The sequence below is a fragment of the Micromesistius poutassou genome, assembly GCF_964030765.1.
Source record: "Micromesistius poutassou genome assembly, chromosome: 21".
NCBI classification, from domain to species: domain Eukaryota; kingdom Metazoa; phylum Chordata; class Actinopteri; order Gadiformes; family Gadidae; genus Micromesistius; species Micromesistius poutassou.
The window spans coordinates 9120433-9227093 of NC_140291.1; the positions used below are offsets into that span (position 1 = coordinate 9120433).

The window sequence follows — 106661 nt, forward strand, 5'->3', positions numbered from 1 at the left end:
GCCTAACAATTTAGCAGACACTAATTCAAGTTGACAGTGAGTTCAGATCCAGATCATTAGGTGCAGATTGGGGTCAGGGCTTCTTGTTCTAGGGTTAACCCATGTTTGGTGAATATGAGACAAAACTGAATAAAGTTTTTCCTTTCAATATCTTTCCTTTTAAAAAGGATTAGGAATCGAGTATCACGGAAACAAACCCAGACCAAAATGTATTCATTGTTAGATTAAATAATAAAAACTCACTGCTTTATTATTTCTCAAATTGCATATCTCATATCTGTTTGTCTCCAGTGGTGTTTTTTCCGTCGATAGCGATTCCATACATTTTTTTTTACATATTTTCAAACACATGTATACACATGCACAGAAAAGCACTCAAACATACAGTACACTACATATAGTAGATATTTGTACCCTGGTGAACACACACACACACACACACACACACACACACACACACACACACAATTTGCTCACCATGGCAAACCGGTCTTCGGCCTCTTTAGGTCTCCAGGTCTCCTTTTGCTTCTTTTGCTTCTTCTGTTGAGCCTTACCTCCATGGCCGACCTCCTCAGTCAGCTGGTTAACCCTGAGATATACCCCCCCCACCCAGGTCAGGGTACAACACAACAAACTGCATAACCAACCATGGCTTGATGAAAGTGTGTATACTCACGGCGAGTTAGAGTCAGTCATTGCAGAGTAGGGGGAGACGTCTGACGTCTGGTATGAATGAGGTGTGTATGTGTGTGTTCTGACATATTAAGGGTTTTGCTTATCTTCATGGACAGCAGGGGGAGGATAGGGGAGGAGTCGCCCAATTCAACTGTCACGGTAAACCGTAGAGAGATAACTATACTTGTATTTTCATTTAACAAAGATAAAATAACAACTTAAACAAATACATACATACACATACAAAAACATGGAAATACACACACAATATTGCTCACACACACATATGTGCATGAAGAGGCACACACACATATACCTAACATTTAAGAATAAAAAATTATATGCACAACACATAAAGATACACATGAAAGTGTACGCACACACACACACACATTCATGAGAAATTTTAGCTTTGGACGTTGACAAAAAGAAAAGAGATAGCTATGAAGGAGGAGGAGAAAGGAAAAAAGGGAGGAGAGAGAGAGGAGATGTAGGACTCGAAGCGCACAGCCAACGCATATGGACCTTTAATATGAACAACCAAAGACATTTTATGAACATGCCTTTCAGTCATTAATTATTATTATGTCATCAAGGTCAATATTTATTTAATAATTATCATAGCTGATGAACAACTATTTTGTCAAAGTCAGCAAATGCTGACCTGTCTAGTCCTCTTTAGAGAAGACCAGGGAGGCCAGTGAATAAGAGTTTCTTCTTTCATTGAATGTACACATGTGCACTGACACATAATTTAATTAAGAATTATCAAAGCTGATTAACAAATAATTTGTCAAAGTCAGCAAATAGTGACCTGTCTAGTCTTCTTTAGAGAGGACAAGAGAGGCCAGTGTATGAGAGTTTATTTTTTCACTGAATGTACATACGTATCTGCCTGTAGAGGGCACTAAATCTCCCCACTAAAATACATCACTGACTGCCTTATGAATCAACAGCCAAATGCAACGAGGCAAAACGGATTGGCCTGACAAAGTGGCCCGACAATCAGCCCTTTGCCAATGTGTGTGTGCTCAAAACTTTGTAAAACTGGTTGTCACAAGGTACATTGCTCCACCTAGGTGGTGCCACACCACCTAAGTGGTGGCATGTGAAGAGATGGTTTATGTGTGAGTGCACATGTGCGAGAGAGATAAACCTTGCTGTTTGTGTGTGTTAGTGTATGTGTTTGCATTAGCTAGTGTGTCTATGTGTGTATGCAAGTGACAGAGAAGAGTACTCAGTGTCTGTTGGGCCATACAACAAGATGGTTTTGCTTTGACAATGTTCCCATCTCTGTCCTTATACTGTCTCCCTCCACTGCAGACTTCTACGCTGTAAGATCTCCCTCAACATCTGTACACTCTTATTGTTTCAGGCAGGCAGAGTCAATTCCCTTCTTTATCACTGTCTGGCTTGTCTCTTCTTCCTGTCATTAGATTTTTTCTGATTGGCTGTCTGTCATCCTGGCCTCCCTGAAGACACTGAAACCTTTATCTCCCTTTTCCATTCACCCACTCTCTCTGTCTCACTCTTTAAAGTGCCGATATTGTACCTTTGAAGTCCGGTAGTAGTAGCCTACTGTAATTCTGAAAGCATCTCCACAAGAAGGAACCAATAGTGCTACAGAAAAGTTCTTCCCATCATTTGACTTTAGGACCAAAAATATATTTTGCGGACCATATATACCATATACAAACATTAAAAAATTGTGGCTAAGCAAAGAGTGCCGGCGCCCCACTTGGACAGAATTATTACTGCGAGAAGGCCATGGCCAGTGGGAGACAGTGGAAAGGTAACACTGCTTATACTTGTCTGTTGAAATAACAGCAAGCCATAATAATATATTTACTGAAAAATAATTATAATAATTAATTTTCAATTACATTATTAGTTATTCACTGCAAAAATGTGGATACCAATTGATATCATAGTAGAATCTGCCAACCGCAGATGATGATGACGATGATGGCGGGTGGCAGAGTGTTGGGAGAAACCACTGCTTGCCCTAGTGCTAATCCTGAAGTTTTTAAAAAACAATATGGGAAGATAATTGTAGTGGATGAGTTCTTCATTTCTGACAAAATGAGGACTCTTGACCACAATGAAATCGTGCTGTTGGCTACAAACAACTTTCCATTGGAATGGATTGCGAAATCGAAGGGCTTCCTTGAAGTATGTACAACTTCTTTTTTTTTATTTGTGGCAAAGGCTTTTCAGAGTGAGAATGTGTTTCTGACCTTAAATGTGGCGTCTTTTGCAAGCCTTGGTATGCTTAGTAAAATGTTTCCGTCAAGGATATATTTTTTTATTGTGCCTTACTGTGCGTTCACACCAAATGCGACGGGGCGACACAATTCCATACAAAGTCAACGTAGAGAAGCGGGCGAAATTTGTCGCTAGAAAATCCTGCGACAAGATTTGATTGATGGCGTGACATTTTGTCACCTGTCACGGGCGAGTGCGTTCACGTGGATTTGCAGCGCAACACTTTCGCTGGAGTTGAAATATTTGAACTTTGCCTCGACATTCGTGTGATGACAGCCAATCAGCGTTCACTCCCTGGATGACGTAACGTAACAGCCAATCAGTGTTCAACTGGCTGGGCCAACCGTTCCCTGCACTCCGCAGTGAACTGCAGCATGGAGGAGAAAGTGATTGTTGCAGTTTGCGACTCCCGGAGCTCTATAATATATATATATATATATATATATATATTTTATATAATATATAATATCACGGCCAAAAGCTGTGTGCGCCTCTGGATTATATTATTAACCCATAAACGACGGGCATTCCGACGTCTCTCCCTCTTCCACAACAGGTAAAGACATGCAATGATGGTTATCTCATGGTTGAGAATGAATTGGCATGAAGCACCGTTGCCGGGCAAAAGATGTCGCGCGACAAACTTTGCCTAACATAACTGCACAGATAAGGATTACGATTTTTGTCAATAAAAACTTTGGCGACAGCGCGACCACCCAAAAAGTGTCTTTTGGTGTGAACACACAGTTGAGGTCCCTGTCCTGTGCGGCCCCCACCTCCTCCTCCACCAAGAGGCCAGCCTGCCAAAGACCAGCCTCCGCAGCACAGCCAGCCCCGCCCTCGCTCCCCCTGCCTACCCTTGGTTTTCGGACCACGTCCCCTCACTGAGTAAGATTTAATTTAATAATGTATTACAACCATTCAACTGTTCAACACACACACACACACACACACACACACACAAGCTTATATAACTAGATGTTAACAATATTCTTGTGTTCAACAAACTGGCTCATGGAGATGTACCGGAGACACGAGGAGGGTCTTGACCCAATGGCCCAGAAGAAGTACAATGTCTATTCCCAAGATCTACCGGATCCGGTCTTTCATTGCCCGCATGGCCGTAGGGCCCTGCGGTTGTCCTGCCCCACATTCCTAACGAGGAGGAGCGGATCAGGGGGTAAGTGATCAGTCATTGATAGTAGTTGTGTTCAGTATCACTACGTCATTGTGTAGTGTTATTATATGGGCATCGATCTCTTACTGTAGCTTGTTTTTGTATTTTTCCAGGTATGTGCACGGAACCAAGGGCCAGGAGTTTGACGTCACAACCCTGGCCCACTACAGCATGAACGTCCTACAGTTCTTAAAGAGGACATATTATGGTGTTTTCCCAACAAGTAAACATAGTATATGAGTTCCAGAAAAGTTTCTGGTGTCTGTAGCGTTCATGCAAATGAGCTGCTGCCCATTGACCAATGAGCTGTCAGAGTGAACCACAGCATGGAGAAGTGATTGTTACCGTTTGCTCTATATCTATATATAATAATAATAATAATAATAATAATAATAATAATAATAATAATAGGTATCTATATCATATAATATCACGGCCAAAAGCTATGTGCGCCTCGGATGATATTATGAATCATAAAGACTGCGTCTGACGTCTCTGGTACTTCAACAAGTAAAGACTCGTAGTGGGGGTTATCTCGGCCATGGTTGAGAAGAATTGGGGGAAAGGAACTTTGGCTTTGACTCCCTGAAGTCCAGACTGAACCGCGACATGGACTCCCCGCCGGACTCCCGGAGGGGAGCTCCGGCGGGGGGAACTTCGGTGGCAGCCCAGCAGCTCCGGCAGGGGGGAGCTCGGCGGCAGTCCGGCAGCGCGAACATCTCCGCCCAGTGCTCGTCCACAAAAAATCGTATCTATGCTCTGATTGGAGGGGGATGGGGAAGTGGGTGGTAATATGCAAATGTGCCCCCCTCCTACGTAGAAGGGGGCACCGAACTCGCTCGTTTCCTAACTGTAACTGTGCGTTCACTCCAAAAGACACATTTTTTGCCTGGTCGCCTGGTCGCGTTGTCGCGCGACAAATCATAATCCTTTGCTGTGCAGTTATGTCAGGTGACATATTTTGCCCAGCAACGGTGCTTCATGCCAATTCATTCTCAACCATGAGATAACCATCATTGCATGTCTTTACCTGTTGTGGAAGAGGGAGAGACGTCGGAATGCCCGTCATTTATGGGTTAATAATATAATCCGGAGGCGCACACAGCTTTTGGCCGTGATATTATATAGATATTTATATATTATATTATATAATATCAAATAATATATATAGAGCTCCGGAAGTCGCAAACGGCAACAATCACTTTCTCCTCCATGCTGCGGTTCACTGCGGAGTGCAGGGCACGGTTGGTCCTGCCGGTTGAACGCTGATTGGCTTACGCTGATTGGTTACGTTACGTCATCCAGGGAGTGAACACTGATTGGCTGTCATCATGCGAATGGCAAAGTTAAAATATTATTAAACGCACAGTACGCGGGTTACTTTCAGAAATGCATATCTCACTAAAAAAAGCATGTACAGACTTATTTCAAAGTTTGTATACGTGTGGCAGCACCAGAGACCCAAAACAACACCCCAAATCCCAGGAAAAGTGTTGTTTTCATAATATGTCCCCTTTAAGGTACGTTAAGGCTTCCCGCCCGCTAACTAGCAGAAGACAGAGAGGAGAGGAAGCTGGTCCACACCGTCCAGAAGATGATGGCGTCTCTGGGCTGGATTCCACCACATTCACGTCATGGCTGTTAAAAGGGAGGCTTTCATCCCCCAAGGAGGTGCTGTAGAGCCAGATGGGTGGCCAAGTGGGCTATGGAGGAGGCACTATGCAAGTTCTGAGAGAATTGAGCTGCTGAAGTTCCTGCTGTCCATTCAGTCGACTTATGATGTTGTATTCTGTGTCCCCAGGCAACGCTGAGGTGCAGGGGACCAGCAGCAGGTTCCGCCTCTATGGCTTTATGACCGCCTACCTGTCTACGCTCTTTGGCCATAGAGGCGGAGTGTTTCAGAACCTGCGGGTCAAGGAGGTGGAGGCGGCACAGAGGGGCGAGGCAACTGGGATCTACCTGATCAACGTAAGCATGCTGACATTAACATGTCTTATTCATTCGGATGTTCAGATGAGGGAGCTTCTTTTTCATATTGTTTATTAATCTTTGACCTATAGGTGGAGAAGCACCAGAACAGCAAGGCCTATGGGAGGGCCCAGATGGCCCTGAGAGGAGAACAGGCGGTTCACCAGCTCCTCTCCCTGAAGGCGGCGCCCGGTAGCCCCTCTGCCTTTGCCTTTGTCCCCGCCACTGCCAACCCCTGCTACACCTTGTTCAGCACTTCCAGGGGTCCTGGAGGGAGATGGGACAGCCAAGCGTCCCCAACTTCACCCAGATCTGGAGTGCAATCGCCTCAGAGTCACAGAGCAGGGAGTGGTTAGACAAACGTAAAAGCAGACACATTGTGATGAGCAACCTTAGTAGGACTAGAACACCTACTGCTCTGCAATAGTTTCCAATTGTACGTCGGACATTGACAACCGTATCCCTTCCATCCACTTTTTTTTTTTAACCATTCAGCCTTGGACCGGGAGGCCGCCCTGTTCATGCTCCACGTCACCTCCACCACCGACAAGTACCGGTACTCATGGTGAACCTGAACCCACAGCAGGCGATACAGCTCCTCCTGCTGTTTGAGGCGCGGTGGTGGAGGACGTCGTGGCAGGGGAGGCGGTGGTGCCCGTGCCAGGGTGTTCGGTCGGCCCATCTCGGTGGCGGAGAAGAAGAGGGAGGCAGGGCCGCAGTCTACCGCTTCCCCGGCCAACAGCACCGGGAGGTGCTGTCCCTGTCTCTGACCCTGTCCACCTCTGAGGTCCCCTACCAGGAGTCAGGGACCTCCTCTTCCCAGCCCCTTTCAGAGGCTGAGCTAGAGGAGAAAAGGGTCAATACTGTAGCCCTGTGTCACACACAGTTCACCCATGTTTCACGTTCACAACTGGCTTCACAAACAGGCCACGACTGCTTACGTGTTTGGTCTTTTATTCTTCTGTTTTTCAAACATAGCTGGCCATTTCCTCCAGCCCCCATGGGAGAAGGGCCTGTGTTGCCCTCTCCCCACTCTGCTCACCAGTCAAAAGGACTCTCTAACTAAGGAGATAAAAGGACAGGGTGAGGAGGGCAATCCTCACAAGTTCAAGTTCAAGTTCAAGTTTTTTATTTATCAAGTACTCATAAATCATAATTTATCAGTATTGAAAATTGTTGTGCTCAAATGTCTGTTCAACTTAAAGAATAAATAAAATACTGGAGTTAAGGATGGAGAAAAAGGGTAGAATAAAAAATAATAATATTCAAGGACAGTTCAGCATCCTGATGGCATGAGGGTAAAAACTATCCCTGTATCTGCTGGTACGAGTCCTTATGCTCTTGTAGCGTCTTCCAGAAGGCAGGAGGGAGAAAAGACTGTGGCTGGGATGACTAGGGTCAGAAATGATCCGCTTGGCCTTTCTCCTGCAGCGCTGGCTGTAAAGGTCCTGGATGGATGGTAACACAGTCCTTGTAATACGTTGTGCAGATTTGACCACTCTTTGTAAAGATTTCCTGTCCTGGGCATTGCTGTTACCATACCATGTTGTAATGCCACCGGTAAGAATGCTTTCTATGGTACATCTGTAAAAATTGGTCAGTATTTTGCAATCCATGCCAAATTTCCGCAGTCGCCGCAGAAAAAAGAGCCGCTGTTTAGCTGTCTTTGTGACCACACCAATATGGTGTGACCAGCTCAGATCATCACTGATGTTAATTCCAAGGAATCTGAAACAGTTGACTCTCTCCACTGCTGTGCTCCCGATGTAAACGGGTGAGTGTTCTCCTCCCTGCAGCCGCCTGTAGTCCACTATCAGCTCCTTGGTTTTGGTGGCATTGAGCAGCAGGCTATTATCCTGACACCAAGATGTCATAATAGCCACCTCTTCTCTGTAGGCAGACTCATCACCGTTCTTGATGCAGCCGATTATGGTGGTGTCATCAGCAAACTTGATGATGGTGTTGGAACTGTTAGTGGCTGTACAGTCAGATGTGAACAGTGAGTACAGCAGGGGGCTCAGCACACATCCCTGTGGAGCACCAGTGCTGAGTGTTAGACTGGAAGAGATGATGTTACCTAGCCGTACCGCCTGGGGCCTGTCTGTTAGGAAGTTTAGTATCCAGCTGCACATGGAGGGACTGATGTTCAGGTCTTGCAATTTCATAATGAGCCTAGATGGTATTATGGTGTTGAAGGCGGAGCTAAAGTCAATGAAAAGCATCCGTACGTACGTGTTGTTCTGATCCAGGTGAGAGAGAGCAGTATTCAAGGCCAAAGCTACAGCATCATCTGTAGACCTGTTAGGCCTATATGCAAACTGGAGAGGGTCTAATCTAGTAGACAGACAGGATGTAATATGATCTTTGACTAACCGCTCAAAGCACTTCATCACAACAGAGGTGAGCGCAACTGGGCGGTAATCATTAAGGCTGCTCGCTGATGGTTTCTTAGGGACTGGAATAATGGTGGCCCTCTTGAAGCTTGTGGGGACAACAGACTGGAACAGGGAGAGGTTGAAGATGTCAGTGAACACCTCTGCCAGTTCAGGAGCACAGGCCTTGAGAACACGGCCCGGGATGTTGTCAGGTCCTGGAGCTTTATGTGCATTCACTCTTCTGAAAGATTTGCACACATCGGTCACAGATACCTGAAAAGGGCAGCAGTCTTGTTCTAGCAGAACCTCTGATCTGATGGGAGTCTCAAACCGGGCATAGAAGATGTTTAGTTCTTCTGCAAGAGAAACAGAGACCTCTGCTTTTTGGCTCTTTCCTTTATAATCTGTGATGGTCCTTAGCCCACTCCACATATCTCTGGTGTTAGATCCTGTGTAATATGACTCCACTTTCTCTCTGTACTGTCTCTTGGCCAACTTGATGGATTTCCTGAGTTCATATCTGGCTATTTTGTACTCACATGGGTCTCCAGAATGGTAGGCTGCTGTTCGTGCTTTGAGTGCTGAAGACACCTCTCCATTCACCCATGGCTTCTGGTTTGGAAAAGTTAGTACTGTCACTCGCGGTACAACGTCATCTATGCACTTGCATATATAGCCTGATACAAACTCAGTGTAATCGTTGATGTTATCAGCGGCATCCCAAGGAATCACAAGGAGTGCTCGTAAATAATCTGTATTTTTGTGGTGTGTTTTAAGTGTAGTTTTAAGGATTAGATTATAGTAATTGTGTTATGTTTGTTGTGTGTAACTTTTATTCAAACTAATGTTTGTTGTTAGTCAAGAGACGTTTAATTTGTATCCTTCATGTTTTCAAAAAAATATCTAAATGTTTAATCAATTCAGACAGGGATTTGGAGGGGCTTTGGCTGTAGGCCATCTAGCAGAAATTCAGACCTATATGATATATTGGTTGTCACTTTGCCCCCCCCCCCCACACACACATCTTGAGCCATCTTAATAAAGTTAGCAAGCTAAATTCTTACATTAGCTGCAAGCAAATATCTTATCATGTTAATTTGTTACAAGAATTGTTTAAAAGGCAGTTACTAGGGCAAGCTATCATTAGTAGTTAATGAGTGTTAATCAGTGCAGATATTGTCAATATCTTCTGCTTCAAACCAACCATTAGCATCCGTTCCATCATCTTTAGAAAATTAATTGTTTTCATTTCTAGTATGCATTTAAATGTCAAATATGTTTTTCTACATAATTATAAATTAACACACTTGAAGTAAACCGCATTGGAGGGTCAACATCAAACCAACTACATAGGCCAGGCGCACCGACCATCACTTCTGCACCACATCATCGATGACCTCCAGGGAAGGTCCACTGTTGTAGCACTCATCTCTCTCCTCCGATGGTAACCTACGTTTGACTGACTCGCTGCCTCGCTCTGCATACATATGTATGTAAATATCTACATTTAAACATTATGTCTGCTCTAAAATATATTATTTACCGTTTTATACGTTTAAAAAGACTTGAAAATGCCAAGGGTAGAAGAGGACTTGATATATTGGTTGTCACTTTGCCCCCCTCAAAGTTGTCACTTTGCCCCCCTCCCATGGCATGAAATTTTCACTTTATGAGGTTTTCTAACATTAATATGAGTTCCCCTAGCCTGCCTATGGTCCCCCAGTAGCTAAAAATTGCGTTAGGTGTAAAACGAGCAGTAGGTATCTCGCTCCGCCTTTGAAAAAATGAAGGCTCAAATGCGCCGATTTTGGATCTGGCCCCGTATGTCGTCATATGGGGCCAGGTTACCTCTCCTGCTTGGCCCGCCCAGAGAATTTGGCCCGCCAATGAGACAATGAGCTCGGACTGTGCGAACGCCACATGTGTGTGTGTGTGTGTGTGAATACACACACTGTAATGCAAGTGTTTTTTATCATTATTCCTCATTTATATAGTGTTTTATATATAGTTTTATCCAAAGCGCTTTACAGTGTTGACTGACATTCACCCATTCATGCATGCATACACCGACAGCGCCGTCAACCACGCAGGGAGACAGCAGCAATTAGGGTGAGGCGTCTTGCTCAGGGACACCACGACCCTCAGCTAGGAGGAGCCGGGGATCGAACCAGCAACCTTTCGGTTACCAGCCAACCCGCTCTACCTCCTGAGCTAATGCCCCCCCATTTGGATAACCGTTCTGCTGTTGGTGTTGCCGCATAACACGCAACACAATAACGCAAGCTTGCATAAAGCTCCCATTTGGTGAAAAGACTAGACTGCGTCGGGTTCTCTGAGGTCTCTCCAGGTATTTCCACAACGAGATTCGTAGTGGAGGTTATCTCAGCCATGGTTGAGAAGGAAACGCGACTTGGGAGGAGAAAGGGGTTGTTGCCCAGGATTGTCCGCCGGAGCCCCACTGTCAACAGTCGCGGGCAACAATCCCTTTCTCCTCCATTTCACGGTTCAGTCTGTACTTAATATTGACGTGGAAGTGGAAGAACCAGAGGCGCCTGAGAACCTGACGCAATCGTTTGAGATTCATAATATCATCCGTAGGCGCAAACAGCTTTTGACCATGATAATATATATTATATTATATAGATATCTAAATATAATATGATATTATTTAGATATAGAGCTCCAGGACTCCCGCCGGAGCACCCAGAGTGTTCAGTGTTCCACTGTCAACACTAGCGCATGGTACCGTGGCCGCAAGCTGCTCAGGGCCACACCCCCACCCTCCACCTTGACCCGCTTCTAAAAACGGCACGTTTGTGGAGAGCTCATTGTGGGACTGGCTCGTAGTGGCTGTAATTCTGAACCAAGGCAGAATTTCTTGAACGTCTTGAAGTACTGTATTAGGGGCCCACTAACACCTATATAGAAGCATCCATAAAGTAGTATGCCATGGGATCTTTAATATGGGGTAGAAGAGTGTGGGGAAAGCATTTCTGCAATATAGGGGGGGGGGGGGCTAAACCATTTAGAGCTTTAAATACTGATATACGACATGATAAACAATACCTTTTATTCTGTCTCCAGGAGCAATTAAGAGTGGCTCCATTGACCTGGGCCTTGCGTGCGGGTAAGGAGATGGGACCCCTCCAGCCTTTAGGCCAGGTGTTGCTGTAGACTCCTAACCATGTGTTGTCCTGTAGCGTGGAGAGCATGCGTGGAGAGGACATGGGGAACCCTGGGGACCTGGTCCTGGACTTTGAGAAGGCCAGGGCCTGCGTGGTTCCCATGGGGTGAGGTTAATGTTTAATGTAATAACAATCAATGTGTCCAGAACCACTGGTATGAAATGTATTATTAAGGACCACCTGAACATACACCGTCGTCTTTGATTGGCTGTTGCATGTATTTGGGTATTTTTTAATCATCCTTTTAGTTCTCAATCATAAAAATGTGTATAATAGTAAAGTATAATTTATAAAGATGGCTAAAACGATAGTGAACCAAAGCACAAATAAGACTGGGCCATCACCATACTGGTGATGGACCCAGTCCATCCCTCCCAGTCATGTTTGTGTTTTTGTTCAGCAAACAGACACACCAAAGCATTAGCATATGGAGTACGGTACGGATCTGAGATCAGCTCCACCTCTCAGTCCTTAAGACATGGGCTTTCTAAACACAAATGGGCTTTGGAAACACAAACTGTGTGTGTGTGTGTGTGTGTGTGTGTGTGTGTGTGTGTGTGTGTGTGTGTGTGTGTGTGTTGCAGCATCACCTCAGAGAATGTGGCTGAGAGATTTGGGATCTCCAGGGAGAAGCATGATGCCTTCGCAGTGAGCTCACATCAGAAGTAACAAATCAGACAGCCTTCTCCACCTGTTACTACATCTGCTACTACACCTGCTACACCTGCAACTACACCTGCAACTACATCTGCCACACCTGCAACTACACCTGCTACTACACCTACTCCTACACCTACTGCTACACCTGCTGCTCCACCTGCCCCCCCTGTAGTCTCCAGGTCTTCTGACCTCCTCCCTCCTCCGCCCTCAGGGCCGACCGGGACCGCGCCCTCTACTCCACCCTCTGCTCCACCCTCTCCTCCACCCTCCTGGCTCCACCCTCTCCTCCACCCTCCTGGCTCTATCCTCTGCTCCGCCCTCTCCTCCACCCTCCTGGCTCTACCCTCTGCTCCACCCTCTCCTCCGCCCTCCTGGCTCTACCCTCTGCTCCACACTCGGTTTCATGATGGCTTCAGCACTCACTGTCTCCTAGTACTGCAGCATCTTTCTTTATGTATTCTTTCTTTAATAACTCAGTTTAACACTCATTAATACATTCTTTTACTTGTTCTTTTACCCCATGTGATGGACTTTCTTAAACACTGTTATTCTTGATAATTCAGATTTATGAAGAATGATTGGGTAACACTTTACATGAGGATCATTAATGGATCATTAATTAGTTAGGACCATAGTAGACGTAGTTATCATGATCAGTAAATGATGACTAGAGCATTAATTAACTTGTTAAGCTTATCACCTTAATTACCTCGGGTCATTCATGGTAGAGGTTGGTTATAACCCTTATTGTTGAGTAGTATCATCATCCCCCCCCTCCTCCTCCAGGTAACTCCAGCCAGGTGAGTGACGGGGTTGCCGCCTTGCTGCTGGGCCGCCGTTCCACCGTGGAGGCCCTGGGTCTGCCCGTCCTGGGTGTCCTGAGGGCCAGCGCCGTGGTGGGGGTCCCCCCCGGCCCCGCCTACGCCATCCCTCCTGCAGCGCTGGAGCAGGCTTTTTTGTTCATTTAATGATTGCCCATATAATGCTTTTAGTTTTGTTTATGTATCTTCACTATAAATGGTAATTATTTTATGGTTTGTAAATAAACTTGCCATGCCTCATTGACTTTCTTAACCCTCTTGAACGTGGACATCAACATCAACCACTGCACTGATACAATTGCAATACACATAACCTTCACTGTAACGTGGTCATTAGGGTCCTTACATGACCACGTTATTCACAAGATTGCGTTGTGACAAATTATTTCAGTTTTGCCTAATAAACATGCATATATATATAATTTTTTGTGAATGCAGAAATAAGCACAATTATGCAGTGCAATGCTATTATAGTAAATACAAAACTAAATAAAATAAGCGTGGACATTAAAAATAAATGTTTCAAGAGTACAACTGACATTGTGTACTACTATATTATAAGGAATAGGTTTACCATATACTCTGCTGTTTCATATGGCTGTTGAGTTTATCAAAATCAACTCAATTGCGGAGGTAAAGGTTTCAAATTATATTGCGCCACAAAATTGGGTTAGTTATACTGGAGATGTTATATAATGATGCACTTTGTAGCGCAGGTAAAATGTACTTTGAAGTAAATAATTGACTAACTGCTAATTAACATTACAAATTCAAAGAATGTAAGAAGAATCAACATTTTTAATTTCTAAACCCATTTTATTTACATCAGCACAAACTAAATCAAAACTGTTTTCAAATTAACAGCTGGTTTGATAAAAAAGTTGTATTACAGTATAGTTTTCACAGTCGTATACAGTTATACATGTCTGATTAAAAACAACATAATATAAGTTACCAGTATAGATGTAAAAATAATCATAGTAGTTATTTATAGGGCAAGAAATTACAAGAATAGAAGCATAATGGAAAGTTATTTAAAAGTATACAAATATTTTTCAAACGAGAAAATGTAGGAACACTTTCAGAATAATTTGTTCCAGTCTCTCGTTGCCTCCATAAGATGCCTCTGACCATGACCAATCCAGTCCTCTTGGCTGTGGAAAAGTCGACCACAAAACCAGCAGTCAAAAATGGGCTGCCCACCACAGCTTGATAAAGTCACGACTTCATACTTTCTCCTTCCTTTTTTCTTCAACTTCAGTTTCAGAAGAAATCGTTCACGAACAGAACTCCGATCCAGTTGCAATCTTGAGCCATTGCTTGCAGGGGGCAGACATTTGGCAATTGGCTTTTTCCCTGTTAACCCCATCTGGTTGGGTACAGATAGAGCCTCTACAGTTTGATGAGACAGTGAGACTTTAGTGACAGCTCCTCTGTATCGATTAACTGACTTCATGATGCTAGCCACCTCAGGAATATCAGCATCTGGATGGTTAAGCACAACAACAGGTTGATGTCTGCGAGGGCACTTGATCTGCTGTAGTGAACTGAAAGGATAGAGTCTCAGTGTTCTCTCAATGTCTTTGGATAGAGGATGCCATACTTCTGTAGTCAGTGTTTTGTTTGCAAGTCTTCTAGCTTTATGCATTGGAAGCTCATCAAAAAGTGCCTTCCGCCGCCTTTTCCTTTGGCTTGGTGGCCGAATTGGCCATGGATTTTCTATAACTTTTAAACTTGATTGGGACTGAAAAATACCAGACACAAAATCATGTTCTGCAGATAGTTTCTGTACAGGGAAAATACTTTTCACACAAGTGAAAGCCATATCATCGTTGTTTTTTGACTGATCACTCTGTGAACGAGGAGCAAGAAATAAAGGCTCCTCATTGGCAGTTGGTACAATGCCTGAAAATAGCCCACTGGTAGGTGTGACAATCCTATATAAAACTTTGGATCCAGTGCTTTCACCGTTTTTCTTTGCCTGAGTTAAAGTCTGGCTATCAAGATTACTCAAAATGTTGCCAGACTTTGCTTGTGAGACATACCTAACCAGGTAAGCTTGACGGCCGTCTGGCAAAATGTTGGATTTTATTGCAGAGTTCAGAGGCATTGCCAGCATTGGACGTGAAGAAAGTGGTACCTGTGAGCTGGCCAACGTGAAACCAACATTACTTGGGGGCTTCGCAACTTGAAGTGACCTTTTTACCAAGTAGCAGGTCTGTTGTGTTTTCACAGCAGACGTCCTGTCCACTGGTGTACCTTGTCCTGTTTTAGAAACAAGAACAGGTCCATTAAACCCTGTACTATTGATAAGGTAATGATTTGAGATTGTGCTAACGTTTGGCGGCACCGCAGAAACAGATGTAATCCCTGTTTTACTAGGCCTTAAGAGGGGCGTTTCCATTCCTACCTCTCTGCCAGTTTGAGAAGGAACCAACCCAGTAGGGTTACTGGAAAATTCAAAACCTGGCTTCATGTAAGATACATTGATCCGAGGACTATTTGACTTGGTTATCAGTTTAAAACTTCTGTTCCCCTTGAGTGGTACCGGTATAGCATATTTATTTTCTGCAGTTTGCAATAGCATTTGCTGCTTACCCTCTGGGATCTGAAAAAAGCGTAGAGTTGTTTTTGCTGGCTTTCCAGATTCCCTGCTATCAGGACAAGTTCCTACTCTTTCTTTATTCTTCTCTTTATTAAGCTGGTGGTTAATGATTGCATCAGAATGCTGTTTCACTATCAGAATGCTTTTTTCATGGCCTGGGTGGCTCACATTGTGGCTTTCTTGTTGAGGATTAGACACTGGTATATAATCCTCTTCAACTTTGATGATATTAAAGTCTTGAAAAATTGACTCGGGTGTCTCTTCAGTAGTTTGTTCTTCAGCACACATTTTGCCCTGGCCAAGGTCAGTGTCAATCTCTGGAATTGATTTGTGTAACCCATGATGGGGAGGCCCATTAGTCCCTGGAAGTGCATTACTCCCATGTCCATATTTGCTAGATGGTTTTGGAGATTCTACCAATTGTAAACTCACCTGAGAGGAATCATGAGCACACAATGATTCTGTTGGAATGTCAGTCCTACTGTCAAAGTTAGGTGAATGAGGTGAAATGTCTAATGATTCTTTTGAATAATTATGAAAACTAAATACCTTTTCGTTGGGGATATTTATAAGTGAGTTTTTACCTAACATGGTATGTTCCATGGAGTAGCTAGCAGAACTAGAATGCATCTCTGGAAGTGGCATTGCACATTTTGAAGTTTTTTGTGTGCAATTCTGATCACCTTTATTGAGATCGTGTTTACTTCCAATTTGGAAAGATATTATCTCCCCACCAATGCTGAAGTCTGGGTTGTTTTCAGACAACTCTGTTACCAATGAGTTAGTTGCTGTATCCAATAATCTTTCATTGATATCTGTGGCCAAATCAACCTTTATCGATGATAAAAGAGGCCGCACATTGTGTATTTTAGATTTACTAAGAGAGGTCAGGTCTGGGTTTGATTTAGCAGGGATTGAATTTGAATCAAGATCATTTTTTTCTTTGATGTGATCCATCTTATTTTCCATAGATTGAGCAAAGTACTTGGGGGAGCCATTTTGTTCAATTTCTGCCTGTTCTCTACATTCATCTTCCTGGACAGCTGGAGTGAAGCCAATAAGAGGGATTTCTTCCTCCTCAACCTTAACTTTTACTGCCACAATATCATCCTGAAAAATGTGTGTAGAAGTACTGATGTTTTGCGAAGCAGTACAGCGAGGGTTTGTCAAACTATCACTATTGCATTTTCTTATATTTCCTAAGTCTTTTGTGTGAGAATGATCCTCTGTGGGGGATTCTACTTTTGAAACTGGCAAGACTTTGAGAACCAAATGCTTTTTTCCATCAACCACCTTGAAACCAATTACCTTAGTTGTGCAGTTCGGGGGTATAGATATTTTGTTTTTAAGCTTGAGAACAAGTCCATTGGGGTTATTTTGACTTGTCTCTGAAGAGTTTTCACAGTCTGGCATCATTAATTGTATTGGTGGTTTTGATTCACTGGCAGCCTGCTGTTCTGTAGCATTATAGCTTTTGCTGCCATTTTTGTTCTTTTTCGCTGCCATCTTGTCAAACTGCAGTGTCTCTTCTGAACTCTTTTCGGATTTTAACAAATTTACATCTTTTGGCAATTTTCCAGAGACACAATTCCGTTTTGATAACCTTCGATAACTCCTTGAGTCTTCTTTTAGCTTAATAGCTGCAGACGAAATTGCTGTGGCCTCGTCCTCTTGAGCTCTCGGTCCATTAATCCAATCTTCGGTCTCTTCACCATGAGCATTATTCATGTGTTTTTTGAAAAAATCAATCCTCTCTGAAACATAGCCACATATTTGACAATTGAATGAAAGTTTACTCGCGTGAACATTTAAGTGTCTCTGGTATTCGTCTTTGTTCAAGCTCACGTGGGGGCATTTTAAACATTTGAAACGTCCCTCGTTATGATGGTGAATGTGCTGGACAAATGTGCCTGCATCTAGAGTTTTAAACTCACACTTTTCACACTGAAAGCGCCCGTTCAAACTGTGGCACATGATGTAGTGCCTGGTGAGCATTAACAGAGAGTACTGAACTTTGTTATTGCAGATCTCACATGTAACCAGGGTATTTCTGTGTCCAATCCGATGGCGCTGAAGATCAGGGAATTCATTTGTGACGAAGCTACACAGATCACAAGGATACGAAGGAAGGCCATCCTTATGAGACTTTTTAAAATGCTTAAGGAGGTCATTGGGACTGTATGTAAAATCATCTTTACACACAGAACAGCTGAAGCTCAGAATATTTCCTGTGAAAACAGCACCCTGTGTATTTTTACGTGATTTCCTGATCACTTTTAGAGTTTTGCGAGTTGAAGTCTCCTCTATTGCGTAGTCATCAGGCTTGCATTGGAGTGTCCCATTAGATTGTTCAGTCACTACTCGTAAATGCTTGTAAACAAAGTCTTTCATCTCATTGCTTTCTTCTTCCGTGTTAGAAGTGTTGTTGTTTATTGGAGGGTGGTCAGCCGTTGAAAGGTCTTGCTCCATCGCTTCAACCCTGCAGGAATCTGAAACAAAGAATAAAGTAATATTGCATTAAAAATAAAAATGTTACATGTGTACATCTTTGCTGTTTTGAATGCAAGTAAAGCAGCATGTTGTATTCCATAAACTAAATTATTCAACATGTGGAAGTTTACTGCAGGGCTCTAAGACTCCAGTGCCAGTGTCAAGTTATAACAAAACTAAGACAAGGCATTTCAGGGAAAAACTCGGTGACAAAAAGGATTTGCAATTTATAGTTTCCCCTTAGCTACCTCTAGTGCCTGGAGTCGTAGCTAGACAAAGGCCTGAGTGAAATTATTTAAAAATCCCATATCATGCTTTTTTAGGGTTAATAATTGCATTTGGAGGTACTAGTAGATTAGGGTTACATCGCCCCCCCGATTTGCTGAACAAAAAGGGTCCTATGTTCCCCGGGTCCTATGTTCACCTCTCTCCATTCTGCCTCCATTGCTGTCTGCGGTCAGACCAAAACACACCTGAGTGACAGGGGCCGTACTGTGAACCTTGACCCTACGTCATATCCCGCCCCTTGCAAGCCCACCCCCCTAAACCCCCCGTTGATTCTACTGATGTCAAAACTACATTGATGTCCGCATATAAAGCATCAAGTGTGAATCACCCTCAGGGTCGAATCTCCTGATATACAAATACGGCATAAATGTGTGAAAACTAGGGATCCACGATAACTTTAACCGATACCGATAACTTTCAGCTCCTAAAGGCCGATACCGATAACACACACACATATCCATATATATGATCATGACTTAAGATCATGACATTGTCGCGCAGACATCAGTAGAATCAACGGGGGGTTTAGGGGGGCTGGCTTGCAAGGGGCGGGATATGACGTAGGGTCGAGGTTCGCAGGACGACCCCTGTCACTCAGGTGTGTTTTGGTCTGACCGCAGACAGCAACGGAGGCAGAATGGGCAGAACTCATCGCGATTAGGGATGTAACGGTATGAAAATTTAACCTCACGGTTATTGTGACCAAAATTATCCCGGTTTTCGGTATTATCGCGGTATTTTTAAAAGTGTGTTCAATATGTTCAGAAAGCACTGATAGGCCTACGGAAACTGAAATAGTTAAGTGTTTATTATATTTATTTATATTATCAAAAGTGCAACTTTTAACATCAAAGGAACAAGGGTTCAGCATGTAAACAGCTTATTTATCAGGAACATTTACAGTAGTGCAGGTTTAATCCAAACATTAAAGACATAAAGAACAATATGTAAACAATTACTCGCTCTCCGTCTCCCGCCGACACTTCCTCCGCAGCTCGCCGTGACCGCGACCTCATAATGTTCACTTTACATGCACATTCTTGCCTTTGACCTCAATGAATTTGAAGTAGTGCTTATATCTCCACCTTAAAAATACCAACTTTTCATCGGATTGCTCCGGACTCGCCATTTCTACTGCTTCATCGAATCTGTTTGTTGTTTGTGTGTGCGTGTGGCACGCGTATCCTGGCTTGTGTGTAAAAACACTGGCTCCGATTGGCTACCATGAAACACGACTCTGCTTTAGCCAATTATAATCGCTAACCCACCCGGTCTCCGTCCTCACTAGCAGTTTGTGTGTGCAGCCAGGGGTGCGTTCGGATTACGCAGTTTATTCAATCAATTCATGGTAACGCACCGCATTTAACTGTCAGTAACAGCGTTGTAACTACGGAAAAATTAATTAGTTAGATTACCCGTTACTGAAAACATAACGGCGTTACCTAACGCCGTTATTTTAAACGGCGTTATTCCAAACACTGCTCGGATGAAGCGCTGGGAAGGATTTAAGCACACGGTTTCCACACCGCGGGCGCGGTTATCCACCGCGATAATAATTTTATTTGAAATGAAAACGGTAATTGTTATTGACAACATTTTTATCACGGTTTACCGTTACACCGGTAACCGTTACATCCCTAATCGCGATCATCTTAAATGTTGCTGCAGCGATGCATCATATATTCCGTTGCATCCACAACATCCGCATCAATCGATGAAAGATTGGAGCATGAGTTAAAGACAAATAGAAGAAACGACGAATAAGAAAGCCGTTGCAAACGACTGCGTTACCGGAGGAAGAGAGCGTCTTTTTTTGCTTCATCTCACATCTAACAAACACTGGGACAAATGTAGTTGATATCTGTGTTTAACTGAGAAAACAGGGAGTGGAAGGCCGGGACCCTATAATGTAACCCTAACTGTTGTCAATAATAAGTGTTACGAGAGTAGCGTATGCGTGTGCGCGGGAATGGCAGTGTGTGTGTGAGTGAGTGGACGAGCGAGGAGAGCGAGAGCCGTGTGTCAGTTTAGTGAAGTAACGAACAAGTCCGGTTGTGTCTGCAAACGTGTATTGTAACGTTAGTGAAACTAAGAATAAAATACCCAGCCTGTCAATCATCGGCGGCCGCTTCATTCCGACCTATAAGCAGACCCACTTCCGGTCAAAGTGAAGGGTGGTACCCACGAGAGAACATCGACACTGACTACGGTCTGGGAGCCGACAGCAGGAAAAGTGTAACATAATAAAAAAACTTTTTCTATATCCGTGTGCAGTTGTGAACGCATGTATTGTAATTGATTGTATGATGTATAATTATCGTGCACCCCTAGTGAAAACGGCTTAAAAATTATTATGCTTCCTTCATTACGTAATAGCTGAACCAAAATGTTATACGTTGTAACATTATTATATAATATATATATATATTATATATTATGTTATATTATGCACTCAAAAATGTGTTACATTATCGACTGGGTTTCCACATTATAGCTATGGGTTTTATTACAACTAGAGGTTGAGCGCGCATGATGTGTGCGTGGAAACTCTAGTCTGTATTATAGTCTTGGGCAACATCACAGTAAGCAAAAAATAGGCTACAAATGTAAGCATCTCCCATGTAATGTTAGCCTACATGTGCAGTAAAATCTGTTTGATTATTTATTCTATACGCACATACAATACAATAATGACCAATGAACTGTCAAGTCATTATTGGTTATGTAAAGCATTATAACGCAGGTGCGCAAGGCAGCCACAGGAGACACCAACATTGTTTTCAACCGCTCGGTACCGCGCCGTATTAATTACCAAGTTTTGAAGCGAATAAGCAACGCTGTTTTTGATTTGTTTATTTGTTTTTTTTGGACCTTGTTTACTTTGCACTAGGCCTGGGCGATACGGCTGAAAGACATCACAATATAACTTGATCAATAATTTTAATGACCTAAAAGGACTAGGAATAACCATGCTGGATTTAAACACTTCTTCTGTTTAACACTTAATGACCTTCCAATGTACTTCATTGATAAATACTCCAATGTTGATACAACAATGAAAAACACTATGTAAAAAAAGTATGGAACCGTGTTTGTGTAACAAACCCAGTTGCTAGATTTGGTGGTCCAGTCTCTTATCGATTGAACATAATTAGTATTATATTGATATTGATCAAAAGTCTATCACGATACAATAATAATTTATTGTCTTATTGCCCAGGCCTACTTTGCACCTTACAAATAAAACACCAAATAAGATTTGAAAAGGTTTGGAAGTTTATTTACAACACTATTTACAACTAAATTTTTGTGGTGATTCGGTGTCGTTCAGTCATCAGCCTGTTGCATTTTGTTCACTGAATGGTTTAAAAAATATTCAAATGTGGCACTGCTTTTCAGAGGCATTCGTGGTGAACGCTAAATGATAGGTCTTATAGTAGACCCTCAGAGTACACATCATACAATAAATTACAATACATGAGTTCACAGCTGCACGTGTATATAGAAAACGTTTTTTTTATTTTACACCTTTCCTGCTGTCGGCTCCTAGACCATAGTGGAGGAGCACAGGGGAGACGTTCCCTCCAGCGCCGATGTTCTCTCGGGGGTAACGACAGTAGGTCTGCTTATAGGTTTGAATATGGTCGGAATGAAGCAGCCACCGATTCTTGACAGGCTGGGTACTTTATTCTTAATTTCACTAACTTTACAGTACACGTTTGCACAGACACAACCGGACTCGCTCATGACTTCACTAAACTGACACACACTACCGCTCGCTCTCCTCGCTCGTCTACTCACTCACACACACTGCCAGTCTATCGCACACATGCGCTAACTCTCGTAACCATTATTATTGACAACAGTTAGCTGAACATTATAGAATCCCGTATTTCAACCCCCTGTTTCCTCAGTTAAACACAGAAATTGACTACATTTGTCCCAGTGTTTGGTAGATGTGAAATTAAGCAAAAAAAGACTCTCTTCCTCCGGTAACGCAGTCGTTCGCAATGCCTTTCTTGTTCCTTCATTGATTGATGCGGATGTTGTGGATGCAACGGAATATATCATGCATCACTGCAGCAACATTTAAGATTGCGATGAGTTCTGCCTCCGCGCTGTCTGCGGTCAAACCAAAACAAACAGAGACCCTAAGTCATATCCCGCCCCTTGCAAGCCCGCCCCCCTAAACCAGCCGGAGATTCTACTGATAACTGAGCGACACCGATGTCCGCATATCGGGCATCAAGTGTGAAAAAGTGTGAATGACCCTCACGGTCGAACCTCCTAATCCACAAATGCGGAGAAAAGACGGAGGACAGCTGGCAAAACAGGCCAGCTGTGGTTAATGGAAGGTCAACCGGTGCATTTCTACTATACATACATAAAAAAATGCATCATCCACTTAGGTTTCTGAAGTCACTAGCATCCACTGCTCTAGAGATACATAGGTGAGTTGCATAAAATTATTATTTCGGAAGTATCAAGTATTTTACGGTCATCTGGGTTTTTTCAAGCGGCAGCCGAGGCTTGACTTGGTTTCGTGTTTAAAACATTCTCCGGTGGCTTTCTCCCTCTCCCTCACACAGTAACGTGAATGAGGGGGGGGAAAAAAACACTCGCGTCACACACTCACCAACCAATCCCACGCGACATCTAGGTGTGAAAGGGAGGGAAATCATTTTCACGTTTCTTACGGTTTGCAGCGCCGGCCAGCTCAGTGTAGCATACAGTGTATCCTAAGCCAATTCAACCCACAAATTAATCATGGAAGCGGTCGAACTGCTGGTTCCTAAAATAACTAATAAGGGATCAGTGATCTGGCAGTTTTTTGGATATCGAGAGGAGGACGTGGAGCAAAACACGCCAATATGCAAAGTGTGCAAAAAAACTCATCACGAAAGGCAGCAGCACTACAAATATGTTCCATCACCTCAAAACTCACCCGGTACAGTATGAAGAGTCTCTTAAACTCCGAACATCAAGCACACCAGCTAAAACCCCTCCACCAGCTAAACAAATGACCATAGCTGCCTCCTTCTCCAAAGCCACCCCATATGAGAAAACAAGTCAGAGATGGAGCGATATCATGGACGCTACCACTAACTTCATCGCCCAAGACATGATGCCAATAAGTATAGTAGAAAAACCAGGCTTCCGAAAATTTATAAAAACACTCAATCCCAAATATGAGTTGCCTGGCCGCAGGGATTTTACAGAGAAGGCAATACCGCAATTATACACCTCCGAGAGAGAAAAGCTGGCCCGTCATCTGCAAGATGCGAAATATTTCACTTCCACTACCGACTTATGGTCCAGTAGAACAACAGAGCAGTATCTGAGTTTTACTGTCCATTTCATTGTCAACTGGGAGTTACAAAGTGCGTGCCTTCAGACAAGCTTTTTCCCTAAAGACCACACAGCTGAGCTCCTTGCAGAGGGCTTGCAAGACGTGCTCAAGGCATGTGACTTGCCCGAATCACGTCAAGTCTGCCTGACTACCGACAACGGCGCAAATATAGTGAAAGCTGCAAGGCTGAATGACTGGGTACAACTGCAGTGCATTCGACATCGGCTGCATCTGGCTATCGGTGAGATAATAATGAAACTAACACAATTTACTATCAGCCTGATAGTATAGACTAATGTTAAGCCTACGGTTTTGTTTCATGTATGTTTCCACTGCGATTAGAATGTATTAAATAATACATTCAAATGTATTAAACGTATGTACGTAATGTATTGAACGTTTTAAGACCTGGACTTAAGTCCAGGTCAACTTATGCCTATATCTATTGGCAGAAGTTTTTAATGCTTGTAACGTCTTTTCTGATCTGATGTCGTCATGGTTACCAGCTGCACGCTCCGTAGCAGTTACACACACAATCGGAATATAAGGTGCTCCCTCGTCTTATGCTACTTGTCTAGCTAGCCTTGTCTAAGTTAACCTCGGAAAACAACGTTGTTTTACCCTACTTCAAGCAACCATAAAGAGTTAACTGGGACGTGTCTCTGCGTGGTTTGTTGGGAGAAGAGTTATCCATCTGTCGACCCCGGCAAGGCGCTGGGGGTATAGGGCAGCACACCTACAATTCCTAAATAAATTAATTGAAATGGGCTAAAAAATATCAAACACATTGTAAATGAGTTTATAATATTTTAGTTAAATTCATTTAAAAAAAAAAAGCCATAATGAAAATGCTGACTAAATTAGTTATTTGTGGAAAATATTTTTAGATGATTCAGCCATAATGTTTATAAGAATGTTTATTGTTATTTTTTCATTCCTCAGAGAAAAGCATGAAAGGTGCCCGTATTGACCGTGCTGTGGCAGTTTGCAAAAAAAATTGTAAGCAGCTTTTCCTTCAGTTGGAAGAAAAGGAGAGAGTTGGCCACTTTCCAGCAAAATCTAAACCTGCCTTCACATCAACTAATAAGTGAGTCTCCTACGCGATGGGGATCCCGTCAGAAGATGATTGAGCGAATACTGGAGCAGGAGCGAGCCATTTCTCAAGTGCTGGCTGCTGACAAGAAGACTCTGCATCTTGCTCCAACATGGCAAGACATGGATGTGCTTGAATCCGTAAACAAAGCTCTGAAACCCCTTGTAGAGTTTACAGATGCTCTATCAGGGGAGGGCTATGTCACAGTGTCATTTGTCAAGCCTGTGCTTCATCTCTTTGACTCGAGCATCTTGGCAGATCAGGAAGGTGATACTGCCCTTACCAAGTCCATCAGAACCACAATCATGGACTATCTCAGGGAGAAATTTGATGATGCTGCCACCAACGACCTGCTGGACATGGCAGGCCTACTGGACCCCAGATTTAAAACGTCCTACATCGATGAGGACCATGTGGAGGTCATTAAGTCCCATGCTATAGAAGAGATGGAGTCACTGTCCGTCACTGCCACAGTTGCTCAGCCAGGTGAGCTATCAGTAGCAGAGCCACATGCATCAACAGGGCCAGATCCCCCTAAAGACCCTAGGAAGCTTCTTTAAAAAGGCAAGAGCATCCTCTACAACTTCAAGCAAGGACCAGCTGGCAACAGAGTTGTCTACTTACTTGCAGACTGTTGATGCAGAAAGTGAATCAGATCCATTGCTATGGTGGAAGAACCATGAGGAAATGTTCCAAAATTTAAGCCATTTGGCAAAGAAGTACCTGTGTGTGCCGGCAACCAGTTCTCCATCTGAAAGAGTGTTCAGCACCAGTGGCAATGTAGTCACAGAGCATCTCTGAAACCAGAAGCCGTTGATAGGCTTGTGTTCTTAGCACAAAACCTAAAAAATTGATCTCTCTCTCTCGCATCTAGCTCATCAGTGATGCAGCCATATAGCATTTTTTTATAGCATTTTCTATTGTGCTGAGATCATTGTGTTATGCCTGAGTGACGTTGCCTGTGGGTGTCATTGATTAGTGTCAAAGTTGAATAAAATGTTCCTTTAGAATGGGGGGAATTTAGCAATATTTTAATAATATTAATAATAATCTCTTGCTGAAGATTGTTTTTGTAGTTTGTGCTTTGTTAGAATAAAAAAAAATGTTTATTTCAACTCAATTGTGATTAATCACTCACATGTTTTGATGGAAACCACCTGGGAAGTTAACCAAGAATGGTATATAGTCTGCAGGGATTGTAGTGAAAACAGTTTACAAGGGTAAAAGTGCAATTTTATGGGGTCCTTTAAAGGAGGTTTCAAAATATCGAGATATATATCATATATCGTGAAATGGAGAAAATCTATCGGGATATTCATTTTTTCCCATATCGCACAGCCCTACCTTGAGTCCAAAATATTGAACCTTTTAATTGAATCTTTTAACAGTTGAATATAATATGTACCATGTTAAAACATGGTAACAAGTGTTATGTTGCTTGCCATGTTTTGTTACATTACATATAAATAAGCCAGGTTCCAAATTGAACTTGTAAAGCAATATTTCCAAGGCAGATATGTGTGTCTATTATTCAATATGCCTATTTCATAGTAAATTATAGCTACACAAATAATGCTTGCATTGACCAGCTGAAAAAAGGCTTACCACTGAAAATAAAAGGAAATTCTAAAATCAAATAACTGTAGGGAATAATACAAGTTGATTGGCAATAGCATGACAGCAAACTAATCCTCAATATGGCTACCCTGCAACCCCTCAAGACTTGAGGCAGCCATGTTGGAGTTGAAAATGGCTGCCGGAACATCATGACTACTCTCCATCAGCTGGTTGCCGAATAAATGACTTCACTAATGAAGTGAATATCACTTTGAAACATCGTGTTGTCATCAAACTACCATCTCATTTGTTAGTACAACACAGTGGTGAATTGTGGTGACTTGATGCGAATATGAACAAACATCTACATGCCTGCTTGTAACCCTTCCACCAAGGAAGTATTTAGAAAAGCCTGACTTTATAGAGGAGTTGCAGCCGTTCCTCCTCACTAAATAAAGTCACGGCGAGACACAATACGAACATTACAACCATCACAGGAGACTGGAGGGCTCCTGTTATGTGTCCCAAATGCGCACGACAATAATGGAATTGCTATATGCCATATACGAGCTCCAAATAGTGTAATAAGTTTGAGAAATACAGAAGAGCCCGACCATTGCGCGGATAAAAGTCAAACACCGCGAAAAGCAGACCAAGCACACTAAAGTACTTATAAGGCTTTTCTCCGTGTAGTTAAAGGATATTAACGGTACTTCGCCACAGTTCAGTGTCTACACCACAGTTAAGCACTCATATGACAACAAAACAAACCTCCTCCTCCTCGAACATACACCACCAACACCGTCCTCCTGGTCCCCGTCCGCCGCACATTAAACGGTATTCCTCAACCCGCCGGGTGTGTAACGAAGCAGCGCGTGTCGCCGTGATAAACAAGCGTTTACCTTTCTTTTCCTCCTCACTTTCGCAGGTCAACGATCGCGGCCATGACAGTCTCATCCGGGTACTGCTCCGGTCCGCCACTACGAGGCTCACACTGGGTTCAAGGAAATGGATGCATATGAATAAGCAATTAAAACCAATCCAAAGTACTACGTAGATGGCCTTTCCTTCGGGAAAAGACCCATCGTAAACGGGAAAACGAAATATTTCTGGGATTAGGACGGCTTCGCTGGTGCCTGTGTAGCACCTACGTCACGGTGGGCAGCGGGCGGGAGGCTGTGAGTCATGGGCTGGGACGCCATTTCCTACATCCTCCAACCCTACAGCTCAAGCCATTGTTAGGGCTGGATGATCTGCAGGGCAACGGGACAACTGAGCAAGAATGTCTTTTTAAATCATTCATGGGAGCTGGGGGTATAAACAGTTCTTAGGCCTCAGGCCGCTCATATGTAAAAGAAATGGCAAAGGCAGAGTAGACAATGTAAGGGGAGGTAGGCCCACCCACAACCAAACCCATGAGCCAATTCTTATGTAACACACTATAGCGTTAGAGAGTTATGGATTATGGGTATTTAAACCCTAGCCCTTTTTAAACCATTATAATTATGGCTTGGAATATTTTGAAAAAAAAACGAACAAATAATAATTATACAATGAATACATTTTATTACACGGCTCTTCTCAATGCTGTGGAATGCTCCGTTCACTTGCATGGGCCTTCCCGGCTTCCGGTGGTGAATTATTTTTCAATAATGACCGTTGCTAAGCATATAATGACCGCTGTCATGGAAAATTGATTTTTTCACGTCTTTCGTATCACTCCGTGAGTAGTCTGGTAACTTATCAACCCCAGCGGATTCGGTTGCTAAGCGACGTCAACGTCTTTGGCGGACTATTTTTCTGCTGATCAACACTACGAATGGTGACCTGTCGCTAAGTCACGCCCCCCGCTATTACCATGATGAACTCGGGCAAACAAACCAGACTCGATAACAAAAACATATGGAAAAATGTCAGCTGACAGTATATCAAAGCAGGTTTTGGAGAAGTTTTGTCCGAAAAGGGATTTCATTTCTTCCAGGGTCAATCGAAAGGGACTAGGCCTACATTACTCTATGGAGGGGTATATTCAAACCTTTAAAATACATACAGAAGGTAACAAGCTTAAATTCAGTTGGTATTCTGACCTGCCGCACAGTCCCACGTACACACTTTTTCTTGTCCCGTTGTGGCTTGGGTAAAGGGATGAAATATACCCCATTCTGCAGCCTCTTGGGATACCGACTATCCGTATTACATGTATTACCCCAAGCACATCGTTTGACCATGTTTATTTTTTTTTACACAAACAACATAAATCCACCATTAAATTGTTAGATTATGCCTCTTCCCTGTTGGTTTCAATGGCGTTGTCCGAGTATAGTTTAGGCTGGAATGTCATTGGCTCATCTGTGTTTTAAGGGCGGAGCTTAGCGACAGGTCAATTGTAAAAAGACACCGTGTGAAGTCACTTTTTCGTTTTGGCAAGTAACCGTGTGATTATCTTTGGCACTGGGCCTACGGCGGCGTACCTATGACAGAATCACAGCCGTGCTGATATTCAGTACAACAGCACTCCCTCTCATGTGATATTGTTTAATTATTTCACAAGTAAACAAGAGCACAAGCAGCAACAATACAAGATAAAGTAAGTACAAATAAAATATGTAAAAATAAGTAGCAGAAAAGTAGCAGTAAGAAATATATTTTAATCATCAATATTAAAATGTTCATCCCAAAAATTTAACTATTAATACAAAGGAATTATATTTTGAATTGAATAACCTTGACATCTTGTAAACTGTAAAACGTACTTTATTGGGAACTACACTGTCAACAACTGCGGGACATAACCATATAACTTTCTCTTGTCATTAAAGGAGAATTTCACAGGTGGAGACATGAATCTGTATTGAAAGTGTGTCATATATTTAGTCGAATAGTAACATAAATTTCTAATTTGGTGCCCTCTTAACCGAGAAAAGTCAGATAGTGACTTTTTGGCGCTTGTGGATTTAAGACAACAACTCCCACTATGCCAATCAGCGTTCAGTCCCTGAGGGACATAACATAACAGCCAATCAGCGTTCACTCCCTGCAGTCCAGAGTGAATGCAGCAGGAGGAGAAGGTGATTGTTGCCGTTTGCGGTCTCCCGGAGCTCTATATCTAAATAATATAATAATATATAATATATAGGTATCTATATAATATAATATAATATATAATATCACGGCCAAAAGCTGTGTGCTTTTGAAATAAGACCTGTGTATTGATTGTCGGCCATGGTGGTTAAGGGTTAGTAATATCCTGGTAATATCCTTTACACATTGATGCCGGTTTTTAATGCCGTGCCGCATGAGGGATCGAAGGTCACAGGCATTCAATGTTGGTTTTCGGCCTTGCCGCTTATGTGCAGAGATTTTTCCAGATTCTCTGCATCTTTTGATGATATTGTGGACAGTAGATGATGAAATCCCTAAATCCCTTGCAAACTGTTGGGCTATTTGCTCACGCAGTTGTTCACAAAGTGATCAACCTCGACCCATCCTTGCTTGCTTGACTGAACGTTTCGGGATGCCTCTTCACCTGTAGAATGTTCCAAACAGGTGTTTTTTGATGCATTCCTCAATTTTCCCAGTCTTTTGTTTTTTGTCTTTTGTGCCCCTGTCCCAGCTTTTTTGGAACATGTTGCTGGCATCAAATTCGAAATGAGTGAATATTTGCAAAAAAAACAACAAAGTTTATCAGTTTGAACATTCAATATCTTATCTTTGTAGTGTATTCAATTTAATATAGGTTGAAAAGGATTTACAAATCATTGTATTCTGTTTTTATTTACATTGTCCACAACGTAACAACTTCATTGGAATTGGGGTTGTAGATATAAAGCTCCAGGACTCCCGCCGGAGTGTTCTAGAATATCTTATAGAACACGACCAAAAGCTGTGTGTGCCTCCGGATGGAATTATGAAGAAACGACTGCGTCTCTGGTACTACATCATTGCTTCTTTAGCGCTCGTGTGATCTACCGGTTACGCCGGTCACACGGTAACGTCAAAATCCATGGCGCAAATTCACACCGGTGTACTCTCTGTTTATAGGCTACCCTACACCCCTATGTCCCACCCACTGGAACTAGTGCTTGTAGTTTTCTAGAACACCCCCCCCCCTCTTACACTTCCTGCTTTAAATGATGCAAAAATCGTCATTTTGCGTCATTTAAAGAAGGAAGTGTTAAAGATAGATACAGAGCTCTCCCATCTCAGGGGAAAATGAGGGAATGATGCAGGACCATTAAAAAATATGACTGGGTTTCTAACGAAACAAAGCTTAATGCAAATGGGTCCCTTTAAGCTTTGCTCTGTAACGGGCAGATCTATGCTTGTTGATACTCAAGTACCTTTAAAGATGGTATTGCAGTAAAAGTATTCTGAAGATATTTAAAAACACTTGTAAATTCTTTTTTTCGCATGAGAATGAGAATAAATGAGAACATGAGAATAAATAGCACTAAAAACATTGTTTTGGGGCACAACCAGTCAGTGTAACCATATATTTTGTTGCTCCCAAATTATTACTTTATACCGAATACCTTAAGTACAGCCTCAGGATAAAAACAGTGAATCCCTAATATTTAGTTATTTGCCTTTCTCCGCAATTGGGTGGTTCTAAACAAATGTCTTGATGGGTTCCATATCTGTTAAAATTTCACAAAGAGCATTTAAGACAAGCAAAAAATAATTTAAAGTTATGGTATGTAACTCTTTGTGTATTTTCATTTAAATTAAATTGAACACATGAGAAACCATCTATAATAAGTCCCTAATATTGTTTCAAACCAATACATCAAGGTTTGTGAGATGCAATTCTGTAATAGTAACTTCATTATATTTTATAATATGAATAAACATACTTTAATATAGTATATTATTCAAAAAATTTTCAAGGTTGAAGTGAACGATGGGAGTCAGCTCCCGAACGCGAGCCGTTGTCTTTTTTGTTCTCCCGCGCTACGGGTGCTGCATGCATTCATTCTACACGTGCTATGCGTGTCACGGCGCATGCATGGCAGCCAGCAACCAATCACGAGAACAAGCAGCGAGGGATTTCGATGCGCGATACACGTTGCCTGTGACTGACAGGAGGAAAAGAGGAGAGAGACGGGTGCGAGCGTGTGAGTACAAGATGAATGAGACAAGGAAAAGAAGCAGCATTTGGATGCATTTTGATCAGTGTGAGAACACAAAGGTCAACACGCGCGCACATGTCAAAATGAGCGTCGGAATTATGGCATGGCACCATTATAAAAGGTATACAGTAAGTGGTAATATGAAGAGACGTTTGGGAGCCGAAAGAGCCAGCTCTTGTTGGTGAGCCGTTCCAAGAGATCCGGCTCACTAAAAAGAACCGAAATTCCCATCACTATTGTCCAGGCCATCCAAGCTCATTATCCAGCACCAGATGGGCAGTACCGTGGCTACCAGGAGACAGTAGATGCTCAAGATGAGCTGTGACTGTTTTGACTTTAGGAAACACACCCTACACGTTTTATTTTTGTAAATAGTTCATATTTTTTCATGTATAAAACTTCAAAATCATTTTGGTTGTTGTGATTTTTTTACTAACCCAAGTGCTGTTATACTAAAGTAGGCCTACTGTATAAGATAAACACTTATTTCAACTGGGGAGAAAAAGTTGAGTACAAATACTTGATATGCTGAGCTACTGTAATTGGCAAATGTTTTTTTATGCTGTACAGTAATATACAAATGATACCTAAAGTACTTGATATTGTAATCTATTCTTGCTACATTCATACATGATGGCTGTACGCTGAACCTACTTTGCATCTTCGTGATTTATACCACATAAATTGTAGTTTTAAAAAAACATATGGAAAAAAGGTAATCTGAAGGTAAAAATTATTATTGCAGTGTCCCACCCACAAGTTTGTTATGGTGAACATGGGTTTATACAGGAGTCCAAGGTAAGGTGGTAAAAACAATATAAGATTTTATTCACAAAGGAAAATGATCCAATATATCAACATTACAAAGACATTTTGTAAGAACATTACAAAATGCTTTAATATAAAAGATAAGTTAAATAAAATAAATAAAATATGCAAGGGACATCAACCAGGACACATTCACAATGATCTTCGTCATTGATGCTTTTGTTATATTATTTTTAATCCAGGAAAGGCCGCCGAGACAGGATCGCTTTTAACTCACTTTATTTGGTAAAGGTTTTGGTCTATTGTCTATCGTCTATGAAACAAAAGGAGAGGAATGGTATATAACACGCGCGGAGCGTCTCTAAGCTTTATATCTACGATACGCCGCCCAAGAGATTCTCACTTCACCAAGCAATCCTGTTGCTTTTATAATCAGGTGAAGGTAGACTCTAAAAACTTGCTCACTTCATCTGTGTGTCCGTTGTTGCCCCCTATGTGTAAATGTTGCAACTTTGTTAAATGTGCTCAGTGCTGCCCTCTGTGGTTATGTGAGCGTATTACTTAGCATAGCTTAGCATAAGCATGGCATAAAAACACTTTGATTCACCACTCCCCCCCACTGCCCCACTTCACCAACGAGGCGATTGAAATGGATGTAATATATGTCATACATGTCTTATATAATATTGAATGATCAAAAATAGACGTATTGTGGAACTTTTCTGTACCCGACAGGTTGGCCCTGCAGATGTGGCCCTGCTCCAGGAAGTAGCCATCGACACAGCTACAGTGGTGGCTCCCAGGCCGGTCTTCACACACCTTGTCGCAGAGACCCCAGATAGTGCAGTCATCGAGGTCTGCACAGTGGAGCCAACAACGTCTATTAAAACACTTTAATGACATGGTTTTGGTTGATTTTAGTACATTTCCAAAAGTACACAACTTCAAAGGAATGTGTTGCTTTTTAACAATGTTAACCTTGTTATTTTATACGATCATGTCCTGTTTTTAAGACTTTTTTGCATTTGAAGTATGTTGTACTCACCCACACATGAGCGGCTATCATTGGCTACTATGAAGCCATCAGGGCAATAGTAGGCTCCGCCCTGAGGGCTTGAGTGACAGAGGTACTCACAGCTCAAGGCAGCACACCTGTCCAGACCTGTGGGTCGAATGACATCATGATCGACCTCCATTACCATTTAAACTCCCGTTTTCCTCTTTCTGATGACGTGTGAATCATAAAACGTTTTTACACTGCCTTGATTTCGCACCCCAATTTACCCAGTAGCTCTAGGCGAGCTAGATTGTGCAACAAATGTGTGACTTAAATCTAGAAAGTATGAATAGATGCTTTCATTCCTGGCCTCTTAAACACACGAATGCTGCGCAAATCCACATGAATTTCAGTATGTTGGCTAATTAGAATCTCAACAAAGCCGTTTTTTTGACAGAAGAGGGGCAGAGGTTCTGAGCTTCTGAAAACAGAAAACTCAGAACTTGCATACGCCACCTTTAAATTATCATCACACTTTGTACAATAATGCCAGAATGATTGTTTCATTGTTTTTAATATGTTCTTTGATATGCCAGCAATCGAAACTCATATTTATGTTTAGTGTTTTGCTGACAAAACCTTTCAGAAATATTGTCACACCGTCCACTTCTGCATCTTAGCGGTGGTCAGAGTCACTGTCTCTCACTCGCGAGGTCTGTCATCCATTTACCTCCTTTATACACACCTGTCAGCAGTTTACTTCATCAGCACACAGTATCAACCCCATTCAACCGACATTCATCACTAGATCATTAGACTTTACCGTCAGCATTCATTCCTGGTCCTGCACCTTTTTGAGATTCTTAGTTATAGTGTTCCGGCACTCACACTAAGCATCTTCTCCCTGTACCAAGTCTGTTTACCTGCCTTTTTACCGAACCCACTCCCGTCTCCCGACCATCTGACCAGGAGCAGTCTGCCCAGGTACGTGGACTGTGGAGACGGAAAAGGAGCACCGTGTTCTGGACCCCTGCTGGTGACCCCGGTACTTCTACCAACCACTGGTGGTGCAGACTTATGCACACCAATTCATGTACATTAACAGGAAGCTAATGAACAGGGAGCTGTTGCCATGGGAACCAAGATATTGTATGATGGAGAAGGAATGTCAAGCGATCAAGTGGTGAACTACAGGTTTGGATGTCATAGAATAATGACAGTTATGACCAGGACACCATCCTATCCTATTGTGGCGGGATAAAACTCAATATAAACGGGGGGAGATAACTAAAGAGGGACCGACAACGCCACCTGGGGAATTGCACCCCAGGAAATAAAGAACAAAGAAAATTTTACTATTACCGTACAGAAATTATAAGGACACAGGTTCGAAAATCTAAAAGAGGCAGAGACAATATATATATTAAATGTTTATTTTAATACAATAATGATAAACACTAAATAAAGAAAACTGGAGTAAAACCAAACCAAACAACAAAACAAAAGTTATGTAAACCAGCAACCCAATTGTCAAAACAATGAAACAGAAAAGGGGAAATAACACAAAAGCAAACTTAACCAAAGCAAACAAAAGAAAATATCAAAACAGAACAAAACCAAAACAGAACAAAACTAAAACAGAACAAAACTAAAACAGAACAAAACTAAAACAGAACAGCAGCAGGGGATCCACCCTGGTAGGCAACCAGCAGAGGTTGAGTTCAGCCATCTTGGCCCTTTTTATAGTGCACCTGGGTGCAGGGGGAGGAGCTAGGAAAGGCTGCGTTCGCAACCCCTACTGAGGTTCACTACACTATCCCATCGTTTTTATCCATCATTTTGCTTTCTCTGTCAGTCCACCAGTCAGGGGCAGCCCATGGAATGCTGATGCCCTCTCAAGGACATTCTAGGTCACTGGTCCTCAACTTGGGGTATGTGAGCAGATTGCAGGGGTCCGTGGAAAGATTGATGAGAATTCCATATAATTTCCGAAGACTGTGCACTCACCATAACACGTTCGTCCCCCTTCTAGAAGGTGTCAACTATTACACTACAAAAGTGGGGGTCAGAGACAGGGATCTGACAGGGATGGGGATGAAAACGGAATGAGGCAAAAGCATATTTAGCAGTTTAGTGATTAATACATTCCTCAACACTGGGTCGTGGGTGACCTGAGGTTTTGATCATCAGTCTTAAAGCTGAGAAACTTTTATCTGCAGAGGCAACAGTGACTGGGAGAGTAAATAGCAGTAAATAGCATCAGTAAGGCGGTTCTGTTTGAAGTCCCACAACCTACTCAAAATCAGATTCTGATACCATTCAGATTCCTTTAGGAGTCATTCCATCAGGAAAGTCTTCTTGAAGGATGTTTTTAATCCAGCATTAGTTGTCAATTAAAAGCCCTTTCTTTCACTCTGGCAGGGAACTTTTACTTTTGCAGAAATTGAAGAGGGCAGTTAAGGGCGTCAATTACATAGCTGTTCAATAACTGGACCCCCCTCTCCTGGTTAAAAAGAGAAAAGCCAGGGAGAGAAAAGCCATGGAAAAGCACAGGTATGAGTATCTTTCCCACAATATAAACTGATATAATTTTTTTTATTCCATTCTAGACCCTTTCAAAGAAGGAAAAGCCTCTAAATTAATCCAACTGAAACCTGTGGCTACTGACCTGAGAGAATGGGTGTGAATGGAGCTAAATCGTTTTAATACAACATGCCAGATGCGTGAGAGTTGGCAACCCTGCACAATAATAGCTGCTATCAGGGCAAATTGCTACAATTTTTCAAAAACAAAGTAAAGCAGCTTTGTTTTTTGCTGTTATAATCGTGTTCTCCAGGCAAAGAAAACATGTTTTTAAACGACTTATCATTTTCAGTGAGTGATAGAATCTAACATTATACTAGCGATAACTGTTGTCTTTATGGTGACATTTCAGAATCCGATTGCTTCAGCTGCTGGGTGGTATACTAGTGTGTGTGTTGTGGTGGAAGCAAATGAATATTGAGCAGTTTTATTTTATTCTTGTCCCTACATTCATTTTTTGATAATTGTATGTTGTTATGGTCAGCTCTCAGACCAGTTTGGAGCAGTAAAGTATATTTATTTAACAGAAGCGAACAAAACTAACGTCACACAGGACTGATTAATCTGTGTGACCCAAGAGGGCTACATGTTATCCGGGGCACCAAGGGACACAGACTGGCCCAGCTTTTGAAGGAAGGAGTGATTGATGGCAGCTGCCGTCAATCCCCAATCAGCCTTGTCTCCAAACAGCTAAACCTGTAAAAGAAAACATAACCCTGCATGGGGCCGTAACAATGTCTATTTCCTCTTGTCTTTATTTTTTCATGGACCCTGTAAGGGGACTTGCTGTGTCTGTCTGTCTGTCTGTGTGTGTATACTCATTTGGTTTAGTTTTTGGCATAAAATTATTTCTTCAATGGTACCAAGAACATGACAAACTAAATGCATGTGTAATTACAGAACACTGGTAGCGGACATGACGCATTGACTCTCTCTGCATCCTCCAACCCGCTGAAGACTGACACTTTCCCTTTGACATCTACACCAGTGAAAATCCTTCCCTATGTCCAAGGACAATCTGTAAGATTCTGAAAAACTACTTTACAAATTATCTAAACCAAGTATTTTGCCAATATATTACTTACACAAGATAACACTTTTTAACCCTCAACTAATCATTCTAAAGGAATAATATTTATATAATTGGTCAGCTTTACAATTAAAAAAAACCCTCTTCTTTGTTTTACAGACATCCTGGGACCCTCGATTCAAGCTTAGCACTGTGGGTGAAGCAGACAAAAGTTATCAGCCCAACACAACTGTCACCCCCACGTCAACGTCATCATCAGAATATGAAAGTGTGACATATTTTAGCTGTAATATTCTCTTGTGACACATTTTAGCTGTAATATTCTCACATAGTCACATGGAGCAGCACCGAGCACATAGTTAGGAGGTAATACCAAAGTCCTTCTAGGCAAGTCCTCTCACTCGCGGCCATCTTGGCCACGCCTTTCGGGCAGCTATTTGGTCTTAACAAGACCAGGGCCCTATCTAATGAATAGGGAGAGAGCTGTATCTCCATTTTCCGAGATCTAAGGGGCATAAAAAACACATGTTTGAAATCACGATGAAAAACAGACTAAATTCGCTGAAAGGGTTTGGTGGTTTTGTATCAAATTAACGTTTTAAAAGCCCTTTTTCTTACAGGTAATCTTGGACTGCGCATGCGCAATGCTTCACGACACAGTTTTCATTTACGGCATAACAACACCGGCACTGCACTGACAGCAAGTTAGCTTTAAAAGTTAGCTTTTGCTGCTGAGCCAACAAGATAACAGGTAGTCGAAGTTTTCCAGTCGATGCTGCTTGTGCCGCTCCAGCTGCTGGTTCTTCCCTCCTGATTGAAAATAATAAGTGTCGCAAAAAGCGTGACCGTGTAGGACCTGCAAAATGATTGGAGCAACGGCACTGGAAGAGGCGGGACATGTAAAAACAACTGCCATCTTGGCGTTACGAAGTTTCCCCATGCATTTCAATGGGTGATTTTTTCAGTGATGTGTCTCCTCCTTCTATAGTGTCTCTGGTAATACTCTCACATAACCACAGAGGGTAGCACTGAGCACATTTAACAATTAGGAGGTAATACTCTCACATAACCACAGAGGGTAGCACTGAGCACATTTAACAATTAGGAGGTAATACTCTCACATAACCACAGAGGGCAGCACTGAGCACATTTAACAATTAGGAGAACTAGTTCACCGGTGGACATATGAAGGTTTTATGAAATTATTCTATGTATTATAAATGTACAAAAGAAATTGAAATCGGTTAATCCTAGCCTGAGAAAAGGCAGAAAGAGTGTTTTTATGATCTCTCTGGCTCATCCTCCAACTACCACAATGCATTGCACTCGCTGCCCCCCCCCCCCCCCCTCCCCCCCCCCAACATATCCCTGTGATACGTTGACTAGTTTAGACTTCTGCTCTCATTTTTTCAAACGCAAAAATGCCCAATAGTTGTTTGGTACCCGGTTGCACTGAAAAGTTTAGGAAGGGACAGAAAGTAAGTTTTCACGTTTTGCCAGTGAGAGACAGTGAGCGTTGCAAACGATGGCTGCGGGCGATAAACAACCCCACGATTGGAGAAGACGCCGGTATTGAAATTATAAAAGGCAAAACGATATGCAGTCTGCAAACTGGAGGATTATGATAGAAATATTTTCTGCATGATGAGGCACGCTCTAAAACAAACTGCTGTTCCGTCCGTCTTTGCTGTGGGCCCGTTCCCAGATGACGAACAGGCCAGCGCTTCTAATGCATTGAGCTACCAGTCTACACGTGTCCTGTGAATTTCATATTCATAACTATTACGGTCTCTGCAGAGTGATTTACCCTTGACACCAGAGCCTGTGGTGGCCATGTTGTTTTGCCAATCGACTTTATTTTACTTGAGCAGTTGGAAATTTGGTCCCCAACGGCCACTAAGTCGGTCCCGCTCAAATCAAACATTGCGTCTATGAACTGTGGCGATTTTAGTGATAGGCCACGCCCATTTCGATGCCACGCCCCATTTGGAAATATGTTGACTTTATCTTGTTCAGAATTAGATTCTGAACAACTTTTGTAATGGGGTCAACATCATAGGAGTCCAACTTGATGTTGATATGAGCAATTAATTATTTTCGCGGTTTAAACCACACCCCTTTTGGAACTCAATGGTGCTTTCAACTTTATTGTACTGACTAATCCTTAGGTCAGATTGAAGATAATGGGCCATAGATGATATGTGCCAAAGGATTTTTGTCAAAGTCGAAAAACCTGGGATCCTTGGGGAATTTACTGTTTTTAACTAAATTCAAAATGGCGGAAAATATGGCTACCGGAAGTCATAGGTTCAAGAAGCTTATTTGTTCATTATGAGGATTTGCATGTGTGTGCAAAGGTTCATGAGTGTAGGTCAAACCGGTGGAGAGATATGCTTGTGCAAAGTTAGTTTTCGTCTATGTTCAGGGGGGGAAAAATGTAGTCACAGTTCCGGAAAATAATAATAATAATAAGCGGACCAATTACAATAGGGACCTTGCAGGTTCTGCTCGGTCCCTAATTACAAGAGGTTGCCTCGCACTTCGTGCTTGGCACCTAAATATCGCATCTTACCTTTATTTATGTGGCAGTGGTCTGCAGATGCATCCCGTGGTGTAGCCTACCACATCCATTTATTTCAACAGGTTACCGCTCTGATACCATCCATGGTACTAGCAACCTGCTCTGGTGCTTTTTACCTATGTACTCAGGCTAAAATGACTTGATTGTCTGATGCCTCATCATTGCATCCCAGCAAAAGAGTATTGGTATTAATACCTCATTCATTGTCCAAGCCAGGCTGGCAGCTCATACAAAAATAAGTAAGGGATAATGTATAGAACCGGCGTTCTATACATTATCCCTTACTTATTTTTGTTATGTCAATATCGGGAAAATAAGCCCAGACAGGGCGAACCAGACACCGCGCGAAGCGAAGGTGTCTTGCTTCGCCCTGAAGGGGCTTGTTCTAGATAATGAACGGCTACTTGCCAAAACGAAAAAATAACTTCACACGGTGTCTTTTTACAATTCATTTGTTACCAGCATTCGTAGTGTTGATCAGCAGAGAAATAGTCCGCCAAAGATGTTGACCTCGCTTAGCAACCAAATACGCTGGGGTTGATAAGTTACCGGACTACTTGCGGAGTGATACGAGAGACGTGAATCAGAGCCACTTTTCTTGACAGCGGTCATTATATGCAACGGTCAATTATCGAAAAATAATTCACCGCTGGAAGTCGGGAAGGACCATACAAGTGAACAGCGCATTCCACAGCGTTAAGAGCCGTGTAATAATCCATAATAATTCAACTTTTTTGTCTTTTTAAGTGGTGGGTACAAAATGAATCTTGACGAAAACTGGTGGGTACTCGTCCCCAGCGTAATCGACGCCTATGCATTTAAATATATCATTTAAATTAAATTAATAATTAAAGTTTTTGCGCTGTACGTCCAGCTGTCCCCGCCCCCACTCACACTCGCTTTCTCACGCTCCCTCTGTCTGTCTCTCTCTCCAAGTTTCTCCCGTACACTTTTCATTTAAAACAAATGTTCGTACATAGTGTGGTTGTAACCATAGACATTATAAAGAGTAGACGCCGCATCGACCGCTACTGTCAACTGGCACTGACGAGCCGTGGGGCCGCTATTTTGAACCGGTCGACCGCTTCACTCTGACGAGCCGTGGGGCCGCCATTTCGAACCGGTCGACCGCTGCTCAAATCAAACATTGCGTCTATGAACTGTGGCGTTTGACTGTGGTTTGATGCTTTATTGGTCGGTAGGGTTAGGGTTAGGTTTGATAGTTTATTGGTCGGTTCAGGCTTGGCACCTTAAATGCTGCTTGCAGCTTTCATTTTCTTTGTATTTGTACCACGTTGGTCATTTTAACGTCGATTACATTGCTACTTTATTCCAGTCACCAATGTTTGCATTGCAGTCATGCTGTGCGTGCAATACAATGTAAAGTTGTGTTGTCCGTTTTTCGAGCTGGTTTGCTAAAGAGGCTAATGTAGCTAACTATAACAACGACTAGCCAATGACATGACACGATCACAAAGATGAACGGGAACACTAAAAGCGCTACGAGACAGGAAATGACGTGAGAACTGTGAAACTCGGAAGGCTGGTGTCCGAGGCATCTGGAACACACCATAAGCTAAAAACCTGCTCCCGACCAGCTTTGGTTGACAGCATAAGTCACCATGGCGATACAGCGACGCTAAAAGAGAGCGACTTTCGTGTCCCAGCTAACCCAGGCTTTGAGCGCAACATACCTCGCTAACCCACTAATCGAGGTTTGTAGTACAGGGCACAGGTGGGCAACGTTAGATTTCCGTCTAATTTGTTTTTGTTTGATTTGTATTATTTTTGTAGCTTTAAATTCAGCCCCTTGGTAAATTGAATTACTAACTGTACAAAGTTATACAAAAAACTCTGCTCAAACTACAAAGTTTAACAACTGCTTTCTCCTCCACTGTATGTTTGTAAACAGCACACAGGCTGGAGAAACAGCGCCACATATAGGCCTGGAATATGTACTACAGCGTTTCTACAGCTACAGCGGGGGGGGGGGGGGGGGGGGGGGGTGAAAGATTGTTTTAGTCTGTGTGGACAGGGCCTTAGCCACTCTTCAAACAAAAAAATTAAGGCATGAGTTTCCAAAAATCGATTGCAAATTTAAGGATCCATTCAAGACACACCAAAAAAAAAAAAACACACTTCATTTTAAAAGGGGTTCATTTATGATTTAAACATTTAGAAAACTGCAGCTACTTTGAGGACATATGGTATATAGTATCTTCATTAGCATGCTAGAGTACACAGTTTTAGAAATAAGTCAACTGTCGTTTTATATACAAAACAAAAAAGAAGCAATGACAGGAGAAAGAAAAGGCCATCTGTTATTATCCATCTTGTGATGCACCCTTCAGACTGGATCGCTGACTCTTGTTCTCCTGCTGGCCCATCATCCGGTAGAGTTTCTTCTTGGCCTCTTTCTGTCTCTTGACCTTCTCACCCTCCTGCTTCTCCCTCTGCTGCAGGAAGCCCTTATGCTTGAGGCGCTGCGCCCCACGGGCCTTCTTGGTCTTGTAGCTGTGGACGGTGCCCAGTGCATCGAGCAGAGCTGCCACCTGGAAGGACAACACACTGATGAAGGACACGTTCTACTAAACACTAGTGATTAACAAAAAGGATCTGTGTATTGCTTCGCCATTCTCCGCTTTAACAATACTTATATTGTCAAGTTGTTTTATGCAGTTATGCTTCTGAACTTCCACTGTTAGTTAAAGCTATTCAAAAGATTAGACATTATGCTAAAGATAACATTTGCTGCATTTTAAATATATTTCAATGTCTAATTAATTTATCTTTCATTGCAAGCAAAAACCACAAAAGTTAAAAATCGTAATAATCAAATAATTACAGAATCAAACAAAAAAGCAGGTTCACAGGCCAACGCCCACAAATGACCCACAATCCATGTTTTGGTTTGACTTGTGGCTTCTCTAAAGACAAAGAGCTGTCAGAGTATATGGAATAACATAGGAAATCCGCTAAGATTATTAGCCTTTTTCTCAGGTTTGTTCTGAAAATAACATACCCAAATGAAATAAAAGTAAATCTCTACAAGAAGTAAAATTAGTTATCCTTGTACCAAGACAAACCATACCACCCGGAGCAAGATTTTATATCAGCATATATATTATATATTTTTAAAAACCTAAAAGGATAAGATAGAGTTAACATGGTTTCCAATTTCCCTCCGTAGGCTAAATGCATGCATATACACGTGTTACTAGTTCCTGGCAGTTTTGGGTTACGTCAATCAGGTTGCAGCGAGTCTCCCAGAAGACTGAGGCTGTTTCTCAATACCAAGTACGTGAACTTCGGACTCGCGGACTTGGAAGTGCGAACTTGGCAAGTCCGGACTTCCAAGTATAAACTTCCAAGGACGGAAGTACGCACCTGCAATTGGAACAGCAGCGGTCTTGATGTCGTCACCACCTCAGCTCTGTTAACTGTGCTATACGGCCTCGTGTAGGCATATACTACTGAATATTAACAAATTATATAAAACAAAACCCCAGCCTCTTTCATTTGAAAATAGTGTGTAAATATTTTGAATGAATATAAATTAAAAGATATGCGTGTCTTGTTTATAAGCTATACACACAACTTTTTATATGTAGGGTACAGATGTAGCGTGCCTAGTGTACAGATGCGAGTGCCTATATAGTTGGAGAGTAGGCTATTTATATAAGAATTACGAACGAGCGAGAATTTACAATTACCGATTAGAATAGAAACACACACACACACACACACACACAATCGGATGGAGCCGACCGGGATTTCCGTTGCGATGGGTTTCCTCTATCAGCGACTTTTACATAAACAAATTATATAAAACAAAACCCCAGCCTCTTTCATTTTAAAATAGTATGTAAATATTTTTAAGTATGTAGAAATATTGAATGAATAGGCCTACATTTTTGTTATATTTTCAAAATGTTCCTATATAGCCTATTATTATAGCTTACATACTAATATTTTAAAACATGGGAATGCAAAATGCATCCTGGAATATTTAATGGTCCCAAGTCAACACAATTCACCTCAGATGCATCCTTAGTGGAATGGCCAGTTTAAGAATGCATCAAGAACACTTCCGGGTTTTACGACTGTACTTGATGAGATCTTTGAATTGGAACAGTACTTGGGCTACGACTGATTACGTTTCACAAGAACGCAAGTACACAAGTACAGAAAAGAACGCTAATTGAGAAACGGCCTAAGTGTCTTGGCAGGGACTAGTTAAAACAGGGTGTTTGGTTTTACTTTAAAAACTCTACTTGTAAACAGGAAGTTTAACTAAAAGTAAATTATTTTGAAAAAGTCTTCATTTGCACACCAAATTATGAAAGGCCAACCTTTTTCTCATGGGGCTCCCGGACCACGGTGGGCCTTAGGAGGTCACGGGGGGTCTTGCCCTTGCCCTGGTCCTGCTTGGGCTTGCTCTTGAAGGGCAGGGCCTTCTGCAGCTGCCTGGGGATGTTCAGACGGTTGAAGTGTCTTGGGGCCCGGACCACAGGCTGCAACAAGATAAAGGAAAGGACATTTCATAGATCAATACATGTTATATTTAATAGTGGGTCAATAGACAGAAAGCATTGGTGGTGCTAAAAGTGAATGCTGTCAGTTTATATATCATTTAATTTGATGCAAATTTATTTGCATCAGATAAACAAGAGTTTATCAAATGCAAAAGTAAGGGTTAAATAAGATTTAATTTTATATATTTTTCAGTATTAAATTAACTATTCATTTAATATGTTTAGTACTGCTAAGACCAATAATCAAATTTCTATCGAGACCTGACAGAGATTAGTTAAGTAAATTAAACCCATCTTCTGACTGGCCAAGGTCAACCTTAGGTCAAGTGGGATAACAATTACGCAGTGACAGCATTTGCGTGATGCAATACAAGCGCTAGCCATGAGGCCCGGAGATGTAGCAAGATGGCCGCAGACCCCGGCCTACATGTCGACCATTGACATGTTGCCATGGTTTCCGGTATGGATAGTTTCAGCTGATGGTTGAGAGCTCAAAACGATGCAAGCGCAAATATACACCTTTATAACGGTCTGGTCTGAACCGGTGGCTGACATCACCATGAAGTCATTCAAACGGTACAGCAGGAATGAAGCGTACAAAATGGACGGGGCTCAGGGTCACCTTGTATACAGAATCGGTCTTGGGTTTGTAGTGGATTCCAAGGTCATGTTTGAGCTGTCCCACGGTTCTCATGCCGGACCAGTTCTCCTTCTGGCCCACCGGAAGGAGCAGGGAGGTTACCGGGTTGTAGAGCTGGGGAACGGCTACCGGATACCAGGTGCGCAGGAACACGATATCTATGGGTTTAAACAACAAGATAAAAGGCCATTCTGTGTGCACAATATAAACTTCATGTGCAAAATAAATTATCATGCTGTACAGTGGACGGGGGGAGTGGATTTAGGTGGATGCAGGTTCCCTTACCACTCATGAGCAGCCGGTCTTCGAATGTTGCACGGTAAGCGCCTGCTGGAGTGGACAGGGCCTTCTTGATTTGACCTCTCACCCCCGACACTGTCCGAACGGAGGCCCCTTCAAACTTGGCCACTTCCAGTACGGTGTTGAACATGCCCTGTGGAGAACACACTCAGCTCAGTACATCCAGGAGTTAGAAAGAGGCTCCTTCATGTTGTACAGTGTACAAGGAGCCAAAGAGGAAACCATTTAACAAATTGTATAAGGACATTTCATAGAAAACAAATGGGTTCCTACTTTGATGAAGCTGGTGTTCTTGTAGATCTTGTATGGGTAGCCAATGAGCTTCAGTTTCTTCACTAAAGTCACAGACTTATCCAGTTCTAGGACAACCCCAGTGGCAGCGATACGGAAATTGGCCTGAAAAAATAAAGAAAGAAATGACCATTCACTTGGTATCATAGTCTATTGTGTTTTTGGAGCTTCACCTATACTAAATGGTCAAAAGAGGGAAATGGCCTTACTTTAGTCTCTGAGACGGACTGTACAGCGAGGAAGCCGGTGCCCTGGGGTGTGATGGGACCTTGAGCAGGAAACAGATTGTATACGCAGGTGAGTAGATGCTTGGTTTTTGTGCGTCACATTTTGTCTGTGTATGTCTCTATAGTAATACAAATATGTGTCCACAAAGAGTTATGTGCACATCAAGGTCTTATTTTTATTTATTTATTTTACATTCAATGGTACAAAACCTGAAGACCGCCTACTCGACCAAACAGCCTTCACACATTGCCTCAATTTGACAGTATGTAAAGGGACACAATTCTGATCACCCAGGATGGTCCATCACTTGCCTTAAGAACTGGGGGTTTGATGTTTGATAAAACAAGGGTATAAATAATAAAATCCAGCAGCCTCCAGATAATAGTTGACAACATGAAGAATTAAGACCTGGATCTAAGAGGTCATAGGTCGAAACAACAATGCTCAGGAGGAATGATCCGTTGCATTCCATGTGTATCGGGAGACCAACCCCACCTGGGAGCTGACATTTTGGTTCTCTATGCAGTCTGGCCTCCAGCCCATTTGAAAGACATTTAATTACAAATAGCACAAGGGAGTTTCAGATCATAACGAAAGCAAGGAGCGAAGCAATCTGCAGAATTTTAAAAACCTTGGCCGCACACAAAGAAAGTAGCAAGCGACAGAGCTGTCGAAAATGTTTCATCTGATTCACACCAAATAACGATGTAAAGAGGATTAAAGACGTGCTTTTCGCTGGGAAGATAGAAATGGAAATTGTATTTGTTGAATATGTGAACTAATAAATATTAGCATTTCTTCTGGTACATGAACAGAGTGAAAATGGAATAGGAATTAAATCATCATCAAAAAGGCCCTTTAGTCCATTACAGGCGCCCGTAGAACTAACTAACTAACTAACTAACTACAAATATGGGTCATATTTGGAGAAAACTACAAAAAAACAGTTTGAGGAAGCAGAGAAAAAAACTAAGTATAGCCTAACAACTAGGGCTTTGACTCCGAACTTCGTTATTCTAATATAATTTGAATATTAAACAAAATATTATTATATTAGGCATCCCTTAATATTCAAACCTTTTATGGGCATTATTTTTTGTGTGTTTTTCTCCTGAAAACTTGACTCGTTGATATATATATATATACAACTTAAGTTTGATACAATAATAATAATTATAGGTCTTAAAATAACGGCGTTAGGTAACGGCGTTATTTTTTTCAGTAACGGGGTAATCGAACTAATTACTTTTTCCGTTGTTACAACACCGTTACCGTTACTGACATTTAAATGCGGTGCGTTACTATGAATTGATTGAATAAACTGCGTAATCCGAACGCACCCCTGGCTCCACACAAACTGATAGTGAGGAGACGAGGTGATTTAACAAAGAGATAAGCGATTATTATTATTAGTCATGTTTCATGGTAGCCAATCGGAGCCAGTGTTTTTACACACAAGCCAGGATATGCGTGCCACACGCACACACAAACACCAAACAGATTTGATGAAGCAGTAGAAATGGCGAATCCGGAGCAATCCGATGAAAAGTTGGCATTTTCAAGGTGGAGATATAAGCACTACTTCAAATTCATTGAGGTCAAAGGCAAGAACGTGCATGTAAAGTGAACTTTGTCGACATCCGTTGTAAGCAACTCTAATTTAATGAAGCATCTTACAACGACACATTTTTTTTTTACAGTAATGCAAAAAATTACTTTCCCTGGTAACTAGTTACTTTTATTATAGAGTAATTCAGTTACTAACTCTTTTTGGAACAAGTAGTCTCTCTCTCTCTCTCTGCGTGTATGTATTTGTATACATTCAACACATCTCAACCACAATATAACCACAATATAAGCTAGTAGCTAACTAGTAGCTATTGTGAGGGTCTATAGTCTACTGTAAGCCTTAGATTAGTTGAACCCGACCCAGCAGAACCCTGTGCGTATAGAACTCACCCCAGATGGAGGCGCCGCAGTGCATGTGCTGCGGCGTGTACTTGAGCATGCGGTGGCGCCCGTTATGGTCCTCGATGTGGTACAGAGGCATGGCCTGGAAGCGGCGCCAGCCCAGGGACACGATGAGGGGGTCCCGGTTCTTCAGGATGCGGTGGTACCACCGGTGTTTCTTCAGCCGCATCTAAACACACAACCACAGTCAGCTCCACATCGCCTTTCATCTGTATGTTTGGCATTGCAGTTGACAATTCTGAACAAGAATAACTCAATGTTTTGTGAAACTACATTGTTTAACATAAATAACATTATTGAAAGCAGGGTCTAATTCATAGTCGTATTTCCATCAGGAAAAGAGCATGGCGTGCTTCTGCCATTCCTATCTTTTGCAGAAAGCATCCCTGGTTCAGACTAGCAAGCTGGTTTCAGGGTTTCCATGAGAGTGGTCAAATAAATCCAAAGGTACGTTGGGAAAGGTTCATGGGTTCCTTTTAAGTTGTACCTACTTGCAAGTATCCTACGTTTCCTTCACTTGACCCCAGGCCACCGAGAATCACGGGGTAGTGGGGGTCGAAGTTGGTCACAAACTCGCATGGCAGAGCTGCGATCTCCAAGCGGACGTACATCCCTGGGCGGAAGCCCTCGTACTGCACCCTGGTGGCATCGTCCATGCTCTCAAACTCTGTCCGGTTCAACTGAACAACAAAACAAGTTATGGGAGAAACATTTAGGATTAATGTTTAAGGGATGCACGTTTAAACATAATTAACATTCTAAATCGGTAGCCCTCAGTTTAAAAATCTGTGCGCAAGGTTTATCAAAACTGATTCCAAACCAATGCCCACCAGATAACCAAACTGTAATACAGATGACTGAACTATACATATAATTAGGGATGTCACGAGAACCGATACTGCGGTACCAAGTCGATACCAAAATTCTAAAAACGTGACGGTACTCGTTTTTTTAGTACCGTAGGTACCGAGGATGCAATTCCTCCGGACGTCACGTGGGCAGCATATACACCTACACGGGAACATGGAAGACGGCAACTGCAGCTGCAGCGAGTGCGAAGGCTCCGCCTCGACTCGTCGATAAAAAGAATAGCAAGAGTCGTATCTGGAAGTACTTTGCGTTTGGAACGCTGCGCCGTGCGACAGTTTCAGACGGGACCCGTTTCAATGTTGCGCTTCTAAACACGCATGGTACGACTGCGTTTGGCATCACTTACCACTTACCACTTGCCAGTGCCACTGTTTTTTGTAATGTTTAAATGTTTTTTTATAAATTAGTGTATGTTGAAGTACATGGGATTTATTGTTTTGTTTTTGACCGTGGTATCGAATTGGGTATCGAGAATCGTGGAATTTCACTGGTATTGGTATCGACTACTAAATTTCTGGTATCGTGACATCCCTACATATAATACATGTATAAAGTTCTATACATATATAAAGTTATGTACATACAACTATACACAAAACTATACACTATAGGGCTGTAACGAATCTCTCAGATTCAATTGGGTTTATGATTTGATCCTCTCCTAAGTTTGGAGTGGATAAAAAACACTTACCAGGGGAAGGGCTTTACTTTCCCTCCCCATGTTATCTTTGTGTTATTGTCCAAGTGGTTTGAATATGTCCGTCCGACTGTGGCACAATCTCCAAAAAAGCCACACAAGAGTATACGACGGCGTGTCCATGATGTTAGGGTAAAGTCACGACTATAAATGCCATGGTCCTAGGCTTAAACTCTCATCACAGTGACTATAAACTCTATTGAAGAAATAATAATGAACTCTTTCCTCTACAGATTGACAAGGCAACTGACAACAACCGTCTTTAAGTAGCATATGTGGGAGAGATTATTTGTCAGAGGAATGTTTGTTCTGTAAATATGTTCCAATCCTTACTGGTCAGTGAGTCATTGATTCAAGTCTTTTAGTGGAATGCTTTGGGCCCAGTCCTTAATGTGAACAATAACTTCTGTATCAATAGCCCAGGGGTTCCCTGTACAGCTCAGTGTGCCATGTGACCAAAGGGGGTGTGTCCGCCCCTCTGACAGGAAGCAGCCATACCTCCGCTTGTATCTGCATCTCCTCCTTCAGGTCATCAAAGTAGGTTGCATCTCCGTCGTCGTACTCTGCATCAAACCTCTCCTTCAGCCGGCGCTTCTTTTCCAAACGCTTGTTTTTCTTCAGAGTCTCGTCGTCCACTTTGACATCCTCCTTTGCATCATCATCATCCTCACCATCGACCTGACAAGTGACAATAGACTTCTCAGGTTAGTGCACACACACACACACACACACACACACACCTAAACTCCCAAAACCCCTCCCACACACAGAGCTACGCTAGTTCTACTAAACTCCCAAAACCCCTCCCACAGACAGAGAGCCAAAGAGTCAGTAAGCTTTCCCGCAACACCTAAATCATGTCTTTTGAATTATCAAAAAAAGCCAGTACAATTTTCTTAAATGAAAATGCTATGCTTCCAATGCTTCTATGTTTAACAAATTACCCATTAACTTTGGAAACATTTAATTTGTTGCAGTGGAATGTATTTTGAGTGCTTATTATGCAAAACATCCTTCATATATACATTGTATCAAGGGTACCTCTGGTTGGGTCTCCTGGTCTTTATCGTCCCCATTGTGGACCTCTCCTGTTTCCAAGTCTTCAAAGTCACCATAAAGATTTTCTAAAAAGAAAATAAATAGTGTGCAACATGCATGTCATTTTAACATGTTTTTTTTCTTTAAAAAGGTCCCATGGCATGAAAAATTCAATTTGAGGTTTTCTAACATTAATATGAGTTCCCCTAGCCTGCCTATGGCTAGGGGAACAAGTGCCAGTGGCTACAAATGGTGTTAGGTGTAAAACGAGCACTGGGTATCCTGTTCCACCTTTGAAAAAATGAAAGCTCAGATGTGCCGATTTGGAATTTGGCCCCATATGTCGTCATAAGGGGCCAGGTTACCTCCCCTTTCTCTGCTTTGCCCGTCCAGAGAATTTGGCCCGCCAATGAGACAATGACTGTGGTTACATGGTCGGACCAGATCGGAAATGAGACCCGATGTCCAAAATCCTGAACTATCCCTTTAATTAAAATCCCAAGTGTTCCCTGTACAGTTCCACAATTGAGTCATCAGCGAATCCCTTTCATATCTAAGCAGTGGGTATTGTAAATATCCCTGATTGTATTGGAATGTAATGAATAGACCCCTTATTAATAAAAATGTATTCTGGAAATCTGTACAGATTCCCAGCCCTACATTTTGACAAATATGATTATGAGTATGGTAGTTAACCAGAGCCTCACTAGACAACATGGTGCTGCTAGCTAACGAGAGCCTCACTAGACAACATGGTGCTGCTAGCTAACGAGAGCCTCACTAGACAACATGGTGCTGCTAGCTAACGAGAGCCTCACTAGACAACATGGTGCTACTAGCTAACCAGAGCCTCACTAGACAACATGGTGCTGCTAGCTAACCAGAGCCTCACTAGACAACATGGTGCTGCTAGCTAACGAGAGCCTCACTAGACAACATGGTGCTGCTAGCTAACGAGAGCCTCACTAGACAACATGGTGCTACTAGCTAACGAGAGCCTCACTAGACAACATGGTGCTGCTAGCTAACGAGAGCCTCACTAGACAACATGGTGCTGCTAGCTAACGAGAGCCTCACTAGACAACATGGCAGGTGCACGGGTCCTCGGTGGACAGGGTGACTCCCCTATCATTGATTGATGTGATTTACTGATGCAGGCAGCACTCATTCATGGCAGCGCATCAGCTACAAGATGCTTGAGGGACAATATCTCCCTAGCAACAATGTAGTAAAGTGATGCAAAATGTGTAACCTGTTGGCATCCATTGTAAGAAGAACCTTGGGATTGGATGATATTGGAAGGTACGCCTCAATGTGTTGAATCAGAGATCAGCCCCACATTTTAAGCGTGATCTTAAAATCAACTCTAATCCTGTTTAGATGTTTTTTCCTCACCCTGACATTTATTGGCACACTAAATGGTTTCCAGATCATGAGTTTGGTTTCAGTTTGTGTTCCTCACCATCCTGCTTCAGCAGTGTGGCGGCGTCTTGCCATTCCTCCCACTTCCCCGTCACAAAGCAGTCTGCTATGGAGTGCAGCATCTGGAAAGACGTTTAGAATAAAAAAGCATTGGTTAAAGTCCAATGTGCAATCTGTATTGAATGCTGATCCCTAGTGATTTTAATGATCTTATCAATAAAATAGTATTTTAATTCTGAAGGTCTCCCGCCTACTTACTGCAAGGGGCTAAATCTCACGCATTGCACATTTAAATATTTTACTGACCTGACACATGACTTGACATTACTTGTGCATCCTCTATTATTTACTTTTAATAAACAACAATAGTAACAAAATCAACAAAATAAGTAAGCTGGACAAGAACGTGACTCATGAATTGACACAAACCTCTTCCAGATCCCAGTTGTGGAGGCCGTCTGGGTGGAACCTGGAGCAGTCGGCCGCATCGGCCAGGTTGGTCTTACTCTTCTCTGGGCGGCTGACCCAGAACAGCCCTCCAAGCTCTGCCTCCTCGCTCTGACCCACGCCCTGGCTGGAAACTGAAGACAGACTAACTAGTTATTTTATTTCACGGGCTTCTCAACAAATGTAACTGACGTAAGTGTAGGTCAAACATAAGCACACAAGGTTCATCGATTCAAGTATTGTGCACTTTTCAAAAACTTAATATATCATTAATTATACAATTATCATTAAATTGCTATGTATTCATTATTATAATTTCTGTCTTTTGTCATACATTTGCTTGTGTTAAGCTCTTTAAAGTATGTTGCCAGTCTGATGGATCAAATCTTGTGATTACTCACTCCTTGGCTTCACTAAAACATCGGTGACCAATATCATTCGTTAATATGACGAATGAAATGAAATTGAAATTTTCGGTGGCCGAAATTCCGGTGCATCCCTACTTTTAATTGCTCTACTTTGGAAAAGTTTCCAATCTATGATTTTATGTACATTGGTTTTACAGTTGGTGTAATGGCACGTTAGGTAGGATGTATAGACGTATGAATTGAAAACGGTTTACAAATTGTGGCACATGTGTGCGAAGGATTCAGAGAAACCATGTTTTGATCACCTAGACCGGTGTTGTCCTTCAAAGTGGTTAACAAAGCACCATCATGGAGGGGCTGCTGTCCTACACTCATACCTAGTGAAGGTGACAAGTCTCATCTATATTATCCTAAGAGTTATCTTTCCATAGAACCTGAGATCATGCATCAGGCTATGGATGATGGTTGGTTTGTCGTTTTAGCACAGAATATAAAACATAGCTCAGGTGGAAGTGGTCATGGGTGAGGATTGGGTTTTTATCAGAAAGAATTTGTGCAAATACATGTTATATTATTATTGTTATGTTATATGAAAAAAAAATTTAATGACCAACATAGCCATGTTTGATAAAAAAAGAGCATGTTTTCCTTGACCAGATCTTGACACCTTCAGACACCTTACCTGTACCATACACATGTTTCCGGAGGTTGGGGGCTGCTTGTTGATGCTTGAGGAAGACTTCTGATGCCTTCTGTTGCAAGTCATCCTTCCAGCGTAGAGCTCCTAAACATGTTAAAACACATTTTGTTAACCCATCACATCATGAACATTGCTGAAAGGGAAAACGTTGACAATCATCAAGAGTAGATAGATAGATAGATAAGACTTTATTGTCTGTTGTCTGTTTACCCGAGGGTTGCAGAGATTTTCCTTTAACATGGCTCCAGTCACACAAACATAAAAACAAGACATGGGTGTTGACGTAACAGCTGACTTTGTTGTTCATTTTGTGCTGTTCAGTAGGGCTATTGCAGAAGGGATGAAGGATTTTTGTAGGTGTTTGTACGGGCCAGTGGTACATTAAAACGCCTGCCTGATGGTAGCAGCTGGAAGGAGTGATAGAGGGGGTGAGAGGGGTCCTCAGTGATCAGGTTGGCTTTCCTGATCACTGCACGGCTGTACAGCTCAGATAGAGGGGGTTGGGGGGAGCCAGTTATTTTGGCAGCCTGATTCACTATGCATGTGAGTTGTGTTTTGTGTTTGATGGTGAGTTGATTGTACCAGGAAGAGATATTGAAAGTGAGAACTGATTCAATAATAATAATAATAATAAAGTGGTTACCGTCGGTCTCGTACGCCTGGTCAGACCCCTTTATCTCCAAAGCCTTGGGTTCCTTTAGATCTTTTTCAGCGGTTTTGGGCGCAGGGATTTCCATCCCTTTCAACTTCAACCCGGACTCCATGTCCGGTTCGTCGTCGGTCCACTCTTCATCAGAGCAGAGCGCCGAGCCCGCTGCTCTTGTTTCCATCTGCTCAGATTCTGAGTCCTCCTCGTCACTTTCTTCTGCTCCACTATCGCCGTCCGACAGATCCTCCTTGCTGAGCTCCAGGTCCTCGTCACTGTCAGCGAAGGCCAGCGTCTCGGAGACTTTGGGCTCCCCTCCGTCAACTGACATCTTCTGCCTTTTCCCGGTTTGCACACGCTGAGGTTCAGTCAGTTTCCCTCGCTGCTCAGAAGATGCCCTCACCTGCTTGAGGAATATGGATACGTTGTTGCCTTCATTTGTGTCCAGTTCTTCGTCAGACTCTGCCTCGTCGTCATCCATCTCACTGTTCCTTTCTCCATCTTCTCCATCGTTACCGTCGTCTCCATCTTCTCCAACTTCTTCATCATCTCCAATTTCCCCATCATCTCCAATTTCCCCATCGTCTCCATCTTCACTGTCGTCTCCATCTTCACTGTCGTCTCCATCTTCACTTTCGTCTCCATCTTCACTGTCGTCTTCGCTGTCATTGTCATTGGTCTCAACATCGCCTGTGAATATCATCTTCCTTCTTTCCCTGTTGGCGAAGGGGTCTGGTGACTGGAGCGCAGTGTTCTCCCTGGGAGATCATGGAGGAAATAATGAGACCAAACACAACTCACAAACACAACACATAACTTGAGAACAGAACTTGACTCACAGTTGGTCCCCCTCAACGTCTGTGTCTGTTATGGTAGCAGACCCTCTGAAGAGCGAGACTTTGCTTGAAGCCATTTTGGCATCAAGAGTGGCGTGCGTGTCAATCAGAGAGCGGACCAGCTCTGTTGTGGGACGCGATTCCTCCTATTGCATTGGGAGAAGATAGACGTTGCAGCTCCTTCACACATGTATAACTAAACCCACACCTTGAACCTCCCAATCCATCTGACCATGTGGTGAAATCATCGTCAGGGCAGAGGAGTGAAGCTATTTCATGAGGCCAAGTGCCCAAAAGCCACTATTCCATTAATTGCCCTTCCCCACAGTACTTTGTTGTTTATGATTGTTATAATTGTGCCTTATATGCAACCATTCTGAAGGCATCTCAATCATCAACCCACACTCGTGCAGTATGAAGAAGCAAGCGTTAGGGCTGTGGGGGATTTACAACATGTCAGCTGGTCACTGCTCAGTCTTACAGCGGTCGAGTACCAATATGTATGGCCTAAACAGAAAAGCATTCACCTGCTCCTGGTCGACATGGCCTCTTGGAAGGTCGATGTACACGGCGTCTTTGTCGTAGACCACGCCCCCGACCCCGGACATGGGGGCGTAGAGCAGGCGCTCCTTCTCGTTCAGCGTCCTCTTCCTCTGGGTGTCTGGTAGAGGACATGGATCTGGGAGGAAGCCCACATCCGCCACGCTGAAGTCTCCCACACCTGGGGGAGGTAGAAGGGAAAACACGCTCGTTACAATACAAGTGTCCGAGAAGCTTCAACATCAACCGCTTCCAAGGCTGCGCTCCAAATATCCACAGAATGTTTCATTAGCATAGCCTCGTGTCGTCGAAGTCCTGCCAAAAAGACACTTCGACGGCACAGGAAAAAAATAACAGTTTGGAGTTGAGGAGAACATTCGCAAACTGGTCTGCGGAGACCTTCAGAACGGACCCACAAAAACATGGGATTCCTGACCAGATTTTTCTGTATTATGCCGTTATTGAAGTATTTTGATTACTTGGTTTAAGATCATAAGACATACTATTGTGTTTAAAATAAGAGAGTTGACTGGCACATCTATCAATGCTTCCATGGAAATATTGAGCAAAGGTTAGTTGAAAATTTGTGTTGGGTAAGTTGCTTAAAAAAAAAGTAATTAGTTTCAGTTATTAACTAATTGGTTACTCTGTGACAAATTATAAAAGTAACTAGTTTGGTTGCTGATGACCAGATAATTGTACAATACTCAAGGTTTGACAAGACCAAAGCATGTACAACTTGTTTGATTATCGAAGGTGCAAGATACAATGAACATTTTCTCGTCATGCCAATCATTCAACCCATTTTTGAGACAATGGTGTCAATGTGAATCAACAATGGTAAGACCTAAGAGTTTTATTGTGTTAACTTGTTGAATTGGTGTACTACCTATAACTAAATTTAACTGAGGTTTTTTTGCCAGCATATATCTTGAGCCAAACACAATAGATTGACACAATAGCTAAAGACACATTTTTTGCCATCTCCAAAAGTTTCAATGGACCGTCAGGAAGACAGGATGTGCGTGTGTGTGTGTGTGTGTGTGTGCATCCTGGCTCAATGGTTTTAGCGAGCTAGCCTAGCAGGCTAATGTCCCGGGCTTGCCTTGAAGTGATCTGTCACACAATCACACTTCGTGGTGCTACTCACGCTGTCCAAAAATGATCTTGCTTGATCGTATCTGCAACAGTCCCATTTTTAACCTTGTTCTAATAAAAGCTATTCCATCATGTCATAGAATTCAGAAACTGCTGACTGCTGAACCATTGGTCTAAGTGTCGGCGCTCCGCTGCGATGCGACGCTACTCGACCGATTTATTAACAATTAAAATAGATGGAGCGTTAGTCTCCCCTTTTTGTTCATTTCCAGAAAAAGTATAAATTGCTGCTGAATATATTTTTGTAGTCAGCAATAAACCCATCAGACTGCTGATCAGCCAATGATCACATCAGGCGGCTCTGAAGTAAAAAAGTTATAAAGAAATTACCTGGGATATGGACCTGGGTGTGTTTTTTCAAATAGGTCCCACGCAGATAGCCATACAGGGACACTGTTCGGTCACATTTCTGATCCAACCTCAATGTTTCAGGGTCAGTCAAATCCTCCATACTGGGTGAAGAGAGACATATGCAATTAGTTAAAAATCCATTAGCATTACAAGACTTTAAACATGGTGGGTTAATACGGATATGCTCCATATATTTTTGACAAACCCTTGAGGGGTTTTCTCATCCCTACACTCACCGGTCAGCAAAGACGTATGGATGGGAAGTTTGCCAGGCCAGGGGGCGGAACTTGATGACCGAGATGAAGCGCCCGAGGTTCTTGACTTCCTGGGCTTGGTACTCGCCGTAGACCATCCCCGACAGGTAGAACAGCTTGGCTCCCTACCGGAGGAACACAACACTGAGCAGGGCTCTGAACCGGCTCATGGAACAAAACCTGAAAGTAACTATACTTACCAGGAACCAAAACTTAATATTTACTATTCAAGAACAGAACTTAATTGCTCTCAAATAAGTTATTTTGTTCCAATTACAAGTTTTGACCAAAGTTTTGACCAAAGACCAAAGAATTTGAACATATTACACCAATTCTTAAATCGTTACATTGGCTCCCTGTATGTCAGAGAATTGATTTTAAAATCATGTTGCTAACCTATAAATCCCTACATGGTCCTGAGGATTTAAGACTTGCCCCAACTCTGACAGCTTTTAAAACAAGACTGAAGACTTTTATGTTTGCTTTAGTGTTCTGCTAAATCTTAAATCTACAATGCTTTTTAAACTTTGCCTTTATTTTCTATATATTTTTTATTTTATTTCTAACTTTGCCTTAATTTTCTATTTTTACCAGAGATACATGATCTGATACCAGAGAGACTGGGTTAGAGTCCTAGAATCCGGGTTGGAGTCCCAGAGGAAGGGCCAAGTTCCTTTAGGTCGGGTTGGAGTCCCGACGTGGGTATCAGAGAGATACATGAACTTTGAAGGGTTTGAGTCCCAAGTTCTGTCTGGGTTAGAGTCCTAGAATCCGGGTTGGAGTCCCAGAGAAAGGACCAAGTTCCTTTAGGTCGGGTTGGAGTCCCAACGTGGGTATACCAGAGAGACTGATGATCAGATCTTAAATACATTTCTTTCTAAAATGCACTTTCTAAAATGCTTTTTTACCTTTGCCTTTATTTTCTATCTATTTTACGTTTACTTATCTATTATTTTATTTTTATTGTATGAATATGTTTATAAGTAAAGCACTTTGAGTCTGCCTTGTGTATGAAAAGTGCTATATAAATAAAGTTGCCTTGCCTTGGCTTGCCTAATATATTAAAACAATACAATTCTTTTCAATTTTGGTGCTCACCTGGTAGACTTCTGTCCAGAAGCGATGCTTGAGGACTTTCTTTGCCGTTCGCAGCTGTTTGTTGTTCTTGAAGGAATCGAGGTGGGTGAGCACCCCCATTATTCGTGGGAAGCCATGTACCTGACAAATGTTGAGGAACTCAAAAGTCTCCATTTCAAAGCCAAAGCTTGCGTCAATCAACATCAGTACCTGCAAAAAAGTGGATACAAAACTTAGTAAAAGACAGTCAGTTTAGCTATTTGTCAAATGTAAATAGAAGAAATTTAACCATTATCTAATAGTGTAAATAACAAATATGGAGAGATAAAGCCATCTATAAAGAGGGTTGCCCCGTTAGTGAGAAAATAAATGGCTACCAAACAAGTCTACATTTCTTTACTCTAGTCTACTTACTCTAACATTACATGCATACATGGATATTTGTGAACTTGAGGAAGCACAAATATTGCTGAAATTCTGGAATTCATTTTCGATTTCCATGGGGCGTTAACAAGGGCAGAGCAAAATGCTGTTGAATACCAACTTCACACAAGCTGGTGTGGTTCTGAGGGAGGAAGGAATGGTTGCTTCCTTTCATAACAAGCCTACTCTGGCTGGTTTCTCCAAATGCCATAATATCAGAGTATCAAGTATAGTAAGGAAGTAGAACTACTTCATTACTGTACTTAAGTACTAAAATGCTGTACCTGTACTTGTATTATTTTTTTCTCCTACTTACACTTTTACTTCACTACATATTTTTGTTTAACACTTTTACTCCAATACATTTTTCATGTGCTGAATTGCTACTTGTTACAATTAGAATTTTTAACCCATTGATTTCTGATGGAAGACTCATTGCTCGTTGGCCGGAAATGGAAAGGGGGGCTGTTTACGTTTAGTTGTAATCTTTTCACTCGGTTCTCTGTCTCAACAGTAGGGCTAGACAATTCAGTCAATCGGAGTGCTTGACAAAGCCTACCACGAAATGCCTTCTAAATATTGCATTCATCTAAATGAATAACACTCATTGTACTTGTCTTATCAAAGAGGTAAAAACCCCTTACTCACCAGGTCGGCCACCTTGGCCAGATCGATCATGGTGTTGATGTCGTTGTTACACTCGATGAACGTCAGACGGCGCTTCTTGCCTAGGAAAGAAATTTTCAATTTATTTGTATAGCCCTTAATCAGAGTTAAGGTGGACTTATACTACTCTGTAAAGTGCTGTATGTAGACACGGAGACAGAGAGCCTGTCGGAGACCCTCTCCGTAGCTCTATGTGCGCATCCAATATTTTTTAACTATTCGTCGAGGCAACGGGAGGACGGAGATGGCAAGGGCTGTGATTGGTCCTCTTACAAAATCATTTCCGGAATCACTTTCCCCAGTTTGACTTTACACCTTAATTACTTTGTACATTGTTTACTCGGCACATTAAGGACTAATAAAACACCAAATAAGATTTGAAAAGCTTTGGAAGTTTATTTTCAACACTATTTACATTGTTAGTAGTCAGCATATAAGATCGATCAGGCGAATGCTCGAGGGGTCTCCGTAGTTACGAGTCAGATTACGGATTAGGAGTAGTATAGTTTAGTCTCAAAGGGCTTAAAATACCATATATTTGCAACAAATGTTTTGTATAATTGTTTGCTAATGTTCCCCACTGTCACTATAATAATTTATTCAAATACAAAACATAACAATTATGGCTGCAAATCTGTAAAACCAGCTAGCTCAACAGAAGAAACACTAGGTCCTCAATTAATATATTAATATAGGGCCTACTACAGCAATCAGAATGAAAAAAATCAATTTTTATTGATTTTTGTTGAATATTTCAAACTATTAATTGCATCCCAATTCTCTATAATGCAAAATTATCAGCAAATAATCACCTGTAGTAAATAGAAGCCCACCATTGGCAAGTACTACAGCAATAACAATAAGAAAATGTATTTTTATTGATTTCTGGTGATTTCTTTCCTGAATTGCAGTGGTAGTCAAAACCGCAATCAGTTAACTTTTACCCACTGTCATGACGGACCCACGGAACTTTCTCCGTCCAACTTATGATTATATTTATATTTTTTTAGATTATTTAAGAAGTTCCTTTGCCTTTTTCTTTCATATCCTGGCGGCGTCTCATTTTCAGGTGTCTTTATTTATTTCTGTTACATTTACCTGTTCACCTGCCCCTGGCAAGCGGGCAACCGTTAATGTCGAGGCCTGTGAAAGCATGTGCTTATCATAAGGAAATATGAGACTACTCGACTAACGTCAACCTGACTCTGCCATGAGTCGGTCTGGTCAACTATGAGAGATCAACCTACGTTTCCATCTGTGTACTAATGTCCAGTGGCTACACAGTTCATCGACTGCTTTGACTGTTGTAGAGCAAGCTGCACTACTAAACAGAGTTGAAACCATGGGAATATTTAGTAAAAGATGTATCCGGTTTAATGGTTTTATTTAGCCTTGTTTTTTATTTTATTGTTTGGGGCAGAGCATTTTGAAATGGTCCTCATTTTTGACTGCTGCCGAGGGCAACCCTTTGCAGCTAATACACAGCTAGACACATGAGACTTCATGCTGCTGATCGTATCTTCCCCTACGTCAGAATAAACATCTGTTCAACACCCCAAATCTTTCTTATTGAATTCACCAAATGTTCCTGCTGAGCCTCCCACCAGAAGTAGAATCGAACTCAGGTGGAAACACTTACCAGAAACAATGGTGACTGGTCCACGGATGTCTCCCAGTTTCTGCCGGGTGAAGTTCTTGATCAGGCATCGGATCAGGGTGGTTTTACCCACCTTGGGCGGCCCGACCACCACCACCACGATGGGCGGAGGTTCCAGGGGGCTACGGTCCACGTGAGGTATATGGTGCTTCTTAGTCTTCAGGTCCTGGGTTCTGCACAGAGAAAAGGGGTTATTCCACGTTAAAATACAATCATCTTAAAAATGAAAGGGGTTGAGTCAAGTCGGACAACTTCTTACCTGTGAAATGACTTGGCCATGCGCACAGCCGACTGCACGGCGAAGGCCTTTGGGTTCTTCTTGTGTTCATTTTCCTCCACGGCTGCATCATCAAGCTTCCTGGACTTTTTCCTCTCTGACTTCGGCCCGCTGTTTTTCTGCTGGTGTTTCTTCTGCTCCTTCTTCTGTTCTTTCACTTTCCCGTCCATCATGCAACTTCTGCAACATTGGATCAAATGAGACAAAAGGTGTAGTAGTTTAATGATAAGAACAGCAAAAATGACATTCTATCAGCACATTTTTATTTGAATATGGGTAGTGAATTATGGAAGTTAATTCATTTGAAACATAACATAAAACCAACCGGGCACCGTGTAATAACTATGTTGAAACCGCATCTGCTGGTTAGTTGAATATGTGCAATCCTGCAATATAGGAGGCTGCAATCCTGGTTTTAAAAGTACTTCATAGATTTAAAGGCTCATTCCACCAAAGTACTACTGAAACGGCAGCCTCCTCTATTGCAGGAACACCCTACTCCTGTTGGTTGCGTCTCACAAGTCAGTGCCCGGTTTGACGTAACTTGACATATCTCCCACCACTGAGTTTCAAATCAGAGAGTGATGATTTAGAGATGCGCAATTATCCCTTTCCTATGGTGACATAATGGTTTGTTGAATTTCACCAAGTGATTTTAAGTGTTTTTTTAAGTGTTGCATAAATTTCATAAGACAAATAACCAAAATAAAAATGTTTTTGGGTTCTTTAAGCATTGCAGATACCTTTGTATAATAATTTATTATATTGTTACCCAAGTGACAAGAGTTGCATATTGTTTTGAGTAATGAGGTAATGAGGAAGGTCCTAGGTTTCTAGTGTGTGGTCATGGATGTTTTAAACTTCCATTGAGACAACTTACAGCGTTTTCTCCCTCACAGATCTACGATTCTGGAGTCGGAATTAACACATCTATGAATTCAAATGCATGGCATTGTATAATGTATATGTGTTGTGTATTCATAAAGAAGACCCCGGCCAGGATAAAGAGAGAGCAACATACTCCCAAACCCAGAGACAAGGCACATGGACAAACACAAGGCGAGCGCCCTTTATAGTGCACTATATCCGTGATAGGGAACGATTTCGAACACAGCTCTAGTATAGTCAAAGTGATCAATACATTACCAGCGAATACTTCTTCGGACTTAATATCCTCACGTGTGGAGATGTTGACCCGTAGTAAACACATGGATGGGGTTCAACACGACCCGGAACCGGAAACCAGGGTAGGGTCCGTCACCGAGCATGTGTGATGTTGTCGCCCGCTGCTAGAGACGGAGAGAGTAATACATTTATATATTTATTTTATACTTTATATATTTTTATATATATTTTTCTTCTTTTTTTTTGCGTTTTATATTTTGACTTCTTTATTGTTCACCCGCTTTGGTAATGTAAATGTTTGTTTCCATGCCAATGAAGCTTTTTTGAATTTAATCGACATTTTAATTGAAAATGTAATTTTTAGAGTTACATATAAAACCAAAAAAATAATTGGTTTTCTCACCCAACTTCACTAAATATTAATATTCATTTTCAGGTCACATACTCTGACCTGAAGGGGGCGGCATTAGCTCAGGAGGTAGAGCGGGTTGGCTGGTAACCGCAGGGTTGGTTCGATCCCCGGCTCCTCCTTGCTGAGTGTCGAGGTGTCCCTGAGCAAGACGCCTCGCCCTACTTGCTAGTGATGGGAATTTCGGCTCTTTTTAGTGAGCCGGATCTCTTGGAACGACCAACAAGAGCCGGCTCTTTCGGCTCCCAAATGGCTCTTCATATTACCGCTTACTGTATACCTTTTATAATGGTGCCATGCCGTAATTCTGACGCTAATTTTGACACTGAGAAACAAATGCTGCTTCTTTTCCTTGTCTCATTCATCTTGTACTCACACGCTCACACTCGTCTCTCTCCTCTTTTCCTCCTGTCAGTCACAGGCAACGTGTATCGCGCATCGAAATCCCCCGCCCCTCGCTGCTTGTTCTCGTGATTGGTTGCTGGCTGCCATGCATGCGCCGTGACACGCATAGCATACGTAGAATGAATGCATGTAGCCAAAGTCCTTGTATAGTGTCTCTGATGTAGCACCCGTAGCATGGGAGAACAAAAAAGACAACAGCTCGCGTTCGGGAGCCAACTCCCATCGTTCACTTAAAAGAGCCGGCTCTTTGAGCCGACTCGTTCACGAATGACCCATCACTACTAGAGATCCAGTTAGTGGGAGAGCTGGGTTTGGGATGTATGTGGAGCAGCTTGTGGTGAATTGGCCAGCGCATCTCTAATGGGAGCTCAGTTTTCACATCTGAGTTAATGGCAATCCTATGGGCTTTAAGGTGGATTGAGGAAACCAGACCTAGTGAGGTTATCATCTGTTCTGACTCTGCAGCTGCTCTGGAAGCCTTAAGAGAGGGGAAATCTAAGGCGCAGCCTGATATTATTATTTACATTCTAACTGTTTTTTAGAATTGGGTTTAGATCTAACATCACCTTTTGCTGGGTTCCGGGACACTCTGGGGTTGGGGGGAATGAGCAGGTGGATCAGATTGCAAAACAGAGTTTGAGAAGAGAAGTAGATGTTCATATATCCTGGGGGAGAGTGGAGTCTGCTTACACGCCTTATTACATATTACACACGCGTACATATTACACGCCTAGTACATATAGGCACGTTTCAGATCGCCTGCATTTACCTGCAATGTGTGTGTCGTGACTGCAGGCCTAGCCTGTCTGTAAACTGGTAGTAGGACCGTTGGTTATTTCGGATTTGCTCCATAAATGTGTTGAGTGACATGAGACCTGTTTGTCTCTAGAACTGTAGGTAGGCCTATTGTTGTAATATGTGGGGTAATGAGAAAGAAACATTATTATTAAACATGTTGATTTTTACCATTGAGCTTAGCTACAGTTTCCATATTTGACAAGTAACAAACCTCAAACTTCTTCTAAATGTGTGCGTGTGCACGCAGGATTCCTTTTTGTTAACGTCATACACAGTCCCCCCCCCCCCCCCCACTAGTAAAATCCCCACTACACCACTGGTTGAGTTGAACAAAAATCATGGCCGATTTACTTCTCGACATCGACAACAGCAAAAATTTACCCAGGGTCAAATCCTTTAAGTTGAAAAGAGCCTCCATAAACTCTTTGGGGGCCCCATGCAAGAAACACAGTCCGCATATAGCAAGCAGCGGCCTTGCTCCTCGCCTTGGATCGGAGAAGGTAACGGCTGCGGCCTGCGGGAAGGCAGATCTAGACGTCAAGCCCCACCTAGAAAGGTCCAGCCCCGCCCACAATCATATTGTGCATAGCTGTTCCGGTTGCAGTAGAGAAGAAGGAAGACTGAAAGTCCATCATGTCGGTCAGTAAGCCTCATTCACATGTAATGAGGAGTTAAATATGTTTTATTGCAGAGAATTGTTATAAAGTTAAACTGTAGGTTAATGTTAGTGGTTAAAACATTTAACGTGCGTGTCTGTTAAATGCAATTAAATTTAACAATTTGTCTGCCTATTTCCCTTTTGTTGTTAATGTTACCCTACTCAACAGGTGCTTCTAGATAACTATGTTACACTTCAAGAAACGTTGGGGGGGTGCTGCTGAGCTTTAATGGAGTAGGACGTGAGTTTGGAAGCTCCTGCAGATTTCGATTAAAATTGTAATTCATCTGCGCTTTTTAGTCACATATTCTGTCTTATCTTACTCCGCATTACTTTTTGGTTGGGAAGTTTAATTCTGAACTGCGTAAAATGTCTGCAAAAAACTCATAAAACAATACTGTTCAGACGCACCTGCAGCCCGGTCCACAAACCGCGACCGCGTGCTTGGGTGAGCCATTGGCTCCTGCACAGATCGCCGCGACTCACGCTAACCTTGACATCACCGCCCTCAGGCTCGAGTTGCTGGCCTCGCTGAGGAAAGATATTGCAGATATTTTTAAGAAGGAACTTCAGGACACTCTCGGGGATGCTTTGTCTACTATCAAGCTCGACCTACAAGAGGTGAAGACACAGCTGGCAAACGATAGAGCCTTTTAGCTCGTGTCCGAGCTGAAAGGTACGGTCGGAGAGATGGAGCACTCACTCACCGAGTGCTCCGATGACATCGCCGAGATGAAAACTACTATCTAGTCCCTTACAGCTAACGTAGCCAGAAAATCATATTATACATCAAATAGGCTACTGCTATAAAGTGCTATACTGCTATAAAGGCCTAGTGTTTATTGATTTTCCTTATTTACTACAATTGCCTAATACACAAATGATAGATAATGCAGTAGGCCTTTAAATGCTGTGGGAAATATGTTCCAAAAAGTTAAATTCAACTAGCCCAATGTTGCCAATTCATACCAAGAAGATGCAAAAATGATCCAAGTAGAGGCAAATAATGATGAAGGCCTATGTATATTACAAAATATAAACGCATTTGTCATACCAAGAAGATGCAAAATGATCCAAGTAGAGGCAAATAATGATGTAGGCCTATGTATATTACAAAATATAAACGCATTTGTCTTTTTTTGGCTGATCTAATTATAGATTTTTCATTTCGTTTTATAGATGACAACATTTATGTACGTTAAAAAAAAACAGTTCGCAGGTCGACGTAAATGCAGCAAGTTTCGTCCTGAATGAAGCACGATAAAGGTGCTGGATGTGGGCGTGGCTGGAACTTCCAATTCGGATGTGGGAGGGGCTGGACCTTTCTGGGCGGGGTTTGACGTCTAGCTCTGCCTTCCCGCAGGCCGCAGCCGTTAGTACTTGTTGGATCCTCCTGTACAGTTATAAAAGTTCCGAGTTGTACTTGAACGCGTCAATTAAAAAACACCGCGCATGCGCCCTCCCCTCATTCCTCCGTTACAATGTGCCTGTACTGACGAAATCAATCGGAAATATTTTTACTTTGTGGTAAAAGGATCAGTGAAATTGTGCAACCATGACTCCAACGATTCCCGATCTCTCAGCAGAAACCGGTAAAGAACCATAAACGATGCATGACTACTGTAAGGTCTGAACTATCAAACAACAGTCTCTAGGCTGTGGGCTCAGAAAGTTTGGGCTCCACTGCCTTGTGCAACATTATGTACTCGTAGCCTACTTTGTACAGTATATGCTTACTTACTACTCTTACTATATACTATACTGACAGATGAGGGGGAAAGCTTTCCTAGTTTATGAGTTAATGTGTTAATGTGTTCATGTTAATGAACGGAAACTGATCATAATTATCACTAATCCTAAAGTGTTATGAGCCTCCTGGATCTGAACATCTGGGGACGTGACGTCACACATGTAAGAACACATGTTTTCGAGGACCCTTGAGTGTCAGTAGCCTATACATTTTAATATATATATATATATATTTTTTTTTTTTAATGAAGGGACTGTGTGGTGACTTCCACATGATGACACATATCTTAACCCTCCTATTATGTTCAATTTAATAAACTTAGAACTTTGATGTTTTGGGTCAATTTGACCCAAGCAATGTAAACATGCAAAAAATGATTGTAACTGAAAGTCTTAACCAAGTTTCTCTCTCAGCTACTTGAGGCCTTTCTACTGACCATCTTTACTGAACATCAGTAAATAATACATGACTGCCCCCAACCTTCCCTTATACATCAAGTAGTAATTGTATATGACTATTGCGAAATATGCAAATCACTGTACTATCTCATTCATTCACCTAAAATGAATGCGGGAATTATCAGAGTTGGTATGAGTCCTGTCAGAGTCCTGTCCTCGCGGCCCTCCCGGTCCTCCCTCTCCCATTGCTTCTCGAATGATCAGACATCTTGTGGGAACTATGTTTTCTCCACACACACACACACACACACACACACACACACACACACACACACACACACACACAGAAATTAACATGTAGGTGCCCTCAGTATCATCCAACACAACAATAACAAGATAGAAATTAGGGTTTTATAGAATATAGTCCTAGGGGTCAAGTTTTTTGTTAATTTCATGTTTGCCATGTTAACCTCAAAAAGTAAGTAAAAGCCATAAAAAATCTAGCTGAAAAAAGTATGTTAACCATGTTTTTAGAGACAGTAAACATTGAACTGGGTCAAATTGACCCCTAACAGGAGTTTTGGCAGGGTCTGACAGCAGGTCAGTCGGTGAACAACCCTGTTTTGGTCTCTGCAACAGCAACAACTTTGCCAGACTACATAGCAACATCATATAACATCATTCAAGATGTCTCAGTACATTATTTAGTTAATCGTTTATGTTTGCCTGTACAAGTACTATTTTACCCGAGAACTCCTTTGCCCCCCAGTTGTTTAAAGGGATGATTCAATTGCTTTTACTTCAAGATTATTCAGTAAAATCCTTCAATGTTTGACGTGATGGACACACAACCTATGAATGAAAGGTTCTTATGGGCAGTTCAACATGGGAGCATTTAATAAGCACACTATGTTGCAGGGGTAGAGCGAACTTTTGAAAGAATGCCCCACCTTTTTAAAGCTAGGGTAGACGATTTGGAGAAACCAGTAAAATAGATTCTGAAACTATCCCACCTCCCTTCAGCCTCCCTTCATCCTCCCTGACTTACCTAGCTTCAAAGAAATGTTTAAATTGCCAAACAACAATATTGTGCAAGTAGGCCTTTTAACCCTAGTAGATGGAGTAAGGTGAATTAAATGTGTTTAATTACTCATATTCATTAAAGTATTCAAATAAAACCATTGTTAATTACTTAATTTAAAACATTGCAGTGTTGTCAGGTTGAATGATTTTGCCATGATACGTATGCTAAAAAGCAATTTTAATAAAAAGAAATATACTGTGAATACTGTGATCATTTGGCAGTCAATGTCCAGTTATCCAGTTCTTGTTTAAAATATGGGTCGAGAGAAATGCTGAAAAATTAATCTTCTCATTCAAATATCTTTCTTAACAGCATGTAGATGCCCACTGGAAATGGAACTTAAAATGGTGCTGCAGAAAAGGATTATGGTCCTGGATGGCGGCATGGGAACAATGATTCAACAGCTGAACCTGAAGGAAGAAGATTTCCGTGGGATGGAATTCAAAGACCATTCATGCTCTCTGAAAGGAAACAACGATATGCTGAGCATTACAAAGCCAGATGCTATCTACCAAATACACAAGGTACAAACACAGCCTGAGTTATCTACCAAAAACATATGCAGCATAATTTACCTAATAATAGAGCTATAAGATATACCTGTCTAATAATTGGGATATCTCTTGAAAATATCAGTGTCGTCTTTAACATTGCACTGTGTCGAAGACCTGAAAAGTGGAATATTGAGTAATGCAGCCTAAAGAGATGTATTCAGATTTAATTAGTAGTATGAGTATTAGTAGTAGTAGTTAAATAGAAGTGCCCTCATTCTTTATCAGTCACAATAAGCAAAATAGAAGCAAACTCAGCTTCCAGTAATACCTAAATTGAAGCCTGCATTGAGGTATGGAGTTTTAATCTGAATTAGTGTACTCTGGGAATAGATTTTCAAATCAGAACCGCCAAACCGCCAAAGCAATTTGGATGGTACTGTAAATACCAATCTGTCTGCTTAGTGCTTACCTTTTGTCATAACAGCTAAACATATTTCACACTTGGCTCACATTGAGAAGTACTGAAATGTTACATGTTTATGCATTAATATAAATTATGTTGCGGGGCGTTCTCCTATATTTGCAAATCAAATCCCGAAAGACCTAAGTCTACCCTCTCGTTAACCTTGTGAGATAACCATCCTAAAATCTCCATCTTGTCACAACTTTCCAAGTTATGTATTCCCGGGTCCCTCGGTCAAATGTCTATGGGAAATAACATGGGGTTTTTGAATGATCGTACATAACAACTACTTCTTCGCCACCTACAAAGTTTGTTATGTATGATCATTCAAAAACCCCATGTTATTTCCCATAGACATTTGACCAAGGGAACCTGAGCATGGGTATGATGCAGTAAAGAGAGTATTTGGATGCATTAAATGTGGCAATGCGGTGGCAGCGTCCTGAAATCAGGACACTGGTTTCATTCTTGTCTTCAGGACAATTCCGGTATTTTGAACATTGAGCCCCCTTTCTGGTTTGTCTAGGATGAAATAGAGTGGTTGACACCGAAATTTTGACTATTGGTCCTGTCTCGGGTATTTGGCTCATTTCAAATCGCCCCTGCCTGCTTCAGAATGGCTGTCTATGAGCATTCACAAACCTGTCCTTAAAACAACCCTAAACGTTCATTTTCAGAAATGTGCAACTCACTGAGTGGTTAGTGGTGTATGTTGATGTTCCAAATCAAGTATCGTAGCGAAATACAGTTTCTGTCGTGTTTTATTTAGCATTTTGTAAATCCATTGATTTCTGTTGGAAGACTCATTGCACGTTGTTTTGTGGTTTGTGAATGCCCATAGACAGCCATTCTGAAGCAGGCAGGGGCGATTTGAAATGAGCAAAATACCCGAGACAGGACCAAAAGTCAGAATTTCGGTGTCAACCACTCTATTTCATCCTAGACAAACCAGAAAGGGGGCTCAATGTTCAAAATACCGGAATTGTGCTTTAAGCCCTCAGGAGGTGTCGTGGGCCTAATTTGTCTTGTGTTTTTCACCATTGGTTGGTAGCTTAGTGGCCAGTGTGCTTGCAAGGTTAGTTTGGGCAGGGGCCTCTGAATATGTGTTTTCCTTGGATTTTGGCACATGGGATTATAACATCTAATCCTGTGTATTAATGAATTAATATTAACATATTAAATTGTTAAAGCACATTTAAAGACTTTCCGCTCTAAATAACGAGAAGATTGATGTCCATGGCTCGTATTTTTCTTTGTGTCCTTTATTGGAAAATCCAATTGCACCATTAGCCTTAATATGGAGGGTATGGGATATATAGGGGGGACATGCATAAATAAATGACATAATTACAAAACAACATGAATACTTGTTTGTTCAAAAGTTTTATAAAATTACTTTCTGATGTGTCTGTCTCACGAATGTCCAACATATAATGAAGCTTAGCAGTACTCTAGGCTGTTAGTGTTCAGTCAGGAACATCTGTTCACTTAGTTTCAATTTTCAAGGACATCAGTGGGCGCAGACCAAAACCCCCGGTCATCCCGTCTTTAGTGACCTGTGCCAGATCGCTGTGAATATCCATTGAATATCCAAATGTAGAAAAACGACTTTCAAGCGACATAAAGTGCTATCGAGATGTGTGAGTGTTTTATGACACCAGCACATTAGCTCTCTACTGCTTTACATTTCACTTTAATTCGTTCATGTCGAGATGTTCCTGCTGGGCTTTTCTTTTATGAATGAATACATTTTTTTAGGATTTGTTATGTTCATGGAAAGTGGATATAAAAGTCAATATAAAATTGCATACACAGGCAAATTTTCTTCTCCCCCTTTGCATTTCTCTGCAGGAGTATCTGCTAGCCGGTGCAGACATCATAGAGACCAACACATTCAGCAGCACCAGCATCGCCCAGGCAGACTACCAACTCAGTAATTTGGTCAGTATTCCATATTCACACACATTGTTAGGTGTTGGTTGTTGATTGTTCCTGTATTGTGTCTTATTTGTAAAGCGTTTCACAGCCATCACAGATCACATAGCCAGCACCACCATCATCTCTTCTAACTACCTCTCCAAACGTTACATAATGTTATATTTATAATCTCTGGTGGTGTTACCTTTTTGCAGCTGGTCAAATTAATATTGTAATGTTCAAATGTTCATGTAATCGGTCTGTTTTTCAGGCATACCGCCTCAACAAGTCGTCTGCAGAACTTGCAAAACGAGCAGCCAGTGATGTCACAAAGCAAACAGGTATCTGATTGGTTCAGGATTATAAGAGAAAGCTAGCCTTGTGAGGCCAGCCTGGATCCACTGCACTCAACCTCCACTGACGATGTACCATGAAACTGGGCATTTTTTTTCATTAATGAAAATAGTATAATCAAATTGGCAATAGACAATGTTTACGTTAATGTCTAGTAGCCAAGAGAGGGTTTGACATACAGTAGGTAAATCGTTTTCAATCCCATCCTTCTGTATCACATCTTGTGGCTGTATGGTAGCTTGGTGTCTTTCAATTCTAATTGATACCAATCGATTTCCTTCTATTCCTTCCCACTGATCAAATGGGTTGAATCTATTTTCCCTCATGGCTAGGGAGCCAACCCTACTCAACCCTACTCAACCCTACTCTCCATAGTCCCACTGTAAAGTCAGAGAACATCTGACCGCCTTGAGGCAGGTACTGGTTCTCCTCAGCCAAGCCCTCTCTGGTCTATAAAATTATGCTGACATAGTGCGTAGTGTGGCGGATTGAAGCGATGCCACAATGTTTGACAAAGAAAAACAGATACAGAATAACATAAAATGCCAATCTCTTACACCGGAGTAAGAGATTGCCGGTTCCTTGACATGATGTTATCGGTTGTTCTTGCTTTGGTCAGATCGGTTTTTCTTGCTTTTGTTATGTCTTCAGGAAGAAAGCGTTATGTTGCCGGAGCCGTCGGTCCAACCAATAAAACCCTCTCTGTGTCGCCGTCGGTCGAGAGACCCGACCTCAGGAATACTAGTGAGCCATTCAAAATAAATAAATAATGCATGCAGTCTTCTATCCTAGTACAGTGCGTAAGATCCAGTGCTTATCTCCCCAGCTTTTGATGAACTGGTAGAAGCCTACTCGGAGCAGGTCAGGGGTCTGTTGGATGGAGGGGTCGACATCCTGCTGGTAGAAACCATCTTCGACACAGCTAATGCCAAGGTGTGGTCCCCTGTCATTGGTTAGAACTATCTATACTGTGTTCTCTTCTCTATGATATGTTGCTCCGTTTCCAAATTAAACACTGACGACATATCCAAATGTAATGGGACATATTGTTTTGTGCTTTGATAGATGAATCTTTCTTTAAAGGTAGAATATGTTTACTGTACTAAATCTTAAAATAACCAGGATATGTCATCAGAGAATAAGCAAACATGCCAAGTCGAAATACTGGCTTCACTGTCAACAATGCTATCGCCAGTATTTTCTCCTTTGAAATCTCTGTTCTCGGTCAGAACATTTGATTCAGATTGGCCTATGTGTTATGAATCACTATTCTCAGATTACACCGTTCATTTGAGTCATGTGTTGACTACATAGAGACATTGCTACAACTACTAGGCTGCTTCAATATATAGCACTGAATCATAACGGAAGTTCAACATGAAAATGTTCCGAACTTTTCTTGAGGAAATACTCAAACTCTTTAAATCGGTCTTGAATACCCCTGCCTTAGAATGAGCCTTTATATTAGTTTAGTTTATTTGTTTGGCACAAATACAACATCTGTGCAAGGCGGGAGCGAAACCAGGCTTGTACAGAGTTCCACGCCTATTGCCTTATTATGATACAATTGACATGCAGGCTAAACATAAAAATTGGATCCACTAAAAAGAAGCATTGAAAGCAAGAACTTATGGACGAGTAGACATGTTTGATATGCATTCACTATCAGTACGTAGTAAATTATATCGTTTAAAAAGGGGTACAGATGGGGCATATCTACTTGAATGAGATATCAACCTAATAAATTTATTCTGTATGATTTTTAATTTTCTGAGATAGGTAGGATAAGGCCCCGTTTACACGAGGACGCTTGCGGTAAAAACGACGAAATATTTTATCGGAAGTGACTTTCGTTTAGACGGTGACGGCGTTTTTGGGGCTTAAAAACTCAAAAATCTGAAACCACCCTCCAGAGTGGAAAACTTGAACGCTCCGCCGTAGCGTTTCCGTCTACACTGCTCAGATCTGCTCACGTCGCGTACGCGTTTACGTCACATACATGCGCCAGTACAGGAAAATAAACAAACATGTCGAATTATTTCCATGCGTTGGACCTGCAAGCTGCTCTGGCAGCTCTAATAAACTTACGAGACGAAAACGAAATTCTAATAACAATAATAATTCGATAACGAAATTCTTATTACCGGCGGTAGCCATGTTTTGTTTTTCACGGCGCAGATAAGAGAAGAAGGAAGATTCTACGCATGCGCTCAGACATGGTGGTGTTGTGTGATAGTGTATCACAGCACCACCTAGCCGCCTGGCATGCATACCCAATCGAATTCCACACACCTTTGCATCACCGTATGCACGCAGATTTCCTCCCGAAAACGCTCGTCTAAACGTGGAATAAAAAGTGAAGACGCGACGCCACTTTTGCGTCTTCTGTTCAGACCGTCATCATGTAAACGTGGCCTAAGTCGCCGCCCAGACAATATTACAGTAATTGATAAATGGAAACAAAAAACTGTAGTACAAGGTTAGATGAGCTGAGGAGTGAATTAAGTGTCAAAGCTTCTTCAATATGAAGGGACCGTCTGCCCGTCCACCTACCCTGCTGTCCCGCCAGGTTTCTACAGTAGCCCAGAAAAGACAAATAGCTCTTCTTGTGAGCTATGATCTTTAGTTTTACAGACTAATTAACTAAATACAAAATAATAAATCAAAACATAAATTGGAATGGAGAGGTGAGTGAGGGATATTCAGTTTCTTGCAATGTGCAACATTACCACTAGATAACACTAAATCCCCCATACTGCACCCTAAACCTTTTCTTGAGGTACTTCATTCAGGATTTCAAGGTATGGTTCTGTTCATTGTCATGCTGGAATACCCAACCTCGCTTCATATCCAACGTCTGGACCTTCCAACATCAACCTGTAGAATTACTTGATGTTGGTGGAACCCATTCTTCCTTCCACCTGGGCAAGATTTGACAAAACAATGGGACTGGATACTGATTGATGAGGTTTAAATGCTTGTAGCATATGGAGCTTATGTTAAGCTGTGTTAATAAATGGAGCACAGGTAAAAACTAAGGCAAATTGGGCAGCCTTCACAGACTACAGTCAGTTTGAAATGCTAGCCTTGTGAAAACATGTATCTTGTGCGTTGATATTCATGTTTTCTGTCTCTTCCCAGGCGGCTCTGTTTGCCATCGACCTGCTGTGTGGAAAGAGCTACGCACACACTCCTCTTTTTGTACGTTTGAATCAAATGTTTTATTATAAATTCTATCATCTAGATCAGGGGTTCTCAACCACCGGGCCGCGGGCCAGTACCAAGCAGTGGAGCATTGGCCATCGGGCCGTGGAGATTTAGAAATGAAGACAAGACAAAACAAAAAAACATACACATCCAGTTCTCCCCAAACTCAGAAATATATTTATATTGACAGAGCTGTGATGTTCACTTTTTTAGTCATTGTTCTCAAACATGTCCCTCTCTTTTTCTGTATTCTGAAGCAACTTGGAGCCATGTTCATTTACTGAATCCTGAAGCACTGTTCAACTCTATGTTGGTTTGGCAGTGTTGTCTTGTGTATTTTGATAGTTTCTGCACTTTGCAGGGGTCACAAGAAATTAATGGAGGCATGTAACAATGTTTTGACAATGAAACATATTTGTATTTTATTCTGGGGAAAAAAATGGAAAGACTGATTATTGAGAAATAATTAAATGTAATTGCGTTGTCTGACTGTGGACCCCAAAATACCCTCTTAACACAATAACTGACTGATCATAATAATTATCATATCGACTGATATGAAAGAGTATATTGTGATATAGATATATCATCCAGCCCTAATATATCTATATATTATTAAATCTAGATTTCAGGGACTGTTGTGGACAGAAGTGGGCGGACGTTGTCGGGCCAGACGGGTGAGGCCTTCGTGGTCAGCGTGTCACACACCAAACCACTCTGGTGAGTTCCTTTGGACCTGGTGGTGTTAACGTGTAACATGTTAACAACATGTTAATACCCAGACAAGCTTTGGCACCTGGACTTTCTGACTGCAGTCAATTTGTCTGCTAGTGAAATTATACAACTTTTAATATTTATTCTATTTCTCAATTACTTCTCCAAGGGAGGTTGACTGAGGGCTATTGTGCAACACATTACAAACAAAACCATAACATTATGATCTTAATTTACACAAAAAAACTCAAAGAAAAATCCACATGAAATAATTAATTTGTTTATAAAGCCTCAAGTGAAGGTGCTGTAATTGAAGAGCTATTATTTGAGTGTAATTCCACAATCACCTTATTTAGAACACCCCCAGCTCCTTTCTGACTTATCAGGGCCTCTTCTCCCTGATTGGCAAGAGGAGTCCATCTTGCCTCAACCACAGGAAAGACAACTGTAGCATTTTTTTTGGGTTGTTTAGTTTTTAACCTACCATCAGGCTCTTATATGTGTGCCTTTTTAGTATTGTCGTTGGGTGACTATGACAAGTTTATAGTATTAATAAATTACAATATTCAGTCCTCAATATAATTATTTATAGAGTTCAAATCTTCAAAGACAATGCTTGTCAGCATATGAAAAATGGAAGGAAGCAGTGGTCAGTTGAGTCAAACTAAACCCTATTTTCTACTGCACATATTACCAGTGTTGCTAGTTTAATTCACTTAAACGGCAAGCAGCTTGGACCAATGACAGTATGCACCGTTCTTTATGCAATGAGCCGTCACGGCGGTCATCTTACACGGTTCAGTGGTCTATGTGAGTGAGGCACCATAAGTACAGGGGCGATCAGACACTTTATTATGTAGCGAATGAGGAAAGAAATAAGCCAAAGGCTCAAAGGCATCAAAGGCACAATGTCGGATCAGAGATGATCGGCCACCTGGTTTTCATTGAGTAATACATGTGGTTGTGTCCAAAGTCTTCCACTTACCTGTACCCTGATCCCGATATAGTGAACACTATACAGTACAATGTTTAGGGAACAGGTAAGGAAGAGAAAAGGGTGTATTGGAAGACTGCCATCTGTCTGATTGTATTGGTGGAACAAACAAGTCAACACACCAACCCTCTTCTGATTCAAAAGGTTTGGTGTTCTTTAGTATAAAATGGTCACTGCAGGGCCATATTTACATGATCAAATATATGACCTGAGTTTCATTGATTTACATGTGTACATTAGTGTTTCATAAATAAACTCAAAACCATTTTCATTTTAATTGTTTTCTGTTGTTTTTTAAATGTATGTTTTTTTATTGAGAAAGAAATATGTCAGTGATGATTGTGCTGTTCTTTCCCTTTTGTCCAGTATTGGTCTCAACTGTGCGTTGGGGGCAACAGAGATGCGGCCTTTCATTGAGGCGATTGGGAAAAGCACCACTGCCTTCATAATCACCTACCCAAATGCAGGTAAACGGATTCATCTAATGTTTCTGAGTTTTGGCTATTTACACCTGGTGAGCCAGATAGCAGACTTGGTGTTTCCTGAGATGTTGTGGAATCTAACGCATAATCCAGCCAAAGGATACCAATATAATTGGTACTATTTATGATTCACTTTATTATTTATAAATGTTTCCACATAATGCATGTCTCTCTCATTTCAACAGTAGGGTGATTAAGTGGCTTAAACTGATCCAGACGCAACTTTAATAATTTTCTACTCGAATGGGGCAGCACCTCCGTTAGGGAGAATATATTTGATATTATGATAGGTATAAGATTATGTAAAAAATGATTAGATGAACCTAGTCAATTGAATCTATCTGAAATCAAGGTTCTTACAAATCAGTACAAATCAGTGATTCAACGTTCACTGCCCGAAAGGAAAGGCAGTCATTTCTCTGCACTGCACTATCTCAAACTCTGCACTGCACTATCTCAAACACTATCTCAGCATCTCCGGGAAACTACTCTCCCTGGACTTTAGCTTCTACTAACTTTCTAAACTTGATAACTTTCTGTCAAAATCATTGAGAGAGTTTCTTTACGTAGATGTGTGCACCTTTGGGCACGACTAATGTACGGCAGTACTTGTGACACTACCTGGGAGAGACGTCCTTCTGGGAGGAATATCTTCTCAGGTTTCAAAGAGTGTAGGGTCAAACTTACCGAATTTCTCCAGAAGGGAAAGCTCAGGGAGGACCAAGAGCTTGAAGAGCGCACAAGCTCCAAGATGATGGATACCCTTACATTTGAAATATTTTGTGTCATTTTATTGTTTGGGGAGAGCGTTTTCTCTTACGTCTTCTGATGGGGCCAGATGACGCCATGCAGCCTTTTGATCATTTATTCGTAGCTGGACAAACTATTTCACATCACCTATTCTCCTTTTCCAGATAATAAAGAATAGACATGTCAGACATTAAACTATATCAAATATAAGGCAAAGAAAGGGTTTGGTTCAAAATACCCAGGTTAATTGTTGACATGTCTGAGATGTTTGTCGAGGTGTAGATCAGCTGTGGTTTTGGTTAATCTCACCTACTCTCTGTATAGACACAAAGTCTACATCAAAGTCTACGTTGGCCATCAGTAGACATCCCTTATATTCCAAACAAGGGTTAGCATCTACCATAGCTGTATCTTTGTTTTGTCCAACCCAGGTAAGCCATACCAACTGCCATGACTAGGTAGCTTTCTCCAATAGAGGAAACAAACTAACAAGTGTTTTTATCCTAAATTGTATTTGATGTATTTAAATTTGGCATTTGTTTGATACAATTTAATAAGTCAAATCCAAAATCTAATTAAAAAAAATAGTTTAATAAAAAAAACAACCTGCTGTACCGAAAAACATACCGAACCGTAACTTAAAAACCGAGGTACATACCGAATCGTGACTTTTGTGTATCGTTACACCCTAATGAACAGTAAAGGGACTAAGTGAGAAACTACAGTATCAGGATGTTCTCTGGATAATGATCTTTCTTCTTGTGTAGGCCTTCCCAATACCTTCGGGGGCTACGATGAGACCCCTGAAGTCACTGCCTCACATTTAAAGGTGTGTGTGTGTGTGTGTGTGTGTGTGTGTGTGTGTGTGTGTGTGTGTGTGTGTGTGTGTGTGTGTGTGTGTGTGTGTGTGTGTGTGTGTGTGTGTGTTGAACTGGAGGGCTTGTAAAATGTTTGACTGTATATTTTCTGTTTCCCACTCTGCTGTAGGACTTTGCTCTCGCTGGCCTGGTGAACATCGTTGGAGGCTGTTGTGGAACAACCCCGGAACACATTAGGTCATTCCTCTTTCTATTATAATGCATATGTACCAATATTCTAACCCTAGAATGTTTATACCGTGATGTTACCCCTGATTGGCCCTGATGCCTTTTCAGGGATGTGTTCAGAAACATAAGGCCTCTCTAGCCAGTTGGCTGGTTAATCTTTGTGCTCTCCCCTGTTCATAAACATCGACATGTTGGGACGTCTCCGACGGGCACCGTGACCCCTCTGACCATAGTCCTGTGTTTGGGCTGGTTAGCGACAGTGATCTTTTCCCAGGTGTTGTTTTCCCAGGTGAAACAGTACTGTCCACACTTATTTAATTTAGTTGTGTTGTTCTTCCTATAAAAGTAGAAACAACCTTGAATGTGGTTTCTGCATCGAAGGATGAGTGTATTACAAAAGCCCTGTCTTTTATTTCTTTGTGATCCTCTTGACTTCCCTGTAGGGCCATAGCTAAGGCTGTGGAGCACTGCAAGCCCAGACAGCCACCTAATAACATACCTGAAGACTACCTGCTGCTCGCAGGTACTGTTTCCATTTTTGTCATTATGTACACACAACAACCCATAGGTAATATGTTTTGAATGGACTGAGCCCCTCTGTTGTTAGCCCTACCAGTAAACCATAGCTTGTGGTTAGCTGACCACACCGCTCTCTGTTGTTAGCCCTACCAGTAAGGTATAGCTTGTAGTTAGCTGACCACACCGCTCTCTGCAGGGGGAGACGTGTCTGACTCAGTCCTCAGTTTGGTTCAGAAAGGAAAGATTGAAGAGATTTAAATGGTTTTCGCTTTCATAATTTGTGGTCCGTTATTGGCCAAAATATGATGTTCATATGAAGCCTCTAGATGTTTTTACACTGCCAAATATGCCCGTCTTATGCACGCCTTTTTCGTGGCACGGTCGGCACGTTTACACTGCCCGAGGTAAATTGCCTGCTTGAGCTAGCACCCCAATTTACCCTCCCGGCCCCTCCCACAGTGTCACAAAATTGACCCTTTTGGCCGTTTTCTAGGACTGGAGCCTTTCAAGATCGGCCCCTATACCAACTTCGTCAACATTGGTGAGCGCTGCAATGTGGCCGGCTCACGGAAGTTCTCCAAGCTCATCATGGCAGGAAAATACGAGGTGAGGAAAACAGCACTGTCTTGTTTCCTTTTTTCTTTCCTTTCAAAACATTGTTTTAGGAGGATGTACCCTCTATGTTGTTCTCGTTGTCTTCCGAATCCCCTCCAGGAAGCAGTGAACATAGCCAAGGCCCAGGTGGAAATGGGAGCACAGATTCTTGACATTAACATGGATGAAGGAATGCTAGATGGTCCCAAAGCCATGGCTCGCTTCTGCAATCTGATTGCCTCTGAACCCGACATAGCACGAGTAAGAGTTCTCACAATGTTCTTAATAATAATTATATTCTTAGGGTTTATAAGGTGAGTGCTGCAGGCAGCGCTCACCGATTGTTCTTCTTAGACTTCATTATTAATCCTTCTTTATTTTTTCTATACAAACCTTTGGACTTATCTTTAAAATATCCATCTTTGCTTGGAATCGCATGGAATCTTATTTGCAGTATTATGATGTTACAAACTGGGTGTTTGTGTTAATATCATATATGAGCTAAAAGACATCTTATGGCCAAAAGTGTCGCCAAAGAGAATGGAACGGAAATCTTTGAAGTATAAACTACCCTGCTCCTGAGACACAAGTCCCTCAAAATGCAATGTGATACAAGAATAGTTTCATTTCAAACATTATTCTATCTAACATTAACTTTCTAACATGATTTGCCTCGGGTGTACTGTGTAGTGGGTAACACTGTTTTTATTGGCAGGCTAGCAGGTCCCGTCGACTTGCGCTAGCCTAGCACCAGCGATCTATGTAAATTGAAGGACCGAATGAAAATTGTTGAAAAAGGTCTCCAATGATCAATAACACACTGGCTCACTTGGAAATGAGACCCGATGTCCAAAATCCTGAACTATCCCTTTAACAAACGTTGTTAAATTTCAGGCTTTGACTGAATGGTTTGTGAGACTAGTAAAAATAACTAGTTTCTCTTTATCTTTTTTACGGACACCTCTCTTGTTTGTAGGTTCCACTGTGCATCGACTCGTCCAACTTCTCGGTGATTGAGGCGGGGCTGAAGTGCTGCCAGGGGAAGTGCATCGTGAACAGCATCAGCCTGAAGGAGGGTGAGGAGCAGTTCATGAGCAGGGCGGCCACGGTGAAGCGCTACGGTGCGGCCGTCGTGGTCATGGCCTTCGACGAAGAGGGCCAGGTGAGCTAGGGGTGATTTAGAGTTGTATTTACTGTAGCATTACTGTAGTGTGGAACGCATTGAATCCAATAGCATGTCACCGAAGAGCAACAATGCAACAAACAACATTATGCAATATCACAGGAAGTTTTGCAACTGGAACGGACAAGTTCTTAAAGATGCTGTAGTTAAGGTTTAAAGCTGCTCTCTAACGAGCTGCTGTGACTATTTTGTATGCATTCTTATTAGGAGTTGCTAACAATCTCAATACAAGTTACTACTTACGTCTTTGACAATGTTGGTTCACCTAACAAAGTGTGAATGAAACAGCCCCTTTAAAGGCTCATTCACATGGCCGCAATAAATTAAAACTCTTGCCAAACAAAGGGTTGAAAACAAGGTTTATGAAACAACAAACCTCATTTCAAACTGACATAGCATACTGAGGTCGTGAGATCCAGGAAACATGAGATGAGAGAGCATGAGAGGGAGAGACACGGAACCAACCTGCAGTGAGCCGTTGGATTCAGTGGATCTCCTGAACTATCAACGCCAAACTAAAGTCTAAACTGAGGAATATAGGCGTGATAGCAGGACTCCGGACCTCCTGCCCTGAACAACGAAGACAATCAGCATCTCTGGGTCGACATCAGCTATCAACACCATGTGCTTCCTCCGCCAAGATCACATGATTGATGTCAGCTGCAGCTACCTGGGAAGACCTAGAGGGAGAGACAGGTAGATGGAGAGACAGATAGAGGGAGAGACAGGTAGAGGGATCGGGTCACAAGAGAGACAGGTAGAGGGAGAGACAGGTAGAGGGAGACAAAGCAAAGGGAATACACAGAAAATCTGTTAATGTGACATATGTCGCTTTTCCACCGACAGTACCAGCTCAACTCGACTCAACTCGCCTCGACTCGACTCGGTTCCAGGCACGTCGCGTTTCCATCTAAAAAAGTACCTCTTCAATGTGGGTGGGTCGTAGAAAAGAACCTCTCCAACATGGGCGGGTCGTAATTAGGTTTTAATCACGGGAGACGCGATTCCCGGGAAATCTGAATCTGATCAAGACTATTTCCTGATTCCCGGGAAAGGTTATGATGGGAAATAAATTAAAATAAAAAGCTCAATGACTGCGCGTCTATTGTTGTCATATGGTAACGTTGATGGAGGCGAAACTCGAGCCCTGGGAAAGGAACGACACTAAAACGAAACAGCGAAACACTGATCCTCCAGAGCCAGTCCGTGGACTCCAGCCATGCCGGACACACACAACCACGCCGGACACACACAACCACGTGCAGCCTAACTCTAGCCCCGGGAAAGGAGCGGCACACACGGCGAAACGCTGATCAGTGTCCCCTCGGGAGCGGGTCCGTGGACTCCAACCACGCCAGACACAACTTAACTTTGAGTGATTATTCCCATTTACAGCCGCTGGCCAATCAGTTGCCAGCAGCCTGTTTACGTCACACAAAAGTGTGACGTAAAACCTACTCCGCTCGCTTGGAACCTCGACGGAGGTAGTACTAAAAAAAGTACCCGGTACTAGGTACCAGGTACTATTTTTGCCAATGGAAACGCAAAAAAAGGCGGGGCGAGTCGAGTCGAGCTGGTACTGTCGGTGGAAAAGCGGCAATAGCCTACTGGCCTGTTTCCTTGCAAACGTGATCCTGGAATGGGCAGCAGACTTTATCCCCTTTTGAAAAACATTTCACTTTGGCCTGCCAAACAACCCCTTCAGTCTCTTCTGAGAACTCTCAAGGTCCACCCTAGCAATCTCACAGGCACGGTGCAGCCTAAAACAGAACTCAAACTTTCTTAGCCACTTCTCCTTGAGTGGCTTCGGTGGACCAAATACTGTGTGCACGAAAACCATGTCACAGGACTAAAACCAAACGACTCCTGTACTTCCTCACGTACAGCAGAAAGCATAACATACATCCCCTCATCCGAATCCTTCTCAGACTCCAAACATTTTGCACTCAACATGGACTTTAATATGTGGTGGAAGCACTCCAGAGCTCGTTGTGATGCTGGGTGATATGCACGAGAAAAAAGCATAACCTTAAGCTGCTTCAGCACCTGAGAAAAAGCTCTAGCCTCACGATTTTGAGAAAAAGAAACTTGAGAACAAGTGATTGTTCTACCACATAGTTATTATTACCTGCCTTGGTACATGGAAGCGGACCCACACTATCTGTGTTTACTCACTCAGCGATGCCCCCCACTGCTGGAACAGGGTGCAACAGCACAGGAGAGATGGTCTGGTTAGGTTTTACCGGACCTACAGAGCTGTACAACATCCTTCTTTACCCAGGAGACGGTAGAGGGAGACAAAGGGAACACACAGCAGGAACGTGGAACAATGGACACTAACCAAACCAAATTGTACCAGAATATCAGCTTCTCCACTGAAACGGGCCCAGTCAACTAAACCACAGACAGGTTTCTGAATTGGACCGGGTCCACTGAACCAGAGACAGGTTTCTGAATGGGGCCCAGTCCACTGAACCACAGACAGGTTTCTGGGCCATGGTGCAGCAGATTGGCCCATGCACCGAATGGCCAGAGAGTTTAGCTAGACAGCTTAACAGTGGAGCTGGCAAGGCTTTGTTGAGCTGTTAATTGCGCTCATCCCAAAAGCCAGGGAGAGACCATTTATTTTACATACCATGGGGTCATTGTCTTTATAAAATAAGCCTGATATGGATTGATATGGAAGACAGATTAGTCATTAAAAGGGCGATTTCAGTCGCCATTATGATTTATATACATGTAGGTTTTTCAGTAGACACCCAGGCACCCAGGTGTGTTGGCTTTTATATCTTATCTTTCTGAAATTGGTGTAGAAGGATGCTTCCAGTGGATGTGAAGTGACCTGCCAAATCTTGACACATACTACTCCCTCCCATTATTATTATCATTGTTAATTCAAAGATTTAAAGATTATTAAAATCTGTAAAAAGATTGTTAAAATGATTTGGACTGTTTAAAATAGGCTTTGATCATCGTTGATCTTGGTAAAAAGTGACATGCAGGTAAAATAATGAACTGAACCACGAAAGCCAAGTTCATAAATCATAAAGTTTTTAGTAACTCAGTTACCTAAAGCAAGCCTCCTAACCTTTCTTTGAATTACAAGAGGGCCAATTTTGTCTTTTATTTATGCAGTCAAATCATAGTCAGTGATATAAGAATTACACTAACAACTAACATTAGCTATGTGACATTAATATCTAAATGATTAATGACACAAAACTCATTCACCTCTGGAAATATCAGTTCACTACATCATCAGGCTAAATCAGACCAAATGCAGTCCAGTGCTGTTGATACATTGATAACACCGCTGTAGTCGCTATGTGACCGCAGTAGTTAAGTTTATGGCAGAAACGCAGTTTATCGCCTCCTGGCTGCGTGCACAGCTAACCATGTTAGTAAATGGGATCCCTCCTATAGGTGTGAAAGCACCATGAAGCTATTGTTGTAGTATAACTCTTTGTAAGTGGCCTTTGTCAGCTGTTGCTGACAGCATATGCACCGTGAAAATGGGTTTCAAGTTGACCCCGCCTGCCTCAACATGAGATGTTAGACTGCTCCCCCCTCATTACTTACTGATCAGGCCATCTCTTTCCTGATTCGATCGGGGCACACACCTGGCCTGTCCATCACGTGTGAGAGGCAAGAACGGGAGGGATCAGAGAGGGGCCGGTGCTTTTTGGTTTGGTTTCAAAATCTCTAGTCTCTACTGACGACATAACAGACGAGATGGTTCATTAGGTCACGATAATGTGACGGGGGATTGTAAATGTTCCTCTCCCTTCCAGGCCACAGACACAGAGCGTAAGATCCAGATCTGCACTCGGGCCTACAACCTTCTGGTCCACAAGGTTGGGTTCGAACCCAGTGACATCATCTTCGACCCCAACATCCTCACCATCGGCACAGGAATGGAGGAACACAACACCTTCGCCATCGACTTCATCAGGGCCACCAGAGCCATTAAGGTACACACATGCTAACAGGCAGCTGATGGGTGTCTGATATTAACAACCACACATTTACCATCTCTTTTTTTCTGTGTGTGTGTGTGTGTGTGTGCGTGTGCATGTGTGCGTGCAGGAGACCTTGCCAGGAGCCAGGGTGAGCGGGGGTCTGTCTAATTTGTCCTTCTCGTTCCGGGGGATGGAGGCCATCAGGGAGGCCATGCATGGAGTATTCTTGTACCACGCCATCAAGGTGCGTGATTGGTTTGTTAGAGTTCCCTAGCAGGAAGATACCCAGACATCCAAACCTCTGTTACATTTTGATATGCTTTTCTACGGAAAGGTTAGGGCCACATGTGATTTTTATTTTGAGTTCCGAATTGAAGTCAGAATTCTGAGATTAAAATCTGAATTATGAGATTAAAGTCTTATTTATGAGAGTTAAAGTCAGTATTCTGACTTTATTCTCAGAATTTTGACTTTAAACTCAGAACTCAAAAAAGAAATCCACAAGTGGCCATAATCCTCTTCCGTACTTTCAACGTTTTTATTAATACAATTGATACAACAGCATTGTGATTGGTGAAGTGCTGAATTAGTTCTGTAACAATGCCCATGATATGCAAATCTCAACTATGAAAGTAACACTCCAGTATGTTAACATTGAAAGTACTGCATATTTAAAGCATATTCCTGAGGTTATATACAAGGCCGCGGCCCAGCCCTGGGTCTCCAGTCGATACTCCATCAGAAGCCTGACATCCTATCCTCCCCTGTCAGGACGGGATGGACATGGGCATCGTCAATGCTGGGAACCTGCCTGTGTACGACGACATCGACAAGGAGCTGCTGTCGCTGTGTGAGAACCTTATCTGGAACAAAGACGTAGACGCCACCGATAAACTACTGGCATATGCACAGGTACACACACACACACGCACACACACACACACACCCCCCATTCACCATTCAGGCACTGATAAAGTTTATTACACGGCTCTTCTCAATGCTGTGGAATGCTCCGTTCACTTGCATGGGCCTTCCCGACTTCCTGCAGAGAAAATAAGCCCCTTCAGGGCGAAGCAAGACACCTCCGCTTTGCGTCGGTGTCCTGTCAGGGCTTATTTTCCCTGTTAGATTTCAGCTTATTTCTAAACTGTTCCTATAGTCTCTGCGTTGTGTATATTCCCAATTGTAGTAGTAATTCTTAAAGTGTAAATCAAGGAAGCTTTACAGGTTGGATCAGAGGGTTGAATGGATGGTCTATTCCAGGATATAATACAACAAGATACAGACTTAGGTTGAATAATCTATAGTGTAGGTGGTGAGGAGCAGTCTCCTGACGTGCTCCTTGGCTGTCGATCCCTCTTCTCGCCGAACCGAAGGTTTGGGCGAGTATTATAAGAAAATGTAAATAACAAAAGAACAGAAGCAGTCTCCCCCTTGATAAGGTATATGGCCCTGGCTATGCCCCAGACTAACCCTAAAATACACAAATATTCTACACCCGATAATGACCGGCATTCTATACATTATCCCTTACATATTGTTTGCTTGCAGGCGCTAATATAGCACAGCGCCGTATGTTGCTACTCTTAAATGTTACTTCTGTCAATTTGATGTGGGCCTTTAAATGACTGTCTTAGGTTTTTCTGCTTGACATTCTGCTGTAGAACTATACAGCGGGAGAGAAGAAAGTCATGGCGACTGATGAGTGGAGAGACAGGACAGTGGAGGAGAGGCTGGGGTACGCGCTGGTTAAGGTATGAAGGCCACAACTCAATCCTATCAACCTCATTCCTCTGCTTATGTAGTTGTTTTCTATTTCTCCTGACTCCATGTTCAACAAGTTGTGCATCAGGACTCAGATCTTTGCAGAGCTTCCTGCGTTTCCACTCCCCCGTCTCAATCACATGGACACCAGGGGCAGTATAGCGTTTCCAAACACGAGTAATCCAGAGAACGGAAATGCTAGGCAGAGCCTGCTGCATTGAAGATATGTTGAATAAAGATAAATAATATATCCATGTGACAAAGATATTCCAAATTCCTTGAGATGTTCTGCTGAAAGTGGACCATACATCGACTGGCAGAGCGTGTACGCCTCTGAATAGTGCATACGCACACAACGTAGGAGTGTGATTTGGGCTTTAGATGACCTTCATATCCCGACCTTACGATACACGTGGCAGAGTGCGGAAGCAGAGGATGGTGAAACTCACTTGAATGGTTTTCCCCCATCCTTGTGTATCTTCAACACGTCTCTCTGTGTTGTTGTGTTCCTCTGTGTATCTTCACCACGTCTCTGTGTTGTTGTGTTCCTCTGTGTATCTTCAACACGTCTCTCTGTGTTGTGTGTTCCTCTGTGTATCTTCAACACGTCTCTCTGTGTTGTGTGTTCCTCTGTGTATCTTCACCACGTCTCTGTGTTGTGTGTTCCTCTGTGTATCTTCACCACGTCTCTGTGTTGTGTGTTCCTCTGTGTATCTTCACCACGTCTCTATGTGTTGTGTGTTCCTCTGTGCATGAAGGGCATAGAGAAGTATGTGGTGGAGGACACAGAGAAGTGCCTGGCCCAAGTGCTCCGGTACACGCGGCCGCTTCACGTCATCGAGGGGCCGCTGATGGACGGCATGAAGGTCGTGGGGGACCTGTTCGGCAGTGGGAAGATGTTCCTCCCACAGGTAGGTCATACAGGTGCATCTCAATGCATATTGTCAAAGTTAATTAATTTCAATGATTCATTTTAAAAAGTCAAACTCATATATTGTATAGATTCATTCCACCAAAAGCCTATTTCAAGCCTTTATTTGTATTAACCTTGATGAAAACCCAAAATTCTGTATCTCGGAAAAATGTGAATATTGTAAAAAAGTTCAATATTAGAGAGTTGTCACTCTCTAATCAGCTAATAACCTCAAAATACTTGCAAAGGTTTCCTTAGTCTTCTTTAATGGGCTCTCAGTCTGGTACAGGAGACTTCACAATCGTGTGTGTGTGTGTGTGTGTGTGTGTGTGTGTGTGTGTGTGTGTGTGTGTGTGTGTGTGTGTGTGTGTGTGTGTGTGTGTGTGTGTGTGTGTGTGTTACCTGTAGTGGTAAGCGCGTATATTTGCTTCTGTAAAGTGAGGCTTATAGAGCTTCAGAGCTCAGAACTTAATTCTATATTCCATAGATACAGCTACAGGTTTTATGACGTGAGTCTCAGAGGAATCTTCTAGATAAGCCCAGGTTCTTCACATTGGTCTGATGATGGTTGGGACAGTGATCTTCATTCAAACCATGGTTCAGGCAACAGCACGTAACCAAGTGCAAGATCTGAACATTTTAAGGTTTATGGATAGAAGTAAATAATGCACAAAATGTACGATGCTGTGGCATCGTCAAATGCATCGTACGCCATCTTTGTTTGAATGCCTCAAGATAGTTTGTTGCTGCTGTGACGTAGAGGTCAACCGGAAGTGGCTCTATAACCACTTGTTGAAAGTTGCTACAGTGCCACCTAGCGTAGCGGAGTCAGCCATGCTCTGGGCATTTACTAGATTCTCTGAAAGGCCATCTATACTCAGACAAGTGATGTGGTCCGTTCGAGTGGCAAAATCGGTATATGGCTTAATCCGATCTAGCTGTCCCATGTAAACGCAGTCAACGGAGTCAGAGCAGATTAAATGTTGATACACAAATGAGCTGTCCTACTCTGTCCTTCACGGCAAAAAACTACGACTAGCAAGTCCTGTTAAATCTGTTTAAATGATATTTGACATTCAATTTCAGAGTTCCTTGTTTTCGCCAAGCGTGAATTTTTAGGTTGTGTTTGCTGAACATGTCTAGATGGCTTAAAGGTTTTTACACATTGCTCAGATAGCTTATCCATCTGTCTGATTGGTGGTAGAACTGCAGTCAACATTGTTTCATATTTGGTTGATTGTTTATTACAGATTTTACGGTTGGCATCTTATCACCATCTGTTATCTCATGTTGTTTTTCATTTCTGTAGGTGATTAAGTCAGCTCGTGTGATGAAGAAGGCTGTGAGCTACCTCATCCCCTTGATGGAGAAGGAACGCCAAGAGAAGTTGGCGTCTTCAGGGACAATGGAGGAGACTGTGAGTTCCACGGGGCTCACGTGTATCTCTGTATTCCTGTGGTCCTCGGCCCAGGTCTACTGGCATGCCACTTGGAAGCAATCCAGTCACTTTTGAGAAGCCGCTGCATGCAATTAGAGGACTGTATGATATGTTACTTGTCAAAATGAACAAAAAACTGTTTGCAGATGTTGAAATTACTGCAATAAAATGCTTTGAGTACTCAACCAATCTAATGGTATAATAATGTCCCCGGAACTTCATTTGGACAAAGGTTCTTGTGGTGGAAACACACTTTGGTATTAGTAATTTAGTAGTTAGTAACACTTTCCCCTAGTTTCTGGGGAAAGTTCCTGTGGTGGAAACACAGCTTATGAGGCGTCAGCCTTAATAAGCTCTACTAAATTATACTCAGGATTATGGTTATCATAGTTTTGTCATCTCATTCTATTAATTTCATTGGACGTCCGTTCCAATATTTTCAGGATCCATACCAGGGCACCATCGTCATTGCAACCGTGAAGGGTGACGTCCATGACATTGGCAAGAACATCGTAGGGGTGGTGCTGGGATGCAACAACTTCAGGTGTGTGTGTGTGTGTGTGTGTGTGTGTGTGTGTGTGTGTGTGTGTGTGTGTGTGTGTGTGTGTGTGTGTGTGTGTGTGTGTGTTTTAATGTTTAAGGTAAAAATGATCATAATAATAATTTGTCATTTATTTCCTTCTTTCAACGTTCCTTAGAGTGATCGATCTGGGCGTGATGGTTTCCTGTGATAATATCCTCAGAGAGGCCATTGAGCGTAAAGCAGGTAGGACTCGTCTCTTATGTAACAGGGACCACTGTGGGGTTGGTGATGGTATGTGGACCCTCTTTCAAGGAGGGGGAGACTAAACATCGCTGACATACTTGGATAGGCTCTACCTGAGCCAAGTCAATTCTAACCTAATAACTACACTCAACCATATTATACCACCAGGTGTGAGTGTGATTAGCCATTACAAGCCGTTTTGAAAATGTGCAGCTTCTGACATCACACGTGGGTGTGTCCACCTAGATGTATGACGGATAGATGAGCAACGTTTGCTACAGTCCACTGGGTAGGCTGGTAGACTGATCTATCCAGCACACATCTAGGTGGACACGCCCACCTGTGATGTCAGAAGCGGCACATTTTTAAAACGGCTTGTAATGGCTTATCCCACTCACACCTGGTGGTATAATATGTCCCCTTTAATCATATCTAACCTAATACCTAACTTAACCATCTATAACCGAATACCTAACTTAACCATCTCTAACCTAATAACTTAACCATCTCTTACATAATACATAAACTAACCATCTCTAACCTGATACCTAACTTAACTATCTCTAACATCATACCTAAACTTAACCACCTCTAACCTAATACCTATCTTAACTATCTCTAACCTAATACCTAAACTGAACCATTTCTAACCTAATGCCTAACTTAACTATCTCTAACCTAATACCTAAACTTAACCATCTGTAATCTAACATCTTCTCAGCTGTATCCGTTCAGTCTTCCCCAACATCGCCGTACACATGGAAACATCGAACCATTCGAACAAAGCTTAGGCTGTAGGACTCTGGAGGGAACTAGACTAATCCACTTGGTCCAGACAAGGAGATGAGTAACTTCATTTGTTTGAAGGATGCCCACTTATCGTTACACTTAAGACTCCACCACTGATTTCAATGTTGAGTTCCTTTTGGATGCGGATTATTCTTCTATATCTCTAATGAACACCTTTACACTGGAGAGCTGAAGGGAGCTTTCTCTAGGGGGACAATTTTTACAAATGCCTTTTAAACGGATGATGAGGCTGTGTTCATCCATGATGTTCTTGTAGGTTGTCCAAGGCAGTTTTTTTTACATAGCACTAGTTTAATATTATCTGGAACATCCTTTAGATTTCATTGGTCTCTCGGGGCTCATCACTCCGTCTCTGGACGAGATGATCCATGTGGCCAAGGAGATGGAGAGGCTGGGGCTGAAGATACCGCTGCTCATCGGAGGAGCCACCACCTCAAAGTGAGACCTGACAACATCAATGTGTGGGGATGCCCTAATATGTACAGGCTGACCACCTTTATATTTAGCTGAACTGTTTGTTAGGACATCATTGTTTTCAGGATTGTCAGGAGCCAGCTCTGGGGTCTGTGAGCCAGCTCTGGGGTCTGGAGCCAGCTCTGGGCTCTGGGAGCCAGCTCTGGGGTCAGGAGTCAGCTCTGGGGTCAGGCCAAACTCCCAATCACTTTGGGTGTCTTGAAAAGCGCTTTATAAATGCATTGAATAATTACTATTGAATGCAACAAGCTTCTTACTCTCTTTGTCGGGAGACAGGCAGGTTGAGTCAACAGAACCTTTGCATCACTCCATATACATGTTTAGTAACATCACATTGTTGCATTTACACCTCACAAAAAGTATAATACTATAATAATAATAATACTATACTGGGTTAGGGTGTTTCCAACAGTGTGTTTCCAACAGTCAAGCACAAGGTTTGAAATTGACTCACTCGTACACTTATATATATGTATGATAACTTGACAAAGACATGATATTCATGCTCTCTGAAAAATGTTAATACATTTATTTATTTATTTATTTTAATTGTATTATATCATTTTATTATGAGCAACACAATATAGGTGAATCTCAGGGCGTATTCACACCTGCCTTGTTTTGTTCGAACCAAACCGAAAAAATGGCTGGTGCGGACCTTTTGGGCTGGAGTGAATACAAACCATCCAACTCTTGAGCGGACCAAACAGCCGGACCGAGACCCAGCCGGAGAGGTGGTCTCGGTTCGCTTCCAAACGAACCCTGGTGCGGTTCACTTGAGATGTGAAAGCGAACGCACCTTGGTCCGATCCAGTTCTAAAAACCATACGCCTTTTTGGACGTAACAGGCACCCGCAAAGAGGAGACGAATGTCTATTGGATATTTGGGTCCGTTATACAATCTCCTTCTCCTCAATCTTCCTCATGATTGTGAAGCCTACTGAACCAGATTGAGAGACCATTTAAACGCTCAGGAAACCTTTGCAGGTATTTTGAGGTAACTAGCTGATTGTGTGTGACACCTACACACAATCTACAATATTGCACTTTTTCACAATATTCAAATTTTCTGAGATACAGGTTTTCATGAGTTTTTATTTTTTTTCATAATCATCAAAATTAATTCAAATAAAGGCTTGAAATATTTCACTTTGGGTGTAATGAATCTATATAATATGAGTTTCACTTTTTAAATGTAATTAACTTTTTCACAATATTCTAATTTATTGAGATGCACCTGCATAAGACCAAAAAATATGGAATGATGCTCACTCACTTAATAAAGATATATATCATTATATATCATGTAGAAATACTCGCTTCAAACCATAAAAGATATCGTTCATGTGGAGGAAGAGGAACGAGGAGGACTTGTTTTGGCATCACTCCAGGGCCGTGTTTGATCAGAGGCTGCCTGTGTCTTCTGTCTCTAAACCAGCAGCACTAAACACATCAACAAACGCTTGTTTAAAATAAGACTAAGTGGACTTTTAGTTCTGTACATCTGCATGGTCACATGGCGCTTTTACACGCATGCCATTTTGTGTCTGTTCCAATCCAAATCCTTGTGAAAAAGGTTAAAAAAACATTTAAAAAAACAATGCCTGAGAGTAGGAGGTCCACTGGTGTCACTGGTGGCTTTACAGTGAAGAAAGCTCTAACACTTTCTCTTTGTCTTTTGACATTTGGCATTTAACAAACAGACAAACTGTTTCTTACTTTGTCTTACCTGTTTCTTGTGATCTAATCTTCCCAGTGTTAAGTATGTTTTGTTGAAGTATGTTAAGTTAAGTATGTTTTGTCTGTGCTCTGTTTTTGTGTTTTGTCAAATTTTGTGCAATGTCTACGTGCTCTGATTCTATGTTTCGTCGTATTTTTGTGTAATGTCTACGTGATCAGTTTCTATGCTTTATGTTTTTTGTGCAATATCTTTATGTCTGTATGTCAGGGCTCCATTGAAAAAGAGGCTAAAGGTCTCAATGGGACTCACCTGGATAAATAAAGGTTAAATAAAAATAAAAAATAAATGCAGAAATTTAACTGGGGCGCAGACCAAACCAAGCCGTCCTGGACCACTTGTGAGAGGGGGTATCGGACAGAATCCAGTTGACCTTATGCAGTTTGATTGAATGTAGAACACAATCTGACCCTGTTGCATGAACCAAAACCCAACACGTTACTGACTTCCTCAAAGGGAATTAGTTGTAATCTAGTCAACACGACAACAGTAAAAAGGAATAAGTGTTACCCAAATACCAATACCTGTGATTAAATAACTCAATACTTTTAATAATATTAAACTAAATAGAGCAGCAATGTGTAACATTTCAGCTAGCTCGTAGCTTCAAATGACCTGGACTTACCTGTAGTCCATTCACATCCTATAACTGATATTTTCTACAGCAACAAAATGTTTACAAGAGTCTAACTATTGATACCCCCTCTCTTTGAGTCACACAGTTGCACCACGTGGACAGAACACTTGTCAAGTTATATTTATTCTGAAAGTCTCCCGCCTACTACCTGGAAGGGGCTCAATCTAACACATTGCGACTTGAATTAACCGTTTCAGAGCTCTAAACTATTTTAGAGCTAAATTAAACAATTTCAGAGCTGTAAAAAATGTGATTCTGTGAAGAAGGATATATTGTCGATCAATCTATCAACACCCCACCGCTAGGATTTTCCGTCCGTCTGTGTTGTTGAGTGTGGCTCATCAGTGCGGCTGTGTTGTAATGTATATATGGCAGAATGCATAGTAGAAAACAAAATGAAATCAGCGTAACCGATTTGTACCGTGATGTGGATGCTTTGTGCTCCTCAGGATTCACACAGCGGTGAAGATTGCACCGCGCTACAAGTCTCCGGTGGTCCATGTCTTGGATGCCTCTAGAAGTGTTGTAGTGGTAAGTGAATTATGTGTGACTACTGTGTCTACTTAAAAGATTCAATACATTCATACTTTCTCCGTATTCCATTGTATGTGAGGTATTCTGTGTGTATATATGAAATATTGAGGCTGCATTGTTCAAATGGACGTTGTGTGTGCCCTATGGCTTTTTTTGCTAGGAGCGTGCATGGACAAACTGTGTGCATTGTATAATTGTCCCCGATGAGACTTAACGTTGCCCCATTCTGCCCCAGTGCTCCCAGCTCCTTGAAGACGCTGCACGGGAGGAGTTCTTTGAGGAGCTAACAGAGGAGTACGAGGAGCTCAGACACGAGCACTATGATTCGTTGAAGGTGAGAAGACCCAGAAACTTGACTTAAAGGTACTCTAAGCTTAAAGAGCTATGATTTAAGTGCAATCCATCTCAGGTTGGGCGTTTCTGGTTTTACCGGTACGGTGAGCAAGCTTATACCGTTTACATTTTATCATAATGACTGTACCTGCATTTGTCATTATGAGACCTTCTGACAAATAAAAACATGGAGCCTATGGCTTCCATCAGCAGCTTTTGTTGATCCAAAACACAACAAAACTCAGGCTGCAACTGTACAGTCAATCTTCACCCCGTCTCTGGGACTTTGTCCATAGTTCTTTAGTAGTTCTTTAAGATGTCCCGCAAAACCCAGTGCAAACTCTGGCAAATCCCAATTGCAATCTTGCTTTGCTAGAGTTCCGGTTTTGAGAATCGGGATGCGGTTGTTGGGGAATGGAATCGGTCAGTGTCTGGAAGCTGTAGGGGCAGAATTCTGGACTCCACACACTAAACGACCAAAGCAGTTACATGTATCAACATCTATCATTAGGTTTGTGGTCTCTCATGTTTTGTAAATCAGAAAAATCATCTAGTGCTTGCAAGGACGTAGGTTTGGATTCAACATTGAGGGGGACCAATTTTGAGCGTCAAACACTTCATTTCCTGCATTCTGCTGAATTTGTGCCTTTTCTGAATTAATTTATGGCAGAAATTTCTTTACTATGTATAGGAAATTTACTTAGTGACAGTTCTCACCTCCACGTCGTCCATTCATTGCTGATAATTGGACACCTTGTCGGGCATTAACTCATATACTTTTGTGGTGTCACCTCTATACAGTTAATGGGACACTAATGCAGACACCAACCTGTTGTTCTTGTCACTGTCTGCGCCCGCAACCATAGACTGTATAAAGACCACGACTCCTTACCTGACCGGACCTGATCCATCGACCAAGCGTAACGCCTCTTGCACACTACCTCCGTCCGTCGACGGATGACGGAGGGCGTGTCTGACGTATGGGGGAGTAGTCTTTGTGGACTCAGCCTGCAACAGGGGCAACACTCTCCTTGTGCTCTCCTTGCACCAGGCATTATTAAGCCGGCTTTTTCCTGCGTCTTCCTGCTTGTTGTTGTTATTGCTAAATGGATCCTGTAGTCGCAAGGACAGTGTTGCCCCTGTACGTGTACCACAGCAATCGCCCAATTCTTAAATCCATTCTTAAATCCCTGCTGCTGGCCGGCTTTTTGACATTTCCACGGCGGGTTGTATCACAAAGACCATTTCATTGGACAGAGTCCAAGTAGCGGCACACTAGTGTATTTGCATAACCGCAATCTGATTGGCCGACGGACCCGTCGCTTCCCGAAAAGTTGAAAATTTCTCAACTTTTGACGCAGGCCACGGAGCCGACAAACGGACCCACAATGCATTTCGAGGGCGCCCCATGCAAAGTCAATGAGATGCGTCCGTTGATGGAGGTAGTGTGCAAGAGGCGTTAGTGAGAGTAACGTGCCTGCGCACGTGCGTGTGACTGTTAAGATGGTATGGTCCACTATAGGGGTGTCTGGAATGATTGGGAAATGTATTTACAGGTCAGAAGGATATATAAATGTTTTGAGCCCCCCGAAATGTTTTTCATTACCTCTTTTTTTTTTGAGGGGGACAATTCTACCTTTTCCAAATATTGGGGGGTACACGTCCCCTGTGTCCCCCCTGAAATCTACACCTATGAGTGCTTGCCAGGTATAACTCCACTAACTCCATTATGTTCCACTTACAAGCATCAGCTTCATGGAGCATCTGGTGCTAAAGATCGATTGTACCAAAGTCACCTGCTGCACACCACCAAGGTGACTGGGCTCCTCCAGACAAGGACGCAGGGTGGTGGTGTTGGAGTCGGTTTATTGTACGGTTTGCATATAATGATACATGGCCTGGGGCCTCATTTATAAAACTCTGCGTAAAACCCTCCCTAAAACATTGCGTACGCCCAAACCTCAGAACGTGCGTACGCACAAAAATATTCAGATTTATAAAACCGTGCGGCGCACACCTGTACACACTCTTCTCGTTATAAATACCAACTTGTGTTGAATTTGGCGTGCGTGCACGAGCGCCATGCTCCTCCCAAGTTCGTCCCATAATAGTCCCTATAAGGTCAATGCTAATTAATCAATGAATATTCCTAGTATATAAGGAGCCTTCGTTGACCTATCATTACACGGGAACACACGCATACATTACACACGCTCTCGTCTCATACCCCTCCCTAAATTCTCGAGCAATTCCAAAGCTGCCATATTTTAGCCCGTTAGAATACAGAGGCCAACAGGAGCATTATTTATTGGCCTTGTACCAATATGATAATTAATTACTATGTCATATAGGCTAATTTAATGTAGGCCTACATATATATGTATCAGGAAAATTAATACAACTTAAGTGATAGAGTTGGTCTGGCCGAGGATTGTGATTTCAATGGGTTGTAGTGTGTTGAACATAATATTGCCTTAATTCATATTTCATAATGGGTGCTTTTTATAAAATGAATAAATAAATCCGAAGTCATAGTATGTGGTGCGCAATGTGCGTTGGGTATCGGGAGGCATAGACATCTTATATCAGATGTCTATGTCGGGAGGTAGCGTGTTCTTCTTCTTTTGGCGTTATTGGCGGATTGCAAACCGATATGGTGCATTACCGCCACCAACTTTCTGTTGTCGTCTCCGGAGATCACTGTTTGAAAAACTTTGCGGGACCTTTACTCCAGGGTGAAAGGATGCGTAGAACTGCGCACTCTTTTCCGCAAGGAATTTTTCTATAAATCACGACGTTGGCGGTGAAAGATGCGCACATTTCATCCCTGTTTCCGCAACATTTTCGTGTGCAGAGACCTTTATAAATGAGGCCCCTGGTGCTGCCTGGTAGGAGATTTCTCTTGAGTGTGTGTGGAGATGGCTGGTTTAACCTGTGCACACTGATTACTCAATGTGCAACAGGTGTGCAGCCTCACCCAGCCTCAGAGTCCAATCAGACTCGGCCAGTTGAACAAAATGCATGAACAGAAAGCGGAGGAAGCGGTGCGGTGGACCAGCTCCATATGCCACCCATGGAGTCTCCCTAATCGGCCTTTAGAGAGACATGTCTGACAGCAAACCAGCTCAGATTTGGGTTCATTTTCTTTTGCTTCATGTTCGTATCACCCAATCTGGTTACTTGTAGCGGGGATCTATAAGTGTGTAATCTGCCCACGTTAAACAATATATAACATCAGTTTAACAACAGTGAATAATACCATCACTTCAGAAATAGGTGGACAGGTTGATTGGGTGTGTGGTCGATGTGTTTGTGTTCCATGAAAACTCGTATGACTTTGCTGTGAGGATGAAATATCATGAATGATGATAAATAGCGCTTTTATCCAAAGCACTTCACAGTGTTGACTAACATTCACCCATTCATGCACACATTCACGGCGGAGTCAACCACGCAGGGCGACAGCCAGCTCATCAGGAGCAATTACGGTGAGGCGTCTTGCTTGGATACCACGACACTCAGCTGGTAACCTTGCGGTTACCAGCCAACCCGCTCTACCTCCTGACCTAATGATATACTGATGAATGGTCCTCTCTCAGGAGCGGCGCTACCTCTCCCTGTCCCAGGCCAGAGACCAGGGCCTCCACATCGACTGGTCTGCACAACCACAACCAGGTGAGGAAGAATAGGTTGAGGGATTTAATAAACCTATCAGTGTCTTGTTCCAACAGTGCATCACTTCCATGTTAAAGTAGATTTGTTGAACAATTAAGCATTTAGTCCATTAGTAGAATTTGGGGTACTATTCTCACAGTTAGTAAAATAAAGTTCACCCCCATCTTTCAGTGCAGCCTCAGTTTCTGGGAACCCGTGTGTTTGACTCCTACAACCTCCGCAACCTCATCGACTTCATCGACTGGAAACCCTTCTTCGACGTCTGGCAGCTCAGGGGCAAGTACCCCAACAGAGGGTACCCCAAAATATTCAAGGACAAGACCGTAGGTATGAAAAGAGCCTCTCCTGATGGGAGGCTGCCCTCTCCTAGTAGCGACCTTTGTAGTGTGGCTGACTAGAAAAATATAAAACCAGGGTTTAGGGAAAATGGTCAAGTACACTTATTTACACACACATACATAACACAAAATGATGATAAACTCGAAATCAAATGCCTATCTAATAAACATTATACTAATCAGTCAAGTCAAGTGGTCCTATTCACTCTCGTCTTTGAACGCTCAGACAAGCAGGCTGTCTTCCTTCACATCAAACCTTTACCTCAGGACCGTAGTACTCCTCCTTGACCATGCCCCTTATGACGTCACATATTGGCCTTTACAACATTGTGCCATGGATTGACTCCTACATGAAGAATGTCCGTATGGGCTCCATTAAAAGAGACGTGGTGACCTCTGACCTGCAGGCGTAGAGGCCAGGCGGGTGTTTGACGAAGCCCAGGGGCTCCTCAACCGTCTGATTGACAGCCAAGGACTCTGGGGTAAGGGTCTGGTGGGCTTCTGGCCGGCGCAAAGCGTAGGGGATGACATCCATGTCTACTCAGAAGACGCCACGCCACACTGCAACACAGAGCCCATCGCAAAGTTCCACGGACTACGACAGCAGGTACTCCTGCACGGCTTAAAAGAACATCTTTAAAGGTGACATGTTATGCCACCAGGTTTGAGTGTGATTAGCCGTTACAAGCCATTTTGAAAATCTGCCTCTTCTGACATCACAAGAGGGCATGTCCACCTAGATGTATGACGGATAGATGAGCAACATTTGCTACAGTCCACTGGGTAGGCTGGTAGACTGATCTATCCAGCACACATCTAGGTGGACACGCCCACTTGGGATGTCAGAAGAGGCCGATTTCTGACATCACAAGTAACTGCTTGTAATGGCTAATCACACTCACACCTGGTGGTATAATATGTGACCTTTAAAGTGTGTATTATACTGGGTGTATTAAGCTAGCTCTTTATTAAGCTAGCTTCGAATCAGTGGTGCTTAATCGGGTTCCTACCACTCATCCGTTTGTCTCTCTTGTCGCTCGCAGGCAGAGAAAGACAGCGCTAGCTCAGAGCCCTACCTCTGCCTCTCCGACTTCGTGGCTCCCAGAGAAAGCGGGTTGGCCGACTACATCGGGCTCTTTGCCGTGGGCGTGTTTGGAGCTGAGGAGCTGAGCAAGCAGTTTGTGGAACAAGGAGATGACTACAGCAGTATAATGGTCAAAGCGCTGGCTGACCGGCTGGCTGAGGTAAAGTCAGACGTACAGCCTGTACATAGACATATATCTGTTTATTCTTCCCCTATCCCACCCCATACTGCCTTCACAAGATATATTGTATGAATATATAAAAATATAATAAAATGGAAGTGACACTGGGTATATATTACAGGATAATTAGCCCAGATGTCTCCTTCTCTTGGTTAGCAAAGCCCTGAACCATTCTGATGGTTCTTCATCATCTGATGGTCAGATCATCCTGGGCGATTTTAAAATCGTTTTGGTCTTCATCCAATTGGGACCGTAAGATCCAATCATAACATTCATCAATTTTTATAAAGATCTTATTAAGGATGTTCTGGAGAAAAAAAGAGTGTGAAAACTAGCATTGCTCATTTCTCAAGACTTGCGGTTTTGAGAATCAAGACAATGGTCGGATACCACTCTCAGGTAGTTGTATCTGTAGTTATTTTACCACTGGCTAGCTAGGAGAGAAATGGAATCCACCCAAACTTTTTATAAAAGTCACATTTCTGGGGCCTTTGTGAATCAATTTTACCCTCAAAAGTATTTTGCACACTGAAACCCGTTAGGAACCACTGGTCTACACATCCAGTATGTAGGCCTGTTCTGATCTAAGCTCCTCCAACATGCTCCCTTCAGGCCTTTGCAGAGGAGCTCCATGCCTGCGTCCGCAAAGACATGTGGCGCTACAGCCCGGAGGAGGAGCTGCTCAGCACGGCGGACCTCCACCGGGTCCGCTACCAGGGAATCAGGCCCGCCGCCGGCTACCCCAGCCAGCCCGACCACTCTGAGAAGAAGACCATGTGGAGCCTGGCAAACATCCAGGAACAGACTGGTGAGCCCCCAATCAGAGACCTTGGGCCCCTTTACACAGGAATAATACCCCTTCTGAACATAGACTGCATCTACATTTCAGCCTCATTAGTCAAATCTAAAATAAAATGGGTTCGTTCACCAACACTTACTGGCTGTTCCGGACAGGTGGAGTTACCCGGCGTTTTACAATAAGTAGCGTCCACTAGGAACGCCCAAGATCAAATCTGAGAGTAAAATGTATGGCAGCATATCAATCAATATAACTACAGGCATATTACAAACTAATGATTTTAGGCAAATGCATCAATCTAATCTAAGCCCATTCAGTATCAACCTTACAAACAAAAGTTGTCCCAGAAAGTTATTTCATGGGATTTTTATTAAATCTATAATAGAACCATTTTGTGTGTAAGATGAACAAACAAAATAGAATCCCACAAGTTGCAGGTGGGGCTGTACAAGGGATTTCTTACCTTTCTTCATCTGATTCAACCCCAAAAGTGTGGAAGAAATTTTCGGAGAATCTAATATACAGCATGAGCTATTGAAAACAGAAATTGACCTTCACTCAGTAGGCCTACTAGTGTTTAAATGTTTAGGATTATTTTTTATCTGCTCTGTTGGAAACCACATCCATCTTCATTCTCCAAGAAGAAAAGTTAAATGATCATGACAACAAATCTGTACAAATCATCTTCAGAATAACTAGAAAAGCACCACTGTACCCAGGGGCTTACAGTGAAGGAAAGCAAGGAGAAGGGTTCAATTCTTACGGTCAAATGAAATGGAATGGAAGTACATTACTTTTGAATTTTGTTGGAACATGGCACCATTTTTACAAACTAACTGATGGTTCTGTGCTTATGGAATTGATTTGATGTTGAATATACAAACCCATCCAGATGATGGAATGCTATGTTCATGGATGTTTCCATATGTTCAGTGCACTTTAACATGCGTTCATTCAGGAATTGACCTGACTGAGTCTCTGGCCATGACACCAGCAGCCTCCGTCTCTGGCCTCTACTTCTGGAACCCTCAGTCCCAGTACTTTGCCGTAGGGAAAGTCACCAAGGAACAGGTGAGTCAAAAGAGATGCATGTAGGCTTTGTTCACATTTCAGTTCCTCACTGAAGGTCTGTCTGGCCGCACGCCTGTTGAAACCAACTTCTCAGAGCCCAGAAAATGGGCCGAGCCATCGGTGATGGGGGGGGGGGGGTTCAGTTCTATTACACAGCCCGGCAGTCTGCACCATTTCAAAAACAATGTCAGTGTCAAACGAAAGTGTAGCGATCAACAACATGGATTTGAAATAGACCAAATAACAAAATTAACAAAATCTTTCCTGAAGCTTCCCTGAGGCTTTTCTCCGTGAAGGAAGTATAGCAACCAATAACGTAATAACGGCCGATAACATAATCATTTAAATGTAATAAAGCCAATAACATAATAACTTGCCAAGAATATAATAAAGTTGTTGAGCCAATAATGTAATAACTTTTTGCCAATAATGTAATAACTTATTACGTTATTGGCATTGTTATTGGTATCACTTTATTTTATTTTCAATTTCTGGAGAAAAACTGTCACACTTAGCCTTAATATTGCATCTTGCAACACATACAAATATCTGACCTTACAAATCAAATCAAATCAAACTTTATTTGAAGTCTCGAAATCATGAAATGGAAGCCGATATCTGACAGAAGTCCCTCACTGGCCTCTCACCACTAAAACCACATACCTGAGAATGATATCACTTCCTCCCAAGCCCTCTCTCTCGCCAAGAATGCACATTGAAGGGCCCCCGTTAGGCCATGCCCACATGGGTCAATCAAATGCTGCCCACCCAATGACGACTCATTATGAACTAAACCCCCCTCCCTAGCGCTGATTGATCCGTCGACTTTTGGGGTTTTGAAAGTTGGTTGAAAGTAACTAATGAATCTCAATTAATTAAATAAATACATCCCCAATGTGTATGTGTTGGAGGTGAGGGACCTGAATAGTCATGTGTTGTCATGTTTGTCTTAAGTGTTTTCTTTCAGTAGAAGCCTCTGCAGCCAGGAACTCTTCCCTCAGGTGACCTCTGGAACCCTTTATTGTCTCCCCAGGTGGAGCATTATGCTGGGAGGAAGGGGATGGGAGTGGCCGAGGTGGAGCGGTGGCTGGGGCCCATCCTGGGCTACGAGACGGACCAGTAGAGTGGAGATCTGATCCCAGAACAAGTTTTGGAATTACATTTTTGTGAGATTGTGAATGGCACAAGTTAGGGTTGTTTGTTTGGATGGTGGTTTCCATGGATATGAACTCGGTACATCAAAGTAGTTTGTTTCAGTTTTTTGTATACATTGTAGATTAAAGAGCCAGTGAGAAGTTTTTTATTTTGTTGATTTAACATGGTTGATTTTGTCACGGTTACTAAAACAGACACTAGGCTAAAATCATTTTTGAGAAGTATAATCCTATGTTTTTGCCAGTCTCCCCTCAACTCTAAGTGAGCGCTCCACTCTTGAGTCGAGCGCTCCACTCTGAATCGAACGCTCCACTCTGAATCGAGCGTTCCTCCACTCTGAATCGATTGCTCCTCCACTCTGAATCGATTGCTCCTCCACTCTGAATCGAGCGCTCCACTCTGGATCGAACGCTCCACTCTGAATCGAGTGCAGGTATGAACCAGCATCACATTCTGTTCATGATGCAGAGGAGCCTGAAAGTAAACTCATGGACGTCCCGATGAAGGGGCGATGGCAGCGAGGTGTTTGTGGAGCTCTGCCTGGCCGCATTGGACGAGAGAGGGCTTCTCAGACACCTGTAGTACAACACTATGCTGTGTGTGGATCTCCGTCTGAGCACCGGTTTATTCTGTTGCCCGAGTGAGGGTTAAGCTTCACATTATGACGTAACAGTGGGTGGCGCATTTCATAGTCGACCTCACTCACTATATCGCTCATCAGTAGCGGTGCCAAAGAAACAAAAACAACAAAAAAACCATAATACTACTAGAGATGAACGAGATTCAATGATCCCCAGGCTAATATGCTACATAATTGAATGTAGCAACTAAATGTTGCGTTTTACAACAATACATATCCCAATTCATAAAAATAAAAAGCAGCAAAGCGGGCAATCACTGAATTGATGTCCAACGCTTTGGTCCGTCTGAAGTTTCCAATCGCTCTCTGGACACTGTTTGACTGTTCACCACAAACTCAGATGACGAGGTTGATGACGAGGATGCAGATGACGAGGTTGTGCTTTTCTCCTCACATGTGGTCGCTGCATTTCGATGCCCACGGTAGCAAAAAGCAAAGCAGTTTCAGCATAAACAGTATTATATAATACAGATACAGATTTAATTAAAGATGTGATTGCCTCAATCTCCTCCACTGTTTCTATATTTTTTAAATCAGTGTAGGCTATGGTATGTTCGCCCATGGTTAAATAAATGTTTAGGCCTACTAGAAGGATTTCAAGCAATGTTTTATTCGCAAAGACTGCAATATTTTTTAGAAAGCTGTCATGCACCTGCGCATGAAATGGAAAATCGATCTCTGAGCAATTGATTTCAGCATGTTCTTTCTGGACAAGAGTGGACGTTATCAGGAAACCAGGCCCAGATAACTGGCAGATGCCAGCTCCAGACTTGTGGCCTGTAGATGATGAGAGAGGATTTCTGTGAGGCTGAATATGCTTTCCAGCATAATGACATGCAGGACAAACTGTCCATCAATCAATCCAATCAGGGATTTTGCTTCGGTCACCCTTTAAGCATTTGACTGGTCGCTCACATCTGCGAGAGTCACTGAAATAGCAGGGAGAGCTCTGTTGATTGCCCACAGTGTAGAAAATTGGCAGGCCCATCGTGTGTCTGATAATCTTGTCAGTTCCACCACCCATTTGGTGGGCTCTAGTTTTTGTAGTTTCTCTATAAACAGAACAACAGACCCAGAAAAAAGGTTGTAGAGCATCTGTACTATTGCAAACTGGTTTGACATTATGCACACAGTCAACTAAAACCAAGTTTAGTCTGTGTGCATAGCAATGAATGTATGCATGTGGCACTTCTTGGCGAAAATGTTCCTGCACACCGTTGTTGCACTGTTACATGACTGATGCCTCGTCGTAGCACTGGGCAACACATGCGTTTTGGTCGATGTTACATTTAGCCAACGTCTGTTTTACTGACTCGAGTAGAGAGTCTAAGCCCTCTGCCGGAATAAAGTTCAAGAATTCTTCATGAATCTTTTTTGCTTACGTCTTTGGCTTCATCAACCATTAAAGCAAAGTGCTCTCCCATCTTTACCTCGTTGCTTTTTTTTATTTAACCTCTATTTAACCAGGTAAAAGTTAACCTGACTCTCGCCAGATGAATTTCGTTCCACCTGGCTCAGCTATGAAGCAAAAGGTGACGTGTAATGTGCTCTGATTGGCCATGATGTTGAGCGCCCGCCTCCTAGTTCATTATGTGTGCTGATGCTGACCTCTTGTGGCTATGTGCGGTTCTTACAGCTGGCTATTATATGTGCTCGGTACTGCTCCCTGTGGCTATGTGAGGATATTACTTCCTAGTGCTGATATTCGTCACAGCTCTCACAACTTTTTTATACTGTCGGTCCCAAATGCCCGTACAAAAGGGCTTTCGTGTATTCTGCCCCCGAGGCATGGAATACATTGCAGGAAAAGTTTAAACTGAACAAATGTATTCCATTTAATGCTTTTAGATCAAAAATCAAAGAATTCGAGGCAGATTCTTTAAGATGTCAATGTTTTTAATTTCCATGGTTAAGAGTTCCCTATGTTGCCTGTGTGTCCTATTTTGTCTTCTTCTACGTGTGGTCTCCCTTGAAAAATAGATTTTTAATCTCAATGGGACTTTTACTATCTGAAAAGCGTACAAATTGAATAATAAAGATAACAACCCAAAAACATCCTTATATAAATGTTTATATAGATAGATGTGTTTGAGGTGATGGGTGGAAGGTGTTGTATAACATAACGTGAAGCAAACAACTGGAACATGGAGCCAGAGAGTGTAGAGAGAGAGACAGAGCCAGGTCTTAAGTACTCCTGAGAGACTGGCCAGCTGCTCACTGTTGCACTAATGGACTCCAGCTCCCAGGGACCTGTAATGAAACAGAGCAGGAGAAACACACAGGCAGGCCCCGTGGAGCAAGAGGGCCCCACTGGAGCAGGAGGGCCCGCTGGAGCAGGAGGGCCCTGCTGGAGCATAAATAGAGCATAAATAATGGAGGGATAAATAGAGTAATAGACTAGAGAATAGATATATTAAATATCAGCATTGTTGTGACATTATAATCGAAAGACCAATAAAAAAATTGAATAAATCACTAAGCAAATGTTATATTAAATAAACAATGAACCAAATTGTATGATATATTATCTACAATAAGGGGGGTTGGATATTCTCTTTTTAAAATCAGGTTCGTAAGAGTTTGTATGTTATCCCCCCCCGAGATAAGGGAGAGAGGGCCTCCAATACTAAGATTTACTAAATACACAGGAAAGCACAAGAAGTAGACTTCAGAGCAAAATAAGGTGCATAATAATTTCATCTTTATTATAATTACAATTGTTTGTAATTACCCACTTGTTAATAATGAAAGTCAGATAATCAGATAATACCAACTACAGATAATAATAGTTGGACTTTCTATATCAAGGTTTTTTATTCATGGTGAAGAACAGAAAGCTCTTATTACACCAACAAGGATATAAAATAAAGAGCAATGTTAATAAGGTTAATATGTTCATGTTGATAAGAATATCAGCTCTACAAATAAGTATGTCCCAGTTATTGGAGGTAAGGTCCTGTTGTAACTAACAAAGTGAGTTAACCTAAAAAAGTCACAGAGAAGAGGTTATATGAAGCTTCAGCTTGTTAATTATTATTAAGACGTTCCAGCAGGGGGCTGAGGTGGGGCTAGAGCTCTCTAGAGGGGTCTGGTACCCAGCAGGGGGCTGAGGTGGGGCTAGAGCTCTCTAGAGGGGTCTGGTACCCAGCAGGGGGCTGAGTGGGGCTAGAGCTCTCTAGAGGGGTCTGGTACCCAGCAGGGTACCTTTCAATTATTTATTGATGTCTGTGCAAAAATGATTTATTGATGTCTGTGCTCTAGCCCCCCAGGGCTAGAGCTATCTAAGGTCCTGGTACCCAGCAGGGGGCTGAGGTGGGGCTAGAGCTCTCTAGAGGGCCCTGGTACCCAGCAGGTTGGTTGGATAATGAGAATTGATTGGACAATCGACATCCCCTCTCTCACATTGTTTTAGATGCAAGGTTTTACAAACACTGTGATATAAATGTACCAATGTTGGTATATTAAATGTAACAACCCATCTCTCCTGATAAAATAATTATTATGAACATATTATTATGCGTCTCCAGTGATATTAGGCTCTAGAAAATAAAGATTGGCTTGATTGGGTTGGATAATGAGAATTGATTGGACAATCGACATCCCCTCTCTCACATTGTTTTAGATGCAAGGTTTTACAAACACTGTGATATAAATGTACCAATGTTGGTATATTAAATGTAACAACCCATCTCTCCTGATAAAATAATTATTATGAACATATTATTATGCGTCTCCAGTGATATTAGGCTCTAGAAAATAAAGATTGGCTTGATTGGGTCACATTGATATGCAAAAGAAAGACACACCAACACATTTATCCTTCCATTATTAGGCTTCACAAGGAAAGATGCTCCACAATCCCGTCCACACAGTGATTACAGAGCCGAGGTTGTAATGGGACCACAGTAGTTCAAAGGAACAATGTGGTTTGTTGTGCTATTGAGTAGAGCTGGACGCATTACTTTCCATCAGTTTGAACTGAATAGGCCACTGGGTGGTACTGTCATAGAGGCCACCAT

At 42.3% G+C, this 106661-nt stretch overlaps 4 protein-coding genes across 5 annotated transcripts in view; 1 reads left to right on the plus strand and 3 right to left on the minus strand.

Annotated features, from left to right (window-relative positions):
* Positions 1-713, minus strand: part of LOC311366592 (glycylpeptide N-tetradecanoyltransferase 1-like) — a 10216-nt gene extending 9503 nt beyond the window's left edge. Inside the window, exons 1-2 of the mRNA XM_084485376.1 lie at positions 677-713; positions 478-589 (exon numbers count right to left, since the gene is read on the minus strand). Of these exons, the coding sequence (XP_084341502.1) occupies positions 478-589; positions 677-696 (132 nt within the window). The 5' untranslated portion in view covers positions 697-713. The remainder of the gene's footprint in view (positions 1-477; positions 590-676) is intronic.
* Positions 714-13956: 13243 nt separating this feature from the next.
* On the minus strand, positions 13957-27517 carry LOC311366584 (zinc finger protein 518A). Of its 2 annotated transcripts, none has more exons than XM_084485364.1 (2): positions 27412-27517; positions 13957-18220 (listed from the first exon to the last, which is right to left on the minus strand). In XM_084485364.1, exons 1-2 carry the CDS (start codon positions 27464-27466, stop codon positions 14208-14210), a joined length of 4068 nt encoding a protein of 1355 aa, XP_084341490.1. In that variant the 5' UTR covers positions 27467-27517; the 3' UTR covers positions 13957-14207. The 2 variants fall into 2 exon arrangements, with proteins under 2 accessions (XP_084341490.1, XP_084341491.1); XM_084485365.1 differs by having other exon boundaries at positions 27281-27449.
* A 14235-nt stretch (positions 27518-41752) lies between these two features.
* On the minus strand, positions 41753-62218 carry bms1 (BMS1 ribosome biogenesis factor). Its single transcript, XM_084485366.1, has 23 exons — positions 62136-62218; positions 60972-61169; positions 60695-60885; positions 59038-59117; positions 57988-58176; positions 56872-57014; positions 56615-56736; positions 55114-55307; positions 54590-54732; positions 53748-54508; positions 53087-53188; positions 52019-52170; positions 51630-51711; positions 50171-50253; positions 49628-49807; positions 48054-48242; positions 47551-47731; positions 45573-45631; positions 45346-45468; positions 45058-45205; positions 44755-44930; positions 43950-44111; positions 41753-42149 (listed from the first exon to the last, which is right to left on the minus strand). The coding sequence occupies exons 2-23, from the start codon at positions 61160-61162 to the stop codon at positions 41922-41924; spliced, it is 3879 nt and encodes a 1292-aa protein (XP_084341492.1). The 5' UTR covers positions 61163-61169; positions 62136-62218; the 3' UTR covers positions 41753-41921.
* A 3652-nt stretch (positions 62219-65870) lies between these two features.
* Positions 65871-104067, plus strand: mtr (5-methyltetrahydrofolate-homocysteine methyltransferase). Its single transcript, XM_084485367.1, has 33 exons — positions 65871-65976; positions 67929-68140; positions 70425-70514; positions 70762-70831; positions 71496-71588; positions 71671-71777; positions 73986-74045; positions 74677-74771; positions 76126-76226; positions 77759-77820; positions 77979-78046; positions 78481-78560; positions 79050-79162; positions 79271-79411; positions 80127-80312; positions 84125-84304; positions 84420-84536; positions 85064-85204; positions 85957-86046; positions 86815-86967; positions 88279-88386; positions 88851-88951; positions 89106-89173; positions 90301-90421; positions 93282-93363; positions 93602-93700; positions 97299-97374; positions 97546-97701; positions 98120-98319; positions 98756-98956; positions 99590-99785; positions 100735-100847; positions 101881-104067. Exons 1-33 carry the CDS (start codon positions 65940-65942, stop codon positions 101968-101970), a joined length of 3807 nt encoding a protein of 1268 aa, XP_084341493.1. The 5' UTR covers positions 65871-65939; the 3' UTR covers positions 101971-104067.
* Positions 104068-106661: the final 2594 nt, after the last annotated feature.

Excerpts from the sequence above, each read along its gene's own strand:
- LOC311366584 (XM_084485364.1), bottom strand. The coding sequence starts at position 27,466 with ATGAGACTGTCATGGCCGCGATCGTTGACCTGCGAAAGTGAGGAGGAA. Across the intron at positions 18,221-27,411 it reads AAGTGAGGAGGAAAAGAAAG|ATTCCTGCAGGGTTGAAGCG; the intron begins GTAAACGCTTGT and ends TCTTTGTTTCAG.
- bms1 (XM_084485366.1), bottom strand. The coding sequence starts at position 61,162 with ATGATGGACGGGAAAGTGAAAGAACAGAAGAAGGAGCAGAAGAAACAC. Across the intron at positions 45,469-45,572 it reads AGTCCGTCTCAGAGACTAAA|GCCAATTTCCGTATCGCTGC; the intron begins GTAAGGCCATTT and ends TTATTTTTTCAG. Across the intron at positions 45,206-45,345 it reads AGAACACCAGCTTCATCAAA|GGCATGTTCAACACCGTACT; the intron begins GTAGGAACCCAT and ends TGTTCTCCACAG.
- mtr (XM_084485367.1), top strand. The coding sequence starts at position 65,940 with ATGACTCCAACGATTCCCGATCTCTCAGCAGAAACCG. Across the intron at positions 78,047-78,480 it reads ACAACCCCGGAACACATTAG|GGCCATAGCTAAGGCTGTGG; the intron begins GTCATTCCTCTT and ends ACTTCCCTGTAG. Across the intron at positions 80,313-84,124 it reads CCTTCGACGAAGAGGGCCAG|GCCACAGACACAGAGCGTAA; the intron begins GTGAGCTAGGGG and ends TCTCCCTTCCAG.